Source organism: Aquila chrysaetos, chromosome 4, assembly GCF_900496995.4.
Source record: "Aquila chrysaetos chrysaetos chromosome 4, bAquChr1.4, whole genome shotgun sequence".
Lineage (NCBI taxonomy): Eukaryota > Metazoa > Chordata > Aves > Accipitriformes > Accipitridae > Aquila > Aquila chrysaetos.
Window position 1 is genome coordinate 50,200,021 of NC_044007.1, and position 144,179 is coordinate 50,344,199.

At 40.9% G+C, this 144,179-nt stretch overlaps 2 protein-coding genes and 2 long non-coding RNA genes across 14 annotated transcripts; 3 read left to right on the forward strand and 1 right to left on the reverse strand.

The window, feature by feature from the left end:
- Positions 1-6,130: 6,130 nt before the first annotated feature.
- On the reverse strand, positions 6,131-9,070 carry LOC115340414. The gene is made up of 3 exons (XR_003923049.1): positions 8,938-9,070; positions 7,967-8,081; positions 6,131-7,369 (listed from the first exon to the last, which is right to left on the reverse strand). It is a non-coding gene; the product is annotated as an uncharacterized LOC115340414 (long non-coding RNA).
- A 61-nt stretch (positions 9,071-9,131) lies between these two features.
- CHST9 (carbohydrate sulfotransferase 9) lies at positions 9,132-105,363 on the forward strand. Of its 10 annotated transcripts, none has more exons than XM_030012571.1 (6): positions 9,132-9,322; positions 10,016-10,161; positions 14,841-14,900; positions 16,904-17,112; positions 82,855-82,892; positions 101,414-105,363. In XM_030012571.1, exons 4-6 carry the CDS (start codon positions 17,013-17,015, stop codon positions 102,509-102,511), a joined length of 1,236 nt encoding a protein of 411 aa, XP_029868431.1. In that variant the 5' UTR covers positions 9,132-9,322; positions 10,016-10,161; positions 14,841-14,900; positions 16,904-17,012; the 3' UTR covers positions 102,512-105,363. The 10 variants fall into 10 exon arrangements, with proteins under 10 accessions (XP_029868431.1, XP_029868434.1, XP_029868430.1 ...); XM_030012574.1 differs by having other exon boundaries at positions 10,114-10,161; XM_030012570.2 differs by lacking the exon at positions 9,132-9,322 and having other exon boundaries at positions 9,451-10,161.
- LOC115340666 lies at positions 52,091-55,437 on the forward strand. Its single transcript, XR_003923124.1, has 3 exons — positions 52,091-52,260; positions 52,721-52,998; positions 54,304-55,437. It is a non-coding gene; the product is annotated as an uncharacterized LOC115340666 (long non-coding RNA).
- Positions 105,364-119,602: 14,239 nt separating the features above from the next.
- Positions 119,603-132,979, forward strand: AQP4 (aquaporin 4). 2 transcript variants are annotated; one of them, XM_030012316.2, is made up of 5 exons: positions 119,603-120,018; positions 124,377-124,791; positions 125,685-125,849; positions 126,223-126,303; positions 128,973-132,979. In XM_030012316.2, exons 1-5 carry the CDS (start codon positions 119,945-119,947, stop codon positions 129,249-129,251), a joined length of 1,014 nt encoding a protein of 337 aa, XP_029868176.1. In that variant the 5' UTR covers positions 119,603-119,944; the 3' UTR covers positions 129,252-132,979. The 2 variants fall into 2 exon arrangements, with proteins under 2 accessions (XP_029868176.1, XP_029868178.1); XM_030012318.2 differs by lacking the exon at positions 119,603-120,018 and adding an exon at positions 120,142-120,219.
- Positions 132,980-144,179: the final 11,200 nt, after the last annotated feature.

The window sequence follows — 144,179 nt, forward strand, 5'->3', positions numbered from 1 at the left end:
TGAAGCATCAGTCTTTGTGGGCCTCTTGACTAGAAGAAAGCCATTCTGTCTGAATATTCAACCTACCCATACACCCAAAGCTACTATACATTAAAAGGATGGAGAACTCATTTTATGTGTATACTTCAAGATATTAAATTGCATGTAGTTGATATTGCAGCTTTTCCTGTCAAATTATCCCATCTTTTGCTGGTGGTGGTGATAGAGGTAATGGTGGCATTTCTGGCTTTCTAACACTAGGATAAGGGAAAAAAAGACCTTACTGGAGCAGAAAGTGTGATTGTAACAATGCAGAAATGAAAAAGGATGCTCAGGGGCAAGTGCAATACCTGAAAGGTGTTGTAACTCATTTATTGAAAATGACCGGGTTTCATGCTACCATCATCTTCTTAAAGGATTGCATTCAGTCCTCTTTGATGGCTTAGACATCTCTTTTTCCATATAATGTGATCTTTACAGGCAGCTGCTAGAGAATGCAGCATAATGAAGGCAGGTGCTGAATACAAGATACATTTATGTCATAAGGTGAATTTCATACATTTTATTTGAAGTTGATCCATCAACTGCAAACCATGATCTGATGTAGCTAAATGAGAGGCCCCATTTTGCTGGTAGGGGAGCAGAATGGAAATCATATTTATAGCCTGCAGCCCCAGAATAGTATTACTGCACTATGCATACACTTGTTGGGGACAAGGAGACCTGAGCTGCTAACTCATTTGCTCCAACCTTCTATAGAGGTTACCTTACCCTTCTATTAAAAAACATACTCTAAAAGCATGTTTGCAGACACTTGGAAAGAAAAGATGATCTGAAGACAAACTGCCCTCTATCTCATTTGCTAAATATCATTTAATTCCTTTACTAGAACATGTCTCTTCTCCCCCTTCCCCCATCATGTAAATTGGCAGTTGGTAACAGTAAGACTGGTGATTCAGTGGGAGCCTGAATTTTTCCATCTTGTTAGTCCCTGCTGATGGTTTGAGGCCAGTCCTCTGTAAAATCTGTTGTTTCACAGCTAGCAGCTGGCCAGTTACACCACCTGGAAGAAAGGATGTGGCAGTAATTTTCTGCAGGTCCTGGGGTGTGAGAAGAGCAATCACCGGTGAAAACTCTGGAGTGGCCCAGGCTGCAGACACAATAGGAGCTAAGTTTCTTCTTGTGGAGCTCTGGACTTCTAGGTTAATAAATCTGAACTGCAGTGAGAGAATGTATTTGGTTCTGTGTGGTGTATGGACCTCTGACAGCAGGGTGACAATGGGATTTGCTAATAATGGTTTCTCTGTGAGCTACCTAACATATGGGATTTTTTTTTACAGCAGACGATCCTGAAAATCCTGACTATTATTTGCTTTTGAAAACATAGTTTGGCAGTCGGTGTTATTACACTGACACAAGCAGCAACTGTGTACCTAACACGAATGTGATGTCTGTGAAAGAGATTAAGGAAAATAAACAAAAATTCCTCCTACTTTAATTCACTGCTGGAAGTTTCAATTGGTTTCGTAAGCTCAGCTCTTTTTAGATGACCTGCAGATTTGAAACAAAGAAATATATGTTTATGTATATTTATAAATCAAAAGAGTATACAACATCATGTACACATGCAGACTTAAACATGTGTTGACCTTAACTTATATGATCAAAAAATAGTTTAAGACAGCTGTAATTGGAAAATGTGGTCAATGAGAACCCACAAATGTCAGGTTAAGGCTGCTAAGTGTGTACAGGGCCCACATTTCTTGCAGTTTTGTCTCCTAATATTCAAATAAAAAAACTTCAATCTCTACTGACCAAGAGCTTTCCAGTTTATAAACAACACAATAAATGGTTTTATCTGTGCTTTAGTTCTACAAGTATGGTCAAATATATGCCATGATGACTGTAAAGCTTTCCTAAACAATATATTTTGTACCTAAGCATTTAGCTTTAAAGGGCTAATTACAACGTAGAGCATTTATTTGTAAAGCAAACAAAAGAATAGCAGGCTGCTTTGTTTATTCTTTAGCTGTTTTCCCATAGTAATTAAGATAATCCCCAAAATTACAAAACAACAAAAACATTTAAATTCCCAAGCACACACTTTTTAAAAAACACTTAAAAATAAGTGTAAACAATCATTCCATTTGTGAAGCCCAGATCAGGGGTGTACTAGGAAAGGCACTTGAGAATATGCTACAGCTCCATTGGTTGTTAGGAAGTGCTTAATTGCACACCTAGATGTTTTCTTACGTAAAGATGACCCCTGAAATTATTTTAGATTTTCTCATGGATGGGGTGATAGACCATATTTCCCTCTCCAGATGTGGAATAACAGTCTCTAGCAATGAAAGCACTGCACAAGTGCATTTGAGGAAGTTCATCATCTGTCCCAAGTTACTTATCAAGTACTCTTAAATTTCATTCCAAGGATGGAGAGATTGAAAATTATGATACCATCTGCAAAAGGTGAGTTCAGTAGTCACAAATGTAAAGAAAATCCTGGCCAGGAGAATGGGTCATTTAAAGCATCCTTGAGAAAACCACCTCTGCTCAGCAGGTTACAGTGAGACAGAGACAGAAAGAAGGTAGCTTACAGTGAATTAATGAGTGAGGTAAATTCATTGCAGAATTCAAACATAGGGTAAAGGATGATTGCTTCCTATTAAGGAAACAGTCTGCTCTGGGTCATGATTTCCTTAGTTGGAAGCAATGATTTACCATGTCACAGGTTATCACAAAGAAGGTGGTGAGCTATACTGTGTCCTTTGGGCAAAGAACAAGAAGAAAAGGGCATGAAATCAATGAGGGAAAACTAGATTGGTTATGAGGAAAAGTTTCCTAAAAATAAAGAAAAAGCTTCCTGGGAAACCTAATTACTAGAGAGAAAGTAAGCCAAATCCTGGAGATCATGGTTTATATACAGTTGAGCTGAGCTGAGCCAAGGGAAATTAGCAGGAAACCTGTAAGATGTGTTAGGACTTTATGATCCTGGGGCTCCATCATGGCATTCAGTTGCACTTTCCTCTACAGCATTTTGCAGCAGCGGAGCCTGAAGGCAGGAAGAACGGCTGTGGGTATGTGAGAGGAGGGAAATCCCCTTGGCTAGAGAACTTTCTGCCATCACCCCTGTTTCCAGAACAGCTCCAAACCTAGTTCCCAGCCTAAGCTGAAACAGTTCTTCCAGATCTCCTCCTCTTTGAACAGTCTGACATTAGAGGCATATTTAGTTTTCCCAGGCTACTCTTCCTTTTAGTGTATAAAGTTATGCACTTTAGTGTTTGGAAAGCTTGATTACGCTATTATGAAGATACAGAGTTTAATTGCCCATGCATGCTGCTGACTCCCAAATCCATCTCATCTCCCAGTCTTAACTAAGAGCTTTTAATATGTAAGGATGTTCCCAGAACCAGGAGCACACATAATTCCAAACAATGATCCAGCTAGGAGGAGGAATAAGAGAATGAGATGTGCAGCTTTATCCACCCTGCTAGATCTCATGCAAAACAGCACCACATGATGGTCAACTCCATCAAATACTGCCAACAGATCTAGCTACATTAGCATAGTAATTAGACTAAAAGTTTATAGCTAAAAGAATGTGGCTCACCAGAGCAATCACCACTGTCTCAGTGTACTATCTTCATCTAAAATCCCAGCTGTGAGAATATTTTTGGCAGAAAGCAGGCCATAATAGGCCCCTCTTGGTTATGCCCCCTCAAAAGCTATCTTTTGTTTTGTATGTATCTCAACTTTTAGCTAAAGGGAAGTGTGTGACGAGCGGTGAAATTGCTTCCAAATCTTAGGCTAGCCAGCATGCACCCTACATCCAGTATAAAATATGTGACCTTGTTTTCCTCAGACTGCCCCTGTAATAATACCTTGCGGAGGTGCAAAGGCATAGGACAGTACTGACACTTGGCCCTATCTGAATCACTACACGATGACCAAACACTTGGGACTAATGCCCACACTAGATATTTTAAAAAAAAAATCTGTACTTCTCTTTCTGTCCCTTTCCTACTATGTAGTGTATGGTTGTCAGTCTGCCTAGTCTTTATTCTACCTTCCACCCTCATTTGCCCTAGAATTTCTCAGTAACTTTTTTTTTTTTCTGTCACATATGAATACCCTAATGTCATAATTTGCTCAATGTTTGAATCCAGGCTGTCAGAATGGGTTCAAAATATGTCCATTGGTCCTAATAAGCAATACGAACATTGAACATGTCGTACAGTGCTGACAATGGCTAAGAGAACTCTATACTGTTTTATTTCATTCAGTCCTCCGTTGTCTGTGCTTCAGGGCAGCTGCCAGACTGTCATGTCACCGTATTTCTGCTTTTTATTCCAGGTATTTTAGGATGGAAGAGGAACCAGAACACTGGAATTGCATATTTAATGGTATGGTGTCTTGTTTCAACAGATTGTGAATCGCTTTGGAGGCACGCTCAGTTTCATGTATCAGTTCGTTTCTCTGTCGATTTATATAGACAGCTTGTCAACAGATGTTGAATCAGTGCAGAACTTTCAAGAGTGGTGTTGGGAGTAAGAGAATTTTGTTTGTCTCACATTCAGGGGATGTGTAGAGACCAAAGCACAATACGTGGATTTTACTTCTCTGACATTTAGTAGTCATGTAAAAGATAGTAAAATTGCTCTAAGAGGGGTTGGGGGGGGGGGTGTGGTGTGTCAGTCTGTGTAATGCCTAAGAGCAGTCAGTCATAGCTGAGAAATACAGACTCCACAGGAAGGATGGAGATGATCTGCTGATGTCCCTTCAGTCAAAATTGAAAGACAAGCATCAAGAAAATATCCTTCAAGATCTTTATGAATGCCTTGAAAGCATTTAAATAAAACAGTTAAGAAATTCACAGTTAATTTTGTGTGAACACCATGATACCGCTAACTGAAACACCAAAGAAACTGTCTCCCAGCTAGGCACTCTAATACAATAGGCTATTCTTTTCCAGGAGGTACCACAATCAAGCATTATTTGGCAGAACAAAGATAAATGTTTCCCCTTCTCTAGAACTAGGCGAAGTAGAAATTATAATGTTACATAGCTTGTGCAAACACTGTTCAAAAGACCTGGAAAACAGACCTCTTTTGGAATTTTCTCATGAAAGTGATGAAGGCTTTCAGAGGAACTTCCTCCTTGCTTTAGAAACCACATTTCAACAGAAAGCCTTCTGATGCTAGTTAAGGACCTCGTTCATTCATTTGTGGTCTGTGATTCTATGGTAGGGTAGCAGTCTTCAAATCTCATTCTTGGAGTGAGATGAGACATTTTTGGTGGACGTGTGACCTCCTGATTTTTAGATGGGCTATCCAGGAAGACCGCATAGGACCACTCACATAGGATGGGATCACAGGAAGCCTGTAGTCCAACCTCCAGCACAAGACTGGGTCAGCCATGGAGTCAGGCCAGGTTGCTCAGGGCTTTATCCGGTCCTGTCTTGAAAACCTCCATGCATGGAGCCTGCAAAACTGGATATACTTTGATCTAAGATGTAAATGTGGCATATAAAAGCGTGAGAACATACACACACCCTGTTCACCCAGTGCTAGGGCAAAGGGAGTAAGAGACGGGGAGATAATCTTAACCTTCCCATTTACACCCGTGACTGGAAGCCTTCACCAGCCTTTTAAATACAGAATGAATTAACTTTTTCAGAAAATCAGTTTTCAGGACATCCTGAGGCATCTTCCAGCCCTGCAGCACTTGACAGAGTAGTAGCTGCCATTTGAAGAACATTTTAGGATTGGAGTAATATAATGCACTAACCTTCAGAAAAAACAGACTGCAACTACTGTTTTCTTTTGGCTGTCTTTTGAGGCAGGAGCCCATTAGAATAAAATAGCTTCACAGTTAATTCATTGAAGTGTTTAAGTCAAGTTGGGTTTGGTTTTAGAGACTTCTTAAAACCAAAACTTTGTAATAGCTGAAGAACAACAGACACTTTGAATTGCCTAATATTTTTGAAGGAGCACACAACTTGCTTAGAAAGGCTTTGATAATTACCCCAGCATGCCAGCTACTGAGCAAATGAATTTTATACTAAGTTTCTAGCAGTTTTTTTTAAAGAAACAAGCAAATGCCCCATAGCAATGCTTAGCAGAGGCAAATTTTAGCCTCCTAACTGAGAAAAGGAGCATGTTGTAGGTGGTGTATTTCTAGCTAATTAACTGAAAATTAAAAAAGCTCAAGGAAATAAAATGAAACTACTTGCTGAATGGTTTACACCCTGGAGCAAAAGACACCTTCATAATGATAAAATGCTTTCAATCAGCAAAGGTTTATCTAATCAGTTTTGTATTGATATACAACACACAGCACTGAAACTGTGCCATTGTGACCCGTCCCAAAATTCACTGCAGTAAATGGTAATGGCACTCTGAATGAATTTGCCTTATCTAAAAAACCTTCTGAAGGTCTAATCCTTCCCCTTTGGAAAAGGATCAGGCCAAACAGGCACAGATTTTTCACAGCTGCTACTTGAGTCATGGTTTTCATATTAAATTTTTCTTTAAACATAAAAATCCCAACTTCTGACTCCTTGAAATGTGTATATCTGTGTAGGTGGCTGAGCTAGCTTTGCCATAAACTTTGAAAAATGTCAAACGGGAACCTGGGCTGTGTGGAAAGTTCAGCAAGAGGGAGGAGTTTCCTAACAGCTCACAGCAATGGCACATGTGGTTTTGGTCCCACCTCTTGTGGGGGAAGGTTTGGGCACCCACAGGAGATTTAGGGGACTTACGCAGTGTGCACTAGCAGCCCACAGAGAAGCAGTTGTGAGCGTGGGTAACTGTGACCTACGCTCCACACCAAACTTCCCTCCGTGGCTGTCGCTGCTAAGCTGAGTTGAAAATCCACACAGAAAACGTGCTCGAAGAGCCTAAATTGGTTTTATTGTAGAGTAAAGGTGGTTTTATTTCAGCAAATTGACCTGTAATTTTTGGCAGGTTTTTCAGTTTCAACTCGTGACCTGTTATCTTTCTTCTCTAACTGCACTGACTACTCCTGTTGCTGTGAGGAGGCATCACCACCCTGCCACTGTCTCACGGCTTTCAGAAGATGACTCTGCTACTTTAACCATTGAGCTGCTTGTCTACCAGAAGTCATAGGAAACATGCAGAAACCTGCCAAGAATAGGGTTTCTGATGCAGGCGCTGGCTCCGCACCAACCCCACTGACACAGACAGACTGCCGCCACTCTTTCGTAATTCATTTCTTTTTTGCTACATGTCAGGCTTCAGAAGGTGCTGATTACATTTACGTAGTTGATGAGCTTCCTAATCCAGTGTCTAATTTCACCTGCATGTTGAATTTTTAATCTTGTAAGGATTCTTAATCCATAGCTGGAATACACCCTCTGCACTGGAAGAACCTGTGGTGGAACAAGTATTATATAAGCTAAATGCATGGGGGGGGGGGGGGTATTAAGTTGTAAAACAAGACCTGGCTTTATCCCAAAGCAATTAATTTATTCCTTTAACTGAGAAAAAAAAATCAAGTTATCTGATCTTTTCAGTGTTATATATAACTTTAATCAGTTGATGGGTACAGCCTGAGTAGATCAATCTGAAGAAATATGTTTGCAGCATATACGTATTGAGTGAAATTAAATCTACAACACTCAGAAGGTTAATCTGTATATCCTTATTAGAAGCTTCAGTGACCTTCATTACAATCTTCTGAGTGTATTACCTCAGGAAACTAAAATTCAGTAGGCATGTTGTTTTTCTCCAAAATCTCACTGGCCATCAGGGACTAATAGATCTGTAATTTAAAGATGAGGTTGCATTTTTTTGTTATGGCATATGGTTATCATAGCATCTGAAAGGGGAAACGTGCTCAACTCTTGTGAAATAGCAAACAACCAGCACGTTCTGCTGTTAAACCTATTTCCCTCCCTCCTTCCTCCCATTTTATTTCTACAAGAGAGCCAGACAAGCTACAGGTGTGAGGGATAGTCTTTACTCACCAGAACTTTAAAAGTGGATCCATAGTTGGCTTTAAAGGAAAAGAAGGAAAAATCTTTGCTCTCTGGGTCTGCTCTGAGCTGCTAGCCTCTCTAATGAACTGTGACTCGGGAGATCCTTAAGTGAGACAAAAGAGAGAAAATTCATAGCACTACAGTGAGGCTATACGTATTTGCACAACCCAAACTAAGCAGGAGCAGGATGGCTTAGTGCTTGGATTGGAAGTCCATAGGGAACACTCCTGCGCACATGTCTTGGCTGCCTATGGCTGCTACAGATCCTGGAGCACTTTCCAATGAACACGTGTTAGCCCCAATGCCTAAGCTCTGGTCGGCGTAATTACCCTTTGCTTAGTTAAACCCCCCTGGAAATCACAGCAGCACACAGCTCTCTACTGTCTGCTCTGAAACACTGTCTTGAGCTGGTTGGCGAAGTTCAGCTTCACGCCGAAGGTGGTTGTGCTTTGCTGGTTGGAGAAGTGATCCCTGTGTGCTGGCTGTAACAGCGTGTGAGACGATTTGAGACCTGTTAGGGTCAAAGATGTAAAAACGTGAAGCGTTACGTTATTCCAAGAAAGGGCTTATGCCGCAAGTGAGCGATGGGGCAGTGTGGCTCAGGGAGCATTTCAGAAATAAGTGCTGGGGTATTTCTAGGGACACAGCATTGTAGCAAAATGCCTAAAGGGGAGAGCTGGATAGAAGTGGTTTGAGCACAGCTCTGGGAAGTCAGAACTCCTCTGCACTTACCCCAACTTAGCAAGGGCCAGAGCTATTTCTTCAAGGACTTCCTTGAAGAAATGTAAGCGAAGCAATGTGCCCGTTAAAGAGATATAATGGCATTTATCTACATGGCTGGTCTATTGTCACAATAAGCTGATAATGTTTGCATGGCACATAGTGCTAATAAGCACTAATTAAAATATTTTTCTCTGTCATCCCGTTTCCCACAGACAACAATAAAGTTTTTACGCTACCTGCTTTAGTAGCTAATTACAGCTGACTCGCCTCTACCTGGCAGCCGAGATACATTTGTTTGCTAGCACAGGGAGAGCCTGCCTCCGGATAGGTAACAGCAAACAAAACCTGTCCGCAAAGCGCTTAATCTCAGCGGCGCTCCGCGCAATGACGCGGGCTTTGCAGACACGGCGGCGGGGCGGGCGGGCGAGCGAGCAAACGCCGTATTTACCTGCCCCGGCGGGGACCCACCCGCCCGGCACCGGGGGAGAGGCGGGGGGGAGGGTGTCCCGTTCAGGCGGGGGCCCCTCCCCAGCCCGCCCGGCCCCAAAGTTTTGCGGTGAAAGTTTGTGTCTCGGCGCCGCTGCGGAGGCGCCTGCCGGGAGCGGCGGGAGCGGCGGGCAGGTGAGGGGCTGCCGCGGGGGCCCCCACCCGGGGCGGCCGGCCGGGTGGGTGGGTGGGTGGGTTTGCTGCGGGACTTCCTCCCCGGCCCCGCAGGCAGCGGCGCCCCGCTGGCACCGCCCGGCCCCGGGAGTTTCACCGGCGGGAGGGGGGGCGGCAGCGCGGCCGCCCCGGTACGTGTACCGCGGACCGCCCGTATTAGGCGGGGACGGCCCGGGGCGAGCCGCTGCTTCGTCCGCCCCGGCGCGTCCGCGGCGAGGGGCTGCCGCCCCCGGGGGCGGCCGCCGAGGGTCGGCTCCGCTCGGAGAGGGGGGCTGCGGCTGGTCTCGGGCGCCCGGGGCTCCGGGGCGTCCCCAGAAGTTGAGGGCGATGCTGAGCCCCCCGCTGCGGCACCGAGCGAGGCAGCGCTCCCCCAGACCGACCAACTTTTCTGCTGACTCCTCACCCCGCCGTCGTCACCCAACGGGAATCGGGAATTCAGGGCACGTCTCCAAAATAAAAAAAAAATCCGCTAATATTGCCTGTGCGTTTTCGAGCAGTAGAGTGAATGATCGGGGCAGACTGCAAGTCTACTTGGCATGCTGATAACACTTCGGTTCACTGCAGTCAATAAACGAGATCGTGTAATTTCACCAGTTTAAAAAAGGGAAGATCTTGCTTTGACACGGTCCTTTTCCTAATCTCCCCTGTCCTAAGAGGGGGAAGAAAGTCCTCCTTCAGTCCGGCTAGAAGATGGAGAGCCATCAAGTTGCTGTCTCGTGAGCCCTGTTTCTGTTTAACTTCCCCCAATCCAGGTGACTTCCATGGGACTGCTCGCTGGCTTCCAGCAGCGCTTCAGGCAGGTAAGAGCTAAGCATGCCAAACCTGTCTTTGTCTGCTGAGGCGCACTAGGGTCCCCCAGTCCTGAGTGGGAGCTGTTAGGAAGAATAATAATACTGCTTTTGCCTTTTTGAAGCGACACGTCCTGCAGCTGTAGAACAAAACCGTTGGTATTGAATACTCTGGTAAACTGGTGAAGTTCCAAACCCATCGCTTTCAGTACTGGAGTGTCTTCTCTGTTCTCTGTAAGCAAAACTTTTCGTGGTGGTGATGTGTTAACCTACATACTCATGGGTAGGACAAACAACTCTGCATTTATATGTTGTTAAGACAAGCGTAGCTTTTGTTTGTTTCTTCATAAAGAATAATAATTAGAACTGCAGCTTTAAATTAACCTACAAGTGGCTGAGGCATTGCTGTGTGGATTAAGCTGATACGGTTGGAAGTTCAGTAGGATTTATGGTTGAGGAGCAGGACCAGGTAAGTGGTTGTCTTTGTGCATGTTCTCAGAAGCAATGCAGGTGCTATGGACTGCTTTCAGTCACCTAGTACAATTCCTATGGAAAGATTTAAGGGCATCAGATACCAGTATGTGCTTCTTTACTAAAATGAGTCTTGTTTACATCCATTGCTTCATTAGGAGTTTTTCCTTTGGAAATACATTGAAAGGATAATGAGGAACTAGAGACTTTAAAATGGCCAAATCAAATGCAAACCATATTTTCTTTGCCACGTTATTAATTTTGTATAACAAGTTGTATGCTATAAAGTGCATTAATAACAAAACATAATTGCTATAACAACATTGTGGTCTGCTATGTAACAAGGGAGAGTGAAGTAGAAAAATGTTAAATATGTGCAGTTTGGCTGGGTGGGAAGTTACTTTGGTGATGTTGATGTTTGGAATTTCCTGACTGCTCTTGAAATTTTAAATTTTTAAGCTCTGTTTTTTTAAAGGGGCTTTATTGTTTCAGGATTTTCAGTGGGTGAGTGAAGGATGCTCACTTTGTTTAAACAGCTCTCTGCTTTGAAAAGAAATCCCTACATATGTCATCCAAAATATTTCATTTTGTCTTGTGGAACTCTTAACAAAATTCTCCTAACTTGATTTGCAAGGTTGGTAAGTAGTAATATTCCGTTATTGCCAGTGATAAAAGTTGTGCAGGCCAGATGGTGCCTTCAGTTACACTTCGACACAACCTTCTTATGAGCAGCTCTTCAGGTGAAGAAGTTGCTGAGGTGTCAGCAGGACTGATGTACAAGTGGGCCTGGCTGCTGGGTATCTCCCTCTTTGGCACCAGGTACTGAAATTCTGTCTGTCGTGGGGTGAGAGAGAAACTCGTCACCGCACTGCCCTGTCTGTACTCAGGCCCTGGAGCGAGGCCTGCCAGACTGTTAGCTGTTCCCCCCCTCCCTGACCCACCCAGTAGATTCCTATGGACAGGAAGGGCTACATTATGGGAATTTTGGTTTGGTTTTTTGTTTGGTGTTGGGGTTTTTGTTTGTTTGTTTGTTTCTACAAACTTTCTCAGCAGCACTGAGTTTGGTTATCTTGATCTGGTTGTGCACTTAATTCAAATTTCTGTAAGGACTATGACTTCATCCAACCGTAATGCTCAGCGTAACTTGCTGGAGAGAAAAAATGGCAAATACTGTATGTTTATTCCTAGCAACCATTGGAATAAACCAGAACAAAGAGTAGCACCGCCTGATATGAAGAACTGTGCAAGCATTGTTAAGAGCTGGAGCTGTGCCTTGCACTAGTTGTTGTGAAGCCAGAAAGTTGAGATGTGGACAGTGGAAAGAAAGGTGATCCTGGAGGATCACCTATGCGTGAAGTAGGACACAAGCTAACAGATGAGAAGTGAAGGAGGAGGGGGACTGTTGAAATGAGAAGATATCCTTTCCTCCTTCCGCTGTCTGAGCTGAAAGTAGCCTGGGCCAGTGTCCAGCAGGACAGTCCTCGGTGCAAAATTTTCTTGCCGTGATACTCCAGTGGAGGGATCAGAAAATGTATTGCTTCTTGGGGTAAGGAAGGAAGGAGGGAAGAAAAAAAACAGTGTGGGGTTGCAGTAGCTTTCTGTGTCCTTTTTCTCATTTTGCTTTCATTAATTCAGTTGCATCTAAGGAGATGCTGAGTGGGTGGGAATTTGTGGTAACCCACAGTAATATGAATGCTTTGACCATTATGAAGAGCATCTGTTTTTTTCATCAGTATTCTGCTGGCTAACCATTCGTCTTGATCATCTTTTTTTTCAGGTGAAGGAAAAAAGGTGGAGGGGAATTAAAAAGAAAGGTTTCTAAATAGTTTGAGGGAATCTAATGATTTGCTTTTATATGTTTTTGATTTTGGAACGAGGTGATGATGAGGGTAGTAGTGGCAAGGAAATCTTAAGTTAGCCAAACATACTGCAACCAGATGCCATTGGGTTTTGTGTGGTGTGGAATAGGAGGAAGCCAGGAATGGTACCTGAGTGCTGGAGGTACCTCTCCTCAGCTGCAGGCGTATTTGCTTGCCAGGAAGTGAAAGGTGGACGATGTGCTGAAATGAGGAATCATGCCAAAAGCAGGAGATGCACTCTTCCCCATTTTGGGGTGGCTGTGCTATTTCAATTGCTTGTGTTGGCCCTGTACAGGAATGTGCCTCTTTGAACCGGACCCAAAACACAACGGGAAAAATGCAAGGATTTTACATTGGTGGAATGTGGATTCCTGAAACTCTTAAATTTGACAATGGTATTAAACAATTTGGCCTCAGAAGTGAATGATTATAAACTTGTCAAGTTTCTGAATTTTTGCTGCAAAGACGCCTGTGTTGTCATCTAAGGCATGTAGTGGTTTTCTCTCCCAAATTAACTGTTTCTCCATGATGGATAGGAACAATATGTAGTAATCTCTCTCCAATACGCGAAAGGACTTGAAATTTTGGGGTGAGTGGGTCACTATGACATTTTCTGTGAAGGCTTGAGTTGAAACAGATGGGACATTAAGGTCCACACTTCCAAAAGAGATGGGGGGGAGGTTGGGCTAAAGAAAGAACTGAGGTCAGCGTAGGTGAGAGGGACACAGCAGTTTCTTAGGCCTCATTAGTTTCCCTGTAGCAAGCGTTCTATCCAGCAGGATGGTCAAGCTATCACCCAGTGAAGCCATGTTGCCCAGGACTGGGAGCAAAGAAAGATTTACAGCTTAACTGGGGATGCTGAACCTCTGTCTTGATACAGCTGATCTCTTTTGAAAATACTTAGGTTGTAAGTAATTGCTTGGTGGCTCTTTCTTCACAGCCACAAGAGAGCATTCATCTTGATTAAAGAATATTTGCAGGTATTTCCTCTTTGCCAGGATGCTAGAGAGTGTTATCCATGACTGTTGCTTTTTAATACTAAAGGAGCAAATTTGTCAGTGTTGTGCAGCCATTTTTCAAGTTCTACTAGAAGACTCCTAGACAGACTTTTTTTAATGTCGCTATCATTTTTTCGTATGTGGGTTACAAATCACTATGTTAAATAAATAAAACTACTTATTCAAGCTGAAAAGCCTTTAAAAATCTTATAAGGTAGCAAAATAGCTTCAGATTTTGGATGGGTTTGATGTATTTAGAGTTTAACCTGTGCTAAAATAGGTAGTCTTAATTAAAAATAATGTTACTCTTGTTTAAAAATAATCTTAAAACTGAGCCAACACATAAACAAAGAATAGTTTCATATAAATTAAATTTAAATAAATTAAACTAATTGCAAGCAGCTTGACAACTCTTGATACAAAGATAATTGTAGTGACTGTGATGGTGGAGTAAATTGGCTTTAGGGTGTGTTTGAAAAAAAAAAAAAAAATGCACCTTGAACTGCTGTTTTTATCCACTCAAAACTGAAACTACCCTAGTAGAAAAACATCTGTGTTCTTATTCACAGATTAAATTGCTTGGACGTGCTCCTGATTTTACTGTGCATCCAAAAGGTGATGGTGCAGGGCTTGTAGATGGTGCTGCATGCAACCATGATGGTGTTTGGGCAAGGTCAGCTATATATCCTGTGCCATCATGCATCATGAATGCGTGTGATGGCTGGTATTGGTAAAGGAAAAACCATCAGCATTATTCCTTGAGTAAAGCCTTTGTGGGCTGTAATTTGATTAAACCAGTATTTCCTGACTTCCTTTGGCAGTAAGGCCTCCATGCCTTCTTTCTGGAGCAGTTTTTAGCTGGATGAGCTTTCTGAATGTTACTGTGCAGGTGCGTAAGCCCTTGTGGTGGTGGCAAGAGCTGGACAGTCAGGGATGATGAGAGCAAGGGGCTGGAGAGAGCAGCAGTGCCAGCCTACACGTGTTAGAAATGTCAATGGAGATGGGGTGTGAGATACTTTGCTTTCAGCATCATCCATGTGGCTTGAGAAAGCTTTTCTTGCCCACTCAAGGATACTGGTTTTCAGAAAGGAGGGCTAAAAATGCGACAGTCTTGTGCAGTCAGAGATGGAAACAAGTGACAAAACCACAAAAGCGGGCTTATTTGGAACCATGCCACTATTCATTGTGTGCGTCTGGATTGCTCGCTTTTTTTATTATGAGAGGCAGTTATGAATCCCCAACAACTTTTCCAAAAGAAACTGATTACTGCTTTCTAGTACCTGCAATTTAATTCATTTCTTTCAAAAATACTCATTCAGACCTTCATGTCTTATTTATTTGGCTTTTTTTTTTTCTAATCCAGATGCTGTCAGTGTCCTGTTGCATGATCAACACATCTTTTGTATGGGGGAAAACAGAAGAGGTTTGTATTCGTTGGTACTTCGACTAATAGTTCTTGAAGCATTGCTTATGCTGGGAAACTTCTGTCTCCTCAGCAGAGTGATTTCTGAAGACATGCAAACAGTGCATTTGCTGCAGGACTGAAGTTAGGTGCAAAGACCTAAGTAAACCTTTTAGCGTAGATAAGGAAGATTGCAAGTCTGAGAATGCTGAGGGCACTGTAGGAAAAGGTGCAAGTGGTAACAGCTAACACCCTTGCAAAAGGCATTTCACAGAGAATTCCCCAAGCATTTTCTTTGGTTTTGCCCAATCTTCACTGCTTCCTTCCAATCCTGTGCATCATCACAATAGCTGCAAACAGGTACATATATATAACACGTAGGAAATTCCATCTCTGCAGGATCAAGGCAGAGAAAACTAGATGGAATAAAGCACCTACTCACCTTCCTTCCATGTTTCAGGTTTGAACCAGATAGTTCATGACCCATACAAAAAAGACTTCAGACAGAACATTTACATTCCGTTAATGTCTAGCTGTCTGTCTTCTACGGAACAATTACATATAAAAAGATTAATATTTAAACTCTGGTTTACATACTCGCAGGCAAGTTTATGCTTCAGTGAAGTGTACAGTTTTAATGGCACGGAATTGGAAAAAAATTCTGTAAAGTTCTGAACACAGTTTTGTTGTTCTTGAAATCTTTTCTCTCATTCTAACGTAGTTACTGTGTTAATTCAACAGCTATTTTTAATGGGAGTTCCTGCTAAGCCTTATGTGTATGTGTGTTTTTAGAAACTCAGCAATTATAGATGTAACAGTGCTGAGTTATTTAAAAATACAAACTTGAGGAACACGCAGTACTTGTACGTTTCAGAATAACTGTTAAATGCCTGCATTTTCTTTTTCTGTTTATTTGGATGCACATGTACTTTAGCTCTATTCTTTTAATAGATTTCTCTCTCAAATATTTTTCAGTGGGCTGTCTTCCTTTGAAAGCCTGAGTTTTTCTTTGCGTTCTTTGCGGCAGTTTACCAGGCACTTCCATCAGATACGCGCTTACAAGAGTGTCCATTGTGTTGAATTTTAACACTTTTTCTTTTGCTGTGCAGGCCAGTTTCAACAGCTGCTCATCAGCTTCTAGTAACGTGCTTTCAAAGTGAACGTGTTCTGATTCAGGTTAAGGAGCTGGCTTTTTTATGATCCACAGTGTCTTCTGTTGTTACAAACTGAATTTTATGGCCCCTTTGTGGCAGGTGCAGGGCATCAGGTAAATTCCTTTTTCTGGGCCCTCTGCTGTGCAAGGAAGTAATCTTTTTGGTAAGGTTTTACACTTGATCCCATTTCCATTGAACTTAGTGGCAAGAACTAGGATCTTGACAAGTCCTTCATGTGTTGCAAAATAGCTGATTAACAAGATGATCCATTAATTCCCTCTCTGCTGTGTTACTGATACCGTCTTCTGCTGACATTCCCTAACCCTGCAAAACTCAACTTGGATTCATGTTTGAGGGTGAACGTCAGAGTATGACTCCCCGAAGCGTAGGCTGAACTGATACCGAGGCACTACAAGTGGAGCTGTTGCGTTGCAGGGCAGGGGGACTGCAGGCATCCTTCCAGGGCTAAACAAGGGTCGGGCGGTCCAGAAGCAGAGGCACTGGGTTGCCCATCGCAGGGGGCTGGCAGCAGCGGGGTGCAGCCCGGCTGCCTCAGGGGGGGCCTCCAGCTGCTGCTGTAGCATCTCAGCTGTGATGGTTGGTGGGCAGTGGTGTACTGGTGTGAGAGCCGGGCAGTGGGCGATGGCCGGCAGCATGGAGGTGGAATGGTGTCTGCAGCCGCTTTGAGAAACACTTCTGCTTGAAGCTCATCCAGGGGTAGAAAGATTGTTGAGATCGTGAACAGAAATCTAGGCGTTGAAAGTAACGGCTTGTAAGAGCTCCAGCTTGTGTACAGTATGCTGTTTACACAGTCTCTGGTGAAGAATAAAAATGTGACACGAGAACTAGCTCTATCTCTTGTTATTCCAGGTCCGTGTCTCAGGGGAAGATACTGAAGAAGATGCAGGCACGCTGAAAACTTCAGAAAAGTGAGCCATGCGTCCTTCTGAAAGCTGAAAAGTAGCCTCCTGATAGGGTCATGAACCTAAGACAAGTCTTTGTGTCTCTACTGATGTTTGGAGTAGCTGGTCTACTCCTCTTCATGTATCTGCAAGCTTGGATTGAAGAACAACATACAGGTGCAGTAGGTTTTCTCTCTTCCTTTTTTTTTAATGTAATTGCATCCATTATTTAAAAGATGACTGTAAAGTCCGTTGAATACATGTGGACAGTTGGGGGGAGTCCCCCCATTTGGCAGTAGAATGGCACTGAAAACAGACTGGTTTTAATTGCTACACTTCATGTAAGTATTAAGAAATTTCTTGAATCACACAAAAAGATGCCCCCAGCTACCTAATCGTATTGTATCAGCTTCATTTGCAAAAGCAAGTGTTGCAAAAGCATATTGTGTATGCGTGAAGCCAAGCAAGTCCAGTTTAGAAATAATTCTGTATGACGATTTTCTGTGGGTTTTGTACATTATATTCTGCGTGGCAAAGCAATTTTTGGAGAATTACTGCTATGTCTTATGGACAAAAGTGGTCCTCTAAGCAACAATGCTCATGTGGAATCATCCTACCCCATTTTTGGGTTGTTTTTTGTTTGGTTTTTTTTTTTTTTTTTTTTGAGATGGAGTTAGATACTGGACTTAGAAGACTTTTTTTACATACAGCACCAGAGTCATATTGCAACTTTGGGTAAATCTGTCTTAGCATTGGCTCAGGATTAGACTTCTGAGTTGAATTTCTGTTCCCTGTTTACCATATTTTGGTTTGCACCACAGGTTGATCTAGATTCCTTTATGGATGAAACTAAACCAGGCTATTTACCTCAACCTCTAGTGGATGCTCAGTTCACAGCACCAGTCTGGAGTTAGTCTGAAGTAACCCCCCCCCGAAATGTGTACAGGGTGGATGTCAGTAACGTCCGTAACACCCACTGTTTTGCTCTGCAGTTCCCCTTCTGTTGTGCCATGTTACTTGGTGACATATCCTTGATTTTAGTTGTATACTTGTTTAGGGGTTTTGAGGTTTTTTGTTTGTTTACTTTTTAGGGTTTTTTCCCCATTAACAGTACGGAATGTTCCCAACTTGTTAAGAAGTCCTGACTTTTATGTCCTCTTGTCTCTATTCCTTAGCTTCCATTTCCTCTGTAAAACTCCTTCCTTATAGTATGCTGATACCATTGTGAAGAAACACATCTGTAAAACCGCATTAATGTTCTGGCTTTATTGATCTGTGCTTTTATTCTGTATGAGCTGCTAGGCTTCAGTATATTTTAGAGAGCAGTGGTGAGGGGGGAATCTGGTGCATCATTCCTGCAATTGTTTGACAATGACCTTGAGGTTTTGTTCAACTAAGTGCAATGATCACAACATTAATTTCGTCTTGTTAATGTTTCTGGTGTGGTCCACGGTATTTACAAGCTTGTATTAACAAAACTGTTAAAGAGGTAGTATAGGCCCCCTTCAGAAAGGTTCCTTTGTAATCAGCTGTTGACACAAGGGTGCTGGCAGAAACAGGGTGCGCTGGGGGGGAGTCTTCCTTGCAAATGTCTGCTGTTGTAAGGAATGTTAAGGGCAGATACCCTTGCTTTCAAGGTAGTTCAGGAATGTAGATGATGACTGTAGATTATTGATTTATTTACTTGCTGACATTCTTCACATTCCTTGCATCTTTTCTTGTGCTGTAATTAACTTCTTTCCTTGCAGTGCTCCTTGTTGCTATTTCTCACTGTGTTTTTTCCACTCCTTTCTTTTGTCTGTATCTATCTACCATTAAAAAGAAACAGGAAAAATATAATAAAGGGTGAATTAGAACATACTGTGTTCTTTTGGGCAAGCAGATGCTTTCTTTGGGGTTTTCTTTGATGTATTGCCATAATCATCTTCAGGAGAGAGGTTTCTCTTTGTACACATAAGTCATTTCCATGTGAAAACATTTCCGTAATAAAATGGAAACTATCAGAGAATAACAGAATGGTTAGTGAGCTTAAAGTGTGACTGCAGTTTTGAGTGCCCTTTTATCTCACTGGACTGCTGTTGTGACAGCACTTCAGCAAGATCCAAAAAATGAATTTTGGCATTCTCTACAGTCACTAGGTCATACACGTTGGAAAGAGCATGGAGAAAATAAGTCTTTGGTGTCTGCTCTTGCCTCTTCCAATTTAACATGTAGAGAGCCATTCTTTTTTATTTCAAACACCTGTATTTCCTCTAAACCTTCTTCAGCTCAGTTTTCTAATGTTCTCCCCCTGTATGCTGCTTATGAATTGATACGAAATAAAATGTATTTGCATATTCATAATATACTTTAGTTTAGTTATGGGCATTTTGCACTCCTTTTTTTCTCTTCTGCTGTGTTTTTCATATTGCCATGTGTTGTGCATTGTGGCTTTCTTGGGGATGAGCTGTGTCTGGAGAATCCCAAACTGACAAGTATCTTTACAAGGATTTTATGTGCTCCTTTAATTATATCACTAGTTGCACAGCTGTAAGACAGTTAGTTTTAATCTGCAAGTGGCTGAGCATGTGATTTGATGTTCTATTAAGAAATGGAAAGTGCACCTCGTGCTTCTCAACTGCCGTGCTATCAGCCTGTAGAGACAAGTGTTTGTTGTTGGCAGCACTATTTTTATCTTCCACGGTGCCCTGCTCAAGACCTACAACATTCATGTTTGCATTTGGTTGCTGAAGGATGGAAAGTTGGCTGTGTTTGAGTTTAGGAAAGTATCTGTTTTGCACCAGTGAGGTGCTGCTGCTTACCACCCCATTCTTCTGAATATCTGACTTGGAGCCTTTGTAAATCACAATCACTGGAAGAGATACTGCATTTTACTAGATTGTTGTTTGTAATGTTCACAGTTATTTCTCAGGCTCTCCTAGCTGTGATGTGAATGATTCCCAGTCAGAAGTAGATTTTGTGGGGAATTGGAAAATTGTATGATAATACCCTGCTCCTTATTAGTATTTGTCTATACTGCTATATTAAAGTCAGACTATTTACTTTCATAGTCTCCATTCTCATTGCCACCTTTTCTCTTTCTTGCTGTTCATAACTTTTCACACTAGACCTAATGCCACTTTTCTTTCATAGTTTGACTTCTCTTTTTTCTCTTCTTTCTACTTGCTCTTCACATCTCTGAGATCTCAACTGTGATTTGATTCCCCCGTTTGTCTTATTTTCCTCTAGACCTGATCTTCTCTAAGCATGTTTTTTTCTGATTTACTTTTGCAAACTTACCTCACCAATCAAATTTATCCAGCACAGGAACACCTTCACTAATCTTTCATCCTGTCGGTCTATGTCAGATGCACCTGCAGGCTCAGCAGCTAGATGCATCTCTCAGCACAGCCATGTCTTCTGCTCTCTCCCACTGTGCTTGGACTCTTCAGATTATTTCTCGTCATGTTCATCATCCCTATACCTTAAAAAAAGAGAAAATCTTTCATTTAGAGATGTCTAAGAAACAGCTGCTACCTACATGGTAGTCCTCTCTGATGGCTTTTCAGAGACGTTAGCAGACTGAGAGAACAGGCGAGTTTCTTGGTTTGGCTCTGTGCATGGAGTGTATAAAGACAGGATGATATATCCTTACTTAGATGTAGAAGAGCCCTTGTGTTGGGTGTCTTCAATTCACCTCAGTGGAGTAGCGGGGAATAGAGTTGTTGAGAACAGTCCAACGTGAGTGTTAACACATACAGACTTTATCTGGCTGAAAACTAATTGATGTCAACATTGATAATATAATGTATATGGAGCACTTCAAGTTCTCCATATATAAATATATTAATTTATAAATTCATATATGTAAATGAAGCTTGATGTGAATTCAACTAAATCCTGCAGCTTTACTTGACAGTTCTCCATACGGTCTTGCATTCTTCAGTGAAAGCATCAAATAATGTGGCACTGATTAAAAAGGTATTACTATTTATTACATGCTTAGTCATTTCCAGCACTGTTAATCTTATACAGGGGAAGCAAACTGCTGGTCTTTCAGAGTTGATGTTGAGTTTTATACAATGAATCACATAAATTAGGGGGGTGTGGGGAGCAATGGACACTTGCATTTTAATCCTGATATGTTATGGATGTGAACTGGAGTTTTAAGTTAGGGATTCTAATTTTGTACTTTAAAACTCTTCTTTGGGGGGGGGGCTGGTATGATTTAGTGTGACTGATTGGTACAAAATAATCTGCGAATATCTTTGTGAATAGATCTGTATGCTGGGCTTGTGTAGTGTTTTGTTGTGTGTTGGGTTTTTTTTTCTCCTCTTAAAGTTTATGTAATTCTTTTTTGTGAAGCATGCCTAGAAAATTCACGATTATGAAGACTACTTTAGATTTTCATGGGATGCAGTATGACCACTAATTAATGTGAAGAAGGCTGCACTGCCTCTGTCCTCCCATAGATTTCTGGTTCCTGAGGGTGAGAAAGTCTGCTTCTTCTCCTTCCCAGCAGCTTTGTATCTCACCTTAAGGATACTGGGATTTTTCTGCATGCTTTCTCCTCACTTCGCAGGGTACCAGTTTTGTAGTAACCTGTGGGTGCCCAGGCATCCTTCTGCAGTCTGTGTGCTTTCCTGCAGTTTTGTGCATCCAGCTCCTGAGTAGCTTCATCACACAGACTTCACCCCATTCCTCAGGCCACAACTCTTGTTTTTGTGAAGAGTCAGAATAAAAATTTACATAAAAAATCCCATTTTAATAAAAGTTTGAAATTCCATGAACTGGCATGAGCTTTCTCAGTTTAGACGGCCATTGCTGTAGCCATCCATGCTGTATCCATACTACTCGGTATAAGCAGGTGGGCTTTTTTTCCCCACTTGGCCAGACTTGGTAATCCAAAGGGATCTTTTGGGTCCTTTGGTAATGTGGCGAGATATTTTGACTCCATGGAGTGAGCCTTTTTCTTATCTTGACACTCTTAAGTAGCAAATGAATGTGCTGTTTGTGTGGGTTGATTTTTATTTAAAACTTGCCTAAGTGGAGCATCATTGATGTGGCTTAAAGGACAGTTCATATGTAATGGATTACAAAGGCAACTGTTTACACGGAAGTTTTCCCAGACAGTCTTCAGTAAATACATTAAATTAATATATTTGTAGAAACCAGGTTTGTAAATACAGGAGAAAAGGACACTGCTCAATAATGTTTATTAATCATGAATAATTTAGTTCTTTTAGTAACCTTGAAATATTTCTGTTGTCAAAGTCTTAGATAGTTTATGGGAGTCTTGTTAACTCTGCTGGAGAACACCACTGGTATGACAAGCAAATCTTCCTGCTTACAATGCCCAACTAGTGATGAGGCTGTTCTAATGAGGCTGGGTGTGTTCAGGTTTTACCCCTCTGGTCAGAATATGCTGTCTTCTCTGTGTAAAGTGTTTTTGTTTCTTTGCTTTTTTTAAAATCTGCCTCATTATTGGGTTGAAGCACAAGAGAAAGAGGATTCAATAGGATCAGTAAATTCTGGTGAGCAGTTATAGAGTTGTTGAAGTCCCAGAAATACTATAAGATTTTATTAGGTGAATTTCACCATATAACATAAAATGGGTTTCCTTTTTTTCCCCCCTTTAAGTGGATGCAAGCTGTAGGGAGAGAACAATTGTCTTTGCACAAAAAAAATTATATTAAGAAACAGGTAGAGATTGATACTTTGTCAAACCATAATGATCTAAAAACATAAGTAAAAGCTAAATATAAGAAACAATGGTTTTCAGAGCTGGTGATTGTAGAGTCTCACCCTTTCTTCAGCAGTTGCAAAACGCAGAAGCTTTAAGAAAAAGAAGTTAAAATTTCATATTGCAGCATATAACATTTAAGGCTGTATTTATCTGTTTGTGAGGATCTTCTTCCTGGGTCTGGCTGTTCAGCAGCCCTCAATCTTGCATGTCATTCATTTTACTTTTATCATTCATATAGCTAAATTGCATCTAATTTTAGGAATCCTTCTTTCTTAAAAGAGATTCCTGCCATGCTGTTTTCTTGACGGTATTATGGAAGAGTGTTTCTGAGTTGGTGGTATGTTTTAATCCTTTGGTATTTAGCTTCCATGTTCCAGTGGTATAAAAGAAACTAAATGGGATGAGTTTGGGGGGGCTGCTCTCAGCTATATATTCAATAACATGTTTGAGCAGAAGCTGATGACATTTTGTTCATTATTGTGTATAAGCTTTTGATAACCTGCCCAACCTTGTTCATACCTAGACCACAGAGGTCTACTCCTAGAAAGGTATAACACATACCTTAATTGTACTGAGGACACCTGAACATACTCTTTCTTGCCTATTTTCAAATAGGACTTTCAAAAGAGGCTACTATAACTTTCTTATATCTATAGGTATGTAACTGAATTTGCTTCAGAATTTGTATTATAACTACTGCTGGAGGGCTTTTTGGCTTGATGGTGGAACACTTACGAAGCAGGGTGTCCTCTTTCCTGGGAAGGCTGAGTGTTGGTCACGCTGTCTTCAGAATGCTCTTTCGAATTGGTATGAAACATGTATAGGTAGTCTTCACGTTGTTTTCCAGTTATTCAGATCCTTGGAGCAGAACATCTAGATGATGTTTAGAAATATGATTTTACATGGAGCCCTTAGCAATCATTCTTTCTGTTAAGTAGTTATGCTTTTTTTTACAGGATATATGAGTTATTCAACTTTTGTTTAATTTTCTAACAGATGTGCCGTCATTGAGTGAAGTGGTCAGTTTCTGGTTATTGTCCACCATTGTTGTTGCTTTTAATAACTTCCAGTTCATAACACCTCTTCTGTTCCAGAAAGTCCTTTACTTAAAAGCTGGTCATTGAGGCAATGAAGCCCTGTAGTCTTGTCTGTTCAGTGCACTGATTGTATCATGCAGTATCATTTAAGACATACATATAGCCTTACAAAGCAAGAATGCTGGAGAGGTAATTTCTACTTGGCAGGTCATAATTTAGAAGTAATAGCAGAAAAACTTTGAGATAAAAGTGTCTCTGTTCCTGACTTGTTCCGTTTTCCTTAAGTGCGCTGCACATTTTCAGAATAGCAAGTGGTTGCTGCTGGAGTACATTTAAGGCTGCTTAACTCTGTGTCTGATGTTGAACTGCTTTGATATGTAGCTTGATTACAAACAGTCCTGTTAGAGCATGTGATGTGGTCTCTGCAAAATTCCAAGGGAAACCTTTGGATTCTTACTAGAATTAAATTAGAATTCTGGTATTTGTTTTTAGTGTGTGTATATACATATATGTATGCATGTATATTTACTTTTAGTATCCTCTTTATTTCCCTTCTTTGTGTAGGAGTAGGGACTGCTCGTAGGAGAAATATTTTAGACAGAAACCTATCTTCTCACCGCAGTCAGCTATTTGGATACATGGGGATCAGTTTACATGGAAGAATTGTTTTGGTGTTCAGTCTCAAGAGTCTTTGTTTCTGTCTTTTTGCCTCCATTTTACTCATTTGGTGTTACTATAAACAGGTTATTGCTGTAAATTAGGGATAATTCTTGATCATTTTGCAACATCTGTGAAATAAACATTTAAAGATCAGGAGGATGACAGGTTACAAGTAATGGGAGCCATTTCAGTGTACAAGGGATTAATGTCCTATAGATGACAGGTATGATTTAGCTGGAAAAAACGTGATCTATATCTCGGAGCAAAAGGTTCAAGGAATAAGAAAATACCCTTTAACTTTTTTTTAAACATGGAAAACCTGGTTTTATTTTTGGTTCTTTTTTTATTTTTAAAGGCAATCATCATGGCATGGCAGCATGGAGATTGGCTAGGCTTTCAAGTTTGGGTCCCTGCTGCCTCAGACAACTGTCTTGCATACCTTTTTGTATTTTTTGTTGCATTTATGTTAATGGCTTTTTCAAAGAAAAAGAGTGTTTCTACATTTTTACAGTATTTCTTTGGAAGGCATTTCATAATTTCATAATTGTCAGTTTGAAACTGGGAAGATTCATGTCACATCAGCATACAGTGTTTTCTTTCTCAGCTCTTCCAACCTTGAGTCTTGCGGCTATATCTGTGGGAGTGAATGTTACTGTCTTCAGCCACAAGGGAGAGTTAGTTGGGTACTATCAAATGCTATGTTTAAACAGACACCAAAAAACCCCAACCCAAAAATCCTGCCAAAGTTTGTTCATTTCTGTCCAAAGTTGGGGTCAGTGACCAAATCAGCTTAAAGGCTCCTCTTTTGCTTAAAACTATAAATATTCATTATTCAAGAAAACTGCAAAATCTGCTGTATTTTAAGCATTGCCCTTTATACAGATGAAACTGTTCCCAGGTGTGTATGAGTCTCACTTGATGTAAAGTGATGGGGAATAAAATATCACACAGATCCATTTGTTTTGGATTTTGATTGGTTTAATCTTGATTTAGCAAAGATGTGCAGCAGCATCCTGTACTGCCTGGAAAGCTGTAGTTGGCAGCAAGTGGCAACAGTATTTTTCAACCTAGAAAATGTTATGCCCTACAGTAGTTCTTTAGGAACTCCCACTCCTTCCAGTCCCACTCATATCCACCAAAACCAGTTGTTTCCTTACTACATTGAGAGCCTCCCCACAGTAACAAAATCCAAGACTGTCATTGGCATCTATTAAACCTGTGTGATACCTGCTAGAAAATAAAATTTGTCTCTTACAGCTTTGTTGTTTCAAATGATTTTGTTTATATTGACCATGCAGCTTTTTATCACACAATCCTGGCAGAAGTTCACAGGGCATAACTCTAGCAAAATCAGGCTGAGTAGGCACAGTTTTTGTCTCTTAATTGTCTGGCTTCCTAGGAGCTACACTGAGCACCATCTACAAGGGATGATGACGGGTTATCAAAATATCTGAGGAATGATAGAAATCTTCCTTTTTTTTTTTTTTTTTTTTTTTTTTTTTTGAGATGACTAAGCATGCTGAGCAAAGAAGATTCAAGACTTCACATCACCTATTTTATAATCATTTTCCTGAAGCTAGCCCTTTCCAAACTAATAATACTTTTTTTTTTTTTGGCTCAGGGATGCTGCAGTGCAGAAGCTCCTGGAATGGCAGGGGTGGGATACAGGGTAACTGGTGTTGAGGCAGTGGTTGTAAGGAGTTCAGTTCACATGGACAAAACCTGCTGTGAGCCAAGCAGACAACGGGGAGGAGGGGAAACTCCAAGAAAGTCGCTGGCTTTGGAAAATTGAGTTTCTTGAGAAACAGAGATAGCAAGGCAGTACTTGTCTCCTGGCGAAGAAATTCATTGCCCTAGAACGTAATGGATGATGGCCTAATAGCCACAAAATTTGACATGCACCTTGGGGGACAGCTTCTGCATGTCACGGACACTGGGTAACATCCAGAAAAGTAACTAAAGATCAGCAGCCTAAGGTTAAGAATAGTCAGAATCAATATTAAATTTCACTGTGAGCAAATGCCAGGTGAAAGAAGAGGAGGTGTTAATTGATTTTATATTTAATGTGATTGGAATGGAGCAGGTCATTTCAGTACCAATTATAATCTAGCAATAGAAGAACTTGCCCAGCTGTACGTACGTGTGTAAGGGCATAGATGGAGGACGAAGCTGTTAAAGGTTTGTAATACTTCTGCTACAGATATATTATAATCTAGGCTTAATACAAGCATGCACTTAGAAACAGCTTGGTTATTTAGAGTCATGCAGTTGTGCCCTATGTATGTGCATATTGCCTTTTGGTAAATTATTTGTAAGAGAAAAGAGGGTTTGGGGATTTTTGGTTTTGATTATGATCAACTAGGGAGATGTGGTGCGTGAGTTCTGTTAGCTGCAGCTGGAAGCACTCAGTTGTATTAAATAGAAACGGGAAAATATCAGTGCCTGATGTTTCACTATTCATCCACAAAATAGCTCTGTTAAGGAAAGAAAATATGTCTAATAGGAAATAATAAATGTAGTAAACATTGTGTACGAAGGCAGTTTTCTCTCTACCGTTGATCATACTTGGTATTCTTGCTTAAACTTGTAAAAAGAGCAGACAAACCCTGGGAAGAGAAAGAAAGACAGTTGTTTCTGAATTGTTGCCAAAACCTCATAGTTTTTTCTATTGTTCAGAGGTGTATGCCATGAGAGGTTACTTTGACTTTGCATAGCCATACTGTGTTTTCAGAGAATGGTATAGATAGGAGATAATGTTATGTTTAAAAAGAAAAGTATGTTCCTGCTCTCATACCACTGTTGATGGTTCCCAAACATGTGTCTGTGCAAGCCTTAATGTGAACAAAAGTCTTGCTTTCTTGGATTAGGATGAGGGCCATGGATCTCCAGTGAAGACACCCATTTGCTGTGATATGCAAATGGTGTTGTCTCTGCATAGCTGTCAGTTGCAGCGTGATTCCCACTGTTCTCGTTTGCTCAGGAAACTGTCCGCTGCGGCCGCTCTTGGCAGCATATCAGTGGGAATGAAATAGAGTGGCATGCGTGCTATGCAAGCTTCATGGGAGGGTCAGCTACTCCGTTGGAGGGGACACAACGTCAACTCCGTGCTCATGAGGGACACAAACAGTAGAGTGCCAAAAAGCTGTTATTGATGGGGATTGGCAGGGGAAGGGCCACAAGCTCTGTCCTTTGTAGAGGGCTTTGGAGACAACAGTGGAGTAAGAAAAATTGTAGCTCTTTTGTTAAAGGGTGGCTACTAGTCATGGAAACTTTTGGTTTCTTCCACCAAATATCGCTGAGCCTTACTACTTTTCAAATTTATTCTTCCTGACTTTGGCCTCACAACAGTGGCAGCTGAAGGAGAGGTGTTAGTTAGCAAAAGCTTAATAAAGCTGGGTCAATAGAATTTCACTTTTTGCTCCTCTAATCTATGCAAAATTATTTCTTTATTCCTGGAAAAAAATTTAGCGGCCAAATAATGCAGTGGAATCTGTGTTGCAATAATGTTATTGTATTCAAAAAAACATACTATGGTATATTAAAGTATTACAGTACACTTTTCAAGTGAAGCATGGCAAAATAAACGAAGAAAACACATGTAGATGTATTAATTTTATTTTTGTTTTTCTATTGTATTCAAAAAAACATACTATGGTATATTAAAGTATTGCAGTACACTTTTCAAGTGAAGCATGGCAAGATAAATGAGGAAAACACATGTAGATGCATTAATTTTATTTTTGTTTTTCTTTGTTTCTGGCTCTTTCTTGCTATCATTAAAAATTCATTAATGCACAGTATGCCTTGTCCACTACTGAGAGCTAATGGGCTACAATCTGTTGACACAGGTCATGACACTTGAATTGTGTGTAAAATGCAGCTTGTTACTTTAAACATGTTATGTACATAATTCATTAAATGTCATTGATTTAAGATGATTCTGTAATTGCGGTCAAGAATTATGGTACACTTTCCAGAAAGATCTGCAGCTCTGTTCTTGATGTAGGGCCAAACAATCAAGACTTTTCATGAACTTTGGTTTGATTTATAAGCTATTCAGAAACACTCAAGCCGAGTAGCTGCACAGAACAGTTATTAATAAAGATGACAGAAATTTGTTTTCCTTAGAAACTGAAATTTCCATAGGAATATAAGATCCTCAAGATGTCTAACCTTTTCTGCCTGCTAGCAGTCCTCTAAGAGGTCATTGAATACGTAAAATACTGACACCGGGGAAGAAACAAATCCATCATGTTCTGTGATGGGAAGGAATGAAACAGGGCAGGCAGGTTGGTAGAAGGACTGGAATTTACATGGATGTGTTTTTCTCTTTTTTTACTCTTTTGCTGTGGGAGTTGCTGAATTATTAATGCAATAATAAAGTCCATTTGATATGAACAGACTTCTAATCACTAAAGCAATTACTTGTAGGAGCAAAATCATTAGAGTGAGAGTTGGCTGACTGGCCCCTGATTAAGTGATACCCAATGAAGCAACAAAATGTAAAAACAAATGTATTTTTACAAGAATAATTTGATGATTTTTCTTCTTCCTCTGTGTGATCTTATATCAAAGATTTGGTATTGCAGTCTTGGGACTGGTGGCAGAGAGAAGATGATAAATGTCTCTCAAAAAAACCCCGGTTTTGCCCCTGACTTTCAAATTAGTTTTGTTGGATTTGAGGGGCAACACAAAGTATATGTGAAATATAGGAAATAATATGGACATGATTATTGTACTTTTTGGATTTTTTTTTTAAATTTTCTTTATCCTCTTACAGATGGCAAAATTAATTTCACACTACTTCTTTTCTGTTACAATCTTTCACTTCAGTGTGTCTGTTTTGAAGATGAACAGGCAGATGAGACTGGGCTTACGTAGTCTGAGGTAGTTGCAGTGAGGTATAAATACTTCATGATTTATTTAACCTTTGAGCAGAAATTCCTTTCTGGTGGAATTAATCTGCAAATAGCTGAGGTGTGCTACCTCTTAAGGTATGATTGATCATGCAATATAACGCTATTGGCATCAGGTGTAGGACTGATGTACATATAAATATAACCTGGATAAAACTGCCAGATGCTGTGACTGATGGGTGGGTTCAAGGTATTCTAGGAAAGTAGAGTCAGCCTAGCCTCTCCAGCTACCAAAATATGCATATTGTGCAGATGGCATTAATACGCTGTAAATAAAACGTAGTGGAATGACATTTGGGAGTCTATTTAGGCAAAGACTAGTCTGTGATAACCAATGCCACGCTACAAATAAATAATCAACTTTCTTGAAAGTTAGAGGTTAATCTTCGTATTTTAAATGGGCTAATCCATGTGGACTAGTATCCACTTAAGGCAATCCTATTAATTACTTGGGGGAGGTCATCTGCTTATTTTGCAAATTTTTGCTATCCTTTCAGCATTTGTTTGTGCCTGAAGACCAGGTGTTTCCTCTGGGTCAGAGGACTGCCAGGATATCTAACTGCAGAGCTGGTAGCACAGCACCTTTTTGGTTTTGTCCCTCCTACAAGGGCCAAAGATCCAAGGAAGGATCAAAAAGGCTAGTTCAGTTTGTTCAATAATGTGTTTCTTGAAGTTGACACATTCACTAGCAAGTGTACTTTGTTACAGTTTACCACCTGAGGTAAGCCATAGAAAAAAGAGAGATTCAAAAAATGTCAGAGAAAAGCAAGTGGTGTTTTGATCCTTGATGACAGGAAAGGAGGGTAAGCCAGATACTACAGTTGTTTAATTCTAACTTCTGTTATGACTTCTGTTATGAGAAATGTGCTAAACTTACTTTATACTATTACTTATTTATTGTACGTGTTAATTCTTTTCATGATTACGTATTACTTTGGTCCAACTATTTCTTGGCAGTTTCTATCACTAAAATATTTTTGTCCTTTGACTATGCTGTTTCTCACATATCAATCATTAGTTAAATTCCCTATCATTAAATCATATTCCAGTGACACCATTAAAAGAAGGTTGTCATCACACAGCTATTCTGAAAGGTAGGAAATGTAGAATTAATATTGCAGGTGCATTATGACTAACCTGGCCAAAACTCTGTTTTTGCCTTGAGAAAACTTCTGATATTTCAGGTTTTTCCAGAACTCTAGTTCCCACTGCTATTTCTTTTCCTGCGCTCCAACTATCTGGAAGAAGCTAATGCAGCTGCAGTTTGTAAAGGCTTACAATGGGTGAATGTGTAGGAGTATCATCTTTTTTATGGTGAGAAGTAAAAATATCTTCCTCATGTTAAGAGCACTCTGTGCCAAAAAGGTCTGTGCAGCAGAGAATGATGATGCTTCTACTGATCATAAAAGTGATCAGCAGAATTAACAAAGATTTTTTTTGTGTGCAGAACACTGAAGTTTGACTAACTGAAAGTACCTGAGTGCCTGTTCCTGCTTTCTTTCTAAATATTCTTTTTCTTTGGCTTTTGTTGTTTTCCTCTGATGTGATAGTGCACTTGTGCAACAAAAGTTTGTGACGTAGAGGTAATGCTTCAGGTAGTTATATTGCTACAGACAGTCACATTTTGTTCTTAAATAAATAGCAATAAAACCGAGCAAATAAATATGTTTGCATTTCATGTAATGCCAAATACTCTATCATCAAAAACGTTCACTTGAAACTGCACCTATCTCTAGGAGTATTTTCCAGCTACTAATGAAACAAAATATTTGTTGTGGGGGAAGGAGGCTGAATCTGATGTTGAAACATCTAATGGAAAGTAACAGTAAGCATTTGTATGTGGACTCGTTGCCTTGTAATGGTGCCGTGAACTGGGGAACGAGGAGGAATGGTGGAAGAGAGGGAAGGTAGAGCCTGAAAGGGAGGTAAAATAGGGTTGGTGGTGTGACATACAGCCCTTGGGGAAAAAAATGCCTGGGACTGACAAACTAGGCGGGTCCAAGAAAAGCAAAAAGCCCAGATCAGACTTGTATGAGTTTTCTTTCCTGAACAGGACGGTTTAATCAAGTGGATCATAAATAGTCTTTTAAATGATGAATGTTTATAGGACATAATGACTTAGACTCCCGTGAATACCAGTGAGGGGAGGCATTCAGACTGCTACCAACCTGAAAGCTGTAAGGTTCAAAGAGAAATGCTACTTGAGCTAAGCAGAGGGTAGTATGGTAGTGAGGTAGGTGATCACCCTCTGCCACGTAAGACATACCAGGTCACCTCTAGCTTCAGGTACCTCAAGCAGAGACTTATGAAGCCAATTTTCTGTGGCAGAGAAGAAAAACTAAACCAGGTCAGGTCCAGAGGTCTCTCAAGCTTAGCATATTGTCTCTGCAACAGTGCCTAGAGAAGACTATGTAAAAGTAAGGCAAGTTTATAATAATAAGTCAGAGAATTTTCTTTGCCCTTTGTGATTTCTAATTTAGAGGCTTCCTGGATTGGAGATGTGTTCAATAGCCCTGGATTATTCCTTCTTCCATCAACTGGTACAGTGTTGTCTTGACTGATGCCTTTCCTCTGGGATTCCTCTGTTGAGGAGTGCCCAGCTTGAGTGTACTGGAGACTCCTAGTAGCATTTTTTCCTATGATGCTGTTTAATTCTACAGAAATATTCACCAGAGCGTGGTATCATTGGATCACTAAAAAAGATTTTCCACCTTCTGTCCCAGTACGAATGTCATTTACTGATCACAGAATAAAAAAGTAACTAATGGGTGATTGGCTCAGCAAAACATCCTGGCTATTTTTTTACATTCTTGGTACTTTTCTGTGCTTTTCTCTAGCAAAAACTGTAGGTTGGGAATGATTGATTGTATCATTTCAGCTTTATACCTATCAAAGAATTTGTAGTAACTTGGAGATTCTTGTTTTCCAATTATTTTTAAAGGTGGTGGGGGGAGATGCCTATTTAACTGTACTCATGACTGTTCTGGGATTGAATTCACACATGTGTAAATAAACTGCCTTTCAAGGAGAGGAATTTTGATAAGAGCAGGTCAGAGATCCGATGGATGTTTGAGGGGAGAGGGGGTTGGGTATAAAGCACTTTCTCCATAAGAGGAAAATCAGCATTTTTAAAAAATTAATAACAGGTAGAACTGTACTTCTCTGCCAATGAGGTCAGTAACATGTCTGAAATAATGATTAGTTTTTGATTAGTTGGGTAGTTTTTCCATGCTTTTGAGAAAACATGCATCTCTTAGTGCCTAAGATTGAGAGAGAGAGAAATAAGTGAGGATTTCTGTGGGTTTTTTATATAAAACATCAAGTGTTCTGAATGCCACATTTGCTTAATGTTACTTCTATGGTGATTGGAAGTGGAGCTGACAGTCTGAGTTGGGCAAAACGTTTGCTGGGTATGGATAGCAAAGAGAATAGTAAGATAGCCTGGTTTTCTTATCACCATCTAGAATGAAGTTTTAGTCTATCAATCAGCTGCAACACCTTTGGGAACAGAATAACGATTAAACAGTGTTTGTGAAGCTATTGCCATCACCCTTTCAACTGCTTAGAGGAACTGACCTGCTGCCATTTCATCTCAGAAGAGCTGTCTGTCATTCGTGGGTATAGGTATGCCAATTCACTTCGTCAGCTTGGAGAAACTGAGCATCTGACAGCAACTGAGGGTGTTCTAGCTATGAAACTGCTGCCTGAACTTCAGCAGACAAAAATTCAGTTCTCTTGTCTTAGCCAACAATTAATGAGGAAGGTGACAGTAGTCTCAAATGGTCGCTGTTGAATGAAATTTTTCAGATGGGAGGGATGCAGGAATGGAAAAAAGTAACTTTACTAATTTGAAGCGATTTAGCTAACCACCAATAACCACAAATTTTTTGAGGAAAAAAACCCACAAGCCTAGGTGGATCAAAGAAAGGCGCTAAGAAAAATTATGCTTAACACTAAATAGATGCAAGTAACTACATGAACTTTCATAAAAAATTTCACTTATTTTCCTGATAAGCTTACGCTTGAAAAAAAAATTAGGAAAATGAAATTGTAAAGACTTTTTTAGAATTTTGTAATGATATGTTTTCTTTGCATCCCAGAAGAATAATGATTAAATAAATTAAGGTTAAGGTTATCTGAAAATCTTTCAGAATGATCTTTACTAGAAAATATAATTTTATCAAAGTAGAAACTAAATACAAATAAAAAATAGAGGCTCGCTCTTGTTTATTTCAAAGAAAAATGTAATAAAAATAAAAATTACATTTAATCTCTAGGTTTGCTTTATAAGGAACTGTTTGATTCAAAGCATTATATGATCTGTAGCTTAAATTCAGGGTCCTGTTAAAAATGAAAAAAAATTAGAATGTCAGACTTCCCTTCAGAAGAGTAATTGAGGTTTTTACTAGCTATAACAAAGGCCCCTTAAACTCACGCTAATATGTTGGAGATGCATTATAAATTAGTGTATTTGAATTTAAGAGTGAGAAGGCAAATGATAATGTATAACTTAATTTATTTGACAAATGTACTTTGTTTAATTAGGTACAGTACTTCAGTGACTATTAGCAAATATTTTGTGGTCTGTCCTCTAAAGAATGATGTCTCATAAAGAGACCTTGCAACAGCAATTGATTAAGTTTTGATTTGACATGAAGAGACCTCAGAATTTTGTGAGCAAAGTCTGCCTGTGCAGTTCGAGTTGGAGAGTCTGATAGAGAAATCAGTTTTGTCCATCCTTCATTGAATTGTGGGGGTTTTATTTTAATTGTACTGTTACATTTTCTGATAGAAACTGTACTGTCTTTTGTTGGAACTGTTAGATAAAGGTTGCATTCATTTTTAATTCAATTCCTGAAAGTAAGAAGGCAGCGACATTCAGTCACAGATTAAATAATCTCCACAGCAGATCTGATCAAACATTTTAAAGCTTTCAGAAAGCAATATAAGCCCTCTGTATTACTTTCTTTTATGCATTTGTTGTTTGGAGAAACCTTGTGTTTTTAACAAAATGTATCCTTCTTCAAGAGTAAATTTTCTAGGGGAAGAAGTCCTCAAGAAGTCTATTTTTAGTAACTGTCCAGTTAAGAGATGCAAGAATATATATTTCAGATTGGTGGTGAATCTCTGCTGATGAAGTTCAAACACTTTGTTAATTTAAAAAAAATAAAATTACAGCCGCCACATAAGCACATGGCAACTGTTCTGAGGATGACTTCTAACCTGATAGTTTCTATCAAACAGCCTGTCCTAGTGGGTACTGTACTGAAACAGTAAAGGCTCACTGTTGAATATAAAACAGCATCTGAGAAGATACAGAGCATCATGCCTTCTATATGTGTAATGCAAATAGATAGGAGAAAGTGACATACGCACTTGCTTTTCATTGATACAGTGACAAGCAGTAGATGGAACTGCAGGTTTATGCACGCTTCATACTTTTTTGCCTGACAGTAGAAATGCCAGTATAAATTTGACTCCTCTCTTGCTTAAATTGCAAAATGTCAGTCAGTAGTTGCAGTGGTTTATGGAAATGAGGGTAATGTCAGCTTACTTCAGTGTTATGCTTTTCATGCTTTAAGCAAGTAAGACCACTTTCATAGCTCACTTTTAGTCTGAAAAGTTTGAGGTATTTTGGATTTGAGCAATAATGCATTGTAACACGTTTCCCACATGGTACTGAACATGACATGGCTGTTGCCACAAAGATACCTGCATGCTTTCAGCCCTTGATTACAGAACCCCAAAATGAGCGTCTCTGGATGCCCTTGGGTGTAAATAGTGCTGTAGTGGACAGTGCTGCTCTCCTGCCCCTGCTCATGTATGTGCTGTTCCTCTTACAGGTCCTAAGTTAAAATAACGAAAATGGAGATTTGCTGTAGTATTTTAGCCTGGGACATTAGTAGATCATTGTTGTGGAGTGATTTGACCCCCAGTTTATTTGCAGAAGATAAAGATTTTCCATGCTCTGTTAAACCATGGTGGTGACACATGAATAAGGGAGAAGTTTTGTATTGGTCTAAGGTGACTTATGGAAGGCTTTGTAAATTGTGTATGGAGATCCATCAAGGAAGATGTAAAGAGATTTCAAATCATGATTTGCATCTTAAGCCTAGGCACATGAATCATGAAATGTAGGAGAAAGAAGGAGACAAGATGTGTAGGAGAGAGTTTGGAAAAGAAATGTTAGGGTCAGTAGGCTAATCTTCCAGACCACTGTGGTTAGTGGAGAGGAGGACGCTTCCTTTTGCCCTCCAAGGTAACTTTGGGTTTCAGTCTCTCCTGCAGTGTAGTGTCAGTGAGGTTGGTGTCACACGCTGGTTTGGACTAAGGTTGGGCCAACAGGAGCGGAGGGAACAGGAATGTTTGTCTGGGCGAAGCTGAAAATTAGTTGAGAACAGGCAGGTACAGATGCAGGTGAGTTGCTGGTTTGAAGTTTCAAAATAACAATGGGGGTTTTTTTCTTGTTTTTAGCTGGTTGCAATTACCAATCCAGATTAATTATCATTTTCTGAACATCTCCTGTGGATGTCTTTCCAGGGGCCTCTAGAAAGAGATTGGTTTCCTCTGTCTAAAATTAGCCTTGTGAATACCCCTTAGAGGTACTACAGTTTGTGTTCTGTCTATATAAACATTTTAAAAAGGGTATGCAAAGGAAATCTATCCAAGAATAGAAAGGGGTTTCATGTTGCTAGGTTATATAAAACTGCAAAGGTTTGCCAGGTTCTTCTGTGGTTATTCAGCTTAGTTAACCCTTTGTATGTTATATAGTTCAAGTTAACATTTTTAAGATCCTTTTGAAATACCAGTTCAGGTGCTAATCAACGAAGCACAGATGCCCCTCTGCGAATAAAAGAGGGGAAAAATAATGCAAAATAGATCCACAACAGAAAATGCTGCGAAGAGAAAGGTTATATAGTGTGCTGCACCCTCTTTCAGCCATTATACATTCAGGAAGCTTCTTTCTGGTTTATGAAGTTAGATGGCTTTCGCTTGACATGTGATGTGCTTACCTGGTAAACAGCAAATTCAGAGATTCATGGCATTGATTCATTTGCCTCCCTTTCCTGGGGGAGGAAGGGTGATCTCTTAATTGAGGTCCTAGATAAGGTGAAAGAGAACGTGTTCTGTCTGAGCTTGCCATAGATTTCTTAAAAAACCTTCAACAATACAGAAAACTCTTATGCCCCAATTCCCTGTCTACAAAGCAGGGTTGATGCCAGGTGCTACTTTGCAGGTTTCCTCTGGTATTTGGGTCCCATACTAACAGGGACATATCGATGTAGGGTCAACGGAAGTTTTTTTTCATGTTTGGTGTGCTTTGAGACCCTTCCTTACAAAGGCAAGAGAGCATTCCTCACAGAAAGATGAAATTCTGTTTATTCCATTTCTTCTTAGTAACTCTGAAAACCTGGGTCATTATGAATTAAATCCTGAGATAGAATTTTGCCATTCGTCAAGATTTATGCTCTGCTTTCATTGCTTACAAAGTTCATTTAAGCAATTCATTTTTCTTATCAGAATATATTATCTAGTCAGATAAAATGATTTCTTGTAAATGATAATGGTCACTGTATACAGGCTCAGAAGCTGCAGTTGCAAGGTGGACAGGTGGTGCATAAAATCTGAACTGTATAAATACTTCCTTATTTATCCCAGTTTAAGAACTGTCAGTAACGGGTATGTCAGTATGAATATTTAGTTTACTGCATTTAGAAGCCAATTCTGTTCACTGTCTCAAATTTTCTGGTTTTGTGTGTCCTTTTATATTTGCCCAATAAAGCAAAATAAAAAAAAAACCACCCTCAACAAATATATTGTGTATTGTTTAAAATATTAAATAATATTAAATATTTAATTAAAATAATAAATAAAATGTTAAATTAAAAAACTTAAGTCTAATAAATTCACAATTAGACTTTCAATACATATGTGAGTAACTGTAAGGCAGTTGTGTATAACTTGAGTATTCACATATCTAAGAGCCAAAAGAAGAGGAAAAATACAATTTATAGTTCACTAACCATTTAAACTAGAAACACATACAAAGATTACAGTCTTGTATTTCAGCATTCACTTCCTCCAAAGGAGTGGTGGTAGAAGATGTTTCAGTGCTTCTTATATTAAAGGTATTAATGTTGATCACAGTGGTCTAACCAAGAGTTGTTTCATAAGCCTGACATATTCTTCTTTACATATCATAGGTCTGTATTGTATGTTTGCTTTGGGGGAGGGGCTGTGTTAATGTTAAGATTTAAACATTTTGCATCAGGTAGATTAAGTCCTAATAGTCTGAATATTTCTGCATATAATAAGTTTTTACCATGTTCTATTTCCTTTTTTTTTTTGCCTCTCATTATCAAAAGCAAAGTAGATGTATTTTTAATGGGGGTTTTTTGAGCTTAACATAGAAAAATGTATGGATGTGTTCATGTTCTCTACATACTTGAGCTGTAAATTGTTCACTTGATTGGATTGTTTTAAAGGGGCAAAGAGCGGAGCAAAGACAGTGGAAGACGCACCTTGCAGTGGTAGAGATGGTAATTTGTGTTGTTTAACAACTAAGCTGGACATGGCTACAGATGCTTCTTGTTATCAAGGATACACCTTCTCAAGACAAAGTTGTTACATTTTCTGTAAAATATCCAAACTATCACCCATCATTCTTTGAGTATTTTTTTTTATCTGAGCTTGACAGATTCACTGTTTCTTTTTGTTCTTCCATTTCTCTTGCAGTCCCTCAGGCAGAATGTTCTTTTCTTATAATTTTAATTCCAACAGGTATATATAATAAGGTATATTAAAGTAGGTGAAGAAAAATATTCAGAACCAATCGGCACCAATAAATAAAGAAGAGCAAGTTAGCTTAAGCGCATTAACTTCCCTTGCTTTTCTCATCTGCACCCAAGAGCCTCAAACTACCTCCTCCTTTTACATAAATGTTGTAATATTTTACTGCTAGGATGTTCTTTTATACCAAAAATACTTTAAAAGAAAATGTTTACAGTATAAGCTAAAGTGAAAAAGGAGTCCAGTTATACCAATAATCAGAGTGCAGAAAAACTGTTCTTACTACTGTTCAAAAATGCAAAGCATGGCTATTTGTATGTATCCTCTTGTGCTGTCCAAAGTACTGTTATCATAAAGACCTTATTTGTTTCAGACGCAATTTTCTTTGAACAGGACAACTAATTCTGTCTTTAAATTAAAAATAAATGGTATTTGACCTCTGAAGCTTGTTTCTTATTATTTATTGCTTTGGATCCTAGTTGTGTATCTGGTTAGCTTGGTGATGTATGGTGGAAGCCCTTTGAGACTTTTGGTTTCTTGCTAGCTGAAACTATGGATTTTAATGCCCACTCTCTATGGACACTGAAGTTCCGGAGAAATCTGTACCTAGAAACCATTACTGGGATAAATTTACTCATTAAATTACAAAGCATGAAATCATACTGAGGACTTAACATACACAGACCTTAATTAGAAGGAGAGTGGGGTTTTGCTTTGAGTATTCTGCCTTTTTCTGATACCAGCCATTTGATGCCTGGCTTGAGGTCTCTGAGAGATGTACAGCTGTGTTATAATTTTGAAGGTCCCTATTGTCCTCGCAAATGAGCAGCAGTACAGAAGGGCACTAAGAGCCTAGCAAATGGCTCCATCTCATGTGAACGAAGTGGAGATGTCATTCCTACAAAACCAGCTTTTTGGCTTGTTCAGGGAGACTTCAATAGCTCAGCATTTTCTGCAGGTAATCCCCACACTTCTCATTTTGAAAAGAAACGTGGTGGGACACGGAGAGCGTCACTAAATGGAACAACTTGTCAAAAGTCTTGCACATGTTGAGTCCACAGCGGGAAACAGAAGGAAAACTAATTGTCCTAATTCAGAACATGGGCAAACAGCAAGAGCGTTTAATTCTGGGTAAGAGAAGAATTCCATTCACTGTTTGAAACATAAAGTAAAAATCTCTGGGCTGTATTTTTCTCTTGCATTTGGTACCAAGATTTTTTCAATATATATACACTGTTATTTTATACAGTATTTCTTGCCCCTTTAACCTGTATGTGCAGTAGGATCTTGGGGTATAGGGAGGAGAGTACCTTTTTCTAAGAGGATGAGATATGGATAACTTTTTTCCTTTTCCAGATTTTTTTTACTTTCAGATTTTTTTTCCTTTTCCAGATTTTTTTTACTTTTCTTTTCAGATCAGCATGAATGTTTGTGGTTTATTTTCTCTGCTCTGGTGCATCCATAACTTAAAGCTGTTCAATGATTTATTTTATTTTTACTGTTTTGTATGCAAGTGGGTATAGTTCATTATCTTGTCATACTTACTGAAGAAAAGTGTTTGTTCCTTATCAAAAGTTAGATAGCTTCCGCCATGCTTTTAACTTTTTATAAAAAACAGAACTTAAGAAGTATTGCAAGTGATGTAAGAGTTAGAGATTGGCAGACAGAAGTATGCTTTGTTCCTTCTGGCTAGTAATTGCAGGGTCTGTTCTCCCACACCCTTGCTTTATATGTGGAGCAAGAGGAATGAATGTAAGAAGACACTTTGAATATTAAAAGACTAAATTTCTGGTAGTTTAGTGGTTGGTTGGCTGACATAAACAGAGTACACTCTGCTCATATAATGAAGTGTAAAGTATTTTTGTGACTCCTTATAAAACCAAACAGCAAAAAATGGGACGGAGTTATTCACAGATGCTTTGTTATATTATACCGCATTCTTCATGGGTTACTGAGCTTCTCTGCAGCTTCATAGGAGCGTGAGTGTAAGGCTATATAGGAACAAAGAAACTAAAGTGCTATTCTTTTTTTCTGTCTCCAAATGTAAATAGTTTATGCATTCAACATTTTGGCATCTTAAAAATATATAATTTGGGTAAAACATCTTAGTAGTGATTCAAGCTTTCCATGACATTTGAGATCTAAATCATCGTAAAAATTAACCCTGTGTTTAAAAGAAACCTGACAGGCAAAATATAACAAAGTTCATGTTTTCCTATACATGGAACGTAAACTTGCTGGATTGCTAAATTCCTCACTGGATGTTGAAACCTCCGAACACAAATGGAGTTTTAAGTCTCCCCCTTTCTTTCCTTTAGAAGATGGTGGCACACCCCTTTCCCTTTCTGGGGAACAGCTAAGCCATAGTATAAAAGGTAGTTTTCTTGATGTTCAGTTAGTTGTTTTTCTTGTTTTGTTCCCCCCATCTTACTTACTGGCATGGCTTTGATAATCTATAGGGGACTACCTATAGTGGAAAGTTTGCTTGTAATTTTTATATACCATTTTTTATAGTTGTCTTTTTGCAGTACTTTATTTTTCGGAGTTGTTTTCTAGATCTTTGGGTTTTTTCTATAGCAGCAGTAAAAACTCTTGGCTTAGAAGAATCTGCAGGACACTACAGCAGTTTGATGGTAACATCTACCTACAACTGGCATAACTGATTTTCAGCAGTTTCAAACATTACCTTAAGGCAGGTATTAACCACATAGATGTTGATGCTTGAAAATTTGCTTTAAAGGGTACTTTTAATCAGACTGAGTCCTATTTTGATGTTTTTCACTTAATAGGTGCACTGATGGTTGGATGTTATTATAGCCCAGTACTTCCTAGAAAAACTGAAACCCTTTGGTCTTTCTGCATTGTCATTTCTCTTAATGAATTATAGAATTGCTACAGAGGAATACTGAAAAAAATGTGCTGTGAATCTGAAAACCTATGGAGAGAAGGAAGGTAGCGGGAGAAAAATAGCACTGTAGATATGACTAATTAAGTTAGTGGTCAGTGCTACTTTAATAAACATTTTCAAGATGTAGAGTCCATACCATGACCTTCATGTTTTGCAATTAACAATAATTGAATTGAAAGCGTGTTTCAAAGCATGCCCTAAAACTTGTATGGTTGTAGAGTACTCTGAAGATAAAAATCTTTCTGCATTTATTTTACTATGCAGAAGAGATCTCTTACAGTCCTCTGCCTCCTAATAACAAATGTTTGTGGCTTAAATTATAATCGTCAGTTCAGGCTGCAATTATTCTGGTATGAACAGTAGTACGTGGCCATCAGAGCTCAAATGCAGTATCTGGAGGCCAGATCTCTGGAGCCAGTGGAACAGGGGTTTTTGGACAGAAAGTACAGAGGGATGCTGTCAGGTGGAACCAGAGTGGAATTCAAGTGGAATGAGTTTTCCAGATGAGGAGACATATTTGATGAAGGATGAAGATAACAAAGATTGAGAAGGACAAACTGTATTTGAGAGATCACCTTTTCAATTAAGGTAGAAGAAAATAACTACTTCTCAAACTTGGAGCATGCCAAGACATCTGGATGTTGCTGTAAGATGGGCATAGACTGTTGCTCTGGAAAATACACTTGTGGTATTAGCTGAAATCTTACTCCTGTTGCAGGAACCTGAAACTTTTTGAGATGTTGAGCTGCATGCACAGAGCTAGCAAGACAGGAGATGTTGATGCTCTTTTATGTATCTGAGGAAACACTGAAGGGAATAGACCTGAGTGTACTATAGGAGAAATGAGAATCTTTTAGACAAAGCCTATACACAAAGAAAGGACTTCACTGAATGCATTGTTACAGGAAACAGATTTTGTTTGATTGGTTAAATGAGGAGTATAAAGAGCAATGAAGTCAGAAAGATGTCTTGGTGATGTCTGTGAAGCAAAAGCTGTTCTTGTCCCTTATAAAAGGGCAAGTCAGCATTTTTAGCTGAAAGGCAAAAATTTGAATATAAATTGTAAGATGAGAAGTGTGTCATGAAAATAAGGTATTGTTACTTACATGCACCTCAAGGCACTAGGTGTTACCACAAAATTGAGTACTTGCAGGTAGGACATTAAGTTGTAGAAGTGAGCACTAAACCTGCATGCTCAGCATGGTAGCATAAGGAGGTTCATACCGCATAGCTGAGTCTGGAGAAACTCAAGTCAAGTCTGGTCATTCAAAATACCAGCAGTAGGGGGATTAATCATCAATCACATTAGTGAGTTGTCTCATTAGGTGAAATTGTGGTGCGTTTAGGTTCTTGAAGAACTAGCTGCTCATTAGGAGTGAACGTAATTGCAGTTAGCTTTAAATCACTCTCACAGACACCTGATTGAGGGATACTTTTCTGAGGAGCCACCAGCCATAAATTGAGCTGTTCTGGAGGGCTGTACCAGTTCCTGTAATGTTGATGGGCTACAGAAGGCTCCATGCAACACTGCCTACAGCAGCGCTTCACTGGTGTGGTCCCCATGTTGGCGACTGCGGGATGAGAGGAATTTATCTTCTGGCTGGGGAGGAAACTATCCCTTGCTTTCTCTCTATTGTATTTGCAGATGCTGAGGCTGCAGCAAATGTGTCCTTTACTGAATTTGCCCTGCATGCTTTAGTTAGGGTTCCTTACAACAGGGTGCTACCTATTTAAAATACTGCCACAGTTCCAAATACTATCATACATATAATAGAAGGGACAGATGATAATTGGTTTTTATTTTCTTCAAGCACTTCAAGCAGAGCAGCTGTTAAACAGAACAGGATCAAGGTCTCTTGCCTACTCTGATCCCTTGTCCCTTTGACAGTGCTGCCTCTTGACAAACTGATGCTTCTTGGGAAAACAACTTGGGTATCGCTGGACTTACTCTTTGAAGTGCTCATCATCTCTATCTCTGCCATCCTAACGTCTTATTGCTGAGACAGTGACCAACAGTTATGGGAGTATGGTAGCAGGAAACCTCAATTTAGTGAACGAGATAAAAATCTGCATGCAAAATCTTAGGGTTCCTTTCTCCAAACCAGTAAATCCTTTCCAACAAAAGCCATGTTTAGCTCTTCCCACCCATTAAGCACAGTGCTACTGAAGTGTGGGAGAGCAGCCACTAACAGCATTGTAAAACTTTACAAAGTTTTAGCCTGGATCCAGGCTAGTTGCCCACTGTACTGGCAAGAAGATCGAATTGTTCTTTGGCTTTTTAAAGCTCAGCTGAACTATCCAGTACAATCTGCTGGGAAAAAATGGATGAGGCAATTCAGGAAAGGAAGGACGGGCCAAAAAAGAGGGGTAAGCTATTGAGTAGTTTTCTCTAAAGACAAAGTGGGAGTGGAAACCCAGGATGAGAGTGTGAAATTAAACAGTATATTTGTTATCTATACTGTAAGGGTTTCCCTGTGCTGTTTCCTGCATAATGTCAGACAATGTTAGTACATTACTACATCAGTACTTTCTTGCCCTGGAACCTTAATGCCGCTTTTGCCCTGCTGTAGCATAATCTTTATATGCTCTTGATTGAGGCATCAGGACATGTGGAGAGGTATCTTTCACATGATGAGTGTGGCAGCTGTGGTTATCAGACCACCAGGCACAGCAAGATTTTTAATCCCCCCCCACCCCTCTGGTGAGATGTAATTGCCAGAATGTACTTGTTGCCAGCTTCAAAACTAAAACTAGATTATGCATACACAGCTATCCTTTTTAACTCCTATAAGTGTGATGTTTTGGTATACTTTTCCTGTATTAAAACTGACTGTGATAAGTTAAAAATGAAGACTTTAATTGTATCTCATATCAAGAAAGGATGTCTTGGTTTTGTTTTTTTTTTCTCCCCCACCCACCTGAAATCTCAAGTACAAGGGAAAATTAACTTGGATAGCATTGTGGAGTTAGTACTACTACAAAGCATTACTAAAGCATAACTACCAAGCCAGAAAGCATAGTCCTGTATACTTAAAAGCAGTGCCACATTTGTTGTAGGTGTTTTTCTGTCTGAAAAAATGCTTGATCCTCTAAATGAAACTGAGTGTCTTCTTCCTTGAATGAATTTTTAAAAATGCTGTAGTGTCAGAACAATTTATTTGCAAGATTTTAAACCAAATAGGTCTTCATTGGTGAAATAGCTATCTGGTACACTTACCATAAAAACCATCGCCAGAGGTACAGGTCTTCATCAATATGACTTTTAGTACAATGTCAGCAACGATGTATATAAAAGTGTTTGATCAATAAAGCATTTTGAGGTTGACATGTTCCACTTTTAAAACCAAATCTAACTTACTTTTTTAAATCTAACTAGTGATACCTTTATATAATTGTATGTAAAATAGTTTTTATACGGGGCAAGTCACTTATATGATTTCTATACATTCATGTTACTTCAGGCTGCAAAACTTACTTAAACACATATGAAGGTGCAAAGCAACAACCAGGTTGTTTGGAACTAGATACTTGGCAACTACTCTGTGCTCTAAATTGCACCCACAAATAGCATCTTCACTGAGTTTGAGACACCTTGGTCTAGCTTCAAGCCAGGTAATTTGTATGTAAGTAGCAGTCTTGCTGCAGCATGAAATAATTCAGGGCTCATAACTTACCCTACTTCCCTAACTATGTGTTAGGCATAATTCAACTATAGTGTAATCTTTCAGTCTTTTGAAATTGCTGCTCCATCTCTGTGTATACCAAGCAGAAGGATTTTTGAGCTGCCAGAAATTTTTCCCCTGTTCAAGACAACCAGTGTGTCATAAGTTACGGAGCCTGTATTGCATCCTCTTCATCTTCTCCTAAAAAACTTAACAGGACATCATCTGGTCTCCTTCCCTAAACTGACAGGAGTTCCGTCCTGCTGGCCACTTCTGCAGTGTAGAAGAGAAGTTCCTCACTATTTGTGTCAGGCAGCCAGTCTCAGCTTTGTGCAAACGTTGCATGTTTCCATTCAACATTTTTGAATGTCAGTATCCAAAGTAAAAAGTATTACTTCTTTCTGTGTTTTTCATGCTATTTGCATCTGAGAATTTGACCATGGAATGATGTGAATACCTTTCTAACATTAGGCACTAAACATAACCTAAGACAACAGATGAGATGCTGTGAACGAGACACCAGCCTCATGCTTTTGATGCTCAGTTTGCATGTCTGTAAACTGGCCAAGGTTTCTAAAGCTCTCTTCCCCTTAGACAAGAGAGATTATGCTGTCGTGTCCAGGACATTCTCTTCCTAGCTTTGTTCACTATGGTTCTGCTTATTCTGCAAGAGCAGCTGCAGCTGTGTTTTGGACCTCTCCCAAAAGGAGTGGGAGAAGGCTTCTATTATGACAAGTTCTCAGCTGACTTTTGCCCTCATATTTGCTGTTCTTAAAGGCATGAAGTAATTTTTCCTTGATCAAACAATCAGAATTCTTATGATGACATCAGCAGCACTAGCTTAGTCCCCAGCATTGCCTGTTTGGCTTCATCTCAGCCTTCTCAAAGGAAAACATGACTGCAATTAGGAATCTTAGACCAGAATTGGTGCCAGAAACATGCCTGCAGACTTTTAGATTTGTTTTCTTGTCTTTTTCCGTGAAGAATAAATAGAATTGAATATTCATTGAAACAAACTCTTTTTAAACTAACCAGTAGACACTTCAAAACCCAAATGACATAAACCAACTTTTAAAAAAATCTCTACTCAGGCACTTAAGAATCCAGTGCTTAGTACTTCTGAAAATGCTGAATGCAAACTTCTCTATGTCTATAATGTTAGGGCAGAAATGAAAGTTAATTGGAAATGATTTCTTTAAAAAAGCAAACTCTGAAAAATTGCTTACTCTTTCATACTACAGACATTTTTGTACAGTTTTTTGGTGAGATATGAATACACTGCAATAATGTCTTCTAGAAGTATTTTGCATCCATTTTTCACATGAAGAATCAGGAAGAGAACTGTTTGCAGCTGGTATTTGGAAGGCACCAGAACATTAAAAACAGAGTCCAGTGTTACTGCTGGTGTCTGAAGGTTATTTTTGCTTTCTTAATTCTGTAAAGGATGAAGACTACTTTCATTATGGTGCTGACAGTACTGATTGCACCCATGTGTGCTTCCTGTGATAACCAGTATCCAAGCTAGGAATCTGTATTGAAAACTTGGTAGCACTGCTCACTGTCACTTTGTCAAAGTGCTGTGTTCACTTTCAGGGCTTTTGCCCTGAAAAAGGCTTACTTTCCCCAGAAACAGAGAAGATTTGCCAGTCTACACTGACATTCAGAATTTTTGCATTTCAGCAGAAGGGGAGAATTAGGATGTTATGAGTGCCCATTGTGTTGAGTGAGTGCTGCTGCTTGGATGTTTTTAAGGGCTACAACCCAAATTTCCAGATAAGCATATATACCAGATAGTGATACTCTCAAAGCTGATGCTTTCTGTCTTCAGTGATGGAAAGGGATCCTACAGAGATGGAATTTATTCTCATCCATTTGAATTACAGTGGGTATCAGTACTCCAGAATTCTTGGAAAATCATTCAAGTAGGTCCTTTTTTTTAGCCAGTCCTCTGAGTAAGAGTGATGTGTTTCAGATATGTACACCAGCTTCATGGTGTAAGTTAATTTGCCTTTAATTCTGTGTAGACAAGCTGGGGCAGAGTGGAAGTGAAACAATGTGGACTGTCTTGCTTCAGTTCACTAATGTGATTTAAGCTGTAACACAGGCAAGGCCTTTTGCCAATTTTTTAAATGAGGGAGCAGGTTGTATTAAAGACCTTGAGAGAGTCAGAGAACTTCATCCTGCTGTCTTGGAGTAGAATTATGCATGGCCTTGTCTGTGCTAAGATTTTGCTTCATGTTTTCCAATTCAGCTGAACGACTGCTACTCACTAGGTAAAAAGAGCCGTTTAAATCACATTCCTCTCTTGTGCTCCTTAACCTCTTTTGTTACATAGAACTTTGTAATATGTAACTTAAACCCATGTCAAGTCCTTGGTAACTCTTCATAGATGTGGCAGATATGTGAGTAGGATGTCTGCAGGAATGAGTGGCTGTGTTTTCATGGTACCCCTCAGTGAGTGAATGTGGACTGGTGGGTATGGCTGGTGGGATTTCATCAAGTTGTTTTGTTTGACGAAATATGTTTGTGAAATGAGTATTCTGTGTTATGATGTAGTAAAGGCATGGAATGAATATGAGTTTACATGCTGAGGTGTAAGTCTTCACATAAGCTTATACCCGTGAACTTTTAAATAGTATGCTAATTTACTTAGACATATATGGTATTTTTCTTCAAATTATATGTAGTAAATATGTTTCTGTTCATTTCACTGAATATTGGATAATGCTCTCATTGCTGAATTGTTTCTAATAAAGACATTGTAGTGTCTTTAAAGCTCTTGCAGCAAATTTTAATTCTTACTGTGCATCTCAGTTATCCAAAAGGTCCACGTTCTAAATGAAGCTGTATTATGCAAACTGTAGACTATGCTGGGGTTTTTAAAATTATTTTTCTTGTTAATGCATATTCTGTTATGAGAGTCTTGATTTTTTTTTTCTTTTTTTTTTTAAGCAGCTTCTGCAAGGTAGTTTTCTTAGTCTCAAATCTGTGTGTTCCTCATGGCACTTTTTAACAAAGAGAAACATTAAGCTTAAATGAACATCTCCAGGTAGCCTAGCAACAGGATATGATTAATAATACCTTTCACCTAACTGTATGCAGATAAATGTCTGAAAGTGAAAGCAAATTCAGAATTGGTTGGCCAGAGCCTGGCAGTGCAGTGAGAGAGAAAAGGTAATATGATAATATCTTGTGATCTTTGTTAAAAAAAGGAGAGAAAATAAAAGATATATTTAATGGGTTGGATCTGCCTTACGGAGTAAAAGACAGAGCATAATGGATTTTTTAATAGCAATTAAATGGTGTATTAAGAGAAAGTATAAATGCCCTTGCTTCTCATTATTGGTTATCATTACTAATTTACCAGCCATGCTTTTTCATATGTGAGAGATCAGAAACAATCAGTAGTAATTACTGGGCCATCACAGCTAAAATGAAATGTAGCATAAATGAAATGTAGTATAATTTAATATACAGTTAATGGCTTTATAGTACCATACCAGTGTTTTTAGGCCTGAAATGGACTTTTGTACTGAGCGCTGTACTTAGATATACAAAACATTGGATATGGCATTAAGTTTACATTTAAAGTTTTCTAGCAGAGAAAAGAAGGGGAAGTTGCTATGGTCATTCTGTCTTAAATGACACTGCATTATTTAGCTTTTCCTTAAAGCTTTGTGTATATGGAGAGAGAGAGAGAGAGAGAAATAAAAGGAATCTGAATTTTCTATATTTATAAAAGATTGGAGATACTTACTTCCCAAGCACTCAGGAGGTGTTAGAATATGAGATGGCCACACAAGCTTAATTCTTTCCCATTTTCTATTCATTCTGCATAAAGAAGAGGCACTGTGAGAGTAGGGTGAATATGGCATTCATTGTATGCTCATTTTGTAATAGTGGGAAATTGCTGTTTATATAGGAACAAAACGGAGTAATGTTTTTGTGTGCTGAATGTAGAAGATCTAGTTATCCTGAGACAATCCCATGGACTAGCATAAAATCATAAACATTTGCCTTTAGAGAAGAAATAACCTATTGCAATGCAGAAGCACAGATTTCTGTCCTGTGCTTCAAAACCTGCAGAACCTGCTTTTTTCTATTTTCAAATTACTTAATTATACTGATTGTGCGCTATCTTCTGTGTGAAATCAGTAGAGAGGGTTTTTTCCAGTTCATTGGATGGTATATATTTGTATTTGCTGCTCAATGACAAAGTGAACCTTTCAGTGTATTACAGAAGTTTTAGGGGAAATGCTGTGAAAGGTTGAGTGTACTCCTTGTAACTGTCTTGATGCATTTTCATGGGGTAACATCCACCAGCAATCATTTCAGTCTTCACTTATTTTTCCTTTACACAGTTTAATTCTTCAGTGCCTGGTGGTATTCCAGGTTTTGCTGCTAAAACAAAGATTTTCTGCATTTAACAGGAAATTTTCTTTTTTGTTCATAGTTGGTACCCTACTGTCAAAGTATGGTTGTTCTTCTAAATTAGCAAGTAGGTCTGTTTAAGTCCTGACTCTTTTCAAAGGAAAGTTGCTGCTTTTTTCTGTAACAGCTGCCACCCCCAGTTATTGTGTAAAGATGTTGGCGTAGGTGTGTTATGATGTTTTAGGGGTGTAGCGGGGGATCTCTGCCTCATACCTTAGAGGGTTGCCCCTCAGTAGCTGAAATGCCCTCCTGCAGCATGTTGGGCCCCATTATTTGGCTGCTGTTACAGCTGATAGTGTTTTCTGCTGGAAAACTTACCTTCTGGAAGATTTCCCCCCCTAGAATTGGCTATGGTTTTGCCTTGTACTCCTTCCTTTGTTAACTGGTGTTCCCTCTTTCACCTTTTAGTCTTCACCTCAATCCATTTGGGACTTGGCTGAGACCAACAGCGGTACCCTCCCCTGCACCCCTTGCTACATCTCCTGTAACCCCCTTGTGAACATGTCACTCGGCGGCTCTGCAGCTCCACGGCCATCGTAGCTGGAGTGGGCAGCAGCAGGCGTGACAGGTCCATCGTGGAAGAGTAGGTCTGTTTTCCTTTGGTTTGTCACGCTTGCAGCTGATAACTGTCAGTTCACATCACAGGGCTAAATTATGGGGCAAGACACTATTAAACTCTGCCTCGTATTGCTCCTTGTGCCTTCTTGAATGTGGAACTGGAAACCATTGATCCTTTTATCAGTCACCTACAGCTACCTGTTGCATGGCAGGCATGAATTTTGTTGCCTGGTGTTCAGCGTAGTGTACGTAAGGTTGTGAGTTGGCAGCATGGTGATGACACAGGCATAAAGGCATGTCTTTAGTTTTACTTTCTTTGTTTAAACAAACACCAAGCCTATCATTTTTGAGGGATTTCTCTAACATGTCTCTCTAGCATTAGTAGAGAAGAATTCCTGATTAGGAAACAAATACCATCCTTCCTCTTGAGGTCTGAGACTTCTTCTCTTGAAATTACTGTAAGTTGTGCCACCAATTTATCTGAGATCGTGGCCCTATTTCTTTAGTTCTGTTGAATGAAATCTCTTTAGATACCTGCTTGTAACCTATACTAACTAATCAGTTATGCAGACAACTTTTGATGCTTTTACTTCTTTAAAACAACATTCATCAAAGACTGTTCACAAACTAGCTTGACTTGTATCTCAGGTAATTGTTCTGAGAATTACAGCTGCTAGTCAGTGTGAGATACTCATGCAGCTCTTTCCAAGCTTTACTGGCCTTCTAGTTTGAGTCAGCTGTGTTTGCTTGGGTCTTCTCCCCTTAAATCCATTTGTAGTTTTTTGGTTGAAAACCACCGAACAAGCAAAGAATGAAACTGAAATCCCCCTTTCTTTCTGGATTGCGGTTTCAGGGTAGCATTCGTTTTGCTGGTGAATCACATTTTCAGCTCAAAGAAGAGACTTTCATAGGGGGTTCTGTAAACTTAAATGAGATCAGAAGTGATTGCTTTCAGAGAAACTTCATTTTCCAACCAGTCAATTTTAAGATGGAGTATAAGTAACAAAACAGCTGTGCACTACAATTTAGCAAATACATAAGATTTTGTTGTATAATGCAGCTCTGAAATATAGTACATCTAAACAAGCGAAACAGTTCCGAAATTAAAAATGACTAATATTTAAAAAAAGATATATAGCTTCATGTTGACTAAAGCCAGATAGGAAAATGTTTCGGTGCAGTTCCTCTCCACAACCCATTGTATTTGAATAGGTGGATGCAATAATCATCAGTGAAATAGAGTGTAATTAAGTTCTATGCCCCCTGAGTAATTACTAATGAAAGAGTAATTACATGTTTATTACACATTACCTAGTCTAAATCTTCAGAAGTCATGTGCAACCTAGAATGTCTGCGTCTCTGTACTAACTCAAATGAGACACTTCTCAGGAACCTCGTTTTGAAAGTGCTGTAAATCTTACCTGAATTCTGAGGCAAAGTGGTAAGTGTGTGAAGCTGCATCCTTTCTGCCTTTTTGTGTGAATCATAGTTGTGGGTCTTTTTTCTTACAGAACTGAAAAGGGTGAGGAGACTCGTTTGGCTGAGAAATGTAGAGGGAATTATAAGTGGGATTTTTTGCATTCTCAGAGCGCATGCATGTGTGTGTTTTGCCCCTCTCTACCCTCTACCTTGGCTGCCAAAACATGTTAGCATGTATCTCTCTGGCTAGCGCCAAAGTGCTCTGTACTTCATCAGTGGAAACAGGTGTCCCTGTGTTTCAGTTGGCAACTGCTGTGTTGCAAAAGGCCCTCAAGATTCCTGTGCTGTTGAGAAGGTGTTGCACCAGCCAGGAGATCCACTTCCTAAATTGTTTGTCACTGGTTAATGTGACCCCACATTCCATGTGTCTTAAGTGGCAGGAGACAGTATTAGAGCTGCTCATCTCTTTAATACCTATTCAAGGGTCCACGGGATCTATTTGATGGTGTAACACTTACGATGCAATCATTAATCTTAATATTTTCATTCTTGTGGAGGTCAAAGACATTCACAGAAGTCTGAGCAATTCCATTTTGTTCACTGAATCCTGTTTAACATATCCACAGTGTTCCTGGATGGCCTTGCAGAGTTTTCAGTTTCACAGATGTCTGAAATGTTGAATGTTTGTTTCTTTTTCTTTGGAGTAAGCAGAAATTATTTATTTAGTAAAAGAAAAAGAAAAAAAGAAAAAAGAGACAGAAAGTAAATACAGTGGTTCAAATTGCTTCTGCATCCAATTCAGGCTGAACACTGCTGTTCCTCTTTTGTCACTGCTTGTTCATCAGCATTTGCTTTAGTATTCCTTGATTTCAACTGTTCCTGCACTGTATTCCCTTTTATTTGGGTGTATTTTTCTTCTAGATCAGTCTCTGTCATGATTATTTTTAATATTTTAATATCATGGGTTTTTTTTTAATGTCTTAATGTTGGCACCTACGTGCTGCTGCTTTTTCAGTGTTAATTACAGTTGTTGTTTGTTTCAGAGCCTGTTCCTAGCCTCCCCATTCCATGCCTAGATCAGCGTGCCTGAGGAGACAGGCAGATTATCGCAGTGCTCCTGCTGTGGGTCGCGTGGCAGCAGCACACCACCGCATCCTTCTCAAGAAGGGGTGCCTCCCTTTGCCCCTTCTCCTTCTCGGTTCTGAAACTGAACTAGCAGGTGTTGTTACCCTTTCAGCTTATAACAATTGATTTACTTTATTTTATTTTATTTTATTTGTTTTTCCTTGCCCATTTGAGAAGCGGCGTCATACTACTATACTGTGGTAGTGGTGGGTTGGACTATTGGGCTGGGTTTGGGGGTTTTAGCAGGTGTTTTTTTGGAGGTGGCTTGTTTTTTTGCTGGGAAGACTTATTTTGGCTCAAGGAAGATATACTTAAGGAAAAATGTTATAGATGTACTCAGTAAGTCTCAACGTCTAATGGGACTTGCAAAATGACATGTAAAAAATGCAGTTCTTAACTCTCAGCCCCATTTGATTGAGTAAAGGTTCTGTGAACAAAGTTGATGTGCCTGTTTAAAACAGAGGCCCCCAATTTCTTTACTTTTGATCTTTTTTTGTTGACTGAAGAACCTCTACTTGGTCTGCAGTGTCTCCAACCATTTCTGCCATTTGCAGGTACGGAGGGGGATTGTGTGTATGTCAGCTTAGTAGCGAGGGAGAGTATAACAGGGAGGTCATACAACAGGTCCTCCCAGGGAATGGCAAAAACAAAGCTCAAGAACCCAACAGCAAATACTAAAGAGAATGAGGAATATGAATGAACGCTGGTCAAGAGGCGTAACAGAAAAAGGCATGAGAAGAACTGGCTTGTGCAGAGCCGGGTGTGGACTTCAGAGCTCCTCAGCGGCACCGACATCCATGCTTTGTATTCTTGCTTCCTCCATCTCCAGGAGGTAGGCCCTCAGAGCTAATAAATGAGGCTTGTGATTTACTGTAGTTGATTTTTTTCCTTCTGTGAAGCTTGTGCTTAGCTTGTGACACTTGAGTAGACCCTGAAGTCAAGAGGGGCTTTTCATGTGGTTAAAGCTAAGGGAGTGCTGAAGTGCTCTGACTGGTTGATTTGTGCTCCTTGCTGCAGAACTGCGTTTTAGCACACACAGTTTATTAAGGTCAGAGGAGGCAGATTTAGGAATAAAATTTGCTATACCTTGGGTTCTATTTCTGGGCTTCTTTCCACAAACCTTATCCCCATTGTGCAGATGCTTCTTTTCCCATGGCAGGGTCTGTTTTTGAGAGTGTTTTGTGACTATAACTGGAAGAGCTAGTGAAATTAGAACTATAAAAAGCAGGCAAATGATAAATGCATTGAGAGGTGGAGTAAAGAAGATTATTTTCCTCAGCTGTAATAATGGAACCATAAGCAATAAGACAAATAGGCTTAGAAAGGATAAATCTAGCCAGATGATTGCTTTTTTTTACCTTTCTGATAAGATTACAAAATAAGCAGATGAAAGGCAAGTGATATAATACATGCATTTTAGTAAACCTTTTGATACAATCTCACCAAAACATACACGAATAACTAATACATGTTGGCTTGGATAGAAACATGGTCATACAGACTGTAGATGAGTCAAAGGACTGTAAATAATGAACAGTGATGAATGGTGATGAATTGAGACAGGGTGAATTGTACTAATGAGGCTCTGCAGGGGTCAGGATTTAAGCTCAAGTTTTTATTCTTTAACATCTTCATTACAGCATCTTTTCAGCATGCTGTTGATTTCCCCCCTTGTCAAAAATGCCAGTGAGGCAGATAAGTAAAATATTGGCACCTACTGGGATTAGCCCTGGACAGAAGACAAAATCAAGTATTTATTAGAAATGCTCAGACCTTAGAAGTAAGGAAGCTAAAGAACACCATTTTTTAACAACAACAAAAAAAAAAATCAGGAGGAGGGACTGAACTTGCTACTAATGCTGATAGCCATAGAAAGCTGTAGTGAATAGTGGATTAAACAACTGGGTGACTGAGAAGTAGCAGAAGTGTTCAGCTGGGTTCCAGGAATCCTTAAATTAAAGGGAGTTTAGTTTTCTGTCAGGAATGTGTCGCAAGTTATTGAGCAGCTTCCTAAAGAAAGTTACTTAAAGCTTTGCTGCTTGAGACATCCCATTCTGCACTGGAAAAAAGCAATAAAATGTTCCGTGTGCAGGAAGATGGTGTCAATAACTTTTGTCTCTATGGTTTTTGTCTACAGGTCTAACGTCCAGATAGCTGGCCAACAGTGTCCTATATAGCAAGTGCTACCCCCAACCCAGCTCCCATGCCAGCGTCTCGACTCTGATGCTGCTGGATGTGACACCCTATAGCAGAGCCAGATATTTGGTGGTCTTCCCCTGGCATTTACACCTTCTTTCTTGAAGACAGGGAATGAAACTGAAAATGTCAGCATATGGTTAGCATTTCATACACGCTCGCTGCAGCACAGCAAATATGTTCGGCTGTGTTACGAAGAATGACCAGGAAATAGCTTAGGCTGAATAACCAGTTTCGGAGTGCTGTTGCTCAAAGATGTTAACAACAATAATATAGCAGAACGTCTACAAAATGATCCTGTACTAAATACCATCAAAGCAGGCAGGAATGGATTAGGCCTGCTCTGAATTCTGTTGTCAGGTTATTTTCAGAGAAAAATGCTTTTCTTGTTCAAATCAGCACTGCTGGAAAAACTTTTTTTTTTTTTTTTTTGACAGATTGCCACTGAGTGTTGAAATAATGATTTCAGTTTTTCTGGTACTTGTTTGTATCTTCAAAATATTATTAGGCAATAGCTAATAATTCCCTTATAAATCACATAATGCATAACATAAGGTGCACACATAATGGTGTTACAACTGGTCTAGATAAAAGCCTTTGTGAATCTGGCAATGCTACAATAATCAACACAGTACTGGCTTTTTTCACCTAAATCTGTCCCTCCTGGGTTGTAATGAAAGGTTATCACTTGCACATAAATAAATGTGTACAACTGCTATTGATGTGTCATGAAATAATAGAAAATTGAAGTTGGCAATAAAAATTTCTTAAAATTGTCATATGGTACGCTGTGGAAACATTTTTATTTTTTTTTATTTCTCCTCAGTTTCCATGCTCAGAAACCAGCTTGTTTAAAGCTTCCTCTGTGGATGAAATTGTGTATTTCAACTAGTTCTGAAATAACTGTTTTACTTAAGTTGGCATATAGAATATCTTGTCTATGCATTGGGAATTAAAGAAGGATATCAAAGGACATACCAAGAGCAATATTCCATCCTGAATTTAAGAAGAAAAAAGGGCAAACCAATTGCTGCAGAAATCTGAACTTGTAAATGCAGGCTTTCAACTCCTAACCATCTTGAGGAAATTCTAGGTTTATTATTAAAAAATCCATCAAACTAATTTTGCTATCCATTTCTTGTGGCAGTTGTGATATGTGTATCAGCCTGAATAGCAAATATGAAGCAATTAATTGCACTTCTATTCTAAAAGTTTGGGAAACATGTTTGATAACTTTTCTCTAGCGATGAAATGTTGCAAGTTCTTTCTGCCACTTCTTGTAATTAAGCCTGTATGAGATGTAATTAAGCCCTATTATATGTGTCTCACGCTGCTGCTGCTGCTTGTCTTCTTAAATCTAAATCTAAGCTAAAGGAAAAACAAAACTGTTTTCCTCCACATCTTTTAGGTTGAGTTGAAGCAGACTTAACACAAATGATTATGAAATTAATCAGATGTGAAAATACAGCTTTAGTTGCGTGTATAGCTTGAATTTAGAAAAAGGAAGAAAATACAATTAGAATAGTAAAAGACATGAATTGCATATAGATTATGCATCACTGTAATGCCACAAGGAAATTAAATAATTAGTTTGAAAGACTGGCAGACAGTGACAACTGTTTTGTCTCCAAAGTATATCTTTGTTCTGTACACTTCTACAATTTCAGTTGTGAAACAAATGATTTGTTTTGTGATAATTTACGTTGGCACCATTAGAAGCAGTTGTTCGATGACTTTGTAATGCAAACAGCTTGGTCTCTAATCCGATAAATTAGCATGAATATTTTGCTTTATTTTTCATGGGTATTAAGCCAATCATCAACCACTGTCACACCAAAGGCAGAGTGTAACTGATGTGGTCCTGTTGTACGTCTAACCCTTGCATCCTTTTGAATTCAGGAGAAAATGACTACAGTCTCTTAAAAATTTGGTACTGCAGTGTGTTGTCTGTGATGCTGTTCAGCAAATGAAGTCCTGTATTTATAGTTCCTGAAGAAACTGAAGTATACATTAATGCATAGGCTGGTTCTTTATCTCTTTAAGGCTAGAGAGGCTTGTGAATGAGATGCTATTTGGGATCAGCTGGAGTTGTGGCATACAATGGCTAGTGGTCAGTGTGGACTGCCTGTTTTCTTGAAAGATGTTTGGAAAATGTCCTCCCAGTTCAGTGTTAAGTAAAATGAACTGGCTGTGTTCATTTTGGTCTTGGCTATTAAATGAGAGGACAGAACATCCACCAGAAGAACACTCCTATTTCTTGAACTAAAGCTATGAGAGCAAATGGAATAATTTTTTATTTTATCGCAGAGTCAAACCCAGCATAGGGCCACAGCCCTGATGAGTGTCATGGCTTCGGTGTACACCTTTCACCTGATCTGTTCTTGGTCATCTGGAAGGTACCTTATTCCCTGGACATCCTTGAAGTATCTCCTTCCTTGCAGAACATGCTGCAGAGCCCTGGCCAGAAGCAGCATCTCCCATCCAGCCCCACAACCTGTGCTCTCTCAGCTAAATCTAGATGTCTCGTGACCTGGGTTGTGTGGTGGTAATTGACCCATTTGCCTGTCCTGCCCCATCTTGCCTTATATTAAACCAGGTTTGGAAATGACGGGTTTACATGGTGACCAGTAGGCTTTCCAAAAGCAAAGAAGAGTTTCTTCAGAAAAGAGAAAACATATTATAAATAAGCTATGTGTATGCTTAGTCAAGAGCAGGTCACCTGTCTTCTACAGTGGGACAATTAATTAATACATATAAAATAATGCATGTCCTTGTTGTAGACTACTCTGGTATCATATAGAACCTGCCTTTTCTGGTATCAGTATCCCCAGCCTCCACTGATCACTTGTTCCTGCAGTAACTCGTCTCCTAACCACTTAGGCAGTAATACAATCACTAACAAGCCCATGTGGATACATATAACAGTTCTTATAAAATTAATGCAGTAATCTTCAAATGTTCAGTGATTCCATAGCATCTGTCACGTAGTGCCCCTAGCCACACTGTATTGTAAGTGCTTAAAAATAATATTGGAAAATGTGTTTTATCAGGAAGCCACTAGATGTACACATTTACCATAATTCATTCCAAGCTATGAAATGAGGATATAGGATAAATAATGCAGTAAAATGGGAATAATCAGGTAAGATTAGACCCCTGATACATAGAAGCATGAAGCTAAAAAATTAAGTATGATACTGAAATATTATTTGAGGGTAATACTAAATATTGTTTTATACATTCATATATAGTGAATATCTGCTTTATCAATGGGAAATGAGTTAAAATTATACAGATGAACTAATACTTTGGATTGTAATTGAGCTTTCACTACAGTCAGTTTAGTTATCTACTTTGTGCATTTTCTTTTTAAATACTCATTAGTTCAGGAAATTAGAGAAAGAAGCAGGTAAGATGCTGTATTTTTCTTCCACTCCCTTAAGTACTTTATACCTTTTCATGTCAGTGTTTTTCCTCCTGAGTCCTGTAGCAGCATCTATCCTCAGCTCAATAACCGTACCTCTGTCTGTAGTTTTGCTATTCTTGTCTTGCGTGGCTCTACCCCATGTGCTTTCTCACATCCCTGCCTCACAACTTAGCAGTTTTCTCAGAAATGTGAGTCAAGGTAGCACAGCTGTGCCATACCGGCCTTGGGCCTGGGATCACAGGCAGCAAGACCCCAAGGAGGAGGGTTACAGTACTTACTGTAGAAAAACATCTTTTCAGGCCTTGATTCTCCTGTTGCTCAAATAGAAGTAAGCACAGAGCCCTAGAGCAAGTCGGATCTTTCTGACAGAATATTCTCCCTCAGAAAGAAACGCTGATCCAGTGCAAATGTGAAACAGTGTAGGAAACAAAGTTTCAAAAGAATTTTCTATTTAAATTCATTTCTTTGGAGAACTGTGTTGACATTATTGTTTTGACATCTTCAGAATAAAAGGATCCTTTCTTACTTATTCTGAATTTGTCAAGAGTCCGCAGCCTAAGAAAAGGGACAAAGTGTTTTGAAACTATTTGGAAGTTTCAGCTAGTTAAAAGTGCCTTTTTTTTTTTTTTGTTATAAAATCATTACAATCTTAGACTCTTCTTCCTGATTTGGAGCAGAAAAGGTTTTGAAAACCCCCCAGTATTTTCCCAGGATAGGAAAAGCGTTTCTTATCTGTCAGTGTAACTGATAATTAGGAACATTCTTGATAATAACAATTTTTTTAAAAATAAATGAAGACATTGAATCTGGATTTTTTGTGTGGCAGATAAGGAGGAGATTGAGATAAAATTTTCTGCTACCTTAAAGAAGAAGGAAGAAGATAAGGCATGTATATGCAAACTCCAGAGCTAGGGGGCTCAGAAAGAGAGGGGTCTTTCTTCTTATGATGATGGGAAGACGAAAAGCCAGCCGTGGCTGTGCTAATTTTCATATTATAGCTTCATCCCAGAGCATTCCTGTCCAGCATCCTGTCTTTTTTACGGGTTTGAGTATTAGGTCTCTTTTTGCAAATTAAATTATGCTTTCAGGCTCATATATGTAAGGAAGAAGAATAACACAGGGGAAACTGGGATACCATGAACCTGTTTGTGATACAGAAGAAGGGTTGGCAGGTTTCGATCTAGTCATGCCGGGTATTTCCCATCTGAGGGTGTGGAATTGCCTGGGTTTGTCTGTGCTGGGCTGACCCAGCAAGGCCCATGGCCAGAGGGGTCCAAATTGGATTTGGATTGTCTGTGATGGTGCTGTTGATGTGCAGGTAAAATCACTTAGCACAATGTGTAAAGCCACCATCCTTTCAGGGAAAAAGCAAACCTTTTGTGGTTACGTGAATGTTACAGGATCTATTTTAGATTATGAATGAAGTCTATACAGACTGCAGGTGAGATCTTAGGCAGGGCTGAGGTGTATATCATGCCTGCATAGAGAACTTTGCATTTACATGTGCTTGTTTCTTGAAAAGATATCCTGTTACTACCTTTTCCAAATAAACCAAAATGGATTATTTTTCCAGAGGTCTTCAAAATCAATGAATTACATTTTAGTCTCCAAAAGGTGAAAAGGTGTACACCTTCAGTGGAAAAATACACCAATTTTAACTACTTTCGGAAGAGTTACCAACCCAGATCCAATCTAGGCAAGTTTGGAAACTGGTCTTTAAAGCCATCCTCGTATTTTTGCAATCTATGTGCATTGAAAGCTACCTATCAAGGAGTCTGCCTCTTAAGATGGAGATGCACTTATGCTAATGCAATTTACTTGTCTTATTTAAAATAAATCTAAAGGAATTTTGATTGTGATTTAATCAGAGTATTTTCTTGGAAAGGTATGCGTTAAAGGTCAAGTGCTAGAGTCTATTTGGAAGAAACCAGGACCATTTGCATTAGCATCAAGACAGTTTCTTACAATAGCTTCTGTGCTCTCTGCACCCTTTGGGGGCTTGGTTACTTGGAAAAGGCACTTATTTCTGGTATTATGACATCTATTTTCCTCATATTCTTTCCACTTTTGGCCCCAAAACTATGCCCCAAGGAGCGATACCCTCAGGATAGTGTCAGAGAACATTGGCTAGGCTGCTTGGACCCATGCAGTAGGGCAAGCTCTTCTCGGTGGTGGGCACTTCATGCTGACGTTGCCCTCCCTTCTCTGTCACGCAAGTCCTGAGGTTGGATGCCAGCTCATTTTTCTCTGCTGGCTTTCTGCCAGGTAAAGGGATTAGATGTAACTGTGTTTTGGGTTAGTGCTAACGAAGGGAAGGGTACAAAAGGAGGGCAAAGTCTGCCATTTGAGTGCTGCGAGAGGAGGCCCATGACTCCTCTTCGTGGCTGGTGTCCTGTTAACAGGCTGACCTGACAGGGGTGGGCAGACCTTCAGACTCCTCTGCCCGCTCACCCCTTCGTCTGGTCTCGGCAGTTCACACACAGTCTTGCTTAGCTGAAGAGCCACTCGGCCAGAAGAGACTCTGTGTCTGGGTAGCTGGAAACCTGTGCTGGGAGGCTCAGGGTGGGTCACGTAGCCTCTCCCGACTTAGTTGCAGTGTGTCAAGGACAGATGTCACCCCGTGTCCCACATCTTTTTCCTTAGAGAAAAACAAGAAACTGTCCAAGCCAGGCCTGGAGTTGACCCCATCATCATCCACTTACAAACTCAAAATTAGGAAATTTGCTGAGACTGTTGTTCAGAAACGTTAGGAAATCAGTAGGAAATTGCTGAGACCATCTGGGGGTTTTTTATTTAATATTTCTATTCCTTCTTATCGGAAGGAAGGAAAAAATTTATATTGCTTTATTGTAACAGCTGTACTCTGGGGTTGTAACATACAGGTGTCTGTCTGCCTCTAATGGGTGAAACAGCAGTTTATAACTATAATTTAAGGTAATAGAGGTGGATTTCTTTTGTTAAAAACATGGCTCTGGAACACCAGTTCTTCTATTAGATGCCCCCTGGTTGATGTCTTGTCCCCCTGGCATCACACTGGAGAAGAAACATCCTAAAATTCTTACACTAGGTGAAGAATTTCTCTATCAGGCTAGTAAAAATGACAGCATTTTTTCCCCCTCATCAAATTGACCTCTTTCTTCTGTATCCAAATATAACTCCTCTTGCTTTTTTGAGTTAAATTATGCACAACTACAGCAAAACAGTATTCTGAGTTTTGTCATGCATAGTAATTTCTTGATTAGTACTTTGGATGTCTTCACACTTGGGTATTTACAAGTTGATTAAATGCCTTGGTTACCTACTTGGATAGCAGTTGTTAGAAAGTTGCAGCATTTTGGAGGGAGAGGGATTCTTGTTTCTTTCTAAAAACCTCGCAGTGCTGTAGAAAAGGTATGAATGTGGAAACCTTGGCTGCAGTGATGAAAAAGGTGCAGGCAGTAGCTTTTCTTCTCGGCTTTGCTTCTCTAGTATGGCGTTTCCCAGCTTGGGACCTGAGGTCCTCTGCTCCGTAGTGGCTGGGCTGTCGTTGTGTTGGGCAACGCCACTCCTCAGAGGTATCTAAAGCTTGTAGTAGTATAGGATTGAAAGGGAAGAGCGGGCATGATGCAGCGAAGAGGCAGTGTCAGCGCTCCCTCTCCTTCTCGTGCTGTGGTGGGAGCTCAGGGATGTCCAGCTCTTCCCTTTGTACCACCTCATGGGCAGGTCTGTGTCAGTGCTGCGGGCACGAGCATTTAAAAGATCAGTCTGCCAGCAGTTATAAAATGTACTCTTCTATGAAAGTGCCAGTTCACTTACCTGTCCCTAACTAAGAAATCCAGCAGTGAAAGCCTGCTTTAAGATATTTCAGCTTCTGCTTTCCTTACCAGGGGTTGCAGTTCAGGCTTGAGAATGCCTTAACCCTCCTACCCGCCAGCCCCAGCAGTGCCAAGTGTTTATTTTCTTAGGAAAAGAAGCTTCTTGGGAAGCTAGAAAGTGTCTGTCCCTCCCATAGAAATAGGTAGTCATTGCTGTTTAAAAGGAGAAAATACATTAGAAATAACAGTCTCAGATTTGAGAGGGTTTTATCCTGCTGCCCTGGGTTTTATGTTGGGTGGCATATTGGGCTGATCCGAGACTGTTTATGTGTGCTTCCACCTTCTTTTCAAAAACAAATAACACTGCAAGACTCTGTGGTTGGTTTTGTGTTTTGTTTTTTTTTTAATTTCTCAGTCTTTCAGTAGAATATATGCCTCTTCCACTATTTGTACAGCCCGGCATCCATATTCTGTGCATGATTACATTTATGTATAGTTTACTATGGCTGAAGACACAAGTTCTCGAAGTGTTACTACTCCCCTTGCTGGTGTGTTGTAGTCATGGCACTTAGATACTTACCCGGCTTTCCAGTGGTAATATGCTTGCTATTTGGATTCATGAGGATGATTTTATGGAGAGAGAGAATAAAATCTAAGAGTATAGTTTTTTGTCTCCTTTCCTATATCGTGTGACTGTTAAATGAATAGAATGGCTTTCACCTGTCTTTCTGATTTATGCAGGCATGGACCTTGGACATGTGTAGACTTGTCAGCATATTTAGCATATTTTTATTTGTGGTGGGAGCTATTTAAACAATGGCATGATAACTATTTTAGCTGTTTTGTTTTTCAGAATGATTTATTCTCCCAAATAAAAAATCAAAAAGGCTTGTAGACATTTTGGTAAAGATTTACTGATATAGCTGTATTAAAGGATAATAATGATAATTAACTTCCCAAAACTTAAGAAGCTGGAATTGTTTAACGTAGTAACTGTGAGTGTTTTTCTGGACCCATGTGACTGATGAGATCAAGTGTTACTACAGCCTCACTTTCAGGTAAAATCAGTTCTTCGTCATGCAAATAGAAAAGTGTGTACAGCTCTTTTGCCTCACTGTACAAATAGTGAAAATATTACTTTACAGAGAAGCAATGATAAAGAAGCTAGACCAGGTTTTGGGGGAAATTGGGATCTGCACAAGGAACTTGATGGGTTTTTTCTTCCTTTTTTTTATACGTTGACAAAAGGTAACAGAAATAAGGCAGAGCTACATTTCAGGAATTCATCAGCTGCAGTCCAGAATAATGGTCTCCTCATGCATCTGGTGTTGCGCTGGAATAGCTTTCACATGATTTTATATAAGCAGGACATAATTTGGTTGCTTGTTTGCCCAACGATAACAGGCCGCATGGGGCCAGACAGAAAATCTGCTGAGTGCAGTTATCTGGTCTCCAGCATGTAACCAAAAGCAGATTGCAAGGGAAGAACGCAGGAATAAAGCAAAAATTTGTGGTTCCTTCCCCCGGGCTCTCCCACTTCCACTTAGGTAATACTCTAATGAGATTTCAGAATAACTTTAAAAAAAAAAAAATATTTTATCCTTGTTCGTTGGAGGGCCCAGCGTGGAGGAAAGTTGGTGGTGTTTCTGGGAATGGCACTGAAATGTAGCAGGGCTTTAGAAAAGGTGCAGGCAGCTCTGCCCACAAAGTGCTGGTGCACTGGGCAGTGGTATAACATATACAGTGAAATGAGACTTATGGGCATTACAGAGTCCAGTCTCGCAGGGTGTGCCTGTGTTTCACGTGGGGTCTTCTATGTCTTGCTGTGATTTTTTTCATTTCAGGGTGTGAGGCTGTGTTTGAGGACCACGGTGTGGAGCCCCAGTGAGCCACTAAAACAGACAAAGAATAGGGAAATGCGCTTTGTCCGCACTCATCTCTGTGAACAAAATAAAATCAAATGACATGTCGAGTAATGGTGGACCTGGATCAGAGCTTGTGATGTGCGCACCTCTGGCTTGTGAATATTGAGTCTGAGACATAAAATCTAAATCTCAGCCATTAATTTTCATTGTAATAAACCAAGCCATTTCATTCAGTGTGCTTTGTCTCCTTTTGTATAGGCTGTCCAGATGAGGTGTCCTGACCATGTAGGGGCTGTGGAGGTGCTTGGCAGGGAGCTTTTGTGGCTAGAGCAGGTGGACAAGTGGGGGGAGACTATGACCCCCATCCTGTCATCTGTCACCTCAGTACTATATCCTGGAGGATACACTGCTCTTACTCTGCTTTTTGCTACAAGCAGTGGATTTTCCTCTGTGAGGACCTGACCTGAAGCCCATCTGTGGGAGAGTGTTCCTGATGCCTATTTAACAGCATTCCTATTTAAGGAACGACATTTTCAAGGTATATAGCTAAAATATAAGTAAGTTGAGACTTCTTTTTAATTGTTTTTCTGCCTGGCTTTGTATAACATACTGGAAAAAATATTTAAGAGATCTGTGTCTGCAAAGGTTTCTGTTGGAGTGGGCTACATTGCCTCTTTTAAAAAAAAAAACCAACTTTTTTTAATTAACCCCCCTGAGGATAAATGTGGCTAGTTGAAGGCACTAAGGGATTGTAATCCAGAAACACAGAACTAATTTCCTTGTTTTACTTTTAAATTAGTCTTTTTTCTGTTAACTAAAATTGAAATGTTTCAATTATGAATAATGCCAGGAAGAACTAGCACACTTGAGTGGGTTTAATGAATTGCGTGTGTTCTTGCTGCTTTGTGAACGTGTGCGTGGCGGTGGAGTTTCTGAGACCTGTCACTTAATATATACTGAAATGCATGTTTTATTTATGATGTATTAATTTTAACTACCCTAGCTTTTTGGTTTTATGAGCAGGGTTTCTGGAGAGCCCTAAGATCATTTTAATATGTTCAGAAGAAATTTCCACAGACACTGAACTGCAGAGCTTTATGTCTCATGAAAGTGTAAGAGTAGCATGTTTCTTGTCTACATTTATTAGCCTTAAGAAGGCACTGGATTTTTCTGTCATGATTGAGAAAATACTGAAGGGTGGCTTATTCCTTCCCCTGGGTAGATAGTTAGCCTGCGTTTACAGTCCTTGGTATTATATGTCGATTCTAACCAATATTAGCCGATGTTGAATACGAACAAAGAGACAGCAGTGTAAGTACTGTGCTAAAACTTGAGAACAGGTACCTTTTTTTTGACAGTAATTTGAAAGGTCAAATTGCAATTTAGAGCATCTTAGTATTGGTGTTTGTTGTTTTTAAGGAAGCAAAATTTCCTTAGAAGATTTGAACTTAGGGCATTTTTATGTTGCCTGCATTTGAACAATTTGTCTCTTTTGCCATGTCTTTTTTGTTTTGTGAGCTATTCTTTATCTTCTGTAAGAAATTGCTTACTGAAAAGCTGTATTTTAAGCCTTCAATTTAATGTTCCAGAGGAATATAGGAGTACTTTTGACTAAAACTTCAGTTCTACAGTAACTTGCAAGAACACATGCAAACTGCTGTTCTAGCTAACATCATTGATTATAATAGTGCAAAGGCAGGGAATGCAGCAAAGAAAAATAATGTGGTAAGGTTATTACTTCATAAGAAAAACTGGAAAATATAATTTATGCTCATTAAGTGAGGAGACAAAAAAAATGTTTTCACTATACACACACACACACACATACGGAGTTTTCATCTGCATTAAGAGTAGTTTGTGAATCTTCAGCTTTCGCCTTAACGAGTAGCAGTACAAAGTAAAGAGGCTGGTATCTTTTCTGGGATTTCTCTAATTTCACAAATTTAAAATGTTTGAGGGACAAAAAAATGGGATTTTTGTTTTGGGAGGTGGTTGTGTTTTCTAAGAGCTCATTTGTAAACCAAGCTTCCCTAAGTACATGCTTTCCACTTACACCTTTGGAGAAGATAACCGAGCAGATGAAGCTACACACGTACTCACGTGGGTGGGCTGCTCTGGGGAAGGAATGACTGATTTGAGGTGGGCTTCAGTGTGGGGTGAGGGATTTGTAGCAAGTGACAAGGGTTGCAGGGCTGGCCCAGAGTTAATTCTCTCTTCTACTTTTGCAGCATCACCACTCAGTGGTAGACAGCTCTTAGAATCAACAGAAGTGTTATCAGCTCATTGGATGTTGTGTAATTTAAACAACCCACCACGAGGCTGACTATGTGATTCTCTTGAGATACAGGAATATTCACATTGCCTTTGATGCTACCTATGCAAGAAAAGACAGAAGCATTTGGAGTCATGGTTCAATAAATAAGGCTGATTTGAGTCTAACACAGTGATTTTAAATTTTTTTTTTTTTTTTTTTAGGTAGAGTTTGGTTGGCTGTTTTGCTTTGTTTTCTTTAAACAAAAAAATAGTTTGAGATACTGAGCACCAAAGCTGTGTAAAGGTTGGAAGTGGCTGTGAAAGCTATTTGGAGTTGGACTTTGTCACTAGGGGGCACTTAGTCACACAAAATTAGCTGTGTTTCGGCTGGGTTTTTTTGTAAAAGCTTCATTTTTAAAATATCTTCTAAATATATCTGGGTTTTTTTTTTATTTATTATTGATTCAAGAGTATGCATGTATAGCCATAAATATCTGCAAACACAGAAGAGTTTTAGGGCAATGATCTGCAGTGAAACATTTCCTCTGGGACAGGGGATAAAGGGGGAAGGCTAAGGAGAGGCTACAGTGTACAGGATTTAGCGCAAAAAACACTCAGGCTAAAAATACACCAAAAGGCAGCTCAATTAGTATTAATTTAATTAATAAAACCTGAAGTGGAACAAATTATCATATTTAGCAGCGGGGACGGGGGGGATAATCACAAACACAGATACGTTTCTTGAGTATCAAAATCTGTCTGCTATAATTTTACAAATGCAAAAGCTCCTGTTGTTAAAAACAAACAAAAGCAGAGCCCTCATTTACACATACCAATCATGAAGCACCTAAGATACCAAGTGGAGTGCACTTTCGTAAAAGGCTTTAAAATCCTTGACACTTCATTGCATACCATCTAGATTCATTATGCTCCGGTGGTTTGTTTTGCTGGACCCTGCTGTACCCCAGTGATCTTCTGATGGGATGCTTAAGGTTCGCTGGCAGCCTGGCCACACACGGGCATATTGGCAGCTCCTGGTACACCTGTAAAGCTGTCTTTGTGTTGAGAAATAATGCCTTTTACCTGCTGGCTGGACGGCTGTGAGAATTTGCCATGGGACCTCTTTTCTCCATACCCCTCTGATGGATAAACAATCACAGTGGGCTGGAGAGTGAACGATGGGGGGTGTCACAAGCGGGTGGGTTTTGCTGTATTTTTTTTTTCTGGCTGTTACTGCCAATCACAAGAGAGTAAAGGCGGCACTCGGGGACTGTGTCTGCCAGGCCAGCTTAATGCTGAGGCACGCAGAATGCAAGTATTAGTTTACACATACTTTCAACAGGCATGGCGTGCAGTTGTAGTGTGTCTGTCAGCGTTGTCCTCAGCTTCTGACCAAAGCTTGCCATAGAAGGCCTCAGTCCAGTGTTACTTGGGATTTTTTTAGCTGTCTGGGCAGTCTGACAGGTTAGTTATCAAATTAATCAGCTGTAGTGGGAGGGTGGAGCCAGGGGTGAATATTCCAGGTGTGAACCTGAATGAGTCTGGGAATGAGAAGGGATGGTAACTGCCAGACCACTGGTGACAGAAAACCACCACTGAGAAGAAGAAGAAGCAGCAGTGACAAGGACCTAACATATGCTGGAAGCATATGGTTTTGGTTTTTTTAAACTGAATTGCCTCAGATTAAGCCTTTGTTGGAAGCATATTGAAGCTTGGAGATTTAAACAGTTTTAAAAACACAGGTTCAGGTAGCTACATATCTAGGTGGGCATTTATATTTCCCTATATCTCTTGCCTCACATGGAGGGAATGGTACTGGGGTGCATTTTGGAAGACCTGCAGGTGGGATTGTAACAACTTCCCATGATTTCCTGTATCTTTTCTGTTTTAGAACCGTTGCTAATGATTAATGGACATGTGTATATACCCACAGCTACAGTATTGCTTTTGCATTCATGGACTTGAGGCCAGGTCTGGTTCTCTGAGTGCCCCCTGCATGGCTTTTGTCCCTCCACAAATGGACATGGAAATATTTTCTATTCTGTAGGTCAGAGGGAAGCAGCATTAAAGTCCAGAGGTTACTGCATATGTGTACCCTCCAACAAGAACCAAGAGAATAGACTTCCTGTTGATAGCTAAGGAATTTAAAACAAGTCTTGTGGGCAGAACGGAGAATTTAAAATGCAAGTCAAACATAACTGTGGATTATAGTAGCATCACTGAGGCTGGTTGGCAGGTCAAGAGTATTGAGACAAACTTTTTCTGGGTCCCCTTTCATGGTGCTGGCTATCCGCTACAGCTTATAGGAACTTTGTCCTTTATGGTGCAGTCTTATCTGTGCAGGCATCAAGGTCTCCCCTTCTGTAGTATGTGCCAGGTGCTCAGATGGCCTGTATAAGTGTTTCACTGCACAGATCATATTGCAGGACAAAGATTTACAAGCTGAAATTCTTTTTTCTCTGTCTGTCATGATGAATTTCACTGCAGTGCGGCTCCCACCACATTTCCTGGAACGCCAAGGTTGGACACCTGAATTCACAGTCCCACTGAGTGTTGTTAAGGGAAATTTAAAATTAGGTTTTATGAAAACAGGATAAAATTATGCAAGAAATAAATATCTGCACATTTCATAATGGCATTCCCTCGTGTTGCTTGCAACCTAGAGGGGAATAACACTTCTTACTCTTGTAATCAAAAAGAAATAGATTAAAAATCATTATGATCAGATTGGTTTTGACCAGTTTAATTATAAGGCTGGGAATTTTAAAAATTGGAAAGTGAAGTTTTCTCTCTGTTTTTGCTGCTTAGGCGTTTTAAGTGAGGCAGGTAGAGGGCAGTAGGTGCTAACATTCAGGGTATCTTCTCCATTGTACCGGTGCTGGGCAAATCGCTTGACTGGTCTTCAGCCCTGATTGTAGGTAACCTGATTTTACATCGAAATAGACTGGCAGCACTCACTCAATCTGTTAACGCAACTCAGCAGTGGGAGTTGTAACATCTTAGACTGCTAAAAGTGGGCCTTCTGGTAGGACTTTAGAATCAGCAATGAAAATAGTGCAGGCATTGACTTGGGGGTTCTCCATGCAGGTGAACTTTAAAGCTGACAGCTGATTTTGCCTAACACAACTGAGATATTTAGTGTCTTGTGCAGATTTTGGTTTTCACTTTTAAAATAAATGAAGTGATAAGCATTATTTGTCATGAAAACGAATCTCTGGAAGAACAGATTCATTTCCTCTAGAAGGAAAAGAACCATAGGAGGACTACTATATGAACAAATTTTAATTAATATATAATTGTATTTAATCAATGCAGTATAATTAGATACAGTGCTTAAGAGTTCATTTTAATGGCTGTTGGGCTATTTGTAGTCTCTAAATTAATATCTGCTTTATGAGCAAAAATCCAACACAGATCAGTTCTCGAAAAGACTCGTTTGTTTTCCTCTAGTGATTTTTGTGCAGTACCGAGGAGCAAAACCAGAAAACCAGCAAACTGACAAGTGGTAAAAACTCCTGTAATACCTCCTAAACACTTGGCATTTCCAGCCTGTGGCATGGAAGAATGGTCTGGTGTTAGCATGTGGCTTAGGGTACTGCAGATCAATCCCTTGCTCTCAGTACACTTTCTAGGTAACTTTGGAAGTCACAGAGGTCATTGTGTTTGTTTATTTTTTGCTGCACACAGAGCCTGATACTTTTAATACTCAGTAAGTCTGTTCTTCTTTTTCCTTGGAAATTTATCTAAGCACTGGTCAGTCTCCTGTGGTTGGAGGCGTGTGTATCAGCTCAACAGGAAAGGTCAACAGCACCCTGTATGACACCCTGGTAGGTAGGGCATCCCCCCAGAGCAGGAGGACATCACTATGCCCCTTCAGCAAAGGAGGGAAACACGCCCTCCCATGTTTAAGGTGTCCTGCATGTGCTCTAATGACAAAACTTAGGTTCAAAAAAAGAGCATTGCTCTGACACCTCCCTCTAGCATGGTCCCTGAAAGCACAACAAGCAAAGGGGAAACATTTCATTTGTGGCACCTGGAGGAGTTTAGATATAAACAGGCTGCTTCACTGCTCAGCACTGCCAGGGTTTAGGGGTCCTTAGCATGACCAGAAGGCAGCTTTTAAGTGTGCAAAGAATCTGAATGGCAGAAACCAGTATAGTAAACACTTTGTGTGCCGGGGGGTCAAGAACTGAGAATGATTTCACTGGTTGTCTGATGCACCCCCCCTGTTGAGAGCAGTGCAAGATAAAGAACACAGCTTTACTCTTCCTTTGTCTGCCTGCCACCAGTGGGCCATGTCAGTAAGCTGGTGGATGTACTTATTGAGGGTATCCAGACTCTGAAGTATTTTCAACTGGGGCCTTTATTTTAGCGTCTTTGTTGTTGCACATAACAGCAGCAATGCTGGATAAGGCCAGAGCTGTCTCACTCAATATCCTAGCAGCAAAGTGAAACCTCCTCACGTGACTTTCCCAAACTCCAGCAGTTTGTGTTTCAGGGACTTCCTGCGCCAGAGGTGGTTTCTGTTTGCTTATCAACCCCCAAAGGATTTCCCGTGTCTCAGCTTGTTCGGTTGTCCCCTGAATCCATGTGAAGTTTTAGCAGCCGTAACATCCCCTGGCAAAGAGTTCCCGAGTTTCCTTTCCCAGTTGCATGGAGAGCTGCTTCCTCATGTTTGTTTTGAACCTGCCATCTGCCTGCTTCATCTGATGCCCCCGGCCTTGTGTTAGAAGAGGCAGCAGTCAGTTCTGATTCACCCCTTCCATGTCACTTATGATTTTACAGATCTCTATCATCTCCTCTGGATCATTGCTTTGCCAGGTTTCATAGCTGTTGCTCCTTGTAAGCCAGTCTGTACTTTCAGTCCACCACCTTACCCTCTTTTGTTCTTCTCCAGTTCTGTACAGAAGTGGAAGGATCAGAATTGCGTGTAATATTTAAGATGCAAGTGTCTGTATATACAGAAACACAATGGTTTCCTTTTGTTTTTCCTCTAGTTTTCACTTTGCTTTCTCTAATTTGTGAACACAGAGATGATGTTTACACAGAAGTTTTATCACTCCAAAATCTCATTCCTGAGTAGCAATGTGCTCAGAATTCAGTTCAGAGTCCACCACTTTTGAGTTTAAATTAAAAGTTTTCCCCTGAAAGTTTCCTAGCATCACTTTGCATAAATTGCACTTCATATGTCATTTTATTAGCAACTTACTCTTGTAAAAGGTTCTTTAGCTTCCATCATTTCTACCCCAGATAACTTAATATCATCAGCAAACATTGTCATTTCTCTGGTTGGTCCCTTTCTTGGGTGATTTTAAGAACACGTTGAAGAGCATGGGTGTCCTCAACATGAGGCAGCAGGACTCCACTGGTGACTTCCTTCCATGGTGAGAACTGGCTGTTCTCTCTCATATTCCTAAGCTCTGTTTCCCGTCTTTTAAACATTTGCTTTTCTAAATCTGTGCAAAGTTGTTCCCTCTAATTCTGTGCCTGTTAAGTTTCCTTAAGAAATCTTGCAAGTTGTTATCAAATATCTTTCAGAAAGCCAAATAGACAATGTATCTGAGTATAAAAAAAAAAGTCCCACACAGTGCAAGCCCTGAGAGAAAGTAGGAGGCGGTCGAGAGACTTGTTATTGTTGCTCATCTGAACTATTCAGTCACTTGTGACAAATCTTGGTGTTCTGCTGCTGATGGTTCAGTAGCAGCTGGGCAGAGGAGGGCTCTGAGGATGTGGATTTACAGCAGGTTTATGCTGATCCATGCGTGAGCTTCCCCAGAAGGGGACTTCTCCTTGCCCCCACTGTTGTTCCCAGCCACGCGTCTCCATCTGCACAAGTAATGTGGCTGATCTGAGCTGATATGGTTGAAAATCAGCCTATTAAGTAAGATGAGAATTTTTAGCTGAATCGGGACTGTGATGTGTCTTGACCCCGTGATGCAGCTGCGCTAGTGCTGGCACAAGGGAGGAGGAAGAGCACATCACTACAGCAGCAGCAAGAGCTGGGCTGTCTGTTTTTGCCAGGTATTGAACAGTTTAACCCAATCATGAAACCAAACCCTAAAGAAAGTTGTGTGTCTGTAGCTTGTCTAAAGTGATATTTTTAGCTAAGATTATTTGGGTGTTGAGTATGAGTAGGTGATTGCATGATGCCATTTGTTTTCCGGCAAAGAAATAGTCGTCCACGTTGCATTAATAGAATTGGTGTATTCTTTTCTCAGAAATGAGAATTAAAAATTGAGGGATTTCTTTATGACTTTCTGTCTGTGTGGGTTTCTCCTGTGATCAATAAGCCTAGCTTCCCTTATTCCAGTGGGTTTGTTACTATGTTTAACTTAAGTTTGGTGCTATACCATAGCAACCGATGATGTTTCCATTTTTTCTGTGATCCTGGGAGCTAGTTATCTGTAATCCAAGGGACAAGAAGTATTGTTGAAAGTAAGGACATTACTGATATGTTTGTATGAACAGAAGAAATCTGAAACTCTGAGCTGTTTGCAGCTCTGCTGTTCCAGAGTCTCTGGCTGTACATCTAATTAACCATCCATTTAAAAATGCTGGCCACTCCTTTCACTCCCTGCCAGCAACATCAAGATGTAAAATTATTTTTTCTGAAGATATTCTTCTCATATACTTACAATAATTGGACCTAGGCTTTATATTGTAAACAATCCAAAGTATACAAATCACTTTAATTATAGCAATAGGTCAATATGTTAGTGATGCCCAAAAGTTCTTGGGGGAGGTGTGGATGCTCAATTATCACATTTTCTTTTTTAGATCCCTCAGAAGGCAGGAAATTCAGTCCTGTCAAATTGGTTTTTTACTCTTCACTAATTATTTAAGTAATAGCAATTGATGTGGCTTTAGTCCAAAATAATTTCTAATCTGAAGAGAAGTTTTCCACATTTCCTTTGTGTTTCTTTTCACATTCTTTAATTAGAGTTCATATAATGAGTTGTGTCTATTATAAATAAATACTAATAATAAGCTAAACAGAAATATGCCTTTTCCCCTTAATCCGTGGAAATATGTGAAGACCTTATCCCTGTGGTTAGCAAGAAGCCAATAACAAGTTTTGTTGACAATCAGATACAATATTGTGTTCTGTCAGAAGAAAAATGTCTCATCCTGAGTGCTCAATTCAGTAGAAATTAGTAATTTACATGTGCATAAAAGCACCGTATTATGACTATGTCACTTAGTACTTGCTGAAGGTAACTTGGTCAGTAATTCACATGCTGATTCACGTCAGGCACGCAGGATTAATTTTTAATGCCTGGAAAAGAATACAGTTCACTGGGGAAGAATAAACAAGGTGGGTTTTTTCAGTCATTAAAAAATATTTCAAATCACTTGGTGCTAAGGACTCTCTCAGAATTCCTTTTTCACCTTTGCAGAAGACACATTAATCTTACCCTCAGTGTGGGGTATCGTCATCACTACCAGTATTAGTACACACCCATGGTTTGCAAACTGGGACTGGGTAGACTTGTCTCTTAAATCAGTCTGCCAGTCATGAACATGGCTGCAATTTCAGCTGTAAATTCTACTTCCCCTTGCTGCTCTTGGCATGGCACATCCTACAGGAAGATTACTTAGCTTGTAGTCTGAAGGCTGCTATGTAAATAGTAGTTGTGTGCTATATGGTCACGTTCTTCTCGTAGGTCTCCATAAAACTGCACCTGCAGATTTTAGGGATGCAAATTGTACCTAGGTACCAGCTTTTGGTATGTACGTATGCTCCTTTGCAAGCAGCAGCAGTATATCTTGTGGGCAGAAAATGCTTGTGTGTACAAAACCTGCAGGTGTGGCTTTAAAGCCCATTTGACAATTTACCCTCTGTGCATGAAAAAGGTGCGCTCTACCTGAGCCTGCTTAGACTCTGCCCGAGTGATCAAATTGATACAGTGCATCATTTATGCTTCAGCGTTGGGGTACTTTGCAGATTCTGGGTACTGCATACCACCTCACTGCTGTTATTTTCAGTCTCTGTTTAATTAAAAGGAAACATTTAACCATGTTTTCAGTGACGTATGTGAGTTCAGTTCTCACAATGATTTCTCCAACTGAACTTGCTTCATCACCTCTGCCGCTTTCCACTTTTGAGCACTGCCAATATCCAAGTTGGTGTAGCAAGGATGGCACACAGAGGGAGGCATGAAGGGCATTTCTAAAGTAAGCAAAAGGCTCCTGCCAAAGCAGAGTACGGTGCTGTTTGTGAAGCTTGGAGCATCAGGGTGCTCCACCTGCAGCAAAGGAGACAGTTGCAATTAGCCACAGTATGTGCAATATACACTCAGTTGTTATTCAGCTGGCTGAAGTTAATGGTAGGACAGATTACAAGCTTGAGCTGCAGGTTTGGCTTTAAATACATTAAGCATACAAGAATTTTTTTTTTTTTTGCAAAAGCTTAAATGTGTTCTCATATAGTGGTGGTGAATCCTTTACAGACTGGCCTTCAGAGTTAGTTTTGGGGTTTGGGGGAGGTGGTCTCACAAGATCTTGAGTAAATAACTACTATCAGTTCTCTCTTACGTGAATTTTCTTTTACTTCTGTCCATAAATTATTGTATCCTTTTTTTTTCCTAGTCAACTACCTTGTCAGTATGGAGAATACAGTTTGAATTTTCTGATGTTCAAGGAACACTTTCAGAGAACATGACTAAAAAGTTTTTGTATGTCTCTTGAACTTCTCTTGTTGAGGTTTGGTTGTGCATCATTATAGGCTCTTGTAAGGAGTTCCTTAAAATATCACCAATTTAGTACTGTTTTGGAAAAAAAACCCCAAAACCCAAAAAACCCCAAACCAAACAGTACTACACCTGTGTATGCAGAAAGTCAGGTATAGATGTTTAATAGGGCTATAAAGTATGTTTACCTGAGAACCTTGTTTCTTTATAACAATAAAAACTGAGCGTCCATAATCTTTTCTTAGAATGGAGAAACAGTGGGAAGAAGAGGTTTTACAGTGCTCTTGACATCAAAAATTGACTCAAATTGCAATAAGCAAATAAGTAGCCTTACTTGGTAATATAACCTGCTTTGGTAACATTTCAGTAATGTAATCATCAATGACAAACATAAAAACTGTGTATTCTCTAATAATTCACATTCACATATCGGAAATTTAGATTAAATACTCTTGTCAAACTATCCAAATCCATTTGAGAACTGAATCTGTAGCAGCGGTTGAGCTTCCCACCCCTCTTCTCTCTCCCCAGTTTCTTTTGAGTAGCACAAACCTGAACCCTTGTGCATCTTGGATTCATATTATATTCTCAGTCATGGATGACCTTTTACAAATGACTTCCAATAACTACAGCTGAATTCAAGCACAAGAGTTGGTCGCGAAAGGTCATACTCTAGTTACACAAAACGTAGATAAATTTGTACTCCCTACAGCAACTGATTGCTCTAGGGTTTTGTTTTGTATCTGACCAATCTTAATTCAGAGCCATGCATTAGGAAAGGTTATGTCCTAGCTTTGTTTCTCTTTGCCTTTCTCCTCCTAGTTTTCCTTCACTATAGAATTAGCCTGTTTAGAGAATTTTTTGAGTTTTCCAGGTGTTAAAGTTCTGTTTCAAAGGGATCCTATTTTACCTTTTCCTTTTCCCCTCTGTTCTTTACTAGTGGATTAATTCCAGATTCTCCTGCATGTAATCTTCCTTGTAAAAGTGAGTAGTGTCTTTCTGTAAGTGTCACATTCTCATTGGGGAATATTTTACTTCCAAATGGAGTAATTCCAGAGAAGTTATTTGAGGCCAGTGTGCTAAGAGCATGCCTTAGAGTGGCACATTTAGACCTTAAACAAAGAAACATGGCAGATTCAAACACGTACAGTTTATTTATGTAGGCATAACTCAGAATGAGTAGTAAATTGAAAGAATATTTGCTCTCGTCACCACCGGTCACTTCCTGGCCTTATGTTGTATAGACAATTCATCTCCTTTTTATTTCTGAAATACAGAAACTGTAGACTAAGGCTTCCCATGGAGACTTTGCTGTGGGACTCTACTTTGTAATTAGTGCCAAGAAGCTGGATTTTTCCACCCCTGTTTGGGCTTGCTGCATACTCGTCTTGCACACACCACTGCTTCTGATTCACACCAGAGAAGCTTTGTAGCTCAGGTGTTTGTGGTGCAGTTCTCCTAGCAGGTGAGTCAAAATAAGCTTCTGTGGGCATAACCCTGTCGGAGCTTGCGTGCTGCTTCCCATTGGTTACTGGCGCCTTCATATGCCATTTCCAGGGTTTTCTAATTAAGATTATATGGGGATAGCGTGCTTCAGAGCTGGATATCAACTCATCTTCACTATAAGTGAAAAACGAACAGCTGACCTTCTTTAGGATATGCCACATTGGATGGTCATGACTCCATGTGGCTTTGCCTCAACATGGTTAATCTGACTGCAAATTTCAACTGCAGTCACATTCCTTGTCTGGGTGGGGGCAACCATATGTTCTTAATACAGACAGAAACCAAGCAGGAACCAAAATCAAAGCCAAACTACTGCAATGTTTCAGCCCTACTGTGAGTGTGATGCAAAGCTTCAGCTGCCTAAGACCATAACAGGGTATATTAAAGAGACAGCTGTATGTCCACGGCTTTATTTCTGTGTGGGGTCTGAGTATGTAGATTCAAGCTCCAGTTGCTCTCCTTGGTCTTTTCCGTCATGACAGCTCTTACTGTGCTGTTCTTAGAGTAAATGCCAGATAGTTTTCCTTCAGCAGAAAAAAATCAGGGTCAACCATCCCTCATTTAACACATACTAAGGACCTTGATACAGGAAACTGCAGTGGACCAGCTGATGGGTGGAAACATCTTCTTTTGTGTCAAAGCCCAGAAACCTATTTTCTAGAAGATAACTGCATAAGCAATTGAGCTTGACACTGGAGCGTAGTCAAAAAGGCATTTTAACAGATTATGTGACCTATCCTCTAGATGATCATAATATAAAGCACCATAAAGCACAATACATAACTAGCAACATGAAAGTGGAGGCTGGTGGTCTATGTGATTTCAAATGAAAAAGCAATGGCCCTTGCAGTGTGAGAACTGAGGCAGTTACTACCTTAGGATTTGGATCACATTGTGATAGAGTTTGAGGAAATGCATCTGCTAAGCCATAATTAACTGATCTTTGCCTGCCTAATTGCAGATGAGTAGGAATCCATGATTTGCTCCATTCAGTTCCTTAAGGAAGCAGCAATCTGAAAAAGTCGTGAAGTAGTTGGATAAAAGGAAAAAGCATTCAAAGTGGTTGCATAGTGAGCTGTAAAGCAAAATTGAAACAAACTATTCTTGTTGTTAGATACAGGGTGAATGCCAAATAGGCACTGAAAATATACACGATGTTCAACTGGAAACCGTCCAAACCATATCAATATTGTGTTGATGTTAAAACCAAATATGCTGTCTGGCATGTTTCCATTATCTCAAATCTTCCATCCTTAAAGGAAAACGGTGACAAATTTTTGCTTTCCCTTTTCCCAGATATATAAAGCACAACTTTCTAGAAGAAAACTGGCAAACAAGCCTGCCTACTACCTCTGTTAGTGGGCATCCTGGCAATTCTGTCTCATTTGAAAATACTTATCAATGCTGATGAGGCAGAGGACAGGTAAAACTTCAAATTTTTAATTAATTTATATTCTAACATCTCCTTGCCATGAGTACAGTTACACAATGCAGGATTTGGTCCAGGAATGGATTTGAGTTACACCCCCACCTCCTTTTTACGCACAACAGAATTAATGAATGAGGGCCCTCAGTCCTATTAAGACTAATGTTTCTTTGCCAGTCCAATTTTTTTTTTCCTTTGGGGTCTCTTCATGTTACGACTTTGTTAGGTGGAAACCAAATGGTGTATGGTAATCAACACAAGAGATTGGGCTACTCTGAGCTTTCATAAATGTTTAGTTTCCCAGGGTCCTTTGAACCTCCCAGGGAACAGTTCTGCATTGCTATTAGAGACTGACAATTAAAGGTCTGTTTTCATATCAAGAGTAATCACAAAAAATTAGCTAGGGAGACCTTGGAATGCTGTGAGAGTTTCAGTGTTTTGAGATGGCCAACTTTCCTTCATTTGCTTCAATCAGTATCAACTTGGTTTTCTTTTTATGTTTCCTACTGCCAGGGCAACTTACGAGTTGGCGTTGTGACAACTGAGAAGGATTATGCAATACCGTGAAGATGTGATTAATACATTGTAGGCCACTGTAATCATATTCAGTTGCATAATTATGACAGAGGTGCAAAAGTAAGCTAAACTAGGTTTTGAAGGCAATGCTATAAATGAGCAGTTTTCAGTTTTCCGAATTCCTTCTTAGAAGAAGGAGGAAATGCTGTGCGTATCTGCAGGAGCTGTGTTGCTTACAGATCTCGGAGATTCTGTGGATAATTTATAGCAAATGTATGTTCTGTCCTAAATATTTTAATCTTTGTGTGCCAAGTTACAGGCTTTCACAGAAGATAATCTGTTAGTGTCACACCTTCTCTGTTGTAAGTCTGAAAAACAAATCTGAGTGTTTCTTCCTCAGGCTCTGGTGCCATGGGAAATTGCTGCAGAAGTTTGTCATGAACGAGTGCTTTGGTTTCCTTTCACTTCTCAGAATGTGCTCTGGTAGATTAGGAAGCCAGTAATGAAAGTGGGGTGGATCATACCAAATAGGTTGCATATGAGTTTGTTTAGGTCTATAAAAATAAAGTAAAATCCACAGCTGTTAGTGTTTCTGTCACAAACTGGAAAAAACAAAATTAAACTGATATTAGAATATCGAATTCCCTTTTCAAAACTGGTTTCTTATTAGTGCCATTCCCACATGCAGTTAACTGAATATGGCTGTTTCAGAGCAAGGCTGAGGGTCCCCTTTACCTCCTGGAATTCTCCCCAATTTTCTCAATCTGCTTGGAAACCCTCAGAGACTTGAGAACAGGGAGACAGACCCAGAATTTCTGTTTGTCCCCTGCCTTGCTGTCATGCCACAAATAGTAGTAGGATTATCTGAAGACTTAAGGAAACAAACTTTTTATTCCAAAGCCTTCATTTTATTGATGTTGATGATGGTTGCTTAAAGTATAAATTGGGATTTGATTTTTGGGAGGAAAAAAAAGAAAAAAAGAAATCCTTTGTTGCTAGGACCTGTAGCAGTCACGTCACAAAAATTGGCAGGTCTGTGTATTTAAGGGATTTTACACTAATTAAATGCAGTAGTAGTGTTTTGCCTTTTGAAATGAAATCTTTTTTTTCTTCTGCTACATACTCAGGGAACAAACATGCTGTCAAAATCCTTAATGTATCCAACTATTTGAACATAAGAAACAGCATCAAGCTGTTATTTGTTCTGTTGGAGTGTACTCATATTTCAAATCTGAATCTTTTGTACCTGGTGATCTTAATTATATTTGAGCTGGAAGTAGTTTAACATTAAAAGGAATTACAGCAGATTAATCTGTAAACCTGCACAAATATCACATTCCTTTGTACGGAGGTAAGCAGGGCATAGTGTGCATAATTACGTGTTGTTCTCTGTGTAGGTTGTGTGTGTAAGGCTGAGGAGTCAGTGTTGCAGTTCCTCGTGACAGCATCAATTATGGCACGCTCTCGTGTCTTGCAATGGTCAGTTACATTAGAAAACATACATTGTTCCTCTCAGTAAGGTAATCTTCTTTATAATAAGAACAAGCAAGCAAAAAAAAAAAAAAATTAAAACCCCAACTTGCCCTGGAAACAGGAATTGATATGCTAATTAGCGTATGAAAATACAGAGAAATCTTTTCAAGAATGTTTGCTGTAATTTTTTTTTTCTAAAGTGATATAGCTTGAGGTCAAACCAAGAAGGCCATTTATGTCAACCTTCCAACCATCCATTACACTTTTTGCAACTGGAGAGACAAAAGAAAATCACCAAAAATTAATTGGGGAGGTCTGTTTCTCCTGTCCTGATGCAAAACCATCCTTGGAATCCAGTTGCACCAGTTTAGCCTCAGTTAGAGCAGCAGGAGGGCAGAGCCTCAGCAAGTAAGAATTGTAGTTTGTATGGTAAATACATCTTTTGACCCAAAGTATCAGTGAAGTGCAGTTGTCTATGATTAAGGCCTTTTGATTTGCTTGTGTTTTCAAGGCTGGTCAGATGGCACTATTGAGCCCATTTAGGAACAGTTTGCCAGATGACAGGTAAAAAAAAGAAGTTTCAGGAGAAATATAGGAGAAGAGCAAGCCATCCGTGTGCAGTCTGAGTTGCAGAAGATGTGTCTCTTGGACTACACTGGCTACCTGCTGGGCAGCTTCCGTATAAATTTCCAGACGGCAGTAAATTTCCCAGTTAGTTTGATGTTCATGCATTCAGTCGTCTTGCATAAGCTGCTACCTCATTGCAGTGGCTCTGGAAAAACTGTCATAAATTTTGAATTTAGCATGTGTAGCTCTACCGGTAATGAAACTTCTGGCAAGTCTCAAGAATTACCTGCATTTGGTGAGACGAACGCGGGTGTTGCTGGTGGGACTGGCTGACATGTTCTGACAGTTCTGGTTTTATCAGTGTCCCATTGCCTCATGTCCTTTGAATTTGGAGCACTCTCTCTAGTGGAGCCTCTTGAATCCCTCTAGTCAATGCTGATGGTCACCACAAGCGATCACAAGGCACTTAAACAGAAACATCCTTCTCGAAATCGAGGGTGCCATAAATAAAACAGAGATTAGTGCTAGTCATTGTAAGAGAATTCTGGGGAATTTTTTCTTTTTTTTTTTTTAAAGCAGGACAAAATTCTGGCTACTTTCAATGACAAAGCCTTCTACTGCCTTACTGTTAACCATCAGCTGGAAACTGAACCCCCTTTCAGTGCTGTAGGTGTTTTTCATGTTTTTTCACTGCATTTTGTAGCTTTTCTCCTAAAACAAAAGTACAGTACACACCAGGACTTTGCAGGCTTCCCCATATAATGGTGCCAATGTATTTCCACCCTAATTTGCAGCATTTCTGTTATTACAGACCTTGGTCTCTTCTAAGCACAACTGCTGACTATGCCAAATTCACGTAGTTGTTCTGTGATGAGGACAAAGATCATCTAGCGAATAAACGGAGAACACAGTATTCAATTTGCTGGTGACCTTGAATTTGATCTCCTATCCTTAACAGCCTAGTGAATCTCTGTCCTGTTTAACCCATGTCATCATTACTGGTATATCATACAGACTACTTCTGCAACTGCCTTTTCCTTGATACTGTAGTATTTAAATTGTCAAAAGAAAGAACTAAGAGTGAACAACGAAAGAACTACCATAAATTCTTCTTCACCTCTCCCTTAGCATTGTCAGGAATGGCCACAAAGGTCTTTCCCAGTCTTTCTGTTCATTTTCATATTTGTCTGAGGTAGAAACCACAAGTTTGATTGATAATGCAATTTGCATCTTGAGGCATCACTGGAAATACAATGGCATGAAAGGCTACTCTAGCGGAGCGCACTTTTCCCCCGGGGCTGACTTTAGAAACTCATTGATGTCACTTCCTTCCTCAGTCAGCAAGTGAATTTTCACTAATTCTCAAGACCAGCTGTCCATGCTGTCAACATAAAGTTATTAAAATTCCTTTAAAGTGAATCAAAATAGCCTAAAAACAAATGTACTGGGAAACAGGAAAGCATCAGTATTCAAAGTCCACAAAGCTTTGAGCAAAATAGTGTTGATCTAACCAGAGATTTCAAACACTCTGCTTTCCTAGCAACTTGTATATCATTAGAGAATGCTAAAAACACATACTCCTTTAATCTTCTATTACCAACAATCTATTTGGTTAAAATACTAGTTACAAGAATAAATTCTATTCTCCCAAAGATGAACTCAGTGAACAAGGGAATACATTTTGAGAAGTCTCCCCTAAATGATAGTTGGGGCGGGGGGTATAGCCAAAAAAGCATAATTTTTATATTTAGCAAATAAAAACACAACACAAGCATGCAGGAAATAATTACCATAAGAGACAATCTTATAATATAGCCTAAAGTGATTATCTTTATCTGCATTATCTATAATGCTTTCATTGAGGAGTATTCTCAGGGACAAGTAGGGAAGATTATTTTCCTTTAGTTAATAGAGCCTTTGTACTGTATTTTAACACTCAAGATATTTCATCTCATTTTAAAAATTCTATCTTGTGCCACACATATCAGCATGAAAAAATACTGATATACTGAAATAGAGTATCATTTCCAGTGCTGGAGGTGGCAGCCACCCGTGCTAGGCAGGCTCCCCTGAGAGTTAATAGTGATACTGACAGGTCGCAAACAGTGTCCTATCATTATTACTTAAAAAAAACCTCTGGGTACATGTAGCCTAGCTGGATAGGTAAGTGTGAAATTCCTGACTTTCCCCAATACATGTGGATGGTCTCCAGTAGCAAAGGGATGGTAATTGATACCAGCTGCCCTTTTGACAACTAGCGCATGGGAACAGTAAATGAGGCAAAATTACTGTCCCTTTTGATCTAAAAGGAAAGAATAGGTTTGAGGTGTCATTGCTGCTGCGATCCCAGACGGCTGTAGAAAAGCAATGTTCTGTCTAGGCTTTGATCATGTCTTCAGGAGCACACTGAAGGACATTGCAGAAGGCAGCCAGAATAAGGAAGCAAGACCATAATTCAGCTTGCCACTTTGTGGATATTATCAGGATAGAATTTCTCCCTTGAGCCAGCTGGTGCCTAACCTCAGTCTTGACACAGGCATGTAATTTTATTTTAGGGTAATGGCAGAAGCTGCTTTTCTCCTCCAATGGTCAAATCATGAGCTGGATGCTACCAGTCTCTCAGGCATGTACACATGCCAGCACTACGTATCACAACATTAAAATGCCCCATAGCACATATTTGAAATTTGTTGTCTTCACTTTGAATATTGTAATTTCTTGTGGGGTTCCAGGTTAGCAAGACTGGCTACCTATCTCAATCTTCTTTTTATCACATCTGGATTAAGAGAGGCTTGTGTTTCTTTTACTTTAGGTGGATTTCCATTTTGAAGTTTCTAGTCATTTGTACCTGTTAAATTCTGTTTCTTATTATAAAGTTTGATTACTTTTTTCTGAATTAACAGGTTTTTGTTCTGTATGTACATGATCATATTCATTAAAATATGTACAAACTAATTATTTCCTTTCTTTTTCAGAGTCTGGAGAAAAATTGCAACAACAGATTATTAATCAGGTATTTTGACACTTTCATACTTTTTGTTACTGAATTTTTCATGTAGAAGAATTGTAGCAATTAAAGGGGAGAACTTCACGGGACAGGCTAATATTAATTATATACATGTGCTAAGGACCACATATCAGACAACTGCCTGGCTCTGCAGATGTGTTGAACTCACAAGACTAGCCATCATTTTGATTTAAACCTAAGATTTGCCATTTAAGCAATTTAGTGCTTCTCAATGTGTTGATGTTGAGGACAAAGCCTAGAGGTAATTTGTTCATTGGTATCAAATTTTGTAGCATAGAATTATGGGTTTTTTTAAAAAAAATAGTAGTATTTCTCCTGTTTGCTAGTATTCCTTTGAAACAACAGAAAGCCATCAATACAAAATACGTGCACAGGACATGTAAGCAGTGGCTTTCCATGTTGTTTAGGTTTTCATTTCTGCCATGAATTTTCATTGAGGCTTCACTAAACTGTGACATTGCTTGTGCAGGCGTTTTGTGTCTTGTCTTTATTACTGTATCAGTTAGGAGCAATTATTTAGAAAAAAAAACCTTTCTATATTGCCATTTAGCATTTCAGCATCAGGAAAAGGAGATAGGAACTGTACTGAAAATAATTTTCCCCTAACCAGAAAGAGCGGAGGAAACCCAGAGTCTGCTTTCCTAAATTACATGTTCTTCCGGATTGAAAGGACCTGACTTGTACAGAAGCATCGTGCTGCTTCTCATTCTTGGCTTCTTGTCCTCTTACTGAATGCTGTTATCCAGATGACATATAAATGGGTGTCTGGTTTGATCGTGAGATTTATTCTGAAAAGTCACTTAAAAAGCAGTCATTAAAATATTTGTATTCCAGCAGTTACCCTCCCTTAAGTAGTCTTCCTTCCAAGCTATAAATTGAGGCATTGGCATCATTACATCACTGTTATCTGTGAATTGATCATCTAGATGGAGGACTAACCTGCCAGGTGACTGACCACCTAAGGCAGCCTGGTTTGGGTCTAACAGCATTTCCCCTGCCATGGCAGAGCATGGCACGGATGTCAATGTGTCACTTCCAGTGGTCTGAGCTGGCACCGCTCCTGACCGAGTAAGCCCTTGCGCATCTGGAAGCTCATGGGAAGCCTGGTCCTGTGACAGCAAATAATATCCAGAGTTGTTACAACCTTCCTGTTATCTTGAGAAATTGATGGGTGAATATACTTTGCCAAGAATATGGCTATACGTAAGCAAAAGAAAATCTTCACTTTTTCTAAGTAAGTGTAGAAATATTTTGAAACTTAATGGAAGTTCTGTGCTTTGACTGATAGTTTATATCCTAAACCAAGTCTAATTATCTTTTATCAACTAAACTGCATTTTAAAATTAGCCTGAAATGTCTCGCAAAACCACTTTTGGGAGTCCTTATTGACCAGAAGAGGGGGCAGTTGTATTTTTAAAACACAACTTGAGGCTGCATTGACAGGGCTGTGAATGGCTGATTGGAGACCTAATTCTGCACATTCTCTGTGTGACAAAATCAGCTCTGTGGATGACATTGCCCTTTTCTGACAAAAAGTGTATTGCGATAAGAAGGACATTTGTCACAGTTGCAAAAGGTGGATTAGGTGCCGTATTTCCTGTATCCAGTCTTGGTCTTTTCCTGCATGCCACTGCTTTCCCCTCCTCGAATTACTCACCTGTTCTGTCTCTCTGCAGTTAACTTAAGAACATCTAATTTTGCAGGAGAATTTCATTGTCTTGATATGTGGAGAGTGTATCTAAATAAAGCTGTAAAAAGTTGATTTGTGGACAAATGGTAGACATTCACTTTCAAATGGATACTAGTGAAGCTGATGATGCCCCATTCCATACAAACTTCCTTTGGACTTCCAAGAAATGGAAGAATGTTTCAAATTAGAAATCAATTTCATTTTCAAGTCTATAATTTCGGCCACAATTGCAGAGGCACTGCATATTTGATTTGTAGTAATATTACTTCAATAAAAAGATTTGAAGTGGGGTTGATCCTAATGGAGTATCTCCCATAGAAGGATTCTGTTTATTTTCAATACTGAACTTGAAATTTTATATGCAGGATAAGATACTTGTCTGGCTGAAGATCCTGTAGTCCCGTTCACGTCAGTGCAACAACACTGAGTTCAACTGGCTGCCAGAAATCTAAGTGAGGGAGAAGTGGCTATGCAGAAGATGAATGATGTTACAACTTGACAGGAGCAGGAGTGCAAAGGAGCAAATAGCAGGAAATGTCTTGTTGAGAGGTGACTGAAACAGAGAGGGGATGGGGAAATGATAAAGCTGCTGTCCTAGTGATCTCCTGCTAGGTAAAACCCTCACTATTTGTGGGTATCTGGGACCTCTCACATCATGAAGACCACAGTTGTTTCTGTGGGATTCTTAGCTCTTTCTAAAGCATAAGCAAAGTTTGGCAAAATATGACATAGATAAAACATGAAGGTAGTATCTGCTTCCAGAAACCTTTGACTACAGTTATCATCTTCACTGGCTCTTGTTCCCTTTGATCACAAGGCATTTGCTGGTTTTCTTTGAGCACCTTTTTTGTCATTTATGTGTATAGGTATGCATGTTCATTTAACAGGAGTGGCCATCTACCACTCTGCTTGAGCAGAGACATCCAGAAATGTCAACTGCTTTTCAATACCTGTTTTTAACCACCTTTGCAACTTCAGGGTAAATCCTGGCACCAATGTACAGCCTGATTAGCTATAGCATGTTAACTACTGCTAAGGGAAATGCAAGGAAACAAGAACAAACCTTGTGCTTCTAACTGTGTAACATTCTTGGCTAAAAAACACATTACAAACTGCCAGTCAAAATGTGTCTGAAGGCGATCCTTTATGTTTCATCCTTACCACTCAGATTTGTCTGTGTTGTGGTCTTAATGTATACTCCTACATGTGGTTTTGCCCAGTACCTCTCAGACACTCTGAAGGACTAATGAGATTATGCGTACTTGCGTTTAGAAGCTGAAGATGTTTGCACAGTCAGACTTTTGGGTTAAACTCCCAGCTGTGTTTGAGCTCAGACTTGTGCCTGTCCCTTCTGCAGTGAAGCTGCAGGTTGGGTCAGGAGGCTGGTGAGAGTGCTCTACAATAGCTGTCCCGCTGTTCTGTCCCTGAGGGGCTCTTTCCTCAAGGCAGACTGTCTTGCAGTGGCATATCCATCTCTTAGTCTTTTAACATCTCTGTCAGGGAGCATTTCCCTTTCAGCACGTGGGGTTGGGGAAACAGGAACACAGAAAGGACTGTGATGAAGCAATATACTTGCTAGAGCTAGGCTTGGACCAGGGATAACTGCAGCTCTGATGTACTGTCAGTATGTATACACCTTCTGCCAAAGTAAAGAGGTGAAAGAAAACTCAAAGCTCTATTAAATGACAGTGTAAGTTTGTTGCAAAGATGGTGTTGGGGAATGACTTGTGACCTGAAGGATGCTTCAGGTACACACATGGTGTAATAAACCTATATTAATATGAGCAAAAACTTCACAGTTCAGTCCAAACTCCTTAGTTTTCCTTGTGCACTGCTGTAGTTTACTTTAGTACTCTCCTCTGTCCCCTTCATCCTCTCACATGACCTAGCTAGGAAGAGTTCAGTCCATGTATGCCAGCTTCCAAGTGCTGCTACTTTGAGGTTATCTAATAGGTATGTCCCTTGCTCCTATTATCCCGGGTTGGGGTCATATTCCTCAGTCTTACTTACTTTGTTCCGCCCAAAAAAGTTTGAAAATCTTCAAGAGAGCTAATGCATTTAGCCCACTAAACAAACAACTATTATTTCACTTGCATGTGCTTCACAGAATCACATAATGGTTGAGGTTGGAAGGCGCCTCTGGAGTTCGCCTAGTCTAACCCCCTTACTCAAAGCAGGGTCAGCTAGACAGGTTGCCCACGATCATGTCCAGCTGGATTTTGAGTACCTCCAAGAACGGAGACTCCACAGCCTCTGGGTAACCTGTGCCAGTGCTTGATATACAGTAGAAAAGTATTTTCTTACATTTAGATGGAATTCCTTGTGTTTCAGTTAGTGCCCACTGCTTCTCATCCTGTCACTGGACATCACTGAGAGGAGTCTGGCTCCATCTTCTTTACTCCCCCACCTCCCCCCATCAGGTATTTATATACATTGATAAGATCCCCCTGAGTGTTCTCTTCTCCAGGCTGAACAGTCCCAGCTCTTTCAGCCACTGCTTGTATGTCATATGCTCCTATCCCTTAAATATCTTTGTGGCCCTTCACTGGACTCACTCCAGTATGTCTATGTCCATGTCCATTTATACACTGGACTCATTCCAGTATGCCCATATCCCCTGTACTGGGAAGCCCAGAATGGGACACAGCACTCCCAGTGTGTCTCACCAGGGCTGAGCAAAGGTGAAGGATCGCCTCTCCTCATCTGCTGGAAATGCTCTGCCTAATGTAGCCCAGGAGGCTCTTGGCCTTTTTTGCCAGGAGGGCACATTGCTGGCTCACAGTCAACTTGTTCTCCAGGACCTGCAGGGTCCTTTCCTACGAAGCTGCTTTCCAGCTGTCCAGCCCCCAGCCTGTACTGGTGCCTGGGGTTGTTCTTCCCCAGGCGCAGGACTTCACGTTCTCCTTTGTCAAATTTCATGAAGTTCCAGTTTACCTGTTTCTCAAGTCTGTTGAGGTCCCTCTGAATGGCAGCATAACCCTCTGTATCAGCTGCTCCTCCCAGTTTTGTATTGTCTGCAAACTTGGTGAGGGTACCCTCTGCCCCATCATCCAGATCAGCAATGAAGATGTGAAAGTTTTGGACCCACCATTGACCCTGGGGCACTAGTGATTGGCCTCCAGGTGGATTTTGTGCACAACCATTTAAGCTTAAGCAGTTCAGCCAGTTTTCAGTCCAACTCACTGAACACTTATTTAGCCTGTACTTCATGAGGACCTTGTGGGAGACAGTGCCAAAAGCCTTACTGAATTTGAGATAAACAACATCCAGTACTCTCCCCTCACCCACTGAGCCAGTCATCTCATCGTACAGGGCTATCAGACTGGTCAGGCATGATTTCCCCTTCATAAATCTATGCAGCACGAAGTCCAGCTGGAGTCCAGTCACCAGTGGAGTACCCCAGGGGTCACAGCTGAATAGAATAACTGTTTAACTTCTTCATTACATACCCAGATGATGGGACAGATTGTACCTTTAGCAAGTTGTCAGAGGATACAAAACTGGGAGGAGTAGTTGAGACACCAGATGGGTGTGCCACCATTCAGAAGGAGAAATGGACAAACAGGAACCTCATGAAGTTCAGCAAAGTGAAATGCAGCTGGGGAGGAATAATCCCCTGCTCTGTCATGCTCCCAGGAACTGAGGTGAAGCTGACCAGCCTGTAGTTTCCTTGATGCTCCTACTAGCCCTCCCTGAAGATAGAAGTGACATTCGCTTTCTTCCAGTCCTCAGGAACCTTCCCCCATCACCACGACCTTTCAAAGATAATCAAGAATAGGCTCACAGTGAGATCCTCCAGCTCCCTTCAGCACTCATGGATGCATCCCATCAGGTCCTATGGACTTGTTTATGTCCAGTTTCTTTAAATATTCCCTAATCTGATCCTCCTCCACCAGGGGAAGTCTTTCTTGCTCCAGACTTCCCCGTAGGTCTCAGGGGCATGGGACTGCTGAAGACCAAGGCAACGAAGGCATCAAGCATCTCAGCCTTTTCCATGTCGTCTATCACCAGGTCCCTACCCCATTCAGTAGTGGGCCTACATTTTCCCTAGTCTTCCTTTTGCTGTGGATAGACCTGTGGAAGCCTTTTTTGTTGCCTTTCACATCCCTCCCAGGTGGGTTTTGGCTCTCCTAACCCCATTCCTGCATGATCAGACAGTGTCTCTATATTCCCCCAAGTCACCTGTCCCAGCTGCCACCTCTGGTATGCTTCCTTTTTATGTTTTGGGGTTTTTTTTTCAGAAGCTCCTTTTTCACACATGCAGACCCCTGCTGCCTTTGCTTGATTTCCTCCTCATGGGGATGAACTATTCTTGAGTCTGGAGGAAGTAGTCCTTGAACTTCACCCAGATGTCCTGGACCCCTCTCCTCTCCAGAGCCGTATGCCATGAGTTTACTCTAAGCAGGTCCCTGAACACCCTAAAGTCTGCTCTCCTGAAGCCCTGGGTTGTGATGCTGCTTTTTGCCTTTATCCCTTTTTTCAGGATCCCGAACTCCACCTTCTCATGGCAACTGCCGTCAACCTGACCTTCACATCTCCAACCAGTCCTTCCATGTTTGTAAGTGTGAAGTCCAGCAGCCAACCTCTCATTGTTGGCCTTTGATCACTTTCATTAGGAATTTGTCATCAATGCACTCCCCAAACCTGGATTGCTTGTGTCCTGCTCTGCTGCTCCTCCAGCAGATATTGGGGTGGTTAAATTCCCCTGTGAAGACCAGAGTTTGCGAATGTGAGGCTTCTTTCAGTTGTCTGCAGAAGACCTCATCTGCTACTTCTTCCTAGTCAGGGGCTCTGTCACAGATACCCACCACAGTATTAACCATGTTGGTCTGCCCTCTAGTCGTGACCTACAAGCTCTCCACTGACTCCCATCTGTCCATAGCCAGAGCTCCATGTATCCCCACTGCTCTCTGACTGAAAGGGTGACTCCCAGCCTTGCTGTCCCAGCCTGCCCTTCCTGAAGAGCCTGTATCCATCCATGGCAGCTCTCCAGCCCTGTGAGCTGTCCCACCGCGTCTCTGTGATCACAGTGAGACTGCACAAAGACCTCTAATTCCTCCTCTTTGCTCCCTGTCCAGCATGCAATAGTTTACAGACACTGTGGAGACACCAGCTATGCTGGTTTCCCAGAGAAGGTATGAGAGCTTCCCCCATCATGCTGTCCTGCAGGTACTTACGTGTTTACAAGCATATGCTTGAGGTGGGCACCTCTGAGCCCTGGCTGGTTGACTATGAGATCCCTCCTGCTCCCTCTGCACATTTTGTTTACCAGTAAGCAGAAGCTGCATTTTTTAAAAATTAATTTTCCATTCAATATGTGATATCTGATCAGATAGGAAAACCAGACAGGAAAAATTGTTCAGGTTTGCTCTACACATAACATTTTCTTTCTTCCAGGCTGATAAGGGCTGCTCCTGATGATACCATCCTCTGCCCCCTTCAAGTTCAGATAACATAACAGTCCTTCACTGATTAAATAATATATAGTACTGAGATGGTGAATTTCAGAAAAATGCAGGAGGAAATATTATTCAAATAAGAACAGCAGACACTTTTATTTGAGAACCTTTTCAGTATCCTTTTGTAGGAAAGCATTTCTCAGGCTGTATAGACAGGAACACACGTGCAGCGTATGAAGATAAAAATGTCTTCAATTTTATGAAGAATGATTCTTCTTGTGACAAAAACCAAGCATTAGAGTATGCAACAGACTAAGATGACTGGATGTTCAACAGAAGTATTGAAAGAAATGGTGTGAGGTTTGAGCAACAAAAGGCAGTATGGGCTGGGAAGTTGGGTTGCAATCCTGATTCTCAGATTTCTGCGTGTCCCTTCTTGCTCTGTAAAATGGAAAGCGTTTTCTACCAGTGTTAATCAGAAATTAGGAATCACAATATTCACATGGAGTAGGCAATTATTATCTTTCCTTGTTTTGCAGACAGGGAAAAATGAAGTGTGAAGGTCAAGGGACTTGCTCAAAGTTACAAAACCAAACACTCTGGTTCTGGCCAATGCACCCACCTTTAACCACAGTGCCGTTCTTGCTCATTATTCCTCTGCTTCGAGGAGGCATGGTGCTTGAACTAGCTAGTGTTTGGATGGCACACTGATCATCTGTGGCACTGCTTGCAGATTAGTGCATACCGAGTGGATAGCTATACAAAAAAACTGCTACAGAATAAACTGGGGTATTTTCTTTTACCTATGATAAATATGAGTTAGCCCCCTTCAGTGAAAATAGGGTATGCTACCTTTCAGTCAGTGTGAGGAGGGAGTGTGCAGTGGATAATCCCCTTTGTAAATTCACAGCCTATTTTGTCCCACAGTAATTTATGAATGCAATTAATTCTCAAGTATAAATATTTTTTTGTAAAATTGAACACATGAATTTGTTTAAAAGTGTATAAGTGGAGGCAAACACAGATTTGAGATATTTGCCAACCTAGAGTGCATTATACATTTCCATTTATTTTTTATTTACCAATAAAGTAATCTAATTTGAATTAAATGCTAATTGTGATTGAGGAGAAAATGCTTTGAGACCTCTAGAGATCTTACTGTCTCTTCCAAAGCAATTTGGGGGAAATTGAATTCTTCATGCCTGAATATACATTAATATTCTTCAGCTGAACCTAGTCTCATCTGAAACTTTTCTTACTATTTCTAAAAGAGCAAGATGTCTCGTTTATGCTGGAAGATAAGTGTGTTTACCTGCAGACAAGATAGAAATGGATTCTGTTTACCAGCAAAAAATCCCTGTGGATCTTACCACAGCCACTAATGTGAGAAATACTGCCACGTATGCAGAAGCACAGCATTACATTACAGGCCTCTCTTCTCAAAGGGGATGGTGGGTTTTGTGGGGAAGGAGTACAGTTGTTTATCATCTTCATTTTTACATTTCACTAGTTGTGAATGCCCTGGGTGCTGCAGGGAGACCTGTCCAGTCATGCTGCCAGGCCATCTCCCTCTCAGCTCTCCTGCAGTAACGTTTGAAGCCGGGAACAATTTTAGCCAACTTTGACACAGTTATAAGAGAAGAAGAGCTCGGGGACGTGAAGGGTGGTGGCTGGTCAGAGGGGAAATTTTGTCCTCACTGGGGAAAAGGCAGCCATCGGTATCCCAGCTCCGTATCCATTTCAGGAGAGGGCAGAGGGCTGGCCTGCGAGCAGGAATGCAGGTAGTGAACCACCGCATTGCCCACTGCTGCCAGTTGGGTACAGGCAGGAACTGGAAGTGCTGGCCAGGGAGAGATGGGATAGGGAAATGTGACTGAAACTCCTCCAAAACTAGGCTACCACTTGTGTGTTGGCACTTGTAAGAGCATCTTGTCAAACAGCTTGTTTGTAGCTTGACGTTTGCAGCTGAAGTAATTCCTTTGAAGTAATTCCTTTAAAGTAATTGAGGAAAGGATTTGGTACCCAACTCAAAACCTTTTGGGCTTAGAATCACATTGTTTCCCCATATAATACATGCTTTTTGCCTCTTTTTTATTCCAAGTGTCTTAATGGACATCCAAGCTCCGTATTTGGCTACTCAGAACAAACACGTAAGCAACTATTTAAATAGCTATATCTTCATTGTAGTTTGAGGGGGCAGGTTTGGAAGGAAACCCTAGTGCCTAAATTCGACTCAAGTCCAGATCTGCAATAACCTCTGCTTATTCATCCCTTTCCAGAGGAGGCAGCTGAGCCTTGTAGGCTTGTTCCTCTGTGGGTACAGGTGTGCCCCAGTGTTGGCAGGATGATCCAACCCAGCCACTTCATCTCTCACTGTGTTGGAAACCCAGAAATGGTCTCTCACCAGGAAAGTTCACACCTGCCAGATTGGACCACATGAGGTACAGGTGTGCCGGGCGGTCTTCTTAACATGGTGTTGGGATATCTATGAAAACTAAGTCAGTGATTCCCTGAAATAGGGAAGTTGAGGTTCATTTTTTTCCTCTGCTGAAGAAGATTCAAGCCTACAACTTCTGCTGCCTGTAAGACCCGTGTTATATCCCTCCTATATATAAAAGTGAACTGGAGAGAGGGAGAGAGAGAGAGAGAAAAAAGCTCATCCAATGTCTGGTGGTTGCAGCACTCCCTGGAAGAGGGGAGCCAGGATTTCAGTCCCAGGATGCAGGGTTAGTTAACCTCCAGAGTTAATGTCCAGCAGTTAGATCACCCTCCCAGGAAATATATCTACTGATGCAGATGGGGCAATGGGAGCTGGGTCTCCCCTGTGCAGGGTGGGTGTTGATCAGCAAGTGCCAAGACATGGTCCCTAATACCTCTGGATAAAAAGATGTTGGCATCTAGCCTCAGGCATCAGCCCTTGTCTTTAAAGAGGAAAATAAATGTTGTTTAAAATATGAAATGTGCTCAAAAATGCCTACCTGGCTTGAGTTGTGAACATGCAAGAGGCATAATTTATTTTCTTCTTCATAAAATGACTGTGTATGTGAATTACCATGCACTTGGAAGTAACGATTTTGAGAATTGCATTTGTCAACAGAGGGAACTGTTTAGGTTATTTGACTTGCTTCTGTGCTTTAGTTATGAAAAAGTAGGCACGTTAACATTATTTAATGAACTCAAAGAAGAGACCAATATGTACTATACAGAGATTACCTGAAAGTGTCATCTTCAGATTTAAATTCCCTGTATACATATAGTAAACCTACTAGTCAGTGTAACCCAAGAGTCTTTTTCTGATATTCATAAAATGAATATTGCGTGCTTAGTTTGAGTCCATTTTGAATTTCAGGTTGTTTAAGCTGCTTTGCTATGACTTTGTTCTGTACAGAAATAAGAGTGAGTGCTGATGAAGATTGCTGGCCAATGACTGCGGTGGCTGACTTAGTTTTTATACACAGAGGAGGAGGACTGAGCTCAGAATTAAATGCTGTGCGAACATAGTGGTTTACCCATACCCAAAATGAGTGTGACTGCATAGGAAGGAGGCTGGGCTAAATCTGGCCAAATATTAAGTGGTCCATGGTCTGAAAGTTGCCTTGTATTAACAGTGTGTCTTAGCTACACATCTGGAGACAAGCACTCTGAGCAAACTGGATCCAGGCTCTGTCCAAACACAGACTGTCCGGGCTGCAATGGCTCTGTGCTTACTTACAAATCTGTAAGTTATACTGCAAAGAACCAGCCCCATGAAACTGTTGTCTGAAAGCTAGAGAAGCAGCATCAGCATTGTGCTATCCAGAAGCCAATTTGTCATTACCATCGATTGACCTTGACAATGATTTCTTTATTAGTAATAAGGGGGTGGGGTGCTTGTTTTTATTTTCAATACTTGGTTGCAGTTGTTACTGGTAATAATAGCATCATTATTGGTACTTTTTCTATTAACCGTGCCTTGACCTTTCTTATCCTTCCCACCCTGAGCATGTTTTGGACAAACCAAATGTTTTGACTGTGAGGGCAGAAACAGGAGGGAGTTAATTCCAGATTTGAACAAGAATTGGCAAGTAAAATCAGAGATTAATTTCCTTCATCCAAGCTGCTGACCATATGAATCAGCTTGTGAAATTGGCTCGTGCAGACTGTCTTGCCTCATTAGCATGGGTGACTTTGTGCTTTCTGTAGATGAAGGCAGGGGGCAGGGAGAGGAGGGGAGCCCTGTGCAAAGCCAGGAGTCCTGTGTCTGTGCGGGTCTCAGGCAAAAACAAACGGGTTCCTCCTGTCCCCTTATTAAATAGGGATGGGACTACTACTATAGTCCCTATAATGTTACTGTTTATCTTACCTCATTGAGCCTCTCCACTTTCCCCATTGCCTGTGGGCCTGGGTTGTTCTCCTCCAAAACCAGCTCTGGGTTGGTGCTCTCCTTTCAAATTTTTCCACACCAGCTCATTCACTGACACTTGGCCACATCACATAAAAAAATAAACAATCTCTTGCCCTCTGCCCTTTCCTTCTTCACTCACTTTCTCCGTGCCCTTGCCATAACTCCCAAGTCACCCTGCAGTGAGATGCTGAACTTTCTGCTAACAGATTCAAGGGGCAATAGTCACTGATTCACAAAGCTCTGTTTTGAAAAGCAGTGTTTAAAGTGACTGGTATCTATTAATTAAAATTTACCTGCAGTATTTTTTCTTCTTACAATGATCAGTTATTCTCATTTGTGTCTGGCTCGGTCTTCACAAGTACCTCCTTTGAACCTAATTGTATTTCAGCTACAAACCATAAAGTTTGCCTCTTAGCCTCTGCAGGAAGCTCTGAGCACCTCATATACTTGTTTCTTTTTTCTTTTCTTTCCCCTAAATCATTTAGTAATCTTAGAGATGCTTGATACAAGTACGTGTGTTTTAGGAATACATATCTCATAGGAAAATGTGGTATCTGTTATACTAAGGTTTTGTCTGTCAGGACTGATGGCTCTACATGTAAAATATTCCTAGATCTTAATCCAGAGGAAAGATAAGCTTGCACCTATTTTGTGGTTTTTTGAGAACTTTAGGGGCAGAAAGAACTATGAAAGTTCAAAGCACAGTTGTTTCATTCTTCGTCTTCCATAATGGAATTGTGTGTGAGCCACAAGGTATCTCTAACAGAAGTACCTCCGCTAAACTTGCAGTGTTCACAAGGAATACATATGTCAACTCTGGCTTGTGAGGAATGTAGCAGTGGTGATTTGCCCTGAATAAATTAGATAAGCCAAAAATTCATGACTCCACTGGGAGGTGAGGGGTTAGTGGTGCCTATCTCTGGAGTAGCTGTTTTAAGCACAAGTGATGAATCAAGAGGTTTATCTCCACTGCTCAGAAGGTGAAGCACCTCATCAGCAAATATTTCCTGTCACTTGTGGCCAACCTGGATAGTTTCTCCATTGGGAGCTCCTGTAGGGATTTGTTTAGCTCACCAACATTACACTACACAGCTGCTACAATATGAGAAAGTTGTGAACATATTTACATGTTAGCTCAGGTAGCATAGTAGTAGAGGAGTCTGGCCATTCTGAATTATGCTTTGCAAATAGTCTTCTAGCACAAAAAAGTTAAGGATAATCCTTCATTTTGGCAGGCTTAAGAAAACTTGCACATACGTGTCTAAGTATAGTTCTGTGTGTTTTTACAGCTAAAGTGAGGTAGTAATAGCTCCAGGCTTTGCTGGCTTGCTGAAGATAGGAGTCATGCGAACTTTTCTTCATATTTCAACTACGTATGAATTCTGAGCCATCTGCCACAGTTGTGGACCTCTGCTGAAGGAATCCTTCTAACTGTGCCCAGTTATGTGAAAAACTTGATGTTTTAAGCAAATGAGGTTTAGGCTGAAACTATATATTACCTTTTCAAAGACTCACATGTACCTACAATCCAAGTGAGAGGATATTTGTTTTATAGCCTTCCAGTATTCAAGCTGCCTTCATCGAAATACCTAAACTGAGAGACTGATCTCCATGTGCTCCCTGATCAGTATAGAATCAGAGAGTGAATTGGAAAATGAACCTTGTCTCAGACGAGCCTTTCTCTGTCTGTTTTCTACAGAAAGATCCTAGGTAAACAAGTAAGGTCTTGAAATTATATGGTCATTATAATATAATCCTCACATAAGAAGTACCTTAAAGAAATATATTTATACAGTGAAATAAAGCATCTAGTGCTCTCAGTTCATGCTGAACTTTGGCACTGCCGAACACATCTAGTACCAGCGGACTGGGATGTAAGCGAAGATACAATATACTCCAAACATGTATTTTAAAATCCTGTCATTTCATCACTGGAGGGCCTTTGCATCTTCTTGTGGGTAAATTTCTGAGAGTATGTACTGCAGAACCCCTCCCTGGGTTGATCAGAAAACACAAATGCTCTGTCCTTCTAAATAATTTTTTTCCATAAGTTTCATTTGCAAAGAAATATTTCGACCTGTTCTTGTCTTAAGGAATGAAGTTTTTATCATCTTTGAATATCCATGTGTTTGCGGAGCACCCATATTAGCTATTTCGTATAATGGTGCTGAGAGGGTCCCTCAGGGCACTCAAACCTGCAACAGTCAAGTGCAAGCCACAGTAAAAAGCAGAGCACAGTAGGCTCCCAGGTGATTCATGCAGTTGCTCCTAAGAAGCATCATAGAGGACTATTTCAGGAAGCGTGTTTTAGGACAGAAGACATACTAGCTAGATGTTGAGAATCAAACCATACATTACTAATACTTACAATGTTGTTATTTGGCAGCACAGAAAAGCACGATAAAACAGAGTATTTCTTTCCTCCACTATTCTTTGTCCTACGTTTTCTGTTGGGCTTACTTAATTTTATTATTCTTGTTAGTAAAAATGAAGATCCAGCACTAAAGCATTTAGGAAACACAGTACTGTCTGCACTGCAGGGCATTAAATCTTTGTAAATCAGCCCTGGAATATCATCCTTTCCAATACATCATTATCTTTTTGCATGGCGGGTTGCTCTATTTGCAAACTGTCTAGATGAGATCCCACCTGTGCATTGTAAAACCACCACAAAGCGTAATTGGATGAGTCTTAACCATTCTTGGCAGTACTCAATCTCTTCTACCCCAGTGACTTGTGAAGATATTAAAGGAAAGGACAGCTTCAATGTGTGTAAAAGAAGGTATTGGCTACTTACTTTTACAGTGAGGAGAAATCCTGTTGTGGATGGGGAGGAGCAGGGAATCTCCAGCAATAAAAATGTCAAAAAAAATCCATGAAACCATTAATGACTCAAAAATGCCTTTTGTTTCGGCAGCTTCACTGAGTTGCCTGCCAGTAGCCAAACACCACACTAACACTCTGTTAAATTCCTTTTTTCCCTGTATTTAAACTAATTTCTAACTCTTCCTTCAGTTCCTGCCTAGCTAAAGAGAGACAGAGGCAATATGCATGCTCTTCTAAACTGGACTCATGGCCATTTCTTAACTTCCTTTCAAACGTGTTAATGCAAACAGAGAACAAGGCACTCTGCATAATTACTGTCAAGGGTGGAACACTTCACTAGATTTTAATTCCCAGCTGAAATGTACTCAACCTGCTGCATAGGTTGTCAGCATGTCTCAAGGACAGCCTTGCGTCTGTCCAAGGTGACCATGGAGTTCATCTCCCATGCCAGGCAGCTGGTTCCCAAACTCAGCAGCTCTTTGGAAAGCCATGAATGGCCACCCCTGCACTTGGACACTTGGCTCAAAGAGTTTGGTAAGGACTGTTTGCATGGGAAGATCTGGATCCAGAGTTAGTGACTGATATGGGATTACCTGCATGCTGCCTGTTGTTGGTGTATGTTCAAGCGTTTTCCAAAATAATGGTGCTCAGCAGCTTGTGGGGTGGACTGTTAGGAACACAGATATAATGGACAAGGTTTATTTTTTTTTAAATGCTTATTGCTTTTGCAAGTTTCTTGTCCTGTTCCTGCTGTGAAAAAAATCAACATAACCTGGAGATGTTCAGATCTTTAAGTGTCATAAAATGGGCATTGAAAAGTCACTGGCTCCAAGAGAAAGCCAAAGAACGCACCTCACTTTGTGTAAGCCTAGTATCAGAAAACATTAAAAGCCTTTCAGAATGTGTGGCTTTCAGCTCTCTCATGCACATAAGAGTTGTAGCAGCTAAATATGCCAGACTGTCAGGTAGCTTTGCTTAAGAAATATGGCACTATCTGTTCAACAATTTCTGTTAGTTTCCCAAGAAAGCTTCCTAGCTAAACGTTGCTCATCAAAAGTAAAGCTTGATTCATCCCTTCACTCATCTCACCTTTACTAGCTACTAACCTAGTTACTCAGGCAAGTGTATAGGAAGGTTTGATCTCTTTTTTCTGAGTTGGAAAACTTCATGACAATGTAACAGCCATTTGTGCCTTTGAAAATTATCACTATCCACTCCCATTCTTAGACAGAGGAAGTTACAGCCAGTATTTACTGCAAGCACACTATCCCTCGTGGAGCTTATAATAACATTTATTAGCCAATGCTGTTGTATTCACTATGGGATATGTGTCTCAATGAGAAGGGGAAGTGGAGAGGGGAAGCAACTAATAGTATTTTACATATTTAGATAATTTTTTTGTCCTCAGAACTTCCCATGTCATTGTTTTTCCCCTAGGTCTTTTTTTTTTTTTTTTCCTTCTGTTTGGGGCTTTTTTTTCCTGATAGATTCTTTCTTCTTTTGCCTCATCTCGCTTGGAGGGAGCCCCTTTCAAGTGACTCCCACTGTGCATATGGTGTTCCTTTAGGGTGTTGCCCGAGATTTCTCTGAATAGTTCTGCCCATCCTTCTCTGAAGTCTTTAATTCCACAAAAAATCCTTCAGTAGTGGTTCCTACAGCTGCATTCACAGTTTCTGAGACTGAAATGCAATCCTATTCTCATATGTCTTTGGGTTATCCCCTGAGGTTGGTCCTGGATCCCAGGTGGACTGTTTGAAATAGAACAAAATCAAGATCACACACCTTTCAGTCTGTCCTTTTCCCTCCTGGCCTGGTGGAACCGAGGCATCTTCGACTAGATCAGGATGGCAGGCTGAATTCAGAAGTCTGAACTTTCCTCCAAAGTGTAGGGCTTATTTTAGCAGCTTTAGTTTGAAATTCAGATGGTTTAAGTGTCTTTGCACTGAAATATCTCCTGAAATAAACTGCTAAATTCAGATTACGTACCATAGGAAGTCATGAGGTACTGCTGCCCTCTCTTGAATTTTCTCTGCACTGGGGAACACCAGTACAGTCACATATCACTGGAGACTGTCTTCTAATTTATAAAATTCCCCAGAGCCGCAGCGATGAGTTTAGAGTCTTTGGTTACTTTAGCATTGTAGTATAACTTTATTCCTACTTCTGTTGAGCGTGGTATTGTGTGGTTGATTTCTGTGTATCCCATATTTTTCATTTTCACCTTTTTAAGTTCCAGGTTTTCCTTTTAAGGTCAAAGCATTTAATTTATTTGTAACTCTCTGCTTCTGCAGTAGTACTTGTAAGCTGCCATTCACTGTGTTGCTGAAATTCCCATTAGGCTCATAATCATCCCCTGTTTTACTACTAGCACTACCTTCTGTTTTTACACACTAACTATGCTCCTGAATTCTTTCCGTCCTAGGGCAGAAGGGATAAATCTCTAGGCACATGTGTTTCGTTTGTTTTAAAGAATGAAATATTAGACAACAGAATTAAAAAAACAAATTCTATTAGAAAAACCAACCACATCAAACTGAAAGAATTCAAGTATCCTTTTGCATCTCTAAAAACACCAACATGACCTGTCACAGATGTACAAGTCCCGTATGGCTCTGTTCTTTTATTTGCTTTCACCAATACAAAAACCATTTTACTCAGTTCAGTGAAAACAAAGACCTGATAGTCAGTGGTTTGCAGCAATACAGAATAGCCTGATCCCCTGGTTTTGTTTTTGTCGTTGGAAATTATTACACTGCAAGATATGCTAACTTTTCTTGGAACTACTTATTTTTCCATAGGCTTTATTTCAAACTGGAATTCAAATCGTGTTCCATGCATTACCATTTCCTACATTATCCCTCTGAATTTTTAACAGCCTTATTTGAGTCAGCCTATGAACTTTCCCATCCGTCCAAATCCACACTTATGGTCTGCCAGTCCACAAATCAACTTTCCAGTAAATGTTTAATCAGTTTATGGCAGAAGAGTCATCTTATGTATGTTTCCAAAAAAGTCAGACTTAAGAAAACAGTCAGGCAGTCTGTGCATGTGTGTCCATCTAACCGTTTGGCTATCTGATATTTGCAAAAGGATGTTTAAAAACCTGTTGACCAGCATCCCCCCCCGCTCCAGAAGTGTAATGAAAATAGGCAGCTGTATAGATGGCCCAATGCAGCAGGCTTGCCCACTGGCAGGAGAAAAAAATCTACAAGCCTTAGTAGACACATGAGAATCCACTCAGGAATGAGAGAGCAGAAATACCCAAACTGCAAGAAACTTCAGTCAACTTGCATGATACAAGACCCTGAAGAATTTGATGGCAAACCAGAGACCTGAGCTTTGCCATTTCTGCAGCTTGTGGATTGCACGATAGCTGGGGATATTAAAGGAGATGTTTGGGAGGAAAGTCTCATCTTTTCACATTCTTTGCAGGGTCACTAGTTGATGTTTAGTTAGTTGATGTCATTAATGTTGATGTTTAAATAAGTCAGATGGAATAAGCTCTAAAGGCGCCTATTTTGCCTTATCAGCTGTGAAAGCAGCTAGCTCAGATGCAGGCCTCTGTGTTGCAAACACCTGTATGCACATGCAGTCCAATGCATCCCACTTCCATGATCTATCTGTAGGGTGACAGGAATAGGACCTTTTTGGAGGGAGGATTTTGTCTGTCACTACACCCTGCTCAAACCCACTGATGTCAGCTATTTAGGAGCCCTAGGTTCGTCCCCTGCCACCACTGGGGGACAAGGACTGCTCCAAGTCACAGCGGTGGAAGCAGATCCAGCAGCTCTCAGCATGACTGTGCTGGTGTGCTCTGGAGAGCTGTTAGCGGCCGTGCAACTCAATCAGTGCTGTCATGGGGGAAAATGTGTTTGGTAGAGAAAAGCATCTGGCCACCCCTACCAGGACTATCAGCCTCCCTGTATGAGCCTCTTCTAATTTCTTAAAAGGTGTGGCTTAAGCTATTTATTTTTGTAGGAAGACCTACTGTGCACTAACAGGTAAGCTTCAGAAGCATGTATTTCAGGAATTAGCCCAGCTTGTTGCTAAATTAGATGTAGCAATCAAGTGGTTCAGAAGAGACTTTATAGTACTAAACGTGGCTTGGTCGCAAGCACACACCACCATCCTTGCTGCTATTGCAATGTGAGTAGGCTGGGCTGGGCTGTCGCTGTGTTGTAAGCTCTTCTCCTTTCCATGTTTGCAGGATTTCACACTCCCACCTCTGGGGATGCCGAGGAGAGCAGCGTGGAGCAGGAGCGCTCCTCCTGGCATCAGTAAGCGTGAGATGGCCGTCTCAGGTGGTAGGCACTGGACAGGCAAGGCTGACCCCTTTGGTGTGATGGCTGCCTCCTTGGTGAGCCAACTGTCTGACCAGCAGAAGAAGAATGAGTCACCTCTCAGCTGGTTCGGAGGGGTGTATTTACCTCCTGCACCGCACCCTTTAAACAAGACGTTAGTCAAGGGTGGCAAGTGGAAGGATGTGGATAGCACCCAGGAAAAGCGCAGGTCCTTCCTGCATGACTTCTGTAAGAAATACAACAGCAGAAAGCAGCTGAGAACCCACCTCGTACACCTGGTGTCAAGAATTTATGTGGAGGACAGGCACAAGGTCCTGTACTGTGAAGTGCCAAAAGCAGGCTGCTCCAATTGGAAAAGAGTCCTCATGGTGCTCAATGGACTCGCCGCTTCAGCACACAACATCTCCCATGATGATGTGCACTATGGAAAGCATCTAAGGAAACTGGACAGTTATGACCTAAAAGGGATATACACACGCTTGAACACGTACACCAAGACTATATTTGTACGTGATCCTATGGAAAGACTGGTATCTGCCTTCAGGGATAAGTTTGAACATGCAAACAGCTATTACCATCCAGTATTTGGGAAGGCAATAATTAAGAAGTATAGACATAACGCAAATGAAGAGGCATTGAAAACAGGATCGGGAGTTAAGTTCAAGGAGTTTATCCAGTATTTGTTAGATTCCCATCGCCCAGTAGGAATGGACATTCATTGGGAGCAAGTTAGTAAGCTTTGCTATCCCTGCCTCATCAACTATGATTTTATAGGAAAGTTTGAAACCCTGGAAGAAGACGCCAATTACTTTTTGCAGCTGGTAGGTGCTCCAGCCGAGCTGAAGTTTCCTAAATTCAAAGACAGACATTCCTCTGATGAAAGAACAAGTGCAGAAGTAGTGAGGCAATACTTAAAAGAATTATCTAAGGAGGAGAGACAGCTGACCTACGACTTCTATTACTTGGATTACTTAATGTTCAATTATACATCACCAATTGTATAGCACCAGAATAGCTTCAGGCTTCTATTAGATATTTATCATTTTGAGATTCAGAACAACTAGTTTGATATTAGCCCTGAAAGGAAACAAAGTTACTGCTAAGTGGAGTAGTCTTGACTTAGTGGGGTTTTTATATGCTAGAGTGACATCAATTGACATTAAATTACAGGAGAATGCACAAAAAAAAGACCTGTAAACAGCATAAATTGCACTAAAATGCCTGAAAAAGCTGCTTTTACCATTATGGATTATGCTGTGGAAGCGGTAGCGCAGCCAGCTGTTGCATTAGCTTACCTAATGTTCTTTTAATGGTTTGAGAAAAAAGCATTCAGAGTAGCATGATTCTTTTTGGTGTGTCCGCTTTAGAAATTGTTTTTGAAACTATTTTTGAATGTATTTTTTACTTTCTGTCACTTATTAATAAAGAAGCATTGGCTAATTTTCTAAAACATTTGCAACGTTCTCAGTTGCAAGGCTTGGTTGTTTGATTACCATTAGACTGTAGCTGGTTTTAGACCTGATTGGTTTTTATTGAAGGATGCTCTTGAATACAAATGCATAAAACTACAAATAACACAGCAGCTCAGCTAGCGAGCAGAGTAAATTTGGGTAAGCCTGTGATCTGAAGTCCCGGTCCTCTACCCCATTTTGATTGATGCACTAGAGCTGACAAACATGACCCTCCTTTCAGAGAACTGCCACATACATTAAAATTAACATTTTAATTTACAGTGGAGTCAACCACATGATGCATACTGTGGTCCCAAAATTCAAGATAGTCTTCATCTTTGGTGATAGGGCAAAATCTTAGGGTGGTAGCTATGGGACATTAGAAGGTCTGTACTGAGAAGCAAATTCATTGCAACTGCGGTGACCGCTCTTGGTCTGCCAGTGTCCGATCATCAGCCCAGCTCCCAGTGATTTGTTACACAGAAGGTATGTATGCCCATTGCCTCCCAAACCCATGGACTGGTTTTGTCCCCAAAGCTTCCTGAAGTCACCTGTGTTTTGCTGTCCTTCCTGTCTTGTCAGCAGCCAGCAAACCCCAGGGGTGGGGTAGTTGCTGCAGTGTTATATGGTGGGATGGGTATTGGTGATTCGTCCCAGAGGCAGTTGTGTCCAGAGTCCCACAGTCCTGGTTATAAAAGGAAAAGGTACTTTCTCTCCTTCTCTTCCCTCTCCTCCATCAAGCGCTGTCTGACCAATGCATGCGGTTGTTCCTGCAACCCGCAGTTGCACATGGTGTTGTAGGATGGGTGGCCAGGGTGCCCGAGGGGGAGGAGAGATCTCTGCAAAATGGACAGGGAGAAATCCCTGTGCCCTTCCAAAATAAAGATGACACCTATTCTTTGCTTCCTGGAGTGATTTGGGGCATCTTGCTCCAGTGTCTTGATATAGCGAGTTGTAGAATAAGGAAACAGCCTGGCGGGAAACTGAAACAAGTAAAAAGTCCTTTTCCTCTGTTCGCAACCACTGCTCACAACTAGCATTACTGCTGTCCTTTCCCTCATCTCGGGCAAATGTACGGCTTCAGTCCTTCCACAGGAGTAATTGTGGGTCCCTGCAGAAAGGAGAGACCATTTCCTACATAGCTTCGCTGCTTGTTTCTCCCTCAGTTTTCTCCTTAGAAGAGGAAAAAAGCCACCTCCAGCCTCCACGGTGCCAGTGTGTAACCGAGCAGGCTCTGCATATCTCTCCTCACTGCAGGACGAGCTGCTCCAAGGGGGAAAAGTAAAAGCATACTGGGCAGCCCAAATCTGAGGTGAGCTGTATGTGACTAGCAGCACCCATAGCCAGAGGCAGCCTCTTCCCTGGGGCTGTGGAGCAGAGGAGGAGACGGAAAAAGCCCATAAGCCATCATCACCATGAGGTGTGGAGAGGTGCAGGTGTTCAGCACCGACAAGAAGGTGCAGGGATGCCTTGGACAGGTAAACGCACACACCGTTACTTGTGTGAGCTGTTCCTGTGCCTAGACGGACCCATAGGTGTTAACACCAGAAGTGTTTGGGATGCCATATCCAACCGCCGAACTGCCCCAAAGCGTGCCTTTCCTCAGGTGAACAATGTGTCCCTAAACCTCCACCTCTAGACTCAAAATGGTGTCCGACTCCCACCTTCCCTGGCAGAAATCCCTCCTGATTTTCCCGCGGGCTCCATCCCAGAGCAGGCAGTGCCGGAGCTGCACCGCTCTGCCTGGGGCACCGTGGGGAGCGCAGCTGCCCCACCGCCGAGGGCTCAGCCCCCGGGGCACCGTGCTGGAGAGGTCGTTCCTTGCAGCCACTGCCATGCTGGACACCAGGACACTGCCACTCCAGTGCTGTGCACCATGCTGGTTAATGGCTGTTACTGAGTTCCCATATGTCTTTACCCAGCGCAATTTTTTTTTTTTATTATTTGACCATGCACTTTCATGACTGTTGCTCTAAAGTGGGACTATGCATTAGGACATTAAAGAGCAGCTCCTGCCAGAGTTTTGATTTTGTGTCATCCAGCCTCCTAACTCATGTGAAAACTGCCTTAGATTTCACTTGGATTTCACCTGGGTGTAAAAAGCATCTTTTCCACAGATGCAGTAGAGCTCTCTAGATCCTCTGCTCTTTTAAGTATTGATTCCAACCTCAAATCCTGAATGAATCTGTCTTGCCTTGTAGGGAGGCCACTGAAGATGTTAAATAAAAAACAAATGTACACCAACCTTTGGATGTTTATATATTTGCTTTGTCTTGTCTGTTATGGATGTGTGTTAACTAATTGTAAATTTACAGACAAAAAAATGGCTCATGTACCAATATTTTCTAAAAAAACATATGACGGAAGAAAGTTTAACATGCTAATAAAGAATGGAGGCCAATTTACATATGAGTTTCATATGAATTCTTTAATGCAGAAAAATAAATAGTAGTAAATGGCAAAGTCTGAAGAACTTAAGCTTCACCTTGAGCTTCCCTTAGTGACAAAGTTTCAGCCGTTCTGATCAGGGAATGACAGAAGTTCGGGGGTGGGGGGATGTAATTGTATTGAAAAAGCTGTGCAGTCTCTTAAGATTTCATCTACTAACTGGTCTTAGATAAAGCTATTGTTTGAGTCAAGGGGGGGGCTGAAAGAAGTTATTAGCAAATGTTTGGCTTCTGCAAATGAGAGGGAAAATGACATTGATTTGCATGCATCCATGGACATAGACATCAGGTCCCTGGATTGTCATCTTGAAAATCTGGTACAGTTTGCATTTGTGATTTGAAAGGGGAGGACACTACTTAAGGCCTTTAAAACATGCATGTGCACAGAAGCATAATGGTTTAGCTGCACTGTTGTTCTATGGCTCTAGTGAAAGTAATTTAACTTCTTTGTATGCTCAACTTCAAAATTCATAGCCCCTAACTGCACTTAAAAATTCATTTTTTGAAAATCTAAACCAGACTTTTGTAAAGAAGAGCCTCTCCATAGTCATCTTCAGCGACCTAAGGGATTCAGATGATCTCAGTAGCAGAATCTAGATTGTACTTTGCCTCATTAACCACATTTTGAAAATCACCAGCCTGCTTTGCCAGGAATTAAGTTACATGATTTAAAATTAACATAAGAGTTTAGCATAATTGAAGTGGGACTGTGATATCTGACTTATGGGATTATAAGAGATAAAGGCATAATTTGCAGCATAAAAGATAACCTCTATTTTTAAAAGTAAATTTTAAAAGGTCAAAGTGTGAGGTTGGGTTGTAACTTTGGCTTGTATTTTGTAAGACTGCTAGGCAAAAACAAAAACTGAAGGTCATCCACTATAACTAGTATAAAATCCCACCTTCACAACTGTGCACAGATGTTTGTTTTACTCAGAAAATTATATTGAACATATGCAGAAGAGGAATGAAAATATACTCCACAACATTCGGTGCAATTATACTGGAGATCAGCTGCAGCATGCGGAGCCTCTTTTAAGGGGCTTCATTACAGTAAATGCTTTTTAGTTATGAACATTTCTTCATTTGAAGATCTCTAAGCACTTCTCTAATGCAGGTCGGTTGTCAGGGCAAGTCAAATGTGCTGTAAAGGCATTACAGCAAGTCTGTGGGAGGGCTGGAGCAGGAGGAGAGTGCTCCCTTGGCTCATTTGTCGCGTCCAAACACCAGACAGTTGTGCTTCCCTCCTGAAACAAAAACTTGATTTTTGGAAGCTAATGTTCCATCTAAAATGAATCAGTACTAAATAAAATAAATTTATTTTATTTAACAATAAAGTAAAAATACTTTTAATTAATAAATAAAAATAAAAACTAAATTAAACTGCATAGGTGTGCATTCTCAAATTCTGATATATTTGTCAACATAAGGGAGCTTTGTTTTTCCAGGTAGGACTTGGCTTGCAAAGCTCAGACACAGCCATCATGCTCATGTCTTCTAAAACTGCTGTTAAACTGTTGCTTGCTGGGTGTCAGAGGTGTGCAGCTACAGTGCAGTCAAACATGGCACAACCTCTTGAAATGTCCTCTGGTGTAACTTCCCCAAAAGGCCAAATTTATTGGAGCTACTCCTGCCTCAGGCTGTTCTAGTTTGGTGATGTGTCATTGGAGATCACCACTTTAATTTTAAATGTAGTTTAAATTTAAATGAAAATTACAGTATGACACTTTGCAAAAGTCTGAGAGGAAAGTATTTTAGTAGAGCTTTGTATTGTATATGAAGGTTACATATAAAAGTCTTTGTTGTATGTGCCTTCAGGTTAACAATACATCAGATAAGTCTTTTTAACTGTAATGTTAATACCAGTTTATCAGCTGTATAACCCGCTGTGATGCTTTCAAAACTAAATTAATTTGGCCTCAGAACCTAATGTCCGAAATCAGACCATAAATTATGACACTTCATAAAAAATACAGATGCACCTGTCCTGTATCAACCAGGTCATTTACAGTTCAGAGGGCAGGGCAGGAGCACAGAGTACTGGGGGGGTTATAACTGAGTGACTCAGCAAAGGGAATCTGTCCATAACCCCACATACCTGGGACTGATTTGCCTTGTGAAATGTGTATATGTGGGTGGGTGGAGGAAACAGTCATATTTAGTTTAATGAGAATGTCTTAGATTAAATTTGGTATTCATAAAAATATCTATTTTGGGGGAGAACTGTTGAGTTCTTGGCACTCTAGCTAACTGCAGTGAGTCCCACAGGGTTCTTGTATGTTAGATGTAGCGCTGTGGCTGGAGTAACAGACTTGAATTTCAGAGACTGGATCTTCCTCCAGGTTCTATAACTTCATGGAGTTGTTGGACAAACATGAACTGCTCCCTGCCTCAGTTTCCCCGCTGATAAAGGGGTCCTGTAAATGGAAGGTAATTAAACCATGTGCCTTCTCCTAAAATCATTGAACTATGTGGATAGATAACTGTGATTAGAAATTAGGTATTAGTATGGAATTTAACTCACAGGATGTTCGTGGCCTTTCTTTATGTTTTACTTCCAATGGCTTGGAGGAAGCCAGGGACTTCCCAGCTTTGTTCCAGCCGAGAAGTGCATCATTCAGCTCTGTTCTGGGCAGTTGGCAGCCTTAAGAATGCAAGCTCTGTTTCAAAACAGCGTGCATCTGTCAAGCCTGCCCAGGCCCTGCCTCAGCATACAACCAGTGCCAGGTTGTCTGACCAGGGGAAAGTGCCCCTTCACTTCCTTTTGTACAGAGGAGAGCAGACAGACACAGAGTGAGAATCTTGCTGTCTCATTTTATTCAGAGCCCAGTTAAAGAGAAGCTGTTTCATTTTGGTGCAGTAGCCCTAAATAAAGTGATGCTCAGCTAGAGAGTTCTGCACAAGCAGTGGATTCCATCCATGTATGCAAACTCCTGCCTTCTCCCGAACACGAGGGCTGCATAACCCAGTGCCCAGGGCCGTGTTCCCCCAGCCCTTCCTGAGGCCCTGCCAACCCTTGTGACAGTCTCCAGTTTACCTGGCTGCTAGAGACTCTCAGGATTTATTGCCTGCTAACATAGCCACTTCTTCTATGGCTCTGTGGAGGCTACTAATAACGTGGAGACTGTACTGATACAGACTATGTTGCTTTCTTCTATTTGTCTTCAGAAAGTGATGTGATTAACAACCCTGAGCGGGGGGAAAGAGTCCTTACAAAAGGAAAGGGAAAAATCTCAAGGCCACGACAACTTCTTTTTTAGTATATGTGATTGTTTCTTCATTTCCTCTGTCTTCTCATACAACTTCCCACCCTCTTTAAGTATGTCAGCACAAATGGGTGAGACCAGTTGTGGGTTCGCTCTCAGCTGTCAAGTGTAAGCCAGCTCCAGTCCAGCACATCTATGTTATCACGGCACTGAGGCTGCACTAATAAGCCTGACTGGGAGTATGGTACTGTCAGTCACCATCTGTGCACATATATCTGTCTTGTCCCTGTCATGTAGAAATTCCTCCTATCTCAGGGGTTTTTTCTCAAATTCCTTCCAGAAACCACAGTTTCCACAGAACCTCCCAATACTGCTCATTTCCCAAGATTTGCAAATTTGAAGTGTCCCATGTAATTTTCATTCAAGAAACAGCATTCTGGGTGTAGGAGCAGAGCAGGTTTACCTGGGCATTTCGGCACACAGAGATGTAAATCAACACTCAGTGGATTGTAAATACATGTCAGTAGGATATTAAATGCTAAATGCTTTAATTTTCCCAAGCTAGCTACTTGGGTGTAAAAACTGGATGTAGGCAGACTAGCACCTCCCTATTAAATTATCTCATTCTTGATAAAAGCAGACACACACAGACAGACTTAAGTTTTAGGAATGACAAGTTACAATTCATCTGAGAAACAATGTGTGTTCAAAGAGCTGAGTTCAACTACATAGCAGTTCCCTCCCTACAAACTTGCACAAATGCATGTATAAATGCGTGCATGTTTTATAAATGCACATACCCACACTATATGTATATACATGAGTCTCATAACATTCAGCTGAATGTTTCTCAACAATGGTAGTGGGAGCTACTTAAGTCCTGCATTTGACCTTAAGGATCTTAAATGTGTATTTAGATAGATAGATACATATACTCCCTAAAGACACAGTTCCTATTGCTCGGAATGTACAGTCAGAACTTAGATTAACTCTGTTTTCATCTCTGGCAATAGCAGAGAATGAATATGGCAGCATTGTATATGCAAAACTATCATATGCTGTATAGGCACATAAACATTTTATTAGCATGTTGCAGAGCCACGACATTATTCCAAATGAACCTAAGCTACTTGCAAGGACTGCAAGTTTACCTCTTGCACAGGTTTTCTTTTTGCTTCTTTAGCTTGCCTGGGGAAGGATGCTGCCAGGTCTATGGGTCTGCAGTTTGGGCAGCTGCGCTGGCTTCTGATCATGGGTACAGCTGCAGGCTGCAGGGAGGTTCCCTGGTGGAGAACTTGGTAGGGGGAAAGTGGGCAAGGGTTTGCCGCATCTCTCTGCTTTCAAGGAAGTTATGGTCTTACCACCTATAATGCACTCCAAGCCATAGACACCAGCTGTCACCTTTGCTGTGACTTCTGCTGTTCTCTTAAAAAGAAAAAAAGAAACAAAAAGGCAAAACAGAAAAGGGATAGAGGGAAAACCTCTAATGAGAAGGCAAAATGTTAATTGTGGCTGGAGGTGACAGTGCACAATAAGAAATTGCTGCTTTGCTATTGTATCTCTGATGAAAGTACCCTAAGACTGCAGCACAGCAAAAGCTCAGCTCCAAGGGAGGAGGATGTTTCTCAAAATCCTCGTGATCTCTGCAGGTCCTCCTGACTAGCAGGAAAAACACAAACACAGAACCAAAGTTAGACGGAATTGTTCTATGTCTCAGTCAGGCTGCCAACAAATTCCCTTCTCCCATTTCTCCCTGAAACCTTTCAGCTGTCTCCAGCCGAGTGGCTGCAGTGGGGCCAGGGCACTGCACTGCCTCTGCACACAGAAACTGGCTCTCAATTTATTTTCTGCCTTGCTTTACTTAACAATGATGCTAACACTGAAATTTCCAGCTTAAGCTGATACACGTTAGGCTACTCAGTTGGCCGTTGGAGGAAGCAGGCAAAACTTTTCTGGTGGGCTAAGCAACCGCTGCTGCCAGGCACATCAATAGGAGCTGCCAGGGCCACTTCTGAAAAGCAGGTGGCCCCAAGGGTGGCTCCTAAGTGTGGCTGAAGGACCCAATTCTTAGGAAACCATGCCTAACAGCTTTTTAGTATAAAAACATATCCCTAAACATGCTTTAACTGGAAGCAGCAGAGGCTACTTTGCCAAACCCATACCTTTCTGAGCAAGCCAAGGAGAGGACAGGGAATATTTTGGGATATTTTGAGAGATTCTATTTAGCATTTTCAGTTTTGCTTTCGGCTCCCCCTGCCCCTGCAGGCACTGAGGCATTTCTTAAATTTATTGCAATTTACCAAAGGAAAACAAGCTCTTCTACTGACATCTTTATAGCTGAAATCTGCTCTCTGTGCTGTCTTGGTTGCAGAACTAGGCACAGGCTGAATGAGAGAAGCTGGGAACTTGTTATGTAAAATCCACAGCAAGTGAGCTTTTCTAGTGCTATTATGCCCTGACCCCTTATTTTGGCACAGTAACAAAACCACTGAGACTGGACAGTTATAGGGTTTCCCAGGCTCTTTTTTTTTTTTTTTTCTTTTTCTTTTTGGCCTCATCACAAAACCCAAAGTGAATCAATGGTGTGCCCAAACTTCTGAAATGGTCTAGGACTTTCAGTATCTTCTACACACAAAGAAACAGTGGGGAAAGGTGTGTATTTTATTTATTCATTACTTAATCAGGACGTACTCCTGTCTAAAAATTCCTTGCTCTGGATCACGACAGAAATTTCTGACACATTTTTCTAATTGATTGATAGTTGGGCTACACTATGATCCCTGTTGCTTTACATTCACTTTGTTTTCTGTATGTGGCTTAAATTCCCCATTTTTCCAATAAATTATACTTGTTTGTAACTCAGGTGATTATTTTCTCCTCCAAGACTCCATCTTTGTTCCACTTCAGCATCCTCACTCCAGTAAAAAATAAAAGTAAAAATAAATAAATAAATACATAAAATTAAAGTAGGGTAAAATAAAATGGAAAGGAAAGGAAAGAGAAAAGAAAAGAGAAAAGAAAAAAGAGAAGAAAAGAGAAGAGAAAAAAAATTTTAAAAGAAAAAAAAAGAAAATAAGAGCTTTCTTGGCTACAGGCTACTAGGACATTATATGCATTTTATGCGTCTTCATGGTTTTGGAAACTTGGAAATACCTACAAATTCTCAGGTACACTGTCAGCTCTTTGAGGCAATGCAGTTGGGATCAGGGATGAATTACAAGTTTCTGACACTGGACAGGAAAAATGGCATGGCGAGACTGCACTCCACCCTGCAACACTGAGGACCAGGCTGGGTGGTTTTGTGCCCCTTCCTGCACCCCAAAGACCGGCGATGCCGCAGCGGGAGCCTCACCAATAATGGTGCTGGTGAGGCGTGTAGCTGAAAAGAATCCCTTCACTGGCATGTTGGTTCTGCTGTGCTGCTGGTAAGAAAAATGTGTTCATGTCAGTCAAGTATGCAGGGTGAAACTGAAAATCAGATGGGTATTGTAGATGTTTAGCTTATACAAAAGGGGACATGTGAAACCATAAACCCCTCAGAAATTTCCCTTTCTCTGCGTGCATTCTTATAAAGGTAGATCTATTTTTAACAAGGATGAGACTTTTTTGGCTTGTATCCTTGAAGAGGTATGATTAGTCATATCTGCCTCCTTTTCAAACACTATTTTAATACAATACCTGCCTTCACAAAAACAGTTCTCTACATGAAACTCACGAAATCCACTGTAAACAGCAACTTATAGCAGGGCTATCTACAGTCTATCCAAAGCGTGGCTGCAGGAAAAGAGAAGACTGATGAGTCAAAAAAGTTAAGCCATGAAGAATGGTCTCAGACTAGTTGCTCTGTATTAATAAGATAGGTCTGCAAACAAGTAAAAAAAAATATTTATTATCCCCAGTCTTCTGGAATAAATGTCTTCTGGTATTGTTTTTACTTACTCACACAGCTTGCAGCTTTTTTCCCTCAGCTGACTTTGCAAAAGAGCAGCTTGCCAATCTATAAGTGCCCATAGAAGGCAGTCACGGAGGTTAGGTTAGAAAATGTTCCTTAGAAAGAAACACGAGATGTGAAAGTAGCATAAAGCAGGAGAGCCCTCTGGCCCTGTGTTTGATTTCATCCCATGTTTGCAGATTGCATCCGCCACTGTCCCTCCATCCCTGTGGGTTGCCAATACACGTGAATACTGGACTAGAGCTATGGGCCTCAAAAGACTGTTTTCTATGGCTGCATGTGCTCCCACAGCACGTTCACTTGAGTTCAGTAGCCGAAGACAAAGCATTGTTAACTGATCAGTTCTCATATGTTCACCAACCAACTGTCCATCCATCCATGCAGTGGCGATAAGCTGGTGTCAGTGAAGCTAAGGATGGCAGCAAGAAGTGTTTGTTTGTTTGTGTTAATCTCTATTATCTTTGTTGACAATTGAACCAATGCAAGAATCTCCAAAGCAGTAACAGCTTCTGCTGTAAAAGAGACTGAACAACTCCAATTGTCATTTCTGAGTTTAAAACCTGTCTCCTAGTCCAGTAAAAATGTGGCATCTATATCACAAGTTATTAGGCTTCATCTAATTTTTTTTCAAGCAAGTTTTTTCCGTAAACACGGAAAACTGTCAGAAATGAAACTAATGTTCTACAAAGGCTTTCAAGAAAAACATGCTATCAGATTTTCTTTAGAAACTTATGGACAAAAGAGCTTGAACTTGTAAATATTCATAGTCAGACCCTGCTTTTCAGTTAGTTCAGTGAAAGATGCACCTTTGCATAGAAAAAAGTTCAACATCTTCACTTCTATTGCCCGAGGTTTCAGCTTTTAGAAGGTATTAATGTTGAGAGGGAAGAAAAACTCCGCAAAATACATAGTATTAAGAAGACAGTTACTATTGTAATCTACAAAGATAGCCTGAATGATCTGAAGCAAAACTGCCTTTCTCAGAACATACTGCGTAAGCCCATTCATGACATACATTTCCACTAGGTGTATAAATCCTATGGCTATGAATCTATATATGTATTATATATATTATCACTATATTACATACAGCAGATGGCTTGGACAAAGAACAAATTCCTACCACTAGGCCACATGTCAAATATACTGTGCCACTGAGCCTCAGCCTTGCCAAAAAAAAAAAAAAAAAGAAAACCAACAACAACACAGTACAGGTTTAATTTTTAAGATTACACATTGGCTGACAGAGGTAGTGGCACAGAACAATGTGTTTCTAGAGACTCTACCACAATACTGAGTGACATTTGTTTAAAGCATTACCACCATACATTAGCCATGGAGCTGTAAAGGGATTCAGACCTGGCTGACAGATCTCTGAAAGTAGTTAGTGGAGTAGTAACGGCAGCAGTTGGCATGGATCTGAAGGGATCGCTGTGAGGCCTCATCTGCCTCAGGATTTTCCTCAGTAAGTAAATCCGAAAGTAAATACAGACTCGCTGCCAGTAGAGTTTGAACATGACTTAAATTGGTAGGTTGAGGAAAGGATGTCCAAACACAGATGACTGGATTGTTCTCTAGCGTGATCCCTGTCAGACAGAATGTCTGCAATATTTCATGTCTCGGAGTGAAACAAGACTTATCTACAGAATGAGGTCTGTATCCTGAGAAGGACTGAGGAGTTATTGTGGAGAAGCGAGGAGGAATGCTTCCTCAATGCTATGCTGCAGTAAGAAGGCCTAATTCAATACCTAGGCGTGCTACAAGAAATGCTTTTACTTCAGAATATGCCTGCTGGGAGTCCAATATTAAAAATGTATTTTAAAAAGCATGTTGAAAAAGTGGTGAAGGCACAAACAAGAGCTGAAAAAAAATGTTAGAGAAATTTCTTTGGAGTTAGAGACTTTAGGAGCTCAATCTGCTTAGCTTATCAAATGGATGATGGAAAGATGACTTGCTCACATTATATAAGTATCCTCATGGGGATACAGTAGAAGCACAAGAGGCTTTTTAATCGGGGAGAGAATAGCTTAATAAGAATGACTATATGGCAGATGTATTCATGCAAACTCAGTTTAGAGACAAAGACCATTTTTGTTGATAAAAATGATTAGTCTTGGGAATAAGCTACCAAGGGAATGGGTGGATTTTCTACCCCATGAGTTTTCAAATTAAGCAAGGATGCTTTTTGTAAAATGTATTTAACCAAATGTAAGTGATTGAACTCATGAAATGTGTCATGAGATTAAGTGTAATGGTCTATGATAGATCAAGTTAACTAGAAAATATTTTGTTGCCATCTCATCTTAAACTCCATGATTCTTTGACTGAGCTTTGTTTCTGTAGGAAACTGAAGGCCTGAAGCAGTGCTGGGGGAAGAGGCTCAGCATTTGGAGGTGAGGAGCTTAGAAACAGCAGCAGGACTGTAAGGGAGAGCAACTCAGATCAGTCAGCAAAGCATGGCTGGATGTTCAAGAGCACACCACAGTGGGATTATGAAGTGGAGTACTACATTTTCTGTGGCTGATAAAATCTGCAAGCACTTAACCAAATTTCAGTGTCTCACCTAGCAAAGTTAGACAAATCTCTTTGTCCCCACTGGCTAAGACTACACAACCCTCAGCGCACAGGCCACCAGCATGTTGGGCTGTTTTTCCCTCCTGGCACGTGCAGACCCTCCTGCACCCTGCCCTGTGCCACTGCATGTCATTGCCCCCCCTCCACAAGAGAGCTACTTCTCTCCCCCATTTCCAGTTGACCCGGGATTCTTCCTGTGACTCTCCTGTAGCTCCCATGAGTGCCCAGGGCTGCTTTCCTGCTCCTCCCCTCCGGTTCATCAAATCCTGGCTGTCTCTGCCACTGAGGGAGCTTTTTGCAATAGGATTTGCAGCAGTTTGTGACAGGAGGGGAGAAAAAGGACTTTTTTTTTTCCCATATTGCCAGCAAAGGACCCGTCCATGCCATGCTGAAATTAAACTATTTCTAGAGATGAAAAACCTCCCGGTGGTCCCTATACTACCTCGATCTTAATTTTGCTTTTCCAACTATAATTTCTGTCTATTGAGGTGGGGGGAGAGAGCAAAGAAAAAGCAGTCAATCCAAATTGTCTCGTGAGGGAGGCAATAAAGCAGGGCTAAGGAAGCTCAGCAGTCATCTAAGTGCACAGCTTCTTGTAAAACCTTTCTGAAAAGCCTGAATGAATCCCCCAAATGAATGGCCATTTTGTCCCTTTCAGTTCTCCTTCTCTAGCACGGAACTCAATGTGCAGCTTGTGGACAGACAGATTCCGCAATAAATAGAGAAGGAGAGTAAAACTAAACCCGCTGGAGCTTGGCCAGCAGCAATGTCAAATCTCTTGACTGATTTCCCAGGGAATTCTTGCTCTAAATGTCAGGAGAACATAGCCCTGCAGCCAAACCTGGACCAGACTGATACCAAGGCGTGACAAAATGAATGACCTAAGTAACAAGATTACACCACAGGAAAATTAAAACTGCAGAAATGTGCAAAGATCACATTTCAATAAGCGATGTTTTATGTAAGATCCTTTTAGTAGACAAAGATTAACCCAAACTTATAAAACATAAATTGGTGAGGGGAGGGGGATTTATTAGTGGCAACAGAATGAAACTTTCAATCAGTCAGAAAAGGAAGTCTGAGAGTTTCTGCAAGCGTCAATGGTTTCTGAAAGGCTTACAGCCTGCTCTCAAATGCTCTTGTCAACAGGAGCCAAGGAAGGTCAAAGGAATTTAGACTCCTAGGAGTCTGCACCACTTTGAAAACAGCAGCTAAGTCCCTCCATCACTCAGGCACTGCTGAAAATCCTCCTGGAGCCTCTCCTGCCAGCAGCAGCAAGCGACCCTTTTGCTGTGCTTACCTGCAGCCACTCAGGCTCATGGGGCTGGCAGGAGCCTAAACAGCTTTGGGATTTCTGATCCTCCATCAGCTGTAGCTAAAACTGGCTGGTGGGTTCAAAGTCTGTAGGAAGGGGCAGGAACACCCAGAGAAAGAGAGGGGAAGAGAGAGAGCACATGCATGTAAGACTCATTGCCTGTGGAAACTGAAAGCCTGAAGTGGTGCTGAGAGAGGAGCTGAGCAAGCTGAGGAGCTTAACAGCAACGGAAAGGAGAACAGTCCAGATCCGCTGGGTACAAGTGCAAAAGGACTAAGGCACTGAGAAAACACACAATGCTTCTAAATTATGTCCTTTCTTGGATTTTGGTCTTTCTTTTCTCTGCTTCAGTCTTGTCTGACAAACCCCATGGTCTGACAGAGTTGCCCAGGATGGATATCCATGAGACTCACCATAGGAGCAAAGGGACTCTCCCCACACTGCTATTCACTGAGGTGACAGAATCTAGTGCTGGGAGTTTTTCTGTCTCTCTCCCTCATATTGCTTTAGCTGGAATTAGCTGTTTGCACATTCCTCTGACTTTGGCAGTGTGCCCTCTCCTCCATAACAGACCAAACCGAAATCCCAGATCCAGCACACTTCCATTGTCTTGGAAGTCCTTGTTCAGAATGTGTCTTATGTGTTGCAGCATCTTTTCACCATGGCTTATGTTCCTACGGAGATCTTTAATTCATGATGCCCTAAAAATGACTGTAGAAACTCAGATTTAATGTTCAGTGAAGGAGAAGCAGAGGCACAGCGAGATTCCACTGCACATTTCCCCTCCCTCAGACATCGGTTGAGCTTTAACACCATTTTTAAATTTTTCATAGATATTCTTTCGTAAGTTATTTCCTTAACTGTGTTGAGCACAGCAGCAGGAGGAATATTTCATCCTTGGGTAGAAGTCCAAAATGAGCGAACCCAGGTTTTATAAAGATGAAAATATATAATTAAAAAGAAAAAAAAGAAAAGAACCTATGTGGCCCCAACTCCCAACATTGACAAATTTATCCCTGGACAAACTGGGGCAGCTTTCCTGTGTTTTTCAGTGCCATCTCAAGGGATGTCTTCCTTGCCTTCTGTGCTTTCAACAAAACATAGTCCATTTGTTTGATCAGAGCTGGCACAGTGCAGTTTGCTCCAGGTTTGTGCCTGAAGCATTGCCTTTCTCTGTTTATGTGGCCACAACCTCTGTGTAATCCTCTGGAAGATCTATCGCAATAAGAATGGTAGCAGTGACAGAAGCTATTAATGTTCTGGCTTCTCCGTGTGGCAGTGATCTGCTCTGCAGATCAAGAAGAGCAGATATATGCTATCTGCAAGAAAAGGAAAAGCAGTTATTGGTTTTGCTAAGCGAATTTTGTTTGTGATGAAACAAATGGGCCACAGGAGCAGAGTCTGCAAGGTGCCAAAGAACAAGCGTGTTGTCAGGGAAAAGCTATGAAAGCAAACTCAGCCCTGATTTGAAACAGCCAGCTCCAAAACTGGAAGTAAATTTGAGGTTTGTACGGGTACCTTTTGTAGCTTTTGGAACAGCAGAGGAAAGGATTTGTATGAGAAGTAGCCATGGCATAAAAGGCTGAAATAATTAGATAATGACTTCACCAAATGCAGGTGGGAAAAGATGTGGCACGTGCAAGCCACATCAAGGAAAGCCACAGGTGTTTGAAACAAGAGCACTAAAAAGGAGCTTTTTGTACAGTAATTCCTGGCAGAGGGAAAAGGGGAACAGGGGTAAAAAAAACCTTATGCAGAGGAGCATCCTAACTGAAATTCTTTCACTGTGAGGAACTCCTCCTGCAGTCTTGACAGAAAAAGTTGGTCTGTGAGTGTATGAAGTAGACAGTGGGCTTATGTGTCAGTAAGACAGCGTTAGAACTTGAAGTTTCTGGAATCACTGTAGCAGATTGTGAAGACCATAGATTGAAAAACCAAACGCAGCAAATGAAAGAGCAGAGCTGTGTACTGATGACTGCACCCGCTCTTGACTAAGCTCAAGACATAAGCAAATGAAGCAAAGCTTGAAAACTAGAAAGGCAAACATCCAGCCAGCTTTTTTTCTTTTGCCGTCAAATTGTGAATGTCTCTTGGTATCCTTTATGACATGGTGCTGGAGATAGGACGAGAGGAAATGGCCTCAAGTTGCGGCAAGGGAGGTTTAGGTTGGATATTAGGAAAAATTTCTTTACTGAGAGGGTTGTCAGACATTGGAATGGGCTGCCCAGGGAAGTGGTTGAGTCACCATCCCTGGAGATATTCAAAAAAGCGCGTAGACAAGGTACTCCAGAACATGGTTTAGTGGGCATGGATGATAGTTGGACTCGATGATCTTGAAGGTCTTTTCCAACATAAATGATTCTATGATTCTATGGCTTTAGGGGTAGAGCAGGCAAATGTGAGAGAAACACCTACATTTGTGCTTTATGATCACCTGCATTGACCATAAATGGTGATCGGTAAGTATTTAACACAGGGGCATGTCTTTTTTTATTGCTGTGTGTACGAATTTGTCCAGGGCATCCTGAATTCATAGTGTTACACGTAATATTTGCTTTTCACTGGTGTAAATTATTACCTACAATCTCCTAGAGGAAGCTGAGAGGACTTTTTATCCATGGTCTCCATGCCCAAAGTAGTTCTTGAGATCTTGCACTGTTTTCTAATGGTCAGAAGGATTATCTGGTACAGCGTGCCAGGTACAGGCTGGCTGATCATCATGCCAAACTTTGATGCTTTCTCTGTTGCTGCATGGATGCGTGGCAGCAGATGTAGTTTCTCTGTGCATGCTATTTTAACCTTGTTTACGTGTCCCTTAAAATGTTTTCTATGTAACTTACGCACAGATACTTTTACTGCATGCAAAGGCCTAAGCCACTGGAAAAAGAAAAAGAATTTTCTAGATACTTTGTTCCATTTTCAGCCTTGTCTTCTTCCAGCGACAGTTTCTATGCATTCTCTGATGAAATAACTGTGCCTGGAAACTTAGGCAACTTTGGTTTTTTCATATGACGTGAAGGCCTGTTTTCTCATGGGGTTGTTTGCAGGCTGTAGAGTCACTGGGTTCTTCTTGAGGTAGGGACCATCGGAATCTCCTCAACAGCATCATGGTCTAATGTCAACGGTTGTTTTCAGCAGCCTCCTTTGGCTTTCCATGCTAGGCAAAACTTTGTTGAGTTTAGCAACTTCCAACAAATAAAAGCACTTTGCCTCTCCTGTAACCAGTAGCGTTCCAGTAAGAAGGTCCTAACAGGCATTTCAGCTGGGTAGAGCTCCCTGGCTGCAGAGGTGCTCAGACCGCTTCTTCCTTCGATGCAGCGTGTGGCAGAGAAGAAACCGAGAGACCCCTGAGCCCTTCCTTCCCGATGCAGCGCAGCCCGCGCCGCGGAAGCACAGCGGGCTCCCTTCGCCCCGGCGGCTGCCGCTGCCGCCGCCGCCGCCGCCGCTTTGAACGGGCAGCCGCGAACCCCCTCGATTAATCTGCATATTCACATGACGGCAAACGACCCGCAGCCGGTGCTCCGGCGGCACTTTCTCAAGCCCCCTTCGCCCGCACGGAGCAGCAGGTAGGGAGGGGAGGGGACCGCGGCGGCGGCGGCAGCGGCGGCCAGCCGCACGCTGGGGAGCCGAGCCGGGCCGGGCCGGGCCGGGCCACCCCCCGCGCCCCCGCCCCGCGCCCACCCCGGCCGGCGCCGCTCGCCCGCGCTGCCGCCGCTCCGCGCCCGCCGGCGAGGGATGAGCGACGGAGCGGCCGCTCCGCGCCGCGGGTGAGTGCGCGGCCCTCCGCGGGGCGCGGGGGGGGGGGCCGGAGGGGGGGCGGCCCGGCCCACCCGAACCGAAGATGACTTTACGGGAAAGGGGAGGGGGGGGCGCGACTGCGGGAGGGGATCCCTCCCCCCCCCCACGCCCCGAGGTGTGCGGCGCCGGGAGGAGCGCGCAGCCGGGCTGCCCTCGCTGCGCCGGCGGGGGCGGGGGGCTCGGGGTCGGGGGGGGGCTCGGGGGTGCTGCGAGCTGCCTTGCCCCGGCGTTTTGCCCCGCGGGATAGCTTCCAGGGCGGCCCCGCCGTGCCCCCTCCCCGAAGGCACGAACGGAGCCTTTCAGTCGTCCTTGGGTTTTAACACTGGAGGCGCGAAGCGGGGCAGAGAACCGGTTGCCAGCGCACGCACACACACCCCCAACCCCCCTTTTGCCCACCCTAAAACTTTGTTTTATTCGCCGCTTGCGGTCCCGCGACGGAGGGGCGTGTGTGCAGAAAGGCCGACTGCCGCACAGGCAAAAACCTGCGGTACTGGGCTCCCGAGCCTCCCCATCCCACCTCCTGCAGATACCCACGTCAGTCGCGCATTCAACATCGTGTTGGAAAATGAGGCGAAATGGTTCCAAGCAAGCCCTGCGATGGTGCATTTGTTTTGCAACAGTAGCCTCTCCTCCTCCTCCACCCAAGCTGGCAAGCGGGTGCCTGACGTCCATCTGAGCTACAGCCGGCTGTGCCAGGGCAGGTCGGGCAGTATGTGAGTTTGCTGCAGAGATGCCACTGTAAATAGCCGCCACACGCACAAAACTTCTGTGCAACAGTGGTGTCGTGTGGAGCGGCTGGCGGGAAGCCCACGGCCCGGCTGTTTGCTCTGCTCCTTGAAATGATACCAGTTAGAAAAGGAAGAATTTTAAAAATACCGCTTGACTTCTGTAGGGAAGCCTGTGTTATTTATTTGTATTGTTATGGCCTTGAAGCCGTAATCATGCCTGCAGCTCTGATGGCAGCACGACCTGTAAAAAGCCACCGTGCATCCTATTAGACACAGTCCACTGTGTAATCTTGTAGTCCAGACCAGAGAACTTCAAGTGTGGCCACACGTGAAATTAATGTGTGACCATAACATCAAAGTGTCTTTCTGTTTCTCTGTTGTGTTTATCTAAGGCAACCATGGACAACAACTACTCCAAAAAACTGTTTTGCAACTTTGGTGGGAAATCTTAGCTGCTGGAAAGTCCCATTTTGGTTTCAGACCTGGCACAGCCATCGCTCACTCTCTGTCTCATCGCAAGCCTTTAAATTAACTGCATGCTGAAAAAAAGAGTGGATGTTGGAGATGGTGTTGATTACTAAGCTGCTGATAGCCCTTGGATTGAAGTGAAAACCTGGACTCGGGGCTCAAACACAGTATTAAGCTTTTATTAGCATTTGTAGGGGGGGTTGCTGTGGGGAAGAAAGGTGTGCATTTTGAAAGTAGGATTTGGCCATGACAGCTGGGCATTTTGCTGGGTATTGAAATCACAGAAAAACAGACTGCTTCAGCAAAACATGTGCGCATTAAAAATAGATGTTTAGATCATTTACTGTCAAAGTATGGCTGACAGTGTAGTTCTACCATTTTTATTTTTTTCCATGTAGCATGCTGTTTTAGAAGAACAGAAACTTTCTTTATGCTGATGAGCAAGCTTCTATGTTTGAGTTATGCTTTTGGCTTGCATGCAGCATTTTTGCATTTTCAGGGCTGTAAACATTGACTGAATTGATTGGAGGTGGTCTCAGCTAGAGAAGCAGCATGAGATCTGCCCTTCCTAAGACGTAGCCTCCTTCTAGACAAGCCCATCGGCAGTTCAGTAGAAGGTGTGATCTTCCGGATCCTCCCTGGCTCTCTCTTGCACACGTGCGTGCAGGTGCACACACACTTACTCTCAATGTGTTCTTCCAAGATGTTCCACAACTAGAAGGAAGCTAACTGCACGGTTTTGATACCCAATACAAACACCCTTTTCTGTCCACTTCTACAGGATGAAGAAATGCAGTCAATTTGTAGATCTTATGGGATGGTCAGGCACACTCCGACGAAGAAGAAGCCAGGAGTCACCGTACCCCTCTCTCCCATGCTCCAAAAACCTGCATTCCCCCTATAGTGCCCTTGGTGCTTGGAAATTTTGCAGAAGTCTGGAATAGAACACCAGGGCTTGAGTTTCGCTTAGCAAAAATAAGCGCAAGGAAAAGCTCGGGGAAATCCAGGTTGCATACCAACTGAGTTGGGGGTGAAAAGGTAGATGAGTGCCACTTCCCTTGTCTGTGTGTGCAGGTTTCTTTGCCATGGACTTCAGGATATGCCTCATCCCTATATTAAATGTTCACCTGGGACATGCCCTGGGAAAATGAGCTCTTCTCAGTATGGGTATAGCACCTTTGTCTTACTCAGGCCACTAAATTAAATTGTTAGTGAGCCTTTAGGTTTCAGTGAGAATCTGGACATAGGGTTCAAAGGTAAGGACGACAAAATACCTGTGAGCTTTTGCACTGGGGGAGGTGATCATTTTGGAGCCATTTTGAACAAAAAGACCAGTCTAGATAGTTGGTCATTAACTGACTGTTAATATGAGATCTTACAAAAACAGCTTTCAGTTTGTCTCAGGTTTGACCCAAAATCAGAAGATTTGAGGAATGGCTTTTTTTCTCTTTTGAGGTTCTGGCTTTAGTTCTCTGGCAGACCAGGTCCCGCTCAAGTCTCTCAGATCACTTCACAAGCCCTTTACAATAGCTATTTGCAGGAGATAATGTAATTCTTGTAATTCTTGTTCTCATCTGAGAGTCTAGAGAACTGAGATAGAGCTCACATGACCTATCCAAAATATACAGTATATTAGCATAAGAAATGAGACAGGGAAACAAATTATTTGCTCCAGTCACAGGATTAAATTGCCTTTCCCTAACTCTCTGCAACTGTTAAGAAATTCATGGGCCATTCCTCTTGCAAGAACTTGAAAAGGCCAGACATGCCTTTTGTGCTTCTTTCTGATGTAAGTGGTATTAAAAATGCATTGTAGCTCAGTTACCTTAGATAACTGAGCATAAATTCATCCATCTTCCACTTGAAATTCTGTTCCCAAATGTAGCAGCTGAATATTCTTTCCTTTGTTTTTTGCTTTTTGGAGGGGTTGGAGGTTTTTTGCTTTTGTTTTTAGAGAAGAATCTTGTTAGCATTCCTTAGAAACTCATTAAAATGCTTCCCTTTTGGCTTATTCTCCTAATTTATTAATACCACAAATAACTTTTTCTTTGGTGACCCACTTTCATAGGTATCTGAACATCGAGCAAAATTGTAGCTCATCAGGAAGGCAGTGTAGACTAATAAATAGGATCTCCACATAGGAGTGGAAAAATCAAGACACTTCTTCCTTTGCCATACAGAGTTCTACATACCACACATACAGAAAATATTGCTCCGTTCCACAGCTTACTTGGCACCCTTTGCCCAAAAGAAAGCACTGTATTGATTGCATGATTGATTTAAAGGTCAGAATTTAGGATTGCATCTATTCTCCTGGCTGAATTCAATTTTTACCCTATGTCCACAGTGAAGAAACTGCTTTTTGCGTAAATATAAATTGAAAGTGAATGTTCAAACAAATAGACTTTCTCTTATAGCTCCCAGGGCAACCTCCCAACTCTGTTATCAAAACCAATAGGGTTTGACTAAGATATCGCTTTTTATGGAATTATCATACCTGCTTTGTGAAAAGTAGATTTGCTTAGAAAAAGAGGATACCCACTGATTTAATGAGTATGATGGTCAACAGGCCACTGGAAGTGGTAGGGCTTTACAGACTCTAAGTCAGGCAGAGGTCAGCTAGTGTAGAAGAATACACTTATTTTCATACTCACTTATTTAAAAAAATACAGAGGTTGCTTTTTGTGAACTGAAGCTATACAGGCAGGCTTCTCACAGGGGGTGATTAATCACTTTGTGTCCTGCAGATGCTTAAACCCTGGTCATGTTTTAAGGGCAGTCTGCTCTGACAGTGTGTGTCTGTGGTTGTCCCAGCCCAAGGATGCTCGGTATTGCCTCCTTTTCTCCAAAGTCCGCTGGATAGCAACACCCAACAGGAGAGCAAAAGGCTTATTTGGCGACTTCTGACGAAGCTTTGTTTTCCTTTTCAGTAAGTGTGGGCGTCTGTGTAAGTGTGAAAGCATCATGGTGGCATTTAAAGGAGTCTGGACTCAGCCCTTCTGGAAAGCCGTTTCAGCTGAGTTTTTGGCCATGCTCATTTTTGTCCTCCTCAGCCTCGGCTCCACAATCAACTGGGGCGGAGCAGAGAAGCCCCTGCCTGTAGACATGGTCCTTATCTCCCTCTGCTTTGGACTCAGCATTGCAACCATGGTGCAGTGCTTTGGACACATCAGTGGAGGCCACATTAACCCTGCTGTGACCGTGGCGATGGTCTGCACAAGGAAGATCAGCCTCGCCAAGTCCGTCTTCTACATTCTCGCCCAGTGCCTGGGAGCCATCGTGGGCGCAGGCATCCTTTACCTTGTCACACCACCAAGTGTGGTGGGAGGCCTGGGAGTCACTGCGGTAATCACTTCTCCGGCTCTTGAACTAGACTAGCTTAGAGCCTAAGAAAATATAATCAGTGTCACACAGAATAAAGAGAGCTCAAGGAGAGGTTTTAAGAGCTTGCTAGTTTATTTACAATATCTAGACGGGGCTTAAAGCTCTCCTTAGGATGGCTTTATGCAGCGTCATATCTACAGCTGTTCTTTTTATAGAAGTTCTCTTTCCTAGAACTTCCCCAAATCTGATGACAGCAGGTAATGTTAATTTACATACAAAATTTAAATAATATATGCATGAAATGCCATTTCTATATGGGCTAGGGAGGGGGAAATTAATTCTATGCCATTATGATGGGGATTGAAAAAACATCAATTTAAAATGACATACTTTTGAAATAGATTGTGGCTTAGATTTCAGCTTTGTTCTAAACTAATAAGGAATGCCATCAGTTAGCCCTGTTGCAGGACTTATTAAAAATGCACTTGAGCCGCACACTGCTTAATTTTTAATTGAAATTTAAATTAATTAAGTCAGGGCTAATTAATGAATTTATAATTGAATAGTAAATTACAGCGCTCCCAAGAAAAAAATGGTGAAGGGGAAGTGCAGCATTTGCAAATCCCTGTGTAAAAATAAACTATACTTCTGCAGTCTAACTTTGAAGTTCTTGTTGGATGTTACTGTTAAGCCTCTGTTCTCAGTCCAGCAGTAATTTTCCATGGCTCTCAAAAAAAAAAAAAAAGAAAAGGGATAAGGGTTTGGGCAACCTGTACTTCTAAATTTCCGTGTTGTCTTTCACTGTGTACCATTTAGAAATACCTTTCAGTGAAATACAATTAATGTATGTGGTGGCTTTCTGATTTACAAAATCACCTTTGTTTCATCTCCAGTGTTTCTTTCCTTTCTTTCAGGTACACGGGGATCTTTCCGCTGGCCATGGACTCCTGGTGGAGTTGATAATTACATTCCAGCTGGTTTTTACTATTTTTGCCAGCTGTGATTCAAAACGAAGTGATGTCACTGGTTCAGTAGCTTTAGCAATTGGATTTTCTGTTGCAATTGGACATTTATTTGCTGTAAGTTAATGGCTTCTCTTTAAAGAATAGACCCCTTGTCCCTTTATGACTACTTCAGAAGTAAATGGAAGTTTCTGTGGCCTTTATAGCTGCTCTAGCTATATAGCTGCTGTATTCTTTATGGATCCATGCCAAAACCCTTTGGAGTAGCAGGAGGGTCCCCTTGGGTAGGGTGTTGCATCAGAGGTTTTCTGCCTGTTTATGTGATGAGTTTGTTAATTTCGTGATAAGACTCAGGACCTGAGTGACAATAGTTGCTGTCATGATTAGAAGCCATGCAAAACCAGGGTGTCCCCGTAGTACAAGGAATAGCAGAAAATGAATAACTATCATCTAGATTTTAATAACAGGTAACATTTTTTCTCTGCTTTAGATCAATTACACCGGTGCCAGTATGAACCCTGCTCGATCATTTGGACCTGCTGTCATCATGGGGAGATGGGAAAACCAATGGGTAACTCTGCTTTTATGCTTCCTTCACCATAGCGACAAACAGCTATCAGGATTTTTCATACATCAATTGCTTTTAGTTATCTCTCCCAGTACGCCCCATAGAGACCATCACTGACGAAGACAGGCACTGACCTGCCACAAGCTTAGGTATAATTATGCCCCTTGCCTAGGACTGCGGTGCAGTATGCAGCACGTTGGAATAGCATCTTGCTATTCAGGGGCCGTTTTGTGGAGGTAGTAGCTGGGTTAGAAAGGCAATCATACAAAAAGTTCAAAACAAAAAGAGCAATCCGGCGAGACTGAAAGAATTGAACTGCTAGAAAGAAAAATCCTCCGAGGCAGGTTGCAAACCCCCTGGTCATGCTGGTGAGAAGTTATGGAAGTAATTCTGTCAGCTTCACGTTTCACCTGGTTCTGCAGCAAACTGGGGCAGACGTATAAAATGAGAGCAGGGACCCTCTGTGATCTGGTTCCCGGGGGAGAACCTGCCTTAGCGAATGCCCGCAGTGAGAGATGAAGCGGTTGCAGTCTGGTCTTCACAGACCAGACCAGATGTTACCTGCTTCAGTTTGAAAGCATCAGCTTAACTAGGAGTATTTGCACAGGAAAGAATTTGATAAACAGATTGTGAATGATGCAGTCATTTTCTATAGCATCCCACTATTAAACTTATTAAAAACCAATTCACATTTTATAAGGGAGAGATGGATTGCAGCTCAGCCTCACCTAATTATAGACAAGGAAAGCACTTCTAGGGACACTTTCAATGCTAACTGTACGAGCTGCATATTACAGTGCATATAAGGGTTTTCTTGATTTTTAAAGTATGAAGCCCACATTGCTCCCACTGCAGCTAATAACAGAAATAGCATTGTCTTCAGGCCCTAAGGCTCCAATTCTGCAAACACGATACCATGTGTAACTTTGTTCCCAAGAGTTATCCTATTGAGGCAGATTTACCCAGTTATCAGTGAATGGCTTGTTCATATGAAAAACTGCCGTAGTCTTTTGCAAGATTAATTATCCATACTCTGCGGGAGCCTGTAATTTATAACTAAAGCTATAAACAATAAACAAATGTACCATGGAGAAACTTGTAGGAGAAGCTTAGCTACTGTCCTGGCCACTTGGAAGGATGGCCTTTTCTCCTCCTCCAGAGCAGTGACATTGGCATGCCACTGACAGAAGCCTGTGGGCTTCTGCACCTTCTGATATTAGTGAACTGCTCCATGTCATGCTGAAATAGATAGGTCTCCTACAAAGTTGTGTATGTTGGTTGTATTCAAATTAGATAATCAGGTAGCTGCCTGCCTGTTGGATTTTGTGGGATCAGAAGACAAATTTGGATTATTATGGAAATGTGAGTCTGAAATACTGAAGAAGAACTGTTTGTGTATACACTAGGAAAGGTTTTATTTCCTTAAAAGTTCATTGTCACCTTGAGTGAAAATGCAGAAAGAAAATCGGTTTTCTGCATTGGTGTTTATTTTGTGTGTCATCTTGCAAACAGTCCATATATGTTGTCTACAGTTGGTGATGAGCGATGAAAATTTAGAAGAGGCCTCTTGGAAAGAGATGGATCAATAAAACTTGACAAAACTGCTTCTCTTCAAAGATGTGGGCCTGCTTCTCAGTCATCTTACCCCTGCTAGTTTAAAAGCAAAGCTATGCCAGAGCAACTATATGTTGTATGCGACTACAGAGCTGTATTTGACAAGTCATACACGACTCCACCAGGATCTGTGGCGTTTTTTTACTCAAGAAATGTTATAACTATGGTTGATCTAACTAAGGATGGTGAAGAACCTGTACTTTTTTGTTATTGGACAAAGTTTAAAAAAATAAGTTGAATCTCCCATAAAGAGGGAAAAAGCTCTTTCTATTTCTATTCCCCTCTAAAAAAGGAGGGGAAAAGCTGCTTTCTATTAACAGAAGGCAGGGCAGCCATAGAGGATGCCGGTGTGTCTGTCCATGGGAGGTGTCTGTAGCTTTGCTGCCACTCAGCTGGTCCGCTTGAGAAGATTGGTAACCACACATACAGACTGAAATCTTTTTCAGGCATCGGGGAAGTAGTAACCGTACCTCACCAACATGTCAGCATAGGTCCCTCTTCTCTGCTCTGTGGGGTCCACTGCCTGGCAATTCCCTAAATGCTGGCATGAGTGGAGTTTTTAGGGGAGAGCTGCACCCACGGACGCCAGGTGATTTAGATGACTGGATTGAAGGTGACTAGGGAGAATTTCTGAAGGGGGTGAAATACATGTGAGAGAAAGAGAGACTGGGAGCAGGCAGAAAGAAAAAAAAAAAGTGACAGAGGACTAATGCCATTAACTGCCAGAGACTGCCTTTTGACCAACTTCATATGTGATTTTAGAGCAGTCACTTAGTTGCTGAGCTCCAGGTTGCCATCTGTGAAAGCTATGGTAGTTACACTTCTCTGTCTCATAAACTGGTCTGATATCAGGCAGATTTCACCCCAGTTCATGAAAGGCAGGGAACTATATGACCATGCCTTTCTGGAAAGCAGAGTTGGTTTGAATGATTGGGCCAGGATATTTTGCAGTAAGCTTTGTGGGTGAAGTCTGTAGTGACATGCTTTTCTCTGACACCCTGGCTTCTTTATTTGCTCAAGAGCTTAATGCCTGTCTTTTTTTCCACCTCTTTTTGCAGGTATATTGGGTGGGACCAATAATAGGAGCAGTCCTTGCTGGTGCTCTTTATGAGTATGTCTATTGCCCAGACGTTGAACTCAAGCGCCGTTTTAAAGACGTCTTCAGTAAGGCCACCCAGCCGTCCAAAGGGAAGTACATTGAGGTGGACGATAACAGGAGCCATGTAGAGACGGATGACCTGATCCTGAAGCCTGGCATAGTTCATGTGATTGATATCGACAGGGGCGAGGACAAGAAGGGAAGAGATCCATCCAGCGAGGTGTTGTCTTCTGTATGACTAGCAAGAAGCACTGAAAGCAGAGATCAGCCTGCTAGCCTGTCCACAGATATCCTCCCACCTATTAAAGAAACAGATCTCCTCTAAACTGAGCATCTACTATTTCTTAACAGGTATGGTGCGGGCAGCTGCGTGGTAGCGGTGTCACCAAACCATACGCCTGCTCAGTTGGAATATTAGGACTTTGCTATAATGAGGATTCCCCATCTATTATTCCATATTAAGAGCTGTTCCTACTATTTTCCTTTCCTTCTTTCTGGAACAATCCCAAACTCAAAAAAAGAGATGAAAGCATTCTTCTTTAATAAATCAGTCAATAATGAGATGAAGATAGAGATGTTTAACATTCAGATTGACAGTTAAGACGTATCAGGAAATGCCTATAGACATGAAGACCTACTTATCAGATTGTTCTTCTGACACTTAATTGGCTGTTGTCAGCTCCGATTAGAACATCTTATCCATTATGCGTTCTCTGCGAGGTTCAGGGACAGCACCAACAGTATTTAAGAGTTTTATCGACAGTCAAGCAAAGGAGTGTTGTTTCCACCCATGTACATTACTATTGCCTTGCAAACTACCCCTGAAAAGATGATACTTCAATAGGTTTAAAAAAAAAATAAAAAATTCTATCAACCCATCAAATTTCACTTATGTGATTTGCAGTATAAATATATTACCTTCATCCCTTCCTGGGAGTAAATATGCTGAAATTGAATGTTCACGTCTACTGTAATAAGACTGCAAAGCATTTGACTCTACTTCATGCTCCCTCTTGTCATTGTCTATCTCATGAAACATTCTCCTGGGGTTTGACTATTGACCATTTTGTGTTAGCAGACTCTCAAGGTCATGCAAAGAATATAAAGGCTTTCCTGTTACTTAATAACTCAAATAAGAGATATCAGAAGAAGAGAAGGCATATCTGTTTTCAGTGCACTTGTTCAAATACACATTTCTGTGCTAAGTTATGTAAACTAAACGTTTAAATTACTTACCTACTTTCTTACAAGATGGTTGGAGATATGGGGGGTTTAATTCATTAGTAATGTAGAAGGTTTTTAACTTTTAACTGTATTGAAACACTGATTGGGAAATATTTTTTTATAACGGATGATAAAAATACGACTGCTTCTGGCTTTTTGTTGTAACTGATGCCTGACTATTTGAACAGGATCCATGCTTGTTCCAGTGTTCCTATAGTCTTAATTACACCTCTGGCAACGGTTTCTTTATCTGTTGTTAGGAAAAGATGCAAGCACTTGCAGGGTTTTTTAGGGGGAAAGGGACATGAAATATGTTCAGTAATCAGTCTTTCCCTTATAGAAGTATTTTGACAGACATAATCACCCCAGCAGAACATTTCTGTAAAGCTGGTACTGACTTACTGCTTTTGTTTCTGATCAGTGGCTTTGAGTTTCACAATATACAGCTGCAGAGCAGTCAGGAGCATGGTATTATTAGTGTAATTGTATAGTTTTTATTTTGAAATTTAAAATCTACTCCTGCCCATTTAGCAATAAGAGGGGGAAAAAAAGCATTAGCCCTGACTGTGGGCTGTAATAGCCTTGTCTGCTCTTTGACATACTCTACATGCGACCTTTATTACGGGGAATTAGATGTTTCTAATGAGATAATAAACCACTGCTACACTCAGATCTGTGCACTGTGATCCAAAGGCAATTCTACTATCCCAACTCACATTCCTGTATAGTCCCAGCATGTCCTGCCATACTCACTTTCCTAGTTTCACACTTTTCTTGTCTTAAACCCTGTTAGAGTGTGGCACAAGCTGCCTGCATTGAACATGAGATTCATGACTCCTCCATGCATTTGCAGTTGGACCACAATCTCTCCCCTGCACTGCCCAGGCACAGCATGTGGCATACACAGGTGCAGGACAGGGCTTCCTTGGGTGGCCCAGGGACAGCCCCGCTCCTGACGCGTGAGCCCTCCCAGCAGACACACTCCCTATCACATACTTGTTGCAGCATCACAGGAGCAGCTGCCTGTTGAGCCTAGTGAAACAGCTGATATTTGTCCTTAGCTGTGCCCCAACACAGTGACAGCATCACGGTTCAAGGGCATGAGCATGGTTAGGGACCTGCAAGGGACAATGTCAAATCGCAGATAAGAGCTCTTTCCCACAGCAAGGACTAAGTCTCCCAGGGAAGGGCAACACAGGTGTGGTGTTTAGACCCCTGCATACCTCTGCCCAGATGGGTAAATACCATGCTAAATAGATTCAATGAGAAAGATCAAAACTTGTGGGGTTTTTTTTTGTCTAGGCATTTGTTCTGGCTTTTTTTTTTCTTTTTTTTTGTTTTTTCCTTCAAATGCTATATTTCTTAAAGGGACACTGATTAAACCTTTTGCATGCCTTAAACAGGTAAAGTAAAGAGTAATACACATAGCACTGGCAGATTTTTAAGCAAAGGTTTGCATTTTTTTATTTAAAGACACTCTTTAGAAGCTCTTAATTTGTGAATTTTGCAATGTACTGTGTTATTTAAATAAGAAGTGATTTGTTTTATGCTTAAGGGTCCTTTACACAAATGGCTTGTTGCATATTTTCTTCAGCCGGCCTGATTCTGCTGCTGAGGTGAGCACAACACAAGCATAGCACCAGCCACCTCAGCCAGGAGGATTTTTTTCCTTGAAACAGTCTGTATGAATGAAGTGTGGCAAACACTCAGAACCAGTCCCAGGAGAACTCCTTGCTCAAAGACAGTATCGGAGATAAGATACTGAGGCTCCTGCAAAGATTAGGAGAAAGAAGGGAAGCTAAAATAGAGACCACTAGACAGTAAAGGATGTTGCTATGCATTGGACATCAGTAGGAAAGCAAGATATGGTAGGTCTGCTCCTGCTCCCACAGAACGAAACTCATGAAGGAGTACGTCATTGACTACAGTGGAAATGATCCTGAACTTTTGGGGGGTCTGATGGCTTCTCTCATGCACTGGCCTGTGTTTTTTCCAAAATCAGAGTCTTTCAGCACGGTACTTAATTCTGGAAGGTGATGCATTCGACTTGAGGTTTATGACTCACCCTAAAGTAAATCCTTAGGAGTGGCCATCGTCACAGATGGTCCTGCCCCACTGCAAGAGATCACCATTCATGTAAGGGAACGTCACTCTTCAGCATACCTTAGGACTCAATTTATCTTTGACTTGCAGGGATATGTGCTTCTCTAAGTTGTTTTGCATTGGTATCATCAGTGTCCAACAGTCACATTTGGTTAAATAATAGACTGGCCTAACTTTTTATGGATTGGAAATACTTTTGCCTTAATATGATTTAAAAATGTGTACTTTAATACTGTTTGAGTGAGATTTATGTTCAGCTCTAAACTGCACCTCATAACATAACTTGGTGTCCTCTAAAAGTATTTATTGATTGGGCTGGGACACGGTAAATCTCTTCTGTTTATGATGGTGGATAGATATCACAGGAAGTCTGCCAGGCATGTTGTCATCCTGGGGTCCTAAAAAAAACATGGATGAGTCTCCCACTCCTCCATGATGGCAGGTTTCTAATGCTATATATGCACTTTCACAAACACATTCAAAATATTTAATCACTGGATTTCAGAAAAGAAAGGATGGAAGCTAAGGGTGGTTACACCAAGGCACACAAATACCTTTTGGGTTGCATGGACTCTGAGTATTTTATCGGCCAAATTCTAACTATTCTCAGGAGAAAAAAAAGAAAAAAGAAAAAAGAAACCCTGCAGCATTTGAGTTGTCATCACAACCCTTTTCCTGTTGAAGTGTTTGGGAGCTGTATCTTTCATTCATTCAGTGGAAGCAGGAGCAGGACTCATCTCATGCAGTGTTTAGGCTTGTCACATGTATTTGCATATGAGCTTTTAAAAATGTGGTTTATATCTGATTATTAACAATTGCCACAGTATCTGCTTAAAAAGCTAGACGGCCTTCGAATTTCCACCTTTCTAGTGCTTGATGGCAGAGCAGTTGCTGCTGTGCTCTGCAACATTTTATCTGCAGTCTGTGTAACACATTCAGGATATGGTACACCATCCAATATTTTTAATCTAAATAAAATATGTGAGAATTTACATTGTGAACCTTTCTTTCCAAGGTGAGAGATGAAAACACCATGCACAACTTTTTGTATCTCAGATCAACCTGTGTGTATCTCAGTTTCTCAAGGACTTACTAAATAGACAAGATGCAGATATAGACTGAACTATTTGTTACCCACTTACATGATCTAAATCATGCTGTTGCAGTCTGTAATTTAGGACAAATGAGATAAAGCAAACTATGTACGTGGATTTTTCCAGAAGACTGCTTATTGTTGAAATGCTTAGTCACCATGATAGCAGAACTAATGTTATAGGACTTAAAATTTCCACATGTAACATTTGGAATAATCTACTGAAAAATACACTATAAAATAATACATGATTATCTGGTTCCCACTTGTATTCTACTATATCTCACACTGCTGTTGCAAATAAATGATCTGTTAAAAAAAAAGGCATCATGTGGTCACTGGAAACATTTGAAGTCCTAAAGCTCAGGACTGAAATATGAGGAAAAAACCCAATTTGGGCAATAGAACATGTCTAAGAGGAGTCTGGAAGTGTGTGCGACTGAGAATGAATGATTTACTGTGGAAAAATATTTGTCGGTGAAGAGAGCTGATTGTGAAAGAGACTTAATATCTTTATGGAAACGAGCTAAAGCAATTAGAGCAAAAATTATGCTGGTATATGTACATCACCAATTTTTCCAGATGGTTTTAAAACTCATAGGACTAGTAGAGAGCTGAGGTTCTGAAAAGTGATCGAAATGACACTGGCACTTCAGAGTCCTTTCACTAAAGCATGGCTTGTGAGACCAAGCTCCCATGAGGAACTTCAGCAATGGAAATTGGGTCCTGTAGCAATTACATTTCTGGTTGTCTGGCTCCTTGCTTGGAATGCAAAGTTTAGCTCCCAGGACACATATGACATTCATGGAGGTAAATTAGGATCATGAAAATGATTAATATGAAAACCCATCACCTGGGATAGCATCTAATCAGCAGGAAGGGCTGAGAGCAGACTCGTACCTGAAACTCACCCCCTACATTGGTTTGGCTCTTGCCTTCAGCTTCTTCAAATCCAAGCTCCAGAGTCACCTCTCAAGAGGTTTAGGGGTGTGTGTGTCTGTGTATGTGTCATATAACTTACTACACACATGATCTATACCTTACTGAAACAGGTTCCCAAGGGGATTTAGGCAGAACTAGTAAAATTATTTCGGGATCACAATCACATAATGCAGGAGCCACTTTGACATTTTGAGACACAAAACAGGAATCTAGGTGTCTGGAGAGTTAGAAAGGCAAACAAGTAGTGATGTGGCTGTCTGCAGGGTTAAGGTGAAGAAGGGTTCTGGGAGGAACAGGAAAGCGGCAGTGCTGGCAAAGGAGGTCTTTGTAGTGTATGTCTTACCCAGTGGTTACTGGCACTGTGGTATCACTTATGGGATTAAAATGTGCTCCCTGTTCTATGATGACATGCATGGAGGCTTGTAGATCACATCTGAGCCATGGAATGGGAGAGGCTGAGCCATGCTGGGTGAGTGATGTCCTTACTCTAAGCTTCAGCGGTGACACTGGCTTCAGCAGCAACAACTAAAAACAGCAACTGTGGCCCAGTCATTTGCTTAAAAAGAGAACTTAGAGTGTAGATATTCCCAATATCAGCTTCCTTTTAAAACCTCCTTTGGCTTTAGACTCCTTTATCTGTTGCAGATTGTGGTGTATTGCAAACGTTGTAAGCTGCTTTATTTATATCAGACTGATAACTGTTATCTTGGCTATTAATTTCTTTTGACCTTTCTTGCCTCCTTTCAAGTACAAAGGCTGTGGCATAATCTAGCTAAAAAAGCTATCACAAGGTTCTTTTGAAAGGCAAAAGGAGCTTGTATTATTTGTCTCTCACCTTCGAATGTGCAATGGGGAGAGGTTGAGGCTTTCTTCAGGTGTGCCTGGCAAACAGAGTTCCCAGTCGCTCTTCTCCACTCACATGCAGCAATGACCTTTCTATGATCTTTCATCCCTACTTCCTTTTTGATATGAATCTTCATAAAAAGCTCTGGAAATCACAATGTGTCTGAAAGTTCATATTAATAGACTCTGTGTGCACACACACGTGTGTGAAAGATGCATAGAGAGGCACAACTTTGCACAGCCATTGGATTACTTCTTCCCAGCAGTGGACAAGATCAGTGCGTAAAACCATGGGAGATCAGTTGCCATTTGAGATTGCTGCATGCCCCACTAGGATCCTAATGACTTGGTCATTTATTTCCACTTACTTCTGAGCCATATGGCTTTCAGCTTGAAGAGGGGTCACGGCTGTCTCCTATTGCTATGGAGCCAGTTGGGTTCTGCTCCTCTTCCTCCCAAGGTGCATTTGCCATAAGGCTTTTTCTTCCACACTCAAACCATTTAAAAACTGATTACCTTGTACATTTTGGAAGCTTCTAGCATGAGAAATATTTTTCCATTATCCCACTCTACCTTAGGTTTAGCCCCATCTATTCTGTGGGGATTGTTGCTTTACTTTGGAATAGCAAATCTCAGGGCATTGGACATTCATTCATTTTTCCTCAAAACATTCCTTTGATAATTCCAGTGATATCTCCACTATTTTGTTCCAGTGCCTAATTATTTCCATTAGCTTGGTATCTCAGTGCCTAGCTGCCTCGTGGTCCCATCTTCAAACTAGAATGCATGCTTATTTTGTTTTGTTGTGCTTTATTCCCTGCCTTTCCAGCTGAATGAGCTCATCAGAGCTGGAATGAGATGGTTTAGTCTCTAGAGTCTCCTTCTCTAAGCAGCTCCTTCAAGCTGCTACTGCTACTTTGGACTTGGGGCCACTTTCTCCAGGCAGCAGCAGAGTTGCCCCAGAGGGGAACATCTCATCTGCCTTGACTTGCCAGAGCTGTACAGTACACAGGCTAAATCCTGCCTTAGCTTCACAGAAGAGATGAAGTCGGTTTGCACCAGCCGAACCCAGTCTTAGACAATTGCAGTAGAGTAAACAGTGTCCCAGCAAAGAAGTAATCAATTTTGAAAAGATGGGATTTGGGCTTGTGGCAAGTCCCTGGGCTCTGATTTGCAAGAAAAACATCAATAGGAAAACTGGAACAATGGTTGATTGGCCCTGTAAGTTCTGAACATATGCACATGAACATCCAGTAAGAAAAAGCCTAATGCTTCATGATTAAACATGACAGAGTAGGGACAAAATGAACTCTGGAGATCAGGAAGATGTACATAGATGTTGGACTCTGCTGCTGTTTGCCCACAGGTATTGCTGCAGAGAAACAGCTGCACAGCATCTTCTCAGAGCTGAGTCAGACCAGCTGTACAGGGTAGGATGCACACAAACACAAATGTTTCAGACACAAGGCTGTCTTGTTTTTCTCCCTCCTTCCACAGCTGCCCAGTATACTTCAGATTTACTGGAGGCAAACATTGCTAGGGCATAAATGCAGAAGCTTCTCTAGCCTCAAGACTAAAATGTGAGAATAAAGCTTTGTGTCCTCCAACCTTTTAGCTTTGAAAAAGCCCAGCTAATACCATGGAGGGAACTTTAACAAAGGAGGTCAGAAAGTCCATCTGGATCCTTCTGCATCCTAGTCATTCCTAGAGCTACCCTTAGAGAAGCAATCCATAGGTTAATTTATCACTGTGTAAAGAAAATATCCCCCAACTTCTTTTACCACTAGCCTTTCTGAGTTAAAATAAATATCCTTTGTTTGAGCACAGCTGAAGAGCATCTAAGGTTTATATATAGCAGCTATTGCTATTGTGTCTGAGTGGTGAGGAAAAGGTCAAAGCGAAATGATTTTATTCTCTCCCCAGTTAGAAAAATTGCTTTGTATGTTTGTTTTGGGGAGGGAGTTTGGTCTTTTTCCTCTTACAGAGCTCTGTTTCTGTCAGGTTGTCCACGCTTTATTTTGTCTTTTCTATAGGTTGAATCCTCAGACATTCTGTGGAATTAAGTAGAACAATTCATTCTCTCATCTAGCAAAGTCTTTCACTATCCCTTTTTTTTTCCTTTGTCAAAGAATGTCACTTGAGGATGCTTTAACTTTTCTGGCTGTTTGATGTCTTTGCTCAGCGGGATCTGATCGCACCCTCCATTGCATGGTCTCCATTTGTCTATTATTTTTCCTGCCTAGACAGCTGTCCTTTCAATGAATTTGGGACCCTATGGGTACTCCTGAGGTTTTTACAATGAAGCTCCAATCATCTGAATTTCTGATTCGGATTGTTCATTTTCATTTCAGATGGTATTTTTCACAATAAAACACACACAGTTTCCATGAACTTCATTTCATGATGGACCTGAATTTTTCTTCTGAGTCTGGCCCTTTTTTATCCATTTTCTCAACATTTTGCTAATTAATTAGACTTTATCATTAAAACCTCCATATTTGAGACAATTGCCTGAATAATGTTTGTGTTTCTTATATTCCCTTCTATTTGTTTCTCACTTTCAGTGTCTGAGGGGCCAGCACTTTTTGTGCCAACACCTTATAAACATTGTGTAAAGGGAGAAAACTCACATTCGGGCAGTTATATATGGCATAGCTGGAGTGTCAGGTGCTGGAAGGAATCTGAAAAGTTGATATTTTATATCCCTGCAAACACAAACTTCAGTCAATAGTGAAACATCATATGGGTTTCAAGGTTAACTGGGAAATGTATAATCCTAACAACACGTGGTGAAAACCTAGATACTAATTTCCAGTTTAGCAGTCAGAGGGTGGGAAATCTACATCATATCCCTAAGCCCTGGAAAGGGCTCCAAAGTAAAAGTGTACTCCTAAGTATACATTTGTCATGTACAAAACATTGCTTGGTACAACTTTGGGCTGAATAAACTCAGAGGATACATCTACCTAAATATCTGAAGGTTCCTTTGCCATCACCAAGACCAGAGGTACTTTCTCTTCAGAGTGTCTCCATTGGCAAAAGATTCAGAGCAAGCAGGACTTCATGTGTCTGAACTCATTTGTGAGTTTAATGCCACACTGGAAAAATAGATGTAGGGTCATGCATGGCCAGAGTCGATGAGGAGGCAAGCTGAGGGCAGGCAGCGAAGGGGACAAGCACTTGGCAAATCAAGAAATGACCTGTGTTGCCCTGGACTGCTCCCAAGACATCTCCTGCAGTGCCATGCAAACAGAGCTCTTACCTCCACCTCCAAGAAAGGATGTGGTAGAAGGACCTAAATAATGATAAGCTTTCCAGTTCCCAGAAGGAAATCCTATAGCTAAAGCAGCTTTCAAATACTGAGTCCTGCAGTTCTAAGAAATGGTTAAAACTATTTTTACTATTACATTTATAGATGCTTATATATATAATTTTGATATTGACATTTACATATATGTATGTATATAATAAAGATTTATATATATTTATACATTCTTATATATACACACAAACATATATGTGTGTACATGTAAATAATGTATATGCATATATTACAAATGGTTAAGCAGTCTTGAAGTGCTCTGGTTACTCCACAGATTTAAAAGTAATCTTTAACAGGAAAGATAACACAGGCATCCTGACTCCCATTCTTCTTTTCTGAACATTGGTGTTTTCTCTCTTACGAGTGTTAACATTTCTCCAGCCAATATAAAGTGTTTATTCTGCAGATAAATCTGCAAAGGGGAAGCCTTGTCTGCTCTCATGGTTGTTAGAGGGACAGCATTTTCCTTGTGGTTTGATTGAACATGAAGCTACAAATGCTCTCCATAAGTATCAAAGCATTACACCTGCACTGAGTAAACATTAATACAACTGGCTTTTGCTGAAACATGATGGTTTTCTCTTGCCTGCTTTGTACCTTCTTGAAGGCAAACCAGGTCAGGAAGTCCTGAAGATCAGCCAGTTTGTTTCCAACTATGGCTGTAGGTCTTAACAGATCGTTTCCTTCAGAACATCAACTGAACTAATACAGACATTTCAATTTTTTTATTTTGTGTGTGTGTGTGTATATTTCTGTCTGCTTGGAGCACCTGTGGTGGTGATAATCCATTGACAAAAATAACCACAGGGATATTTTAAATTCCTTTTTTCACAGACTAAACTTTACTAGTGAGGTTGATGCTTAAGAGACATCTGTATAACCCAGGCATGGTGATTTCTGTAGATCAGCTGTTTTTCTTCTACAAACCTACATAGGAACCTAAAGGAAGGGTGGTGCCAAAAGTACAGTCTTGATCATATACACTTACGTTGCAGCTGTGCCTCTCCTGTCCCTCCTTAATGGCAGTAGCAGGGCTGTAAGAACCTGCTCAGTCACAGGTGTGACTTTTTGGTTGATGAGACAGAGCTCCCTTCCTCTTGCTCACTACTGCCAGCTCTCCTGACTGAAAAGGCTGCAGCAGGTGGTCTGATATTACTGAGCTGCCCCAGACCCACAAATCTGAGTTTGGGGCTGAAAGAGATCATTAGTGAGTACTTGGGAACATACAGCTGCTGTTAAATAGGAGAAAGGTTAGGTTTGTCTTGGTTTGGTTTAGTTTGTGCTGTCTATTTAGTGAAAACAAGACAAGACCAGATTTGCAATAACACTGGGAAAGCTTTACAATAACTGGTGTGCCAAATCCAAAATATTACCAGTTGTGCAGTAGGACTCAGAATCACACTATTCTCTTTTTAAAGTCAGACGAGTTTTAAATTAAAAACATGTCGTTTGTCTGGTTTTTTAAAACTCATGTGATCATCTGTTACAACTGTGAGAGCTGGAAACATCATGATCTGAGACTCCAGGGTTTAAAGAATACAACCGGGCTGATAATGAAACAGCTTACGAGTAGCAATGATGCTATACACTTGCATTAGCCCTTTCTTTTTAACGATGCTGTGGTTCTGTAACAAATGAAGCACACAAGTATCTCCACTGGGAATGACTCAGGGATTAAATGCTCTCAGGGGATTGGGGTGGTTACACCTCCCACAGCAATGCAGGGGAGCTCGAAAAACCACTGGATGGGGCTAGATCTGTTGATACCAGAAGTCTTGGTCTGCATAATAGGAGGTGGCCTCAGGTGGCTAGGAAGCTGTCTTAGGTGATGGTTAACATAAACTACCAGAGATGCTGCAGTAGTGGTGGTGGTAGTGTGTTCTGTGAAGGGTGCCCCTGCTAACATAAAATTCAAAGAATCTATGAGAAAAATCTTCATGTTAAGAATAAAATTTGTTTTAAAAATAGATGGTGAAATAAAGAGCATGAAAGTAGGCACTTCAAAAGACATTTCACAGCAAGCAATATTTCACATTAGGCATTGCACTGTATTTTTATACTTTTTCTTCAGTTTTTCATCCTGAGTAGTCCCTCAGAACATTCCTTATGTGACCCTCAGAGCTTCTGTCAAAATCCAGTTGCAAACCAATCTCATAAGGGAAGCAGGAGTTTATGTTGCTAATTAGTAAGACCAACTCAAAGATGAGCTCACAGTCCCAGAGGCAGCAATAAGTTGTTCCAATCTCTGTTAAGAAAAGAGATCTGCTTTTTTCTGCTGCTCCTACTCAGTCAAACTAATGTATGGAAACAAAGCTGTAATGTTGTGCTGCGAGGATAAGTCAGTATCCCGTCCAGTGACAGCAAAAATAAATTACTCAAATGACAAGAAGATGTACTCTAAGGCCTCGTTACCAGAACTGAGGTTAGCCAATTGAAGTGTGCTCTATAAAGCAGCCGAGCTCCTTGGAAGAAGCAAACCTCTTGAATCTAGATGTCAGGGCTCTGGACCCAAAGGTCTGCAAGTCCTTTCCTCTACCATCAACACAGGCAAAGGCTGTGGGATCTTGAGAAGAAATTGTGAACATGCATGTTTTCAATGACTGACCTTCTCACAAGCATAGGCACAGTCTATGCTCACCTGCATGGGTTTCAGAGAACTGGTTTTAAGCCTTTCCTCTTTGCATATGCTGCTGTCGAGTGCGCTTGCTATGCCAAAGATTGATATAGTTCCAGTGTTCACAGGAGTGGCAATTGCTACTAAGGCACTTCAGCAGATAGTTGGACATATTTGCAGAGATCTAGTGAGAGTAGATTTGGGTATTGCTATCCTGTTCCTTCACTTTGCTCCAGATTACTCATCTCCCACAGAACGTGGAAAAGAGCAAGTGAGCACTCCTCAGTGGAAAACAAGCTTGGTTAAGTGGCCTGTGACAATTATTCATACCAAGCTGACAGAGTTTGCACTAGTATGTTTGAAGACCATTCACGTGATCAATCCTAGGAGCTTTGCTCAGGAGGTATCAAAGGGACAACATGCCAGTGATGTCCAATAACTCTTAGACTCTTCTTCAAGAGAATGTCTGACCATTCTCACAGTCAGCTGGATAGAAAAGCAACATGCAGTGTGTGCTAATAGCATGCGATGTCTGCAAGCAGCAAGTGTTATCCAAGTATTTTTAGGGGACCCCTGCTATAGAACACTAGTACCGTAATACTTGAAAGTAGATAGTTTCATCTTCTTGACAACCACCAGGTTGACAACAATATACAGGAGCTGTGGCATTTCTAGCAATCAGAGATGTGGTAATAACCTTGTCAACTTATTTAGGAAGGCTGTGAGTTTTGCTCCTTGACGTAGATGTTTATCACTTCTTATTACATGCAATTCTGTACCAGCAGGACAGATTATCATTATTAGGAGTTAACCATAGTATGATAACCTGGAGGTCAGAGCTTCACTGTCCTAGAAAGTGTGGAGGTATAACAAAGAATGATCTCTGTCCCGGAAGCCTGGCACTCAAACTAGAGGGCTATTGGCTAGAAAGGTGATAAAACAAACAGCCCTGGGGAGCAGAGGGAATATGAAACAGTGCAGAGGCAGCCAGGAAAACAAGGATCACATAAAACACATGTGGGCTGCAAGAGATTCTCTTCAAGTTTCTGAAATGCCTCACTGATACAAGAAATCTTCCAATAGATTTAACTTTTATTGTAAGCTCCATGTGTATGTTATGGACACACATGAGAATTTGGTATGTTTCCAGACTTTTTAAAAAAGGAAAGGGAATGACACAGAATATGTTTGGGCTTTCAGTTGCAAAAAAAAGTTATCCTTTATCATTATGCTAAGTACCATTTGAATACAAAGATAATTCATCCTTAATCTCTTCCTTGTATACTTACAAAGTCACTAAGTAGGGAAAAAAAAGCTGAGTATATCCAAGGTAGCCCTCCATCAGGGACAGATTGTTTCCCACAGTTCATGTATTAATACTTTTCCACTCTACCTGCAAAAGGACTTTGCTGTTCTTGCTCTCAAAGTCAGGAGTAGTTTTGGAGTAGCCTCTGCTTATTTCTATTTTCCTATACCCTGTTCCTATTGAGCTATGTAGCTTCTCTCTCCAGTAAGTTTATGGCCTTCAAATATGGGTTTTGGTTAATATGATTTTAACCTAAGAGTACCCACTGTTCTTGATTTACACGTTAGTCCCTTCCGTTCATTGATAATTTTTCTTATTTTTGTCTGCGCTCCTGATACTGATAGTGTCAGAATCGTTTTAGCAATATAAGGCCTGGGACTCACTACAAAAATGCTGCTGATGTGGCTCCTGTGATGTACTCTGAGAGATCTACATCTCTTCACCCCAAGATAGGATGTCTTTGCATGTACCTGGTCTCTTCTGCTCACTTACTACACTCTCCAAAGCAGTGTTGTGTGCTCCCTGGATGTAATACACTAAGCAAGAGAAATTACAGATTCGTTAAAACTGTGGCCAGAAATAACTTCAAGCGCAACAGTTCTGCAAGTTTTGAACCTTTCACTTAAAAGCAATCCAAAGAAAGACTGCAAGGGTGTGAGGCAGGGTAGGGAGGGAGAAGCCAGCAAACATTTGGGAAACTTATTAGAAAGCCTCCTGCACTTTCTTCAGTACGCAGACACTGTACAGTCTCAGAGGAGAAGCAACTGGCACTTCTCATTCCTGGGAGAGATTTTCTGGGCTGTGTTGAAGCTACAGCTGCAGTGTGCCCTCTTATGGCAACACCAGTTGCTTTCTCTCTCAGTTTCGCACAACGGTGTTGTGCAGGGGGAGGCAGGGGTTGCTTTGATTTTTTTGTTCTTTTTTCCTTTTCCCGGAAAAAGATACTTGGGAAGAAAATATTAACTCTGTATGCTGTGGCATGTTTAGAAAACAGGCTTGAAGCTTCACATCCAGAGCATCAAGCAGTGCCCCATCTGTCAAAGAAGACGAGACAGTGAACAAAACTAAAAGAGACGCTAAATGTCATCAGGTTTAGCATTTGCTGATGACACGTATGGCTTTCATGCCAAGGCATATGTAAAGTGAAAGAGGATTGTTGGTTAAAGGTGTTGCATTTAACAGATAGCATCAAGTTATTTGACTGAATGTTTCTGTGCTGGCTCCGTTGTAAGCCAGGCTCTGCACATGTTCCTCTCCATTGCTACAGCATTCCGAGTGAGAGGATGACTAAAGCATTGTCATTATTTTGTAAATATTCTATCATTAGACCTGTTTGGAAGATTGTGCTCCCATGGCTTCCTCTCCCTCTGCTTCTGGTACCTTGTTCTCTTCTGATGTTTTGCCCTTGTTGCTTCTCAAACCACCCCCCTCCACCACCTTGGAGCCCCCCGTTCCAGTGCAGCACTCCCACAGCTCCCCTGCATTCCCAGCAGGACTCTCTTCCTCTGCTCACTGAAGATGCTCCCAGTCTCATGGCATTTTCCAACCCACAAAGTCATAGTTGGAGTACTCTGGGACTCCTACAGCTCTTCCTTTCACATCTTTCGTATCAGAACAGCCACATCAGTGCTGCTTATTTGATATTGCCCCTCTGCTCATTGAATGTTTAAAAGCACACAGAAATCCCTGAGAGCTCAAGGCAAGAGTTACAACTGTGGC

What these genes read in the sequence shown, in the direction of transcription:
- CHST9 (XM_030012569.2), top strand. Translation starts at nt 97,919, where the DNA reads ATGCTTATTGCTTTTGCAAGTTTCTTGTCCTGTTCCTGCTGTGAAAAA. An exon ending in AAGAACGCACCTCACTTTGT is followed by an intron (nt 98,069 to 101,413) that starts GTAAGCCTAGTA and finishes CCATGTTTGCAG; the next exon opens with GATTTCACACTCCCACCTCT.
- AQP4 (XM_030012316.2), top strand. Translation starts at nt 119,945, where the DNA reads ATGACGGCAAACGACCCGCAGCCGGTGCTCCGGCGGCACTTTCTCAAG. An exon ending in GAGGCCTGGGAGTCACTGCG is followed by an intron (nt 124,792 to 125,684) that starts GTAATCACTTCT and finishes CCTTTCTTTCAG; the next exon opens with GTACACGGGGATCTTTCCGC. An exon ending in GGAGATGGGAAAACCAATGG is followed by an intron (nt 126,304 to 128,972) that starts GTAACTCTGCTT and finishes CTCTTTTTGCAG; the next exon opens with GTATATTGGGTGGGACCAAT.